Here is a 144,179-nt window from a genome sequence, read left to right on the forward strand (position 1 = left end):
TGGCTATTCTGGCTGCAATTGTCCCTAGTTGGAAATTGGGTGTTGGCGTTGCCAGTGCCAGCTGCGTTTCCCATGCTCCAGCAGAGAATTTTGTGCACAGGAAACTAAGTTACTACAATAATAATTGCTTCCGTTATTGTTGTCATGTAAATCAGCATTACAGCATCACTTTACAGTGATACAAAATGTCACAATTTCATCAATTCAAGTTGATACAGTTGATGGTCATTTATTGATAATATGATCATCAACAATAACTAAACGAACCTTGTTTTAATAACAAGCCTTCTCATACAGTTGAAGCCAGTATCAATAAGCTTGTTGCATCTCACTGAAGCACTGAAGAGACTGCCACCTGCACTAAATATGGTACGAGATGTGGAAGCTCAAGTGATGTAGACTTTAACGCCTGCACATACGGTTTAGGGGCTGAAAATAATGATTTTCCTCATTTCTCTGTACTTTTTTCTTATATCCTGTAATCAATCAACTTTACAAAAGAAAACTTGTGTGATTGAGAGAATTGGAGAAAAACCTTCTGATAAGAAAGGAGGCCTCCACTATCCAATACTAACTTGCGGAACAAAGAAAATTAAAAAAGAGGGCTATTTAAAATTGAAAAAACTCACTTTTTTCTCCGAAATTTGAATATCAGCATTCCGAGCCTCTAAAATATTGATGACGTCACTGGTATTGTTAGAAATAATCAGTGAATGTAATGGAATTACATTCTATACCTTACAAGCATAATATATTACATGCTATACTCACTGGAAATAACTGGAAAGTTGATAATGTAAATATGAGTATATCTCAAGACCTACAGTCGTATAAATCTGAGAGATGAGATAGCCTTGCCTTCGAAGACAATCAATCTTCATATATTATGAGAGTAGTTACGTTACCGTTGCCTAGTCAGTTTCTGCTTTATTTTTCTTGGTTTGATTATAATCAGTGGTTTGTGAGGAGTGAATTTTGTTGGGGGTTGTTGCTTTTGTGAATTTGCCAAATGGATCCATTCTTTATTTTGGTGAGTATAATGGATGTTTGATTCTGTTACATAATCATAACCAAGTTCATAACCAAAATAATAATTATAGTGATGGGAAGGTGAGATGGAACCCATAATATTAAAGAGCACTTCAAGATTCAATTTTCTCTGTATTTGTTTTCAAAATTTCTCCTGATAAGTTACTATTTCAACTCACATGAATCAAGACAGAATTGAATTTCTATCAAGTTTAGTTGCATTGATACACACATTCATCTTTCCGATAGGAAATGTGCAATTTGTTTCAATTTCACTTTAGCTCTTTTGTACCAGTGTTCATATCAATGTATTCCTTACTGAAGCCCCGTCATTCCAATAGGCCTACTATGTCATAGTGTAGAGTAGAGCACGATTTACGAGAATCATAACAGGGAAATGGAATGAGTCAAAACTATGGAAATTATCTAGTAAAATCAACATCCTCGAACGAAAGTATGACAAACTTACACAAACACCTATTTAGAGAAATTGCCAATGAATGAATAGCAAAAAAGTATTTTTCGAAACATAATAGAAGCATGATTCATCCAAAAAGAATTTAGACCTTTGATAGAAGTGATACTCAGATGACAAAAATTACGATCAAAGTCTGTTCACGGAATTCTCTAAGAATCAATTCTATTTTCTGCTAGAACAGTTTTCGTAGGATTTTCATTCTCTATAAGCTCATACTATTCCCCCATCCTTCTATTCCTGCCTGGTTTTCTTTCCATGTTATTCTCATATTTATTAGTAACGGTCTCATTGTGGTTTGAGTTTTAAAAATTGGATCTTATGTTGAAAACGAAAAAATATTTTTGTAATGAATAAGAGGATGGCCAATAATATAATAGCGTGAGTGACGCATGGTTGCTATGGACACGAGGTTTGCGCGGCGCGTTAGACGTCGGGACGCTGCGCTGTGATTGGGCCAGCGTGCCTGGTATGTGATTGGTGGAGAGGGACCGACTACCACCACCAAGTCTATCAGTTGTGGTCCACTGGTCGGTCGAAGACCACGTGCCTCCAGTGCTTGTTTGTTCTGTGTGATAGTAACAGCTAGGCTAATGCTAGAGTAGGCCTGCTACGGTTGGGTTTTCTGCCATGAAATTCTGTCGAGCATAATTATTTGCTAGTGTTCACTTGCAATCCACAGTAGAATATCATCAGCATTCCTAAAAAAAAGTATGACGGAAATTATGAGCGATGTAAGTACCTCACGTTACTTATTGTTTATAGGAAACTATGCTCTATCAATCACGTTACGTTCTATGCTACTTTGGAAATCAATCTGGATATCTAGATCTGGAGATCTATAAGATGTAAATGATCTATATTTATTTACATAATCTAGCGCAATCTGTATTTTAATGCGATTTAGATGAGGCTTATGTGAAGAGCAATAAGAAAGGTTCCAAAGTCATGCAAATATCAATCTAATAAAAATAATTTAACATAAAATAGTAAAACAAATAGACAAAACGCACTTAAGATGAGAATCCATGAGTCAATCACAATTTCCTTATGCAAATCAAATATTTGAGTAGGGTTCGTACTAGTAGTATCATTATTGTGCCTTGACTAGCACAAGTTGGAAACGTGCGCTAATATTATAAAATCAGTCTTATATTTATTGCATTTATATTAACTACTAGCGTATTGTGCAGCTTTTACGGTATTGCTATCAATTTGATCGTTCTTGATAGTTTTTCATGAGGAAGCAATATGAATCCTTTCATATCACTTCCTTCTAATAACATGTGAAGTACTGTTATATGAACCATCGGCATGATTATGCTTCAATTTCTGAACACTTTTAGTTTCTACAGCATAGTTTGAGTCACTTAGATGCGTTCCGTATGAAGAATATGAAGGTCTCCTCTTTATCAATAGAAATTCTACCTATTCAGCTAAGTTTATTATTAATCTACATCCAGTCATGGAAACAGAAATTTAATGAGAATAAACTTCTATTATTGGGCTCATCATCAAGCAACGTTTGCTCTACGCATTGCTGGCTCTTCTTACAGAATTCTACTGCAAAGGATCTCTCATTTTCTATTCCTGTGCTCTGAATACTTTATACACATTTAATTTATAAAATTTTTTATCAACTCTAAGCGTTGTAACATTGCATTTTGTAATCTCATCAACTCATTAAATGAGACACTGCAGTTGAATTTCCAAATCGCACTTGAAACAAGAAAATATTTGGTACGACTATACCAAGAAATCATGAAATAGGAAAATTTGAAAAGCAAATTTTTTCTGAAATATTCTAAAATTCTTGATGAGTAACTTATATTTCTCACAATGTGATGTAGAATAGTGACGTTTTAGAGTGTGATTAATATTGGAAACGTGTCAAATTATAATCTAAAGCCTCATAACACTTAGATTTGATAAAAACAAATTCAATGCAACATTGGAAAAACACGGTTCAAGGAGCCCTGAAGTGGAAATCTTATGTTCTAATTTTTAAACTGACGATAATCACACAAAATTACACATCACGATCATCAAAATTCAAAAGCACGTCTATTGTTAGTATCTTCTTCATTTTGAACATCAAATCAAACAAATCTCCACAATGTAATAGGAGTGTGATAAGTTTCAAGAATGTCACATAACATCAAAGTCATGACATGTATTGAAATAAATTAGGTCGATTTCATTTTTAAATTGCCATTAAGATTCAAATAAGTTACCGCAACAATAGATAACTGCAAGTTAATTTTCTAAAATTTCCTCTGTCGTATCATTCCATTAGTCTGTTATTTATATCAATCATCAAAGTGTGATACAATTCTTATCACTTTTACTTTTTTATGTCATCTTTTTTAATGTTCATTAATCCGGTGATTTGATTAAACAAAAAGTGGTCCGGATGATGGATTGAAATTTGATGACACATATAGCTCACCAGAGATTAATAGATACATACTCAACATTTTGTCTTTTTTTCCGTGCTTGTAAACCTCACCGATTGGCATCGTAAATGGATCATATTATTTATACGACAAACTTTACAACACTCAATGGACATTATTCATTTTATACAAGAAAAACATATTCCAAATGTTCGAGACAAAAGTTTTATATGTTATCAAGTAGCAAATCAGTTGTAGGCTATTATGAATAACAAAAAATAAAAATAATAACAATAATAATAAAAAAAAAATAATCTCCATTGAAATACAAACAAGCAATCAAATTAATAAAATGTACATTATTTAAAATGCAATATAAAAACCACGGTGCAAAATACATTGAGTAAGTGAGCTCTCATATTGTCCGAGATTATGTTTTCTATATAATTTATTCCAGTTGTTATAACACAGTTTTTAACAGTGCTATTGAATTTTCTTGATTTATCTATTATCTTTATATGTACATAATGTAAATATTATAGTTTTGGTGCTACGGTAGGTGGTTGAAATGTCGTTTGTATGTTGCCTTCCTGATAGATAGACACGTTCGTGATAAGAAGGTTTCTACTTCTTGTGTTACAATGTTGTGGCTTCTTTGTTGAAAGCTTTCTTGTTTTTTGTGTAGTCTGCAATAAGCTCCAAGGAGTAGAGCTGTCTTGCGTCTATAACAAAGAATTCATTGTGGAGTGATCCGCGTGGTCTAGTGGATTGATTGCTTGCAGCTAAAGATTGAACGTTTTTTTGTGGGCTGTCTATGCTGTGTAGCTGGGAAAGTTAGAAAGTGGGTCATATTTTAGGGTGAGTAGATTCTGATTAGGCAATGTGAGATTTTCTGTAATCCTGTTTCATCATTGGTACTATAGTTCGATTTAAAGCCATATTGATTTAGCGGTAGAATATTATTCATATGAAGGACGTTGATAATTCTTGATTTGTATATGTCACAAAATTGTTAGCTAACAGCTTAAATCTTCCTTGCCCCCTGCTTTAAAAATTATTTGACAAATAACAGCTTTTTCCAAACACTGAGTAAACGCTGATGAATGATGTGGTATTTTTCATGATCTTTGAAAAATAATATAGGTTCGTGAAAAATGAACCTATTATATTATCAATTACAATTCATTGATTCATTTTTCATTTCTTCTTAGTAGTTGACTTCGTCAATTTGTTCCATTTACAAAATAAGATGTTAGTTATTTCAGTACACAGTTAGATGACTTGATGAGATTCATCAGTTTAATAGCCGTTTGAAAACAACTGCCTGGTCCTAAAGTATATGCTATATCAGACAGAGAAGAAGCCGCACAAAATATTAGTTTTTTTTTGTTTTTTTTTTTTTTTTTTAATAATCATTGCATTACATCAATTTTGGGAATAATCCCATTTGACAGGTAACTTGTCAGTACTAATCCTAATCCTAATACTATAATACATACAATCAAAATAATAAAATATTTATTCAGGTATCAAGTGTCAAGTATCTTTAAGGATGGTAATGATATATATCATATATATAAAAAAAAATCAATTTTCTTGTGAATAAAATTCTGAGATTGCGTATAGGTTTCTCTCTAATAACATTTTTTTGACTGCCTGTTTGAATAAAATGACTGATTCAATGTTTCGAATGTCTGTTGGCAGCCTATTATAGAGTCTCATTCCTGAATAAAATGGAGTTTTTTCAAAAGCTACATTTCTATGGATTGGAAATGCAATAATATTTCTATTTCGAGTATTATATTTATGATTATCTGTACAGAATTGGAACTTATTGATATTTACTTTAAGCTCATTGTAAGCTTCGAGTGAAGTCTCTCAAAATATTAAAAATATGCTGCTTTTGATGATATTGTAGGTAACAGTATAAATTCAACTTAATGAACTCAATTAATATAGCTCAATCAATTATTAGCTAATGTGGTAGTATGAATATAGAATTCATCCAATTCCAATGGATTATAGGTGAATCTTGTACACTGACTAGTTGATAAATTATAATAATTGGGATTTTTTTTTTGTGTTGTGAACATCAGAGCAGAGCGTGAGATAAAAGTGCACCAAACTTACACCGCAAAGTCAATTTATCAGAATAACAAAAATATTGATCGACCTCACTTCAAATAATTACATCTGAAAAAAATGGTATAGCTCAAAAAATGGCTTTAATATGCGTCTCTCACATTATATGTGAGATCAGCCGCACGGGAAGGGGCACTCATGGGGTATTTAAATTCACTGCCCTGACTGCGCATAATTTGGTAAACTGGGATATCAGCGAGAGAGGTATGGGGACTGTGGATGCAGCTGGTTAGGAAAAGTGAATGTAATAAAGTATATTGGCGTGAAGTTCGACTGTCATCTGAAATGGAATGCTCACATCAATAATATGTGTAGAAGATTGAGACACGTCATACATTATAAGGGAATTTAAAAAGTTGAGCGAGCTCGGGGATGCGAAATATAGTGAAATTTTAATACATAGCACTTCTACTCGGCATATGCGCAATCTATTTTTCAATATGGAATTGATAAGATAAGATAAGATAAGATAATCTCTTTATTCAACACAGCATATAATACAATATACATTTGAATATCGTCTAGTCACAGGTCATTCCTTGAGGAATTGTTGAAAATATACTCACATCAATGGACATAAAATAAGCACCAGTACAAAGACATCAGATACATAAAGTAGGTTTTAAAAGTAGTGCAGGACATAGAAATTTATTATTACTAGATGCTTCAATCATGTATTACAGAAATGATCATTGAAACTATAATAAGCTTTTGCAACAAGAAAGCTGTATAATTTCTTTTTGAATACATTCTTGTTTGTTAGGGACTGCAGCTCAATTGGTAAATTATTGTAAAGTTTTGAACCAATGTGAGAAGGCATTTTCTCATACAGTTGAAGCCTGTGCTGTCTTAAAGCTAATTTATTTCTGCCTCTAGTATTATGATTGTGGATGTCAGCGTTTGTGGTCAGATCTGAGATATGGTCGTGAGTGAAGACTAATAATTTGAAAATATAAATTGAGGGTAGAGTTAGAATGTTCAAATAGACGAAAGCCTCTCTACATGACTCATTAAATTTGAGTCTAGCCAAATAGCGAATAGCTCTTTTTTGCAATTTAAATATTTTTTGGAAGTGCAAATCTGCAGTGCTTCCCCATAACTCTATCCCATAAGCAACATGGGAGTGAAACAATGCAAAGTAAACCATCTTTGAAACAGATAATGGTACAAATTTTACCATATTTCTTATCACAAAAAGATCTCTACTCACTCTATTAACTATTACATTTACATGCTCATCCCACACAAACTTGAAATCTAGCTCTAAGCCAAGTAATTTCACAGAATCTGTATTTCGTATACAATCATTTCCTATAAACAAATGTGGCTCATCGCACTTTGTCTCAGACTAAAATTTATTAGATTACTTTTTTTGAATTTACTGTCAGAGAGAGCGATAAAATACTGAACAACCCTATTACACACCAGATTACAATCAATTCCTAGGTCTTCCAAGTTTCTGTCCGCAAATATCAAAGATGTATCGTCAGCGTATAGCGTCAACTTATTTTGAGGTACAAGAGAAGAAATATCATTTATACATAGTATAAAAAGAAGAGGTCCCAAAATAGAACCCTGCGGTACTCCTGAGGATACTTTAACAAGTTTTGAAGCGGTTTGTTCCTGATCGCCTTGAATTGAAACATACTGATATCGATCAGACAGATATGACTTTATGAGATCATTTGCTCTACCATTTATACCAAGGCCATTTAATTTATCTAACAACAGGCTGTGGTCCACGAAATCGAAAGCCTTTGATAGATCTAGCATTACACCAGCCGTATATTTACCATCTTCAATGTTTGTTATCAGTCCTTCAAAAATCTCTATTAGGGCTGAAGTAGTTGATTTCTGTTTTACAAAACCATGTTGATTGGGTGAAATCAGATTGTACTTTACAAGGTAGGCTACCAGTCTAGTGAGAATGATGGTTTCAAAAATCTTTGAAAAAGCTGTTAAAATTGAAATGGGTCTGAAATTATTTATGTCCTGTTTGCTACCTTCTTTGAAAAGTGGGATAACTTTAGCAATTTTAAAAATGGCCGGAAATTCACCAGATTCGAGCATAGAGTTGACGATGCAAGATATTGGCTGGGCAATGGCTCTTTTACACTGCTTTAACACCCTTAAGGAGACATCATCATGACCAGTGCTATTTTTTGGCTTAAATCTATCGATAGTTTGTAAGATCTCATCTTCGTTAGATGGTATTAGGAAGAAGTGCTCAGATGGCGGAACTGGAACATTCTGGTTGCTTATAGGAGTATTATTAGAAGTCAGTTGTGTTTTATTTAAATCTTTACTTAATCTTTGAGCAACACTAGCAAAAAAATTGTTAAATTCGTCTGCAATACGTCTTTTGTCAGTAACATGTTCATCCCCAATATCAAGTCCTAGTAAGTAAATTTTTCGTTCAAACCCTTTACCTCTAAATTGATTTATTAGCCTCCAACTGGTTTTAGATCTATTTGTTGAATTTTTAATTAAATTACCATAAAATTATTTTTTTGCTCTGGCTACTAGCTGGTCATGATGATTTTTTACACTGTTGATAAGAGATGTATCTAAATTTGGTATTGCGTTTGCCTTCCCTGTTGCAAATTCAAGCACAGTTCTAATTTGTTTAATTTCTTCAGTCATCCAGTTACCACCGCTACGTTTCTTCCTTTTCGTCGTAGGTGAGGGCTTGGTCACCATAGGGCAATGAATATTATAATAGTGAAGAAAGGTTTGATGAAACAACTCATATTTGTTGTTTGTTACATTTTCGGAGGCAACAGCACTCCAATCTACAACTGACAAAGCCGCCTCAAAGCCAACCATATTATTGACACTGCAATTACGGAATGTAACATAGGAAATATATTTTGCAATGGGAGTACAATTCGTAAAATTCAACACAATAGACTGAGCAGTGTGGTCCGATAGCCATGAGTGTATTACGTCAACATTTATTTTAGTCAATGAGGAACCAGTAATTATATTATCAATGGCCGTTTTACTAAGATCTGATATTCTAGTGGGAACTTCAATATTGTACCTTAAACTAAACTGATCCAGTACATTCAAAAAAGCTCTACGTTGGGAAGAATCCATCAAGAAGTCAATATTGAAATCACCTGCACAGATTAATTTGATTCCCATATTCGCCGACAATTTCTCAAGGACATCAATCAGATTGTTGAAAAATAAGTTTATGTCACCATTTGGAGGCCGATAAATACCTAGAAGTACGTATACATGCTTATTTATATTGAACTTGGAACAAGCTAATTCAATGCATCCCTCTATACAAAAATCATTTATGTTCATTTTAACTATGTTACGGGGCTGTTGATTACCGCACGTACTGTGGTATATAGCAACGCCACCCATACTCTTATTAACTCTACAATAATAATCAATTAGACGCATATTTTGTACATTCAAACAAGTTAGCTCCGTGTTTTTTAAACCGTGTTCAGTTAGAATTAGGAAATCCGGTCGTTCCAAGTCAAGGAATATTTCTAGTCTATCTATTTTGTTATTTATGTCACCATTTGGAGGCCGATAAATACCTAGAAGTACGTATACATGCTTATTTATATTGAACTTGGAACAAGCTATTGCTGAGATCCCTAAATACCTAAATACCTAGAAGTACGTATACATGCTTATTTATATTGAACTTGGAACAAGCTATTGCTGAGATCCCAGAAAAAGACTTTAAAAATATAAAAAACCATGCTCAAGCTATGTTTTCTCTTTTTTGGATCTACCTACAAGTAGTGTGAACAGACATTTTCAAAAATGAAGTTTGATAAATCCAAATTCTTTCTTGATTCTAAAGATCTAATGTTCTGGTGTATAAATTTTATTTTCAGAGGCGCTGACTTATTTGTTTGAGCAGATAAGGCATCATTATTGACAAAATTCAACCGATATTGATTAGTATCAATACCGGCCAAGTGATCTAGTTTTTTAAAGGAATAGGTTTATCAATTTGAATAGATGTATCTGTATTAAGTTCCCTCAAAATCTGATCAGCAATGTAGCGCTTACCCATGTTGTTCAAGTGAAGCCCATGATTTGTATGAAAGCGTCTCCCCAGCTTACCCAGCTCCAAAAGAGTGACATTTCCAAAGCGTTTACACGTTTTTCGTATCTGAATATTTGCCCATTCAACCAATTTATTAACGCACGACCAAACAGGGAGGTCATACCTGTGAGGATCATCGAATACGAGAACTCCAGTATGTCTCAAATCTGACAGTCTCCTGCGTAAAACTGATATTAAATTCTTGGTCTCATTTCTGGCTATATCGTTAGTTCCAGCAATAATTAATACAGCGGCATCCAGCGGACCTAAATCAGAACAGTCACCACCGCTCTCACAGGTCACATCTTGAAAAACAGCTCCCGGCTTAAGTGTACCTGTTACTTGACATTTTTCATTTTTGTCATTCATTAATTTATCAACGACATTAGACCCTGACTATCCATGAAAAGTTCAATTTTTCTTATAGGATCAGAAGCTTTTGACTTGAGCAAAAGAGATTCTCTCTCAAGATTAACATTATTCATTGAAATAATCGGTTGTGGAAAATCACCAGTTGTAGCTTCAAATTCACCAGTCTGATGCTTCAAATAATTGACAATAGTGTTCAGTACATGATATCTTTGTTTCTTAGCGTCAAATTTCCTTAATTTAAAATTATTATAAATACCGGGACAATTATTTTTATTTCTAATTTTAATGTAACTTTCAAGATGAAAAAGTGCAAAGATGCCGCAGTCGAAAGAATTTTGCTGCTGCAAACAATCAATATGAACCACTCTACCTGAATTGAATGTTGGTTTTAGCCTCTCTATTAAGATATTTAAAGATTTGTTATTATACTGTCGCAATGAGTCAAAATTATAAAACGTTTTGTCAATATGATCAAAGACAACTAGGCTCCAGTGAGAGCCAGTCCATCCATCCATACAATTATTGGTGCGACTGTCATTCAGAATGAATGCAATATTTCTGTTTACACACGAATTTGAACTTGAAAAAGAGTGATCATAATCATTATCATTGACAATAAGTGATCCTACAACCGTGTCAACAACAATTAAATCCTTACAGCTAGAAAACATTTTCCTACAATATACATTTATGTCATTGTCCGTGAGTAATTCATCATCTATGAATGTATGTAATCGGTCAATTAGAGTTCCAGTAGGCGTACTGTCTCCAATTTTAACAGTCTGTGTTGTTGCATCTCTAGCAGCATCCAGGCGCTGCATCAATTGAATATCTAGATTGATTGATCTGTCCAAGGCCGCATTACGCTGAATCTCTAACTCCTCAAGACGAGATTTCAACAGTTCATTTTCACTTCTTAACTGAGAAAGTTCATCATTCAATGGACCAGATAGAAGATTCGAATTATTATCGGATACAAATAGTGATTGATTGAAGTCAATATTTTGTTTCTCCACTTGGGTAGCCAAGCCATCAGTAACAAGGGACGGTGACGAAAATTCGGGTAAAGAATGCGTTAAAATATTATCACACGTGTGTGTACCAGCTAAGTCAACAATGCTATCACACGTTATATTAGTCTTTAAGGAAGCCGCGCACTCCTTATCAAGGCACCGCCACGTGATACGATTGCTAACAGTAGAGCTGAAAGATTTCCTGTATTTATGTCCTTTATATATGATTCCAGGTTTACCCTTTGAAGTTTGAAAAAGATTAATACTTTCCATTTCAATGAGAGTGAGTAATCAGCGTTGTCAGAGACAAAGACAACAGATAACACAAGTAATGAGAAGCTACAGATTTCCAACAATACTCTTGGTCTTGGCCGAAAAGACGGTAAAATTTGTACAGTTCGACCCACCAAGATAAACATTCAGTATATATATATATATATATATATATATATATATATATATATATATATATATATATATATATATATATATATGTCATTCAAAAAGTTCCAAAATATATAGTATGAACAACAGGATCTGACATTGGATCTGACGCTGAAGCGAAAAATAAATATTAGTAGCCGGTTGAGTCTTAGGTTATGCAGACAGTCGAAAATAGAATTTGTATTACCAGCAACTACTCACAATACACACAGAATTCACTTGACACCAACAATAAACCACCACTATATGGTTCATAATAACGTAAGTAGAACTAATATATTATCCATCACAATTTAAAATAAACGTTAAAATGAAGAGCTACATGAAGAGTTACTTTCTCAATCCTGCGCCTGCGCCGCATCCATGGGGTGTATGAGGTGGTGCCTTGGATACTCACATGAACAAAATACTTGTAATACATAGTCATGTAATAAAAGCCGCTCCTAGGCGTTACCCAACACATCTACTGTTCGTTGAGTCACCAGTTCAAACAATAAAGCAACTTCATATAAACAATAAATTAATACTGTACCTAAATAAATAAAAACATCTCTTTAAACCATACATGATAACATTCAACTTCCGAGCTCAACCAAACAATATCATAAATAGAACGGACTTAAATGTTTGCTGAAGACAATTCACATAAATAAGCAATAAACTCTTTAACATGGTACCTGAACACTTTCTAGTGGGAAATATCAATTAGAAATATAGTAAATAATATCCAAATAATATAGTAAATATAGTATATAATATCCATTAGAAATATAGTTGAATGGATAAAATCAGTTAATATATCCAACCTCATTCATAATATTGATTGATTTAAATTAGGATTGTTTCCCTATTGCCACCACTATTGTCAAGCACTACTGTTGTTTCTATTTTTTAAATGTTGATCCATCGGTTCATTTATTTTTGGGTTCAAGATTCATCTTCAAGATTAGCGCAAGACCCAGCGCACACGGTGTGACTGTTTTGCAACCTGGACAATGTATTTGAGGGTGGTCAACCTATATTTTTAAGTGGGGAGGGGAGGCGCAAACGACGCAACTAGTTTACTACGGTAATCTTCAAGCTTGACGGACGTTGCAGCAAATTGTTTATGTTCAAATTAAGTATTCTAATAGTGTTTTTGTTTTGAAACTGTACGGTACTATGACAAATGAAGAGTTTGATTTGATTTGATTCTATCATATCGTGTAAATTTCGTAGTGGCATCTGTTTTTTTTTCATTTGGGATAATATTTAGTCTATAGTCATAATAAACGATAGTGGTAATATAATAATCAATGAATCTTCAAGTTAGTCTTTGTGACATTATTCAATAGTTTTTTCAATGGAATTTGAAGTGTTTAAAGTATTTCAAACGTTTTATCTTTTACGTTTTTTTTTGTTTTTGAATCTCAAAATAGGTCTGCCCAAAGAATGTGCATTAGTAGCTTACTCAAGTGAACTATTTATAGAATTCAAATCGGAATTTGAGTCCTATTTGAATCTCTGCGTTATTGTATGGTACTTACAATACAATATTCAATTTTTTGTAACAAATCATACTTCAAATATGTTTGGATTGAATCGTGAAAATTCATTAACTGTGTATCTAATCGATTACTAGAACAGGTTAAAAGTGAGAAGTGTCCTTAAAACTTTATAGCAAAAACTTCCAACTGACTAAAGTTATTATAAATAATTGTGTCTAAGGGGCCATTATCTGTTATAACTTTGATCAGTTGGGTTCAAGGAAGCGGAGAAGGTCAATTTGAGGTTCATAAGAAAAAAAGTCATAATAATAGTAATAAACGTGATAATAATATGAGAGTAGATACTGTTTTATGAGATGCAAATCTGTTTTCTATATTATATATACGAAAGAAGCCTAGACATAGGCTTATATCAAATATCAGCAACTACCAGCGCCAACCGGCTCTGCATTCTTCTATTCTTATTTTGATTTTCAAGGACGTCAACATATGTGTGTTCTTAATACTGTAACAGCAACAGTATTATCGAGTACATGTAAGCTTATATGTATTCATTCACTTATGACGGATAATGTAGTAGATCACAATACAAGTAATATAAATATGCTTTACATGACTGTGTATCATTGTATATTATACATAAACTTCTCACACCTATTCTACCATACATACCTAATTTTTTTTGTACCAAGAATATTATTAAAGGAAACACTGGGAATATTCGTATTTATATTTTATAATACAATTCGTGATTATTTGAATCGCTAAGGTCCTTTATTCACAAGTGAGGTAATGCATGGTAACGTGGCAGGTAACATGGCAAGTAATGCCAGCTCATAAGGTAAACGTTATATTATTAATTATTGATGAAATCTCCTCTATCGCTCTGTTTACTGAAGCGATTGGAAACTAGCCAAGAGGTCTCTCAAATGAGCTTTGAAAAGAGTTTCAAACTCTTGATGAATAACAATTTACATTATTTTTGTTAAGAAGGATTATTCGATTGTGATTGAATAACAATTTACATTATTTTTGTTAAGAAGGATTATTCGATTGTGATTGAAAGAAACTAGTTTAAACCAAGAACTTAGTCATGCTCGTTCAAATTCATATAATGATGAAATAACATAAGATTAACAAGAGAATATACCGTACAGAATCGACTGCACTAAATGAGAGAGGCTGCTGTCGAATAAATTGTTGTGAAAACAATTCAGCAACTAATTCTACATAAAATGAATTACACGATCAGAATCTCATGCTGTATAGGCCTACTTACCGTACGTACAACGGTACCAAAATTAATCTATATTATCTCAATTTATTGACCCCCACATTCGATTGCGGGCCCTGCACCCAGGTTGAGGGCCAGGCCCCACGCCTGTAACGCATCAAAGGCGTACTGGTGGAGGGGGATGCATAACTCTTTACAGCACGTTTGACAACTAAACATATTCTATCTGCGTTGCATAGAACGAGAGTTTTTTAATATAACGCGACACGTCTCTGGAACTTTGGAACCATATGAAGTTTGAAATAATCATGTGGAACTACAGCGGTACTGTTGGTGAGGGGAGGAGTGATAAGGGTACCGAAAGCAAACAACTATCAGTGCAAGTGATCAAATCGACATCAATGCCAAGAAGCTACATATTAGCTTCTCTTCAACAAGCTAGATATTATAGAGAAAGAGATAAAGACTGTTAAAACTGAACAAAAGGACATGATTAGAAGCATTGAGAGTCTATTTTAATTGAACAAGGAAAATAAATCAGACATTGATAAAAACTCCGAATACATCAATAAGTGTTTCAATCATTGACATATGGATGTGATTGAAAAAAACAGCGTGGTGTTGAAAAAGGACACTAGAGAAAACAAAAATATACAAAAATACTGTATTGACGTAATCGGCATCCCCTACGATAAAAGTGAAAACTTGACCACAGTTCAACACAAAATATCACACCCCAGCTGCAATCCCTAGTAGAAGTAATCAATAGAGATCAATAAAAAAATGTATCGATATCAATTTGGGCCAATCCTCATCAATACCTATTGATATCAATACACATAAATGGATATCCATGGATATCAATACATAACCAGCTGTATTGATATCAATACAAATCAATAGCCATCCATAAGCAGCCTGTCCCCTTTTTAGAAAAAAATCCTCTTTTAAATCTAGGAGAGCAGCTTGATATGAAGATAACATTTGCAAGGATTAGAATATTCTAACCCAGCTGCAACTAGCATCAGACAAGAGAGTATACCTGTTTAATTATCTATAATTAATATAAGTAAATTAGATTCAGTGAATAGATGTCTATTGACATATTGATAAAAAATTAAGGAATGTAAGTAGTTAAGACATAATAATGTGAAAAGTTGTTTGTTAAAATAACTCATATACATGTCATTCATTTATAAAGAAAGGTCCTTATTGGGCCAGTTTCACACGGCAGAGTCCTCGCTCCTGGAAGATCATATTACTGAAGATCATATTTAATATTTTGCAGCTCTCCTGTACTTTCACATGGGGATCTTACAAATAAGCTGACAGATCTAACAACTATGCCGATGTTTGCTCAAAGTATGACTCATCACTTTTTCTCAAAGTCTAACTTCCTTAAAAATATAGATAGAAGATTTCTGATTTCGGATTTGGATTCAGCAACCCCAAATTCTCTAAAGTGTAAGTCCCATTTTCAAAAATACCCGAAAACAAGGGAGTTATAGCTGTTTTTAATATAGCTTTCCATTATCATATGATTATATAGTAAACGTACTAAGATAATAATACTCCTGCCTCACAAAGGGACAGGCAAAGGTTTCAAGAAGTTTTTGAACACCTGAGAAGTTTAAATATAAACATTTTCAATTTTTAAAAGTTCTAGTTTTCCAAAAAAATATTGAACTATGAAAAGATGAATCCAAATATGAAATCATAAATCATCTCCACTCATCACCCAATAAAATAGGAGGAAAAGGAATGTTGTACAGTGAAATTCACAAAATTTCAGTTGTCATTCAACAATCCAATTTATCAGGTTCAAATCGTTGAATATCATTTTAAATTCCCAACAATTATTGACTATTTCTTTTTAACTTCCATCCAACTTTTGGCGACTTCATTCCGGTCCTTGTAGATGTCAAGACTTTTATCCCAAAGAGCAGGTCGGTTGCAAACTGCAGTAATCAACAGCTCTACATCAAACTCAGACATGGTGTAATGACAGGTGTCAAAGTCAAGTCAAGTAAACAACTGACAAGTCAACAAGTGTTAACTAGAGAAGTGAGTGAGCAAGCACAGTGCTGCCATAATGCGAAAAGCATAACCATTGTACCAACTATTCTAAATTATCGTACTGTAATTCGTGAAGCCATGCTTTGTTAAAACCAGTTACTCAGAAAGCATTTTTTTGTTGTTTGATGTTTTGTCGTCCTTATGAATTCTGTTGAAGCAAACATAATGTTATTAAAGAAGTTGTGCTGAACCTGTAAGTTATAAAGAATTCATAGAATTCTTAGAATTCATAGGTATGGTAAAAAAAAATTACGAAAATCGATGTACATGTAACTGGATTTAGAAGATCAATACGATAATGTGCTCTATCACAATTTAATCACAGAAATGTTTAAGTGAAAACGTTGGGCACAAACCTTCTGCCATGAGGAGACAAATAAATTTATGAAAAGCTTGATAGCTTGAATAATGATCTGATATTTGTTACACGTTTTTAGTCTAAGACATAATAATATGTCTTAGACTAATTTTTAATGTTTCTTCAATCGGCAGGAAAACTTTGGTTTTTCAAAGTTATCTTACTCCCTTATTTTGGGGTATTTTCAGATATCATAATAAATTAATATCCTACCAAATTTCCTACATGAATACAGTGTAACTTACACTGTAAGGGAGTAAGATAACTTTGAAAAACCAAAGTTTTCCTGCTGATTAAAGAAACATTAAAAATTAGTCTAAGACATATTATTATGTCTTAGACTAAAAACGTGTAACAAATATCAGATCTATTCAAGCTATCATATGATAATGGAAAGCTATGTTAAAAACAGCTATAACTCCCTTGTTTTAGGGTATTTTTGAAAATGGAACTTACCCTTTTAGAATTTGGGGTTGCTGAATCCAAATCCGGAATCAGAAATCTTCTATCTATATTTTTAAGGAAGTTAGACTTTGAGAAAAAGTGATGAGTCATACTTTGAGCAAACATTGGCATAGTTGTTAGATCTGTCAGTTAATTGTAAGATCCCCATGTGAAAGTACAGGAGAGCTGCAAAATATTAAATATGATCTTCAGTAATATGATCTTCCAGGAGCGAGGACTCTGCCGTGTGAAACTGGCCCAATAAGGACCTTTCTTTATAAATGAATGACATGTATATGAGTTATTTTAATAAACAACTTTTCACATTATTATGTCTTAACTACTTACATTCCTTAATTTTTTATCAATATGTCAATAGACATCTATTCACTGAATCTAATTCACTTATATTGATTATAGATAATTAAACAGGTATACTCTCTTGTCTGATGCTAGTTGCAGCTGGGTTAGAATATTCTAATCCTTGCAAATGTTATCTTCATATCAAGCTGCTCTCCTAGATTTAAAAGAGGATTTTTTTCTAAAAAGGGGACAGGCTGCTTATGGATGGCTATTGATTTGTATTGATATCAATACAGCTGGTTATGTATTGATATCCATGGATATCCATTTATGTGTATTGATATCAATAGGTATTGATGAGGATTGGCCCAAATTGATATCGATACATTTTTTTATTGATCTCTATTGACTACTTCTACTAGGGATTGCAGCTGGGGTGCGATATTTTGTGTTGAACTGTGGTCAAGTTTTCACTTTTATAGTAGGGGATGCCGATTACGTCAATACAGTATTTTTTCAAGTATTTTTGTTTTCTCTTATGTCCTTTTTCTATACCACGCTGTTTTTTTCAATCACATCCATATGTCAATGATTGAAACACTTATTGATGTCTTCGGAGTTTTTATCAATGTCTGATTTATTTTCCTTGTTATTTCCTTATTTATTTTCCTTGTTTTCCTAGGGACGGCAGACAACGGTCTGCTGTGCCCTGGGGAAATGGAAGGACAGGGACGGCAGACAACGGTCCGCTGTGCCCTGGGGAAATGGAAGGACAGGGATGTCAGACAACGGTACGCTGTGCCCTGGGGAAATAGAGGGACAGGGACGGCAGACAACGGTCTGCTGTGCCCTGGGTGAAATGGAAGGACAGGGACGGCAGACAACGGTCCACTGAACCCTGGGGAAATGGAAGGACAGGGACGGCAGACAACGATCCGCTGTGCCCTGAGGAAATGGATGGACAGGGAGGGCAGACAATGGGCCGCTGTGCCCTGGGGAAATGGAAGGATAGGGATGGTAGACAACGGTCCACTGTGCCCTGGGGAAATGGAAGGACAGGGATGGCAGACAACGGTCCGCTGTGCCCTGGGGAAATGGAAGGACAGGGACGGCAGACAATGGTCCGCTGTGCCCTGGGGTAATGGAAGGACAGGGACGGCAGACAACGGTCCGTTGTGCCCTGGGGGAATGGAAGGACAGGGATGGCAGACAACGGTCCGCTGTGCCCCGAGGAAATGGAAGGACAGGGATGGCAGACAATGGTCCTCTGTGCCCTAGAGAGATGGAAGGTTAGGAACGTATGGCAGCCAACGGGCCACTATACGAGGACAGGAGGTCGGGGACGTACAGCAGCCAACGGGCCGCTGTACAAGGAGCAGGAAGGTTGTGATCGGAATGCTCTAGTCTGGGGCTCGTCCAGCGTTTAAATACTCCCCCGATGTGGAGGGGATGGAGTTGTGCCGCCGCCAGAGGCGGTGGAAATCGTCTCGATGCGCGGAAGATGGTGCGCCATCAGTACCTTCCTTATCTCTGCGGTCGGCTAGCTTTGCTGATAGCCGAGCGTCTTTCAATAATATTATTAACTATTTTCTCGTCACAATCTTACTTTGTGACACCAGAAAATGTCATGCCATTCCAAGTGATGTCTGTGTATTAGAACTGCTGATTGGATAATGCATACTGAAAAGTCATGAATAGTTCAGACCAGCCTGGCGGCTTTGATGCTTTTGAAACCGGAATCTTGTTTTATTTTTATTAAAGAATGATACAGAATGAAAACCATGTATCATAGTACAAAGCCGTTTGATACTTTGTATCATGAGTTGGATTAAGTGCTATCTCTAGGAAGGCTGTTCAAGAAGTGTAGTACTCAGTAAATTTAACTGATGAGATGGGGAATGGAGTAAAAAAGCATGCTGGCTCACAAACATCGGTCTTCATAGCTCTACTCTCTCTCAATCCATGTGCTCTCTCACACAACAGTCTTCTCTTCCTAGAAAAGTCCATTATTATTATTATTATTATACATGGCATTGTCTACTCATTCTGCGGCTGTTCTAACATGACTGATTTGCTTTTGAGTAGCCTGGCTATAGATGGTATTCTATTGCTTCAACAGTGTTATCAAAGAACACTTCATTTGACTAATTCTTCTAAATCGTCATACAAGTTCATTAATATATGAGTGCACTATATTATATAGATACACTAAGTACTGAAGGCTGTTAATAAAATGGTTCATGCATAGACAAATAAAAATCATGATTCTCCATTCTTGAGATTTAAATATATTTATTTTGATTGGAGTACAGGATCAAATATTTCAATGTATTTATGTATATTATCAGGGAAAATCACAAACAAAATATGATTCCAATAATATAATAAATCAAATCAAATCAAATTGGTTTTTATTATCCATGATAACATGAAACAGCTGTTACTGTATAGCTAAGGTGAACATTATATTTTCGAGTTCGAAATTTAAGTGGTTTTATTCTTTAATTTGTGAATTTAACGTTTTTTTCATGTTTTTACAAAAGTTTTACTATCAATCTATCAAAATTTAAAATTGTTTGTTTTATTCTAATCTATACTCTCAGATTGTGATTTGGTGTAGAAAATTGAAATGGACATAACCTATGTATAATATTTGCACAATTTGAAACTAAATTAGGAAATTGAAAAAGTTTTGGGCAATAACCTGTTTTTTCTTTCCCGATCATTATATTGTTTGTGCCAATCTAATAAATAATTGAATAATTAACAGGGCACAAAAATTAAAATTATACAACGCTACATATTATAACGCTACAATGATTCATAAGCATAGTTTTATTCAGAAGCAAAGTACTTGTGACTGATTCAGAACTGGGCTAATATACGGTAGCAAATATTACGAGAAGTACCTAATTCCTGATTCACCAAAACAAGTGCAGATCACCATGTACAACGGCCTGTAAACAACTGGACAATGGACAGTTGATAACTGTCTATTTTTCTTTTTATAAGCAATTGAATTCATTTCTGGTCAATAATTACGAATTTAATAGAATCTACCACGCAGGCGCCAGCAGGCGCCTAGACCCAAAAAAAGTTATGATTCATATAAGCATAGTTTTATTCAGAAGCAAAGTATTTGTGATTCTGCACGATTCAGAAAGCATTCCAAACAAGAAGATCGTCAGTGGTTACAATATTGACCCTATTGGAAACCCCCCCTCACTACAATGACAAGGACGCAGTCTGCGCAATCTCCCCCCCCCCCCCCAACAATACCGCTCCTGGACAATGACAATGTACTGTGTCATACTGTACATATAGTTTTTGCATTTCACCTTTCTTCCAATTGAATACTTGTACCCTATTAGCACTTCAAAGAAAGTAAATGTAAATGAAAAAAAAGTGAACAGAGAATTGGCTTATCTTGGAAATCTTGCAGTATAGGCCTACTAAAAGTATTTTTCATTGCAGAAATTTTCGTTGAAGCATGACTATTATTCATTCATATTATCCAATAACTTACTTTTTCTCGAGAATTTACGAATGATTGGTGGTTTTCTAATTGCAGTATAAGAAAAAAACGTGTAAAACTTGATCTCTCCAAAACTAAATTTTTCCTAGGTGTTATCATGTAAAGTTCTTGGGTTGAATTTGAATTGCCATGCATGGCCGAACGTGGATAATAAAGAATTCGATGAGAGAAGAATGAACCATGTCTCCCAAATCGCTGTACAAATAGAATATAGTACAGCTTTCATGTGATATTGAAATGAAATAGGAATAAATAATAATATGGATGTCAAACTACTGTATAAGCATATAGAATAATAGAGCATATATGAATATAGTATATAACATAAAACACAATAGAGCAGACAAGAAGACAGGCAATAACTCATTGAACAAAGATAATCAATTGTTTCGATGACTGAAAACCAGTTTTACAGTTCACCGGTTGTGTGTGAGTGTGTGTACTCACAATCATAGCAGTTTGGGACTGTGTTAGTGAGTTCGACCACACTTTTTCGAAAGGCTATTACAGAATTGAAGCTTTCTCGATTGAGAGTACTTTGCAGGTACTTCGTTCTAGCGTGTTTCGGACGCTATTTTCCAATCGATAATCATGAAAATGGTACCAAATTGTTCAGAAAGATTTGGACATCTCGCGCCGTACCGCCAAATTCCAATTTTCCAACTATAAAATGACTTTAAAATTCGATGAACTTGGAGAAAATTTGGCAAAGTTTGACATTCAATAGAAAAAAATTGATAAGTGATATCAAAATTTTGCGGTACAGCCCGAGATGTCCAAATCTTCCTGAACAATTTGGTACCATTTTCATGATTATCGGTTGGAAAATAGCGTCGAAGTGCTAGAACGCTAGAACGCTAGAACAAAGTGCTTGTTTCAGCCCTTTTTCCGAATTATAACATTGCTCTTAACATAATCATGGCTTGTCGATTTTAGTGACTGAGCTGAATCCTCAGTGTTGCCATAATGCGAAAAGCATAACCATTGTACCAACTATTCTAAATTAACGTACTGTATTTCATGAAGCCATGCTTTGTTAAAGCCAGTTACTCAGAAAGCGTTCTTTTGTTGTTCGATGTTTTGTCGTCCTTATAAATTATGTTGAATCAAACATAATGTTATTTAAGAAGTTGTGCTGAACCTGATAGAATTCATAGGAACGGTAAAAAATCAATTTTACGAAAATCGATGTACATGAAACTGGATTTAGAAGATCAATACGATAATGTGTTCTATTACAATTTAATCACAGAAATGTTTAAGTGAAAACGTTGGGCGCAAACCTTCTGCCATGAGGAGACAAATAAATATTTATGAAAAGCTTGATAGCTTGAATAGTGATCTGATATTTGTTACACGTTTTTAGTCTAAGACATAATAATGTCTTAGATTAATTTTTAATGTTTCTTCAATCGGCAGGAAAACTTTGGTTTTTCAAAGTTACCTTACTCCCTCATTTTGGGGTATTTTCAGAAATCAAGATGAATATCCTACCAAATTTCCTACACGAATACAATACCTACTGAATAGTACAGTACCTGTTCGTTTCTACCGTATAATTATATGATAATAGAAAGCTTTATTAAAAATAGCCATAACTTCCTTGTTTTCGGATATTTTCGAAAACGGGACTTACGCTTTTTAGAATTTGGGGTAGCTGAATCCAAATCCGAAATCAGAATCTTTCTATCTTCATTTTCAAGAAAGATAGTTTTTGAGAAAAAGTGGTGACCGGAGAGACGTAGAATCACCATGTGAAAGTGGCGATTTGTCCGCTAGTATCTCGATCCAAGCCGGTTTCTGCTTGCCTCGAGGGGAAAAGATGTGACAAAACGAGGTTCCTGGATAGGAGTCACCATGTGAAAGACAAGATTTGACTCAATGTACTTCGACAAAAAAACGTGAACATTGTTCAGTGCTCAAGTTGCACGTCTCCTATCGTGTGAAAGTAGCCTTCCTGTTTGAAGAAGCAATTTTTCGAGCTACATAGTGGTTTGTTACTGCACCTCAATTCAATCTCAATTTTTGAAGCACTCAGATTTTCCTCCAGGATCCGGTGTTTGAACATTTCTAGAACAAATAACAGTTCAAAGTATAGAATCTTAACAAATTAGGGAATAAGGATTTTATTTCCTGAATTAATCTGCTAGCAAATTTATTTAATAACCTAAAAATGTATTTAAATATGCATGACTTTCCCTCTCGTGAAAGGAAAGTCCAAGATAACACAAGAGCGTTTTTTTCACGTGAAAATTATGTCCTCACAGTTTTACATTATAACGTAATATTCTGGTGGAAAAGTCGAGAAAACCCCATTTTTTCATGAGAAAGAAGGTGGAAATGTTCCAACTTTTCACGTGAAATGTACGTGAAACTGAAACTTGAAAATAACGTTTTGTTTTTACATTTTCATGTTATACTGAACATGTAAAAACTCTCAGAAAAGAACATGAATAAAACGTTTTTTTCTACATTTCTTGTCCCATATTTGATCATTTCTTTTGCATGAAAATTTCCAAAAATTCACATGAAAATAACGTTTTTTAAAATACATTTTTACAATATTTTATTGTGAAAAGATTGAGAAGGATTACCTTTATAATTCTGAATAGATAATCCATTTACTACATACTCCATTTTCAAAAAACTATAAATCTCATAAAAATTTCTGAATAAACTTTTCAATTACTTTTGAATTCTCCACCCCAACTTTACAATAATTTTACACAAAACTGAATAAAAATTAAATTCAACTATAATGTCCTATCGAGACAAATGGATTTTTTCCTAGTAGGTGATATATGCAATCTAACAGCTGGACACTATAATTACAAAGAGAAAGCTCATTTTGATTTGTAATCATTCAACAGCTGACAAATTTCAAATATTTTCCATGTAAGCTTCTTTTTTCAGCTTTTGGACTTTGTATCAGCCATTTGCTTGTATTAGCTTTGCATCACCCATTGGGAAAAAACCATAAATGTCTGGATGGCCAATAGGGAGATTTTTGTTTTGATAAAATGAAGAAACAACAATAATTTATATTAAAATTGAATTTATTTCCATAACATCACAGGTTTCAACACTTCAATAAGTTGGAGACTGTTGTAGATAAAATACTGTAACTTTAATGATAAATTATTGGTCAAATACTCCACCTTTTGACATACAACTGAATTTCAACTCCTCATATGGGGGTGACTTGGGGGTTGTAACTCAAAGATTTTGAATGTAAATACCCATTGTGTTATACATAATCTTAAAAGCCTTCTCAAAGCGAGAAAAATGACATCAATAAAAATCTTCTATGATACTTTTATGCAAAATGGCGGCTGATTGAAATTTTAGTTATTAAAGAAAAAATTGATAAAGTTGAATCATCATCCATTTTGGATAAAAGTATCATAGAATATTTTTATTGATGTCATCTTCCTAGTTTTAAACAGGCTTTTATAATGATGTATCACACAATGGGTGTTCACATTGAAAATATTTGAGTTACAACCCCTCATTTCTTTACAAACTGTAACTTCAATCAGCCACCGTTTTGGATACAAGTTTCATAGTACATTTCAATTGATGTCATCTCTCTTGTTTTAAAAAGCCCTTTAAAATAATGTACCACACAATGGGCGTTTACATTAAAAATATTCGAGTCACTTCTAACTGAACCTAGTCAACCCCTTATAAAGGGGTTGAAATTCAGTTGTACGTCAAAAGTTAAGCCTAGAGCTCATGTGGGCATCACCCATAGAAAAAAATTGTTTGACTTTATATAGTTTTAAAATAATCAAAATTGAGACTTACTCAGATTTCTCTTTGCTGGTAAACCGAGTTTTGAAGACTTCAGCCAGTCTTTGATTACTGCTTCCATGTCTTTTTCTTTTGTGTTGGAGAATTTTATCACCACAGCTCCTATTAGAAATGGAAGAAAAGTTTACTTATAATTAAACATATTTCAAACAATATTTCTTGATTGGAAAATTGAAAAAACACACATGTTGCAAACACACAGTCTCACTCTCTCTTATTATATAAAATATATATTGTTAAAATGAGAGGATTAAAAGCAATGCTGGATTCAGCTGAAAATAATTTCGATATCCAACAGATGAAAGAAAGAATAAACCTCAGGAATTCACAGGACATTAACCTCCCAAAACCAAGATTAGAACATTCCAGACGACACTTCAAATACATAGCTATAAAAATATTCAATTCACTTCCTGTAACAATAAGGAAAATAACGTCACGTCAGTTATTTAGAAAAGAAATCAAGAAATTCATTTTACAACTAGACAACCCGAATGATTTTTTTACTAAATTAATATAGGTCTAAATTTAGTATAATTTACACATTACACGACATGATCATTGCAACAATTAAAGATCATTGAACTCACAAATCCCGTCCGGTATGCGTAAACAGTAAGATAGTATTTAATTTCAATCATTGTCTCTTTCTTCAAAAACATGTATTCATTTATGGTCTAATTACATCAGCACTTTGAAAAAAAACGTTAACTATGAATTTAATTGAACTAAATATGAAAACAAAAACAGCAACCACTCCATACATAATTTTAAGTTTTGTGTAGGCCTATGTGTGTGTGTGTGTGTACATGAGTGAATGTGTGCAAGAATGATTATATTTGACATATTGATTATTTCAATATAATATCATATTCAATTATTATGTTCTTCATGTTATAATATTTAAATTTGTATATTAATATTTTATTTTATATAGTAAAGTGTTAATAGGCTACCCCACACAGGGTAGCCTAAAGGGAACACATTAGAAGTTAGGAAACAATATTGTATTTGCTTTTTGGAATGTATTTGATAGTTTTTTTTTTTTTTTTTTTGAATAAAGAAAAAATGTTCAGGAATTCACTTCTACACCCGAATCAGTCATCAATAATATATTGTTTCGGGAAAATTGAAAATCTGCTACAATTATTGAGTTTTTAACTGCATTTAAAATTACCGCAAAAGGTCTATCTATATATTGTTAACCATACATTGTAGTCGATTTTTGCAAGAGACAAAATGTGCAGGAAATTCACTTCTGCACCTGAATTAATTAACAGAAAGCCTAAAGTGAGACTTTTTTGGAAAACTCAAAAAATTTTCCATCAAAAATTTAATTGACATGAAAATTTTTTTATCTCGATAACGGTGTGCTGTAGACAATATTGCAAGAGATAGAAAGGGGTTGAAAAAATGTTTGATTTCACTTTTCACTTTTTACATTTTCACTTTTTATTCACAAGAAAAACGTGATTTTCACATTTTGTGTTGACATCATCCTGAGAGCTCAGAAAGCGGTCGTTATTGATATCAATGAAGATTTAATATAATCAATAGATGCTCATTGACTGTATTTACTATGATGTCTATTTGTTTGTATTTTCTTTTAATGATATTCATTCACATTTATTGATATCACTGAACTTACAGTGATATCAATAGACGTTCGTTGACTGTATTTACCGTGATGTGTATTGATATCCATGAACTTCTATTGATATCCTTGAACTTCTATTGATACCCATGAACATTTATTGATATCCATGAGCATAATATTGATATCAATAGAGTTTTTCTATTGATTTATATGGATCTCTTCCACTAGGGAGTACTGCCACAAGTCAAAAAAAAAAAAAAAAAAATCAAAATCCGGTTCTTCATGCTAAAAGTCTGTCAATTACATAAATGCTGCAATAGTGCCACAAGTCAAAATTGAAGCCAATGCCAATAATATAGCATCATATATCTTCACTTCATCAGAAGGACTACCATCTCAATATGCTGCAAGACTGCCACATCTTCAGTTATGGCAGTATTCAAGCCGGCCATTTTGTGAATTCCACATTGAAATTGAAGTTATGTCATGTTATAGTCCGGGCGCGAATGTCATTCCATGGTGATTTTTGGGTGACAGCCTTGGAAGATGTCTCAATTTCTTTGATAGGTCTAGCATAAGAAGGATCATGATGATGATGAGTCGAAATCACAGGCAAACACCTCAGAAACAAGATGGCCACCAAAATTTTCAGGGTTTTGCTATATCGCTTGTTTTTCAATAACCGCTCAAGATATTCAACCGTTTTTTTAGATGAAAATATTCATAAAATCTTCCTCTACAGTTTATTTTCTATAAAACTTTTCTCTAAAACGCATATTTTTTTTAGTTATAACCTTCAAAAGCCCAAAAAACTTCTCTCTATTTTTTTCAAATTACATTCCATTATAATTTTCTTGTGCAAGAGATACAGATGAATTTCAAATCTATGAAATTTAGAGCTTCATATCAACTTTGGAACGATATATTTTTATGCACTCTACGTCAAAAACTTAGTTCTCCAGCGCCCTCTTAAGAAAACCTTGCATGATTTCAGGTGCGTTTTTCCATAGGCTTGAGGTAATAAGCTAGAATTACTATAAAATCATGACTATTTAAAAAAAAAACTTGAAAATAGTCTCAATCTCTTTGTTACAAAAAGCCGAATAAGAATATTGATTATGGAAGCAACAAAAATATTCGACATCATTGAAAAATTCAAGATAGCGGTCATTATTGATAGAAATTTTTATATCGCTTGCTATTCAGTTATTGTGAGAGATATCGGATTGGTTTTATCACCAAAGTGTTTAGAATTAACCAAACTGTGTTGTTCAAGAGAAACGTCTCATTATGACTACTCTTTTCATGATTTATTCAATTTCAAAAACTTAAAACATACATTTTTTTAGGGACACCATTTCACTTTCCACCCTGTAAATGTATTCGCAGTAGACATACAGTAATGTTATTGGTAGAGTGTTTTAGAATATTTCCAAAGCTTCAAAATGACATCTGGTTGGAGGCTGTATGTCCATATTCCACGGCTATAGCGTCATCGGAAAAGAGAGAAAAGTACTGTTTGTAGCAAAAAACATGATTTTTCCACCAAATGCCAATTCCAACAATTAGAAAACCGTGTAACTCATGACTCCTTAAAGGTACAGACTTGGGAATGGTATCAATCTCTCCGTGAAGATGTGTAAAAAGATGTGTATACATGAAGGTAAGCTAAAAAATGTTTGTCATCATAGAAAAATCGTCTATAACTTTGATAATGTGGAGGATATCAGATCAATTCAGCCATATAGAAGCTTCAAAATAATCATACAGTACTACAATATCCGAAAGATTTATCTAATTCCAACAAAATTGGCTAGTTTTTATTCTGTACTAAATTGAATTTTGATTAAAAATTAAATTTTGCATCATGAAAAAATTTCTTATAGATATAAGACTTGAATGAATAATTCTAATAATTTATTTTTCTTTACCTTGTATTTTTTCTTCACATTGATTGTGTAACATACTTGTATTTCAATTAAAAAATGGGATTTTGTCATGGTGCAATAGTGCCATAACTCGAACTTATATATTTATATTTAAATGAAATAGTTGATAGATATTTCTTGGTTTTTTCGTTTGTATCCATCTTTTGGAATAATCCAAACAGTGTTCTCCATGAAAATTGAATTGAAATTGAAATATTAGTCACTTGCTATAAAAGGTTTAATGAAGGGCTGAAACTTTTAATAGCTCTCCTGAAAAATTATAGATTTTTGACTTATGGCAGTATTGCAGCTGGGGTGCGATATATGATGCAATAGGATTTGAACTGAAAGAACATATGCTAGGATAATATCACAGGAACCCAGCAAACGTTTATTCGTCTAAATTTCCTATTGTTCAACTCATTGAATATCATCCTATCATAGTGAAATTCTGTGGTCAATTGTATAAGGAAAAGTTTTTGTTCAAACTGTAAAAAAATGAAGGGGATCTGACACTTTCTGAAATAGGGTGGTCAGGTAACAAATTATAGGTATTTATTAACGAAACAATGTCCTCGTTCAATCGCACACTGTTCAGGTCTGCCAAATCTATGCAGAAGGATGGTAACCTGAAATTTGTCTGGTTCAGAAATGGGCGCATCTATGTCAGAAAGGATTTGAACTCTAAACCACAGTCTACAGTCACGATAAAGGATCTCGTTCATCGAATATAGTCCTGGCTACAATAAAAAACGAATAAATAGGAGAGACTTTTCAAATAGACTTTATTTTATTTTTTTCATAACACTCAGTAGCCTTTTGGAAGGTCTGTTAACGATTGAAATGATTTATTTTATCTTACGAATTACATAGAATGAACTCTTCCAATATTGTTAGTTTCAACTTCAGTTGTATTTTCAATGGACTATCAACTACATCATTTCTATAAACAGTATGTGCAATCAACTAGGTTGAATTTAGTGTGAATGGACTCAATCATAACATTATATCGGATCCGGCAAAAAAATCTCCCCAGTTTGAGCAAGCCACTGCATGAGTTGTAGTGGGGATAGAGATGTGAAGGGGGTATTGTTCCGTAGCGGCGTACGTGCCATTTTCAGTGTTTGCCATGGCTTGGCTCGGTGAGCATCGGGCGTTTGTTGTGGAGGAGTTTATTAAAAATGGCGGTTCTGTGACTTCTACTCAACGAGCGTTTTGGATTCGATTCGAACTTTGCCGACGTGATAGTGTTCCTGACGCAAAAACGATTAGACTGTGGGTGTCAAACTTTAGACAAACAGGGTCAGCACCAGAAAGAAAACCAACTGGCCGACCTCGTACTGCAATAACACCAGAGAATGTGGCGCGAGTGAGAACATCCATCCAACAGTCTCCAAAGCGTTCAGCGGTTAAACATGCAGCTGCCCTGGGATTGTCAGAAAGGAGTGTAAGGAGAATTCTGCATAAAGAACTTCATCTGCATCCCTACAAAATAATGGTTGTGCAAAAGTTGTTTGGAGAAGATTATGAAACTTGCAGGGCTGCATGTGATGACATTTTGCAGAACATTCCCCCAGATGTTGTGTAACCAGCGCAGAACTCCTCAAGGCTACTCTTACAATGGGGTAAACTTAATGACTAAGACACAATAACCAGGACACAAGCTGGGATAAAAGATAAATTTATTACCTAATATATATTGATAAGAATATCATTTGATCCCACCCTCACGATTTCAGACAAGTTACAGGCAAGTTTAAAAAAAAAACATATATTTTAAACATAAAATCCATTAACGATTGAACTACACTCCATTAAAGATCGAATTAAATTCCATAAAAAAATCAAATTACATTACAGGAAAGATCAACTAAAACCCATTGAAAGATCAAATTAACTTTCATGAAAAATCAAACTTAATCCCATTAAACAAAATCAAACTGAATTCTATAGGAAATCGAATTGAGTTTCATTATTCTCAATTTACTTAATATGTGTCTCCCTGAGTACTACATAAGCAAAAGTTCCCAAAGATTAAAGCAAAACATCAACAACCAACCTGATCAAGTTTTCTGTCCTAGGACTCCTCTTTCTCCTCTACTCGAGAATATCGAACACATAATGTAAAGAAATTTCAATAATCTGCTCATTAAGTAAGCAAAACTGGGAGTAAGATAATCTCATAATAACCCTAAAAGGGACAATCTAATAGTTATCAATAGCAAAACGTTGTGTTACAGTGCAATCAATAGTTACAGTAAAATCTCGATTAATAAACAATTCACCTTCTACGTAATCCAAAACACATACAATAAAACAAGCTCATTATAGAAAGCAAAACTGAGAGTAAATAAAAATCATAATGGCAATAAAAGGGACAAACCTAAACAATCTGCTAGTCATAAATAGTGCAACACTGCATTACTGAGCAATCAATAAGTTACAGAAAAACAATCTCAATTGATAAACAATTCACATTCTACATAGTACAAAACACATCTAATAAATCAAAACATATTTCTTCCTTAAGTTATATACGAAACATACAAAAAAAATCTTGCCATCTCTCTCGCTCTCTCTTTCTCTGTATCTACTGGAATTTGAACATAATAACTTTTGAAATAAATTTTGATAATCCTGGGTGATAGCGGGTGAAAAGCTTGCCTTAGAGTTTGAATAATAAATTTTGTAATGAACGGAGCAGTGGATCTAATGAATTTCCATAGTTTATTGAACACTCACCCAAATGCACAATCAGAGTAAATGAAACCATAGCACCATACACCAGCACTGCTCAACTACGTCTGACTACAACTCTCAATCCAGCAGGTAAAATCAATTTCAAAATGCTAATAATCATGTACAGTAACGCTGTAGCCTGTACTAAGACAATAGGTGTCATCCAACACCAAATTACAGCGACTGCAATGGAAGAGACGGTGAGAGAGAGAGAGAGAGAGAGAGCGCATGGGAGCGAGTCACACCACTCTGTTTTGTCAATTTATCAAGCAATATTCATCAATTGTTCTCACACTATTACACTACCCCCTCCTTTCAAGAAGAGGGTTACACTAGACTTCCCTCACTTGCACTGATCACTGGTATGGGGCACGAGAAGTTCTGGGAGTTGTTCTGAGAAGTTGGTGGGTGGAGGTACCACCTCGGGCATGGGACTGCCCAACTCAGGCTCAGGACGACGCTTGTGATTCCTCTACCACAGGAATCACACCAGAACAGCTCCAAGTAGATTGATCCCCAGGGTCACCAGAGCTGCTACCGCCAGAGACCCCCATGGTCTCAGTCTGCTGCTTCTGCTCCACCAGATCTGCCAAAGCTTGTTGGAGATGATCAAGAGTGGTTTCTGCATTGCCAGATGGACTTGGCCAGTAGTGGCCCTCCTAACGAGTCTGGATCAGGGCATCCCGGATGTCTTGGGCAGATGGCTGAGCCTCTCCTGTCTCCAGCAGGAGCATAGGTGGGATTGGAATTTCCACCACTCGCTTCAACAACTCAGTTTGGCCACTGGATCTGGTGTTTGGGAATAGCTGGTAGGTGTCAGTGGACACAGTGCACCCTGAAGCTGCTCTTAGCTCTCCACTGCCCTGGATGTTAGTCTGGCTGACAGCAAAGTGGTCTCCTTTCTGACAGCGGGACACCAACTGCCTGCTCTGCTTCAAGCTGTAGATCCAACGGGTGTTTGGTTGATCAAAGTACCAGGTGTCGGATGGTCGGTCAATGACGGCAATCTTGGGGCAGATGCTCTCGGCTGCCACAGCATCCCCCAGGAACATGGCACTTAGGCATGATGGTTCGTGCCTCTGGAAGACAGGTCTGGTGATGGGGCATATTGTCATGATGCCCTTGCAACACAGAGCCACCTCCTCCTCAGTAAGGACCGCATAATGCTCCCGGTCTTGGCTGATCAGGAGATAGTCAGGTTGCAACACATACTTTAGTGCTAGACCAGAACTACCAGACATAATGGGGACGGACAAACCCCAGAAAAGTTCAAACCGCTAGCCTCCAGTTGACAGAGGCAAGTCCACTAGTATTTTGATGAGACCACCAATGGCCAGTGCACTAACTTCTGTGACCTGGTAAAATGCATACACACCAGATGGATCAGTCTCAGCAATGAAGTTAAGGTCTTGAGGTAACTCACTTTGCACTCATTCCAGTAAGTTACTCAACTCGAGAGGAGAGATCAGGCTTACAGTAAATTTTCCCTATGCAATATCCTCAATAGCTCGAAGGATATTTTTCAAATCAAAGAAGGCTTTCATGGCTACTAATTCTAAATCATGAACAATTGATGATGAGTTTACAAAATACTTAAAAGATTTTTCTAACATGATAGTTTTATTGAGTAGCCTTGTGGACCATTGGATGGCTTGAGCCGTTTCCTGCTCTATCCTCATGGCCAGGTGATGAAGCTGTTCGGTGTTTTTCAGTGTTTGGCGACTCAGCTGACGAGTGATGGTTAGATGCTCTTGCTGAAGATGGATTATGTCACCTGTCTGATGTTCAAGCAGCTGCAAGGTGTGTTGCGCCTGTCGAACATCCTCATCCTCTGCAGTACCAAACAGCAGCTTCAGGACCTTCCCTCCCAGGTTGATAAGTCCCCTCTTAGCTCTCTTGTGGGGCAAGAAGTCATGGAGGGTATTGAGGACTTCACTCATCTCGTTTTGTAGACCCCATACTCGCCTCATGGCATCTGAGTGCACATCAAAAATGGGATCCTGGAGGGAAAGTTTTATGAGTTGTTCCTGGGTGGCTTCTGTTCGGAGTCTCAGCTGATGCAGGCCTTCCCCAATCTCAGTGATGTTGATGGCCACCATGATCCTCCATTAGTTGCCGGTCAACAGGACATCGCCCTGAGGGATAAACCACACCCCCATCTGACGAGACTCCTCCCTGGCAGCCATACTACACCACAGGCCTGGAAAACATTGAGGGTGATATTACCCATTGCTACTTTGTCTGAAAATTTTTTTTTTGTTTTTTTTCTATCAATAATGTTCCAATTCTTCCAGTGCATCAGCATTAGTGTGCTTCCTTCCTGGTTTGTGAACAACATCATATTCAAACTCTTCCAACCGAAGGGCCCACCTGGTTAACCGAGATGATGGGTCTCGCAGGCTCAGCATCCAGCGTAAAGCTGCATGGTTGGTCACAAATGTAAATTTTTGGCCTAGCAGATAACATCGGAACTGGCGAGTAGCCCATACAACAGCTAGCAGCTCTCTTTCGGTTGTAGAGTAGTTGCGTTCAGCAGCATTGAGCTGGCAGCTTGCATATGCTACCGGTCGCTCCCCCTCTTTGGTTGGTTGTGACAGAACTGCCCCGATGGCAGTTCCGGAGGCATCTGTTGCCAGGATGAAAGGTTGTTCAAAGTCCGGAAATATGAGTACCTGATCTGAACATAGAGCATCCTTCAAGTTCTGGAAGGCCATCTCGTGGCTTGCTCCCCACTCAAAAGGTACCTCCTTCTTGGTCAATTCTGTCAGTGGCTGTGCCACCCTAGCAAAGTCTGGAACAAATCGCCAATAGTATCCAAAGAGCCCCAACAGGCCACGCACTTCTCTGATGTTGGTTGGGCGTGGAAAATTTTTTACTGCTCAGATTTTTTCTGGGTCAGCTCTGACTCCCTTGGAAGTGACTAGGTGGCCTAAATAATTCACAGATCCTTGGCAAACTCACATTTTTGAAGATTGGCCTTCAAGTTTGCTCTTGCAAATAGTTCCAGGACATGTGTCAACCTAACTGCATGTTGCTCTATGGTACTACTGAACAAAACAACATCATCCAAATACACAAAACATTCGATACCCTTGATCTCAGCCAGCAAGTTGTCCATGAGTCGCTGAAAGGTAGCAGGAGCTCCTGTCAGGCCAAAGGCCATCTGTTGGTACTCAAAATGGCCTCCCACGGTGGTGAATGCCGTTTTTCCCTGATCTTCCTGAGCAATGTGCACCTGGTGATAACCGCTATGAAGATCCAGGGTAGAAAAGTAGCGACTCCATCCCAGACTCTCTAAGGTCTTGTTGATCAGGGGTAAGAGGTAATGTCTTTATTACTTCATTCAATGCTCGAAAATCGGTGCAAAAGCGATACTTGACAGTGCCATCAGTAGTTTTCTTTCTAACCAGCACTACTGGGGCACTCCAGGGGCTGGTGGAAGGTACAATTACCCCTTTGTCAAGCATCTCTGCAAGATGTTCTTCTACCACTGGTCGAAGATGGTATGGCACATGGTAGGGCCGTTTGGTGATCGGTCAATCTGAGGTGACAGGAATGCGATGCTCCACATTAATACTGCAGCCTTCTCTTCCAGTCTCTTCAAATACTGTAGCATATTTCCTTAGCACCTCTTCCAAGATTTTAGCATCTTTGGAGGGTAGATGTTTCAATTTCTCCATCAATTGAAGCTCCAGTTCCTCTTTTTCTTCCTGTCCAGTGAGCGAAGCTATTAGATATCTTGGTTCTTCCTTCTTGATGTATCCGGCATTTCCAAGGAGTTGATTCCGATGGATGACTAAAGGTGCAGTTGTTAGATTAACCACGCCCACAAGTGTCTGTCCTCTTATTGGTTGATTTATACTTCTACTAGCACGTAACCCAGAGGGCAGAGGTACAGGTTCAATCAACATGTCTCCTCCTTGGTTCTCCTGCTTAATTTGTACCTTCACCAGCACTTCCGACTGAGCTGGTACAATGGTGTGGCAAACAGCATTCACTCCCATGCTGAGTCCCTGATGGTCATACTCCTCTTGTGTTGGTGGGGAGTTATCCTCGTCATTGTCTTCTGCTTCTAGTTTCAGTTGCTTGGGTTGTCTTCGAGGTCTTCTTAGTGGCTTGTGGTCTCTTGAATCAGTTGAAGGGGACTTGGAATCCAGTGAACTGTCTGTATTCTTCTTGTCTGGCTGCTCCAAGGCGTTCTGCTCTAATTGGCCCCTCTCAACTCTGGGCATCATGTCCACTTGGACTCCAACATCACAAACAGCAATAGTCTGGGTGCTGTTGTCCTTTATTTCTCAAACTCGCCTGGTTTCCCTTATAGGTCTCCCCTCAAATTCGGCCCACCTCTGGGTGGGTGGTTGCTATTCGAACTCCTCGAAAGGTCACAATTCCCTCTTCCGCATCGATTACCGCCCCAAGTCTTTTCAAAAGGTCCCAGCCAATCAGTCCATCACCGGCCACATCTACAGCTGCTATCACAAAAGGGTGCCTAACTTGTAGTTGTCCTGCTGAGCATTCCACTTCTTGTATACCTTGGATCCTGAGCGAGTCTCCAGTTACTCCCCTAGCCTGCATGCCTCCTGCAGCTACCTTTATACCTGGAATCGTTTCCTTCAGAATGCAGATCTCAGTTCCTCTATCCACGAGTAATGATTTGGCCAACCCCATGATTTTCATTGTCACATGTAACCCACCCTGGATGACATTAATGCTGGGAACTCTCTTGATGTTAGCTCCCAAATCTACTGGCCGGGAAGTGAGGCAACCCCGGCCTCTCCCCATTTGGGGAACCATAACTGTTGCTACCACTGTTTTGATTGCTGGTGTTTGATCTCGGAGCGGTTACTCGTTTTGGACAAGAATAGGACATATGTTGGGGATCTCCACATACAAAACAAAATTGGGGAGATCTCTGGTTTCCTCTTGGTGACTGATTCCCTCCAGACCTGAGTGGTCTGGAATTCTCATTCCGACGGCTTGAGCAATCTCTGGCAAAATGCCCTCTTCCACCACAAGTGTAGCAGGACCCTGGTACTCTAGCATTGCCAACAGGGGACAATGAACCATTGGTTGATTGGATGGGAAGTGCGTTCACATGAGGTTCTTCTCCACGTCTTGGGAAGGGCTGATGTAACAGGGTGAAAACATCAGCAGGTTGGCTACTAGTTGCTTGGTCCACTCTCTCGGCCACCACAATAGCAGCTTCCAGATCCTGAGGTGGGTGAATCTGCAAGGTCATCGCAGCTGCACCTTGGAGGCCTCCAATAAATGCAGCCAGAACCGCCCGCTGCATCTGTGCCCATGCCCAATCAGCTTCTTCTGGAGTAGCAGGTATGGGGATCGCCTTCAAACCTAACTCCAGGCACCGATCTGCAAATGCCCTTGGACTTTCATCCCGTTGTTGTTTGAGACTGCTCAGCGCCAGCAGCCATCTCTCAGGGTCTAAGGGGTTTTCTCAAACCTCTTGAGCAAGATCCTCTCATAATCAGCAAAAGTGACAGTTGCTGCAGATAATTCTGGATGAATTTCAAGGCAGGCAGCAGCTGCACCAGTAGTTTTCAGCCTGCAGATGAGCCGCTGATCTTCATCCTCCCAATTACCTGTCTGGGCAACCAACTTGATATTCTGTAGAAACTCCTTGACGGTCTGTCCTCCAACTTCCCCTGAGAAGGTCTTGATAAGGGATTGCAGACCCAGGTCCTTCCTAGCAGATGTAGACATGATGACCGGCCGAGAAGACAGTGCCATCCTAGCTTCCTCCAGCTCCCTGGCCAATCGGGTTCTCCCCTGTTCGTTCCATTGTGCCTGGTCTGGAAGCTTCTGGGCCTGTGCACATAGCTCCTCCATCCCTGGAAGAGGAATGTTGCTCACAGGATCCCCATCATTCCTAGTGAGTATCGCGCTGTTTGCTGTAGATTCTCCATTGTCAGACATTCTTGCAGTCTGTATCCCACCACTGCCACCAATGTAACCAGCGCAGAACTCCTCAAGGCTACTCTTACAATGGGGTAAACTTAATGACTAAGGACACAAGCTGGGATAAAAGATAAATTTATTACCTAATATATATCGATAAGAATATCATTTGATCCCACCATCACAATTTCAGACAAGTTACAGGCGAGTTTAAAAAAAAAACATATATTTTAAACATAAAATCCATTAACGATTGAACTATACTCCATTAAAGATTGGAATTGAATTCCATAAAAAAATCAAATTACATTACAGGAAAGATCAACTAAAACCCATTGAAAGATCAAATTAACTTTCATGAAAAATCAAACTTAATCCCATTAAAAAAAATTAAACTAAATTCTATAGAAAATCAAATTGAGTTTCATTATTCTCAATTTACTTGATATGTGTCTCTCTGAGTACTACATAAGCAAAAGTTCCCAAAGATTAAAGCAAAACATCAACAACCAACATGATCAAGTTTTCTGTCCTAGGACTCCTCTTTCTCCTCTACTCAAGAATATCGAACACATAATGTAAAGAAATTTCAATAATCTGCTCATTAAGTAAGCAAAACTGGGAGTAAGATAATCTCATAATAACCCTAAAAGGGACAAACCTAAACAATCTAATAGTTATCAATAGCAAAACGTTGCGTTACAGTTCAATCAATAGTTACAGTAAAATCTCGATTAATAAACAATTCACCTTCTACGTAATCCAAAACACATTCAATAAAACAAGCTCATTATAGAAAGCAAAACTGAGAGTAAATAAAAATCATAATGGCAATAAAAGGGACAAACCTAAACAATCTGCTAGTCATAAATAGTGCAACACTGCATTACTGAGCAATCAATAAGTTACAGAAAAACAATCTCAATTAATAAACAATTCACATTCTACATAATACAAAACACATTTAATAAATCAAAACATATTTCTTCCTTAAGTTATATACGAAACATACAAAAAAAATCTTGCCATCTCTCTCGCTCTCTTTTTCTCTGTATCTACTGGAATTTGAACTTAATAACTTTTGAAATGAATTTTGATAATCCTGGGTGATAGCGGGTGAAAAGCTTGTCTTAGAGTTTGAATAATAAATTTTGTAATGAACAGAGCAGTGGATCTAATGAATTCCCATAGTTTATTAAACACTCACCCAAATGCACAATCAGAGTAAACGAAACCATAGCACCGTACACCAGCACTGCTCAACTACGTCCGACTACAACTCTCAATCCAGCAGGTAAAATCAATTTCAAAATGCTAATAATCATGTACAGTAATGCTGTAGCCTGTACTGAGACAATAGGTGTCATCCAACACCAAATTACAGCGACTGCAATGGAAGAGACGGTGAGAGAGAGAGAGAGAGAGAGTGCATGGGAGCGAGTTACACCACTCTGTGTTGTCAATTTATCAAGCAATATTCATCAATTGTTCTCACACTATTACAGTTGTCTTCATTTCTTCTGATGAAGCCCACTTCCACTTGTGTGGAACTGTTAACAAACAGAATTTCCGCTACTGGGCTGCAGAAAATCCTATGGAACTCCACCAAGAACCACTACACAGTCCAAAAGTCACAGTTCGGTGCGCCATTGCGAAATTTGGTGTGTGGGGACCGTACTTTTTTGAAGAAGGACAAACAGTAACGGTCAATGCTGATCGCTATTGTCACATGATAGAGACATTTCTTCGACCCAAGATCAACCAGTTTTTTTTAGACCATGAGGAAGAAGAAGTTTGGTTCCAACAGGACGGAGCCACAGCTCACACTGCTCGGCGGTCCATGGAAATGTTAAGAGAGTTGTTCCCTGGACATCTTGTTTCTTCAAGAGGAGACATTTCCTGGGCTCCAAGGTCACCCGACTTATCACCTTGTGATTTCTTTCTGTGGGGCTACCTAAAGGCTGAAGTGTACAAACATTGCCCCAGAACTCTGCAAGAACTAAAAGATGCCATTAGGCAGGAAGTGGCAGGGACGTTACACGAAGAACTATAGACAACTTCAGGGAAAGACTTCATGAATGTCTTAACAATGGGGGACGTCATTAATTTTTCGGACATAATTTTCAAAACCAAATAAAGTGTACTAAATGATGTCAAATGGCATCATATAGGCTATTCACAAATATAAGTAATTGTTCTGTATGTTTCTTATTCTTTTTGCAAATGCCTATTGAAATCAGGGAGGTTTTTGCCGGATTGTACATCCAATCTTAGTTATATCCAGTATTTGGTGTATATACTTCAATAATTTATTAGTCTCTCAGAAGGAATTTTACTTACAAGTTGATGTTGATTGACTCTTAATTAACAATATTTTTCACACTCAGTTTCAGTACTAAGATACAATTTTTTCTTTTTATTTTTAATTGTTAGTGGCCTCACAAGATACCATTTGGCATTCGTGTACGTGGCTAAATGAATGCTTAACAACTGATCATCTTATGATTATTATCAATGATCAGGCTAATCAACTGATCATTCACTTCAATCATTATCTTATCTTCTTTACTCTCTATTTCATTTCATAGCTGTACTTTGTCACTCATTTCTCTAATCTGTTTCTTTTTTTATCCTCTACTTTCCCTTCACAATTTATTGATTATTATGTTATTGATATTTTCCTCCTAAAAAAATATATCTTTCTCATAAAAATATGATTATCTTATTATTAAAAGTAGCCTACTATCGATACCTTGCACTTTCAAATCGGGTTTGTTGGAATAGCTGTTCCTCTATTCCAATGTAAAATGACTAAATGTTTTGGGGTATATTGTATTATTTCCTCAACTTTATTTTTTACTATAATAAAAACTCACTTTCAATCTTGAATAAGATTGATATTTTAAGTTGAGAACCAGAAGAATAGACCTGCGTCTGTATTCCACGTAAATATAAGAAGCTTTAAAAAACTTTGTCGAGCTCGTTGTGATTTTGAATAGTTTGAAAATGTATTTTAACGTCATCGTCCTAACGGAGACGTAGGTAAATGAAGAGTCAGTTATTGCGAGCATGGATGGATATGATGCATTCATTAATAAAAAAAATAGGAATCAAAATGATGGTGTAATAGTAGTTGTGAGGAAAGATTGTGCCGTCAGCTGTGTTGAAGTCCATCTACATGGTGTTACCAATGATCTATATATACTAACTATATAGTTAGTATATATAGTTTGCTGGGTGCTACAAGTTTAAAAATTGATTTACAAATTGACAGGGAATGTCACTGTCTCTTTGCAATATATCGTCGCCCCTCATCAGCCCCTGATCTTGACCAATTCGTTTATGATTTAGAAAGGTATTGCAATTCTAGGACAACCGACAGAACACACTGGATAGTAGGCGACATTAACTATTGCATATTACCTGAATCTCCGGACCCACTACCATTCCAGTATCTCGATGTTTTGTACGGCACCGGATTTGTAAGCTGCATGAACATCCCGACTAGAGTCACTAGCTTCTCTAGCACTTGTATTGATCACATTTTTTAAGATTACAATAACACCTTAGGCTACTTTCACACAATAGGAGACGTGCAACTTGAACACTGAACAGTGTTCACGTTTTTTTGTCAAATTCATCGAGTCAAATCGTGTCTTTCACATGGTGACTCCTATCCAGGAACCTCGTTTTGTCATGTCTTTTCCCCCTCGAGGCAAGCAGAGGCAAGATCTAACAACTACGCCGACGTTTGCTCAAAGTATGACTCATCACTTTTTTCTCAAAGTCTAACTTCCTTAAAAATATAGATAGAAGATTCCTGATTTCGGATTTGGATTCAGCCACCCCAAATTCTTTTAAGCGTAAGTCTCGTTTTCGAAAATATCCGAAAACAAGGAAGTTATGGCTGTTTTTAATAAAGCTTTCTATTATCATATAATTATACGGTAAAAACGAACAGGTACTGTACTATACAGTACGTAAGTACTGTAGCTATTATAATACAACTTACACTGTATTCGTGTAGGAAATTTGGTAGGTTATTTATCTTGATTTCTGAAAATACCCCAAAATAAGGGAGTAAGATAACTTTGAAAAACCAAAGTTTTCCTGCCGATTGAAGAAACATTAAAAATTAGTCTAAGACATATTATGTCTTAGAATAAAAATGTGTAACAAATATCAGATCACTATTCAAGCTATCAAGCTTTTCATAAATTTATTTGTCTCCTCATGGCAGAAGGTTTGTGCCCAACATTTTCACTTAAACATTTCTATATTAAATTGTGATAGAGGACATTATCGTATTGATCTTCTAAATCCAGTTACATGTACATTGATTTTTGTAAAATTGATTTTTTTACCATTCCTATGAATTCTAAGAATTCTATGAATTGTTTATACAGGTTCATCACAGGCCAGGCTGGTCTGAGCTATTCATGACTTTTTTTCAGTATGCATTATCAACTCAGCAGTTCTAATACACAGACATCACTACTTGGAATGCCATGACATTTTCTATTCTTTCAATTCCTATTTTTACCATAGATCGATTCTGATCAGCACAATGTTTATACTGTATGTTCATAATAGATTTTTCTGATTGTAAAAAGAAATAGTCAATAATTGCTGGGAATTTAAAGTGATATTCAACGATTTGAACCTGATAAATTGGATTGCTGAATGACAATTGAAATTCAGTGAATTTTACTGTACAACATTCCTTTTCCTCCTATTTTATTGGGTGATGAGTGGAGATGATTTATGATTTCATATTTGGATTCATCTTTTCATAGTTCAATATTTTTTTGGAAAACTGGAACTTTTAAAAATTAAAAATGTTCATGTATAAACTTCTCAGGTGTTCAAAAACTTCTTAAAACCTTTGCCTGTCCCTTTGTGAGGCAGGAGTATTATTAGCTTAGTATGTACTATATAATCATATGATAATGGAAAGCTATATTAAAAACAGCTATAACTCCCTTGTTTTCGGGTATTTTTGAAAATTGGACTTATGCTTTAAAGAACTTGGGGTCACTGAATCCAAATCCGAAATCGGAAATCTTCTATCTATATTTTTAAGGAAGTTAGACTTTGAGAAAAAGTGATGAGTCATACTTTGAGCAAACGTTGGCGTAGTTGTTAGATCTGTCGGCTTATTCGTAAGATCCCCATGTGAAAGTGCAGGAGACCTGCAAAATATGAAATATGATATTCCAGGAGCGAGGTCTCTGCCATGTGACACTGGCCTTAGAGGTCTGTTCAGGCTTTATTAAATCAGAACTAACCAATCACTACTTTGTGATTGCCGCTATACATCTGTGGCGGATCATATGATTGCCACCGCCACCTGTGATGTTTTCAACTGGCATAGTTTGTTTATCACTTGCATCATTTTTATTTCAATATTTTATCCAGAGTTCAATTTTGTCATTCCAACATTAAAATTATTTCATCATTCATTTAGTTTCATTTAATCAATTTCAACATAGGAAATCATCAAATTTAATTCCTATACATCCAGCAGTGCTTAGTGATGATTCTAAAGTACTGAGCCAGAAGATTTATTCTATAGATAAGGCTAGAGTTAGCTCCCCAATTGTAGACTATGATTGGAATAGTATTTCACAGTTCAATAATGTTGATTCAGCCTCAAAACATTTTACAGATACATTAATTCAATTTATAAATTTTTCTATTAAGGAAAAACAATATCATCTGAAAATGGAAAACTGATACCTTGGATAACTACTGGACTTGTGAGATCAATTAGACACAGGGATAGTTTAAGTAAACAGCCAAAAATCACCCTCTAGACCACCATTTAAGAGCTATTTTTAGAGCATAGAGAAATGCTTTATACCAAGCAATAGGAGAAGCAAAAATAAATTATCATTGACATAAAATACTTGAAGTGTGAAAATGATTTTAAGAAGCTCTGGAGAAATATAGCTGATATGACAGGGACTGAGAAAAATAGAGAAAATTTCTGATAACACATTTTCTGCAGAATAGAAATTTGATTGATAATGGTAGTATTGTTAGAGTTGCAAACGAGTTCAATGAGTACTATGTTAATGTAGGGACGAATCTCGTGTTTTCTGGCAGACATGGAAATTGTTATTGATGATGCAGATTACCAAATGAACTTGTCATTACAGAAGATGAAATTGTTAGAGTAGCAGGAGAGTTAAGAGGTGGATTGGCGCCTGGAAAAGATGGTATTCCAACTGATATAATTAATGAGAATATAGCTACCTTGAAATATCCCATTACCCATATAGTAAACATGAGTATTCTTGAGGGGGTCTACCTGTATGTGCTTAAACTCGGTAAAGTCATTCCAATTCATGAAAATTGTACCAAGAGCCTTAAAATCACCTACATCACACTGGCTTGTATCCTTGCCAAATTGTTGGAAAAAAATTATCAGACATCAAATATTTACAGTCGAACAACATACTTCATGATAATCAATTCGGATTCAGAAGAAACAAAAATTTGAATAATAATCTTTCCAATTTAACAATGGGAATACATAATCTAGTAGGAAATTATCTATTATTTATCGATTTGACAAAGGTGTTCAATTCTGTGGATAGATATCTACTTACAGTAAACCCTTCTATATTGGAATTAGAGGTGTATCGCTGGATTGGTTTTCTAGCAATCTATCGAGTCATCATCAGGTGGTGTCAATACTTAATGAAAACAGTGAGAGGGACAGTGAGAGGGGATCACTCAACTACGGCGTTCTGCAGGGCAGCACTCTTGACCCTATTCTATTTTTAATCTTCATAAATGATTTGGGGAGATTAAATGTTTGTAATGATAATTGTTTTCTGTATGTGGATGATATGGCGCTCCTTTTCAGTGACTCTGGCTGGAATGAAGTTTACAGGACGATGGAACATGGTTTGTAAAAAGTTGGAAAAATGGTTTTACCAGAACTACCTTACCGTGAACGCTCTTGAAACAAAATACATGCCAATGTCCCTCAGAGCAGATTCTGATCCTGTGGGCATCTTTTTAAGGTTGCATGCATGTGCATCAATCAATGATTGTTTGGTATGTGATCGAGTGGAGTAGGTTTATGAATATAGATATGTGGGAGTTATATTTGACAAGCGATTGAAATGGAGTGCTCATATGAGATTCTACTTGGAGCAAATTAAGGAAACTTCTTTGTGTAAGTTATTCAATTTCTTGAGTAAATTTATGAGTAAAGATTTGTTGAAAAGTGTATATTACACATATGCTCAATCCAGTTTACAATTATGGCATATCAGTGTGGGGTGGAGCTTTTAAAACTATTATTAAACCTATGGAAATCATGCAAAAATCCATCATAAAAACCGCATCACAGAAAAACCGTAGATACCCAACTGAAACCCTTTCCAATGACTTCAAGGTATCCAATATATCTCAGCTATACGCTAGAACGTTGATCATATATATCTACAGGAGCAATCAGGATTTTTTATTTGAATTAATCAGAATTACTCCACTAGAAACTCTGCCCATGTTGGTGCAGTCATCCCTTGAATATTGAAATTGATTAATCTAACAGATTCGTTGTACAAAGCAAACATTATTATACTCCAGATTGCCTTTTATTGTAGCTTGAGAGTCCTAAGCTCATTTGTAATTTGCTGCCAGCCCTCGGGTTGAAAGGTAAATCAGCTTGATGTAGTCTTCCTCCTACTCTCAGTAGAGAATCAGAATGTATGAACGGTGAGAGTGCCTTCAATGAGCTGTTACGTGGTAACTCTTAATTCTGTTTCAAATGTTAAATTTCATCAGAAAATGATTCTGATTGAACTGCACAAATCAGCTTGATTTCAGCAGCTTGAATTTCTTCTCTAGAAAGAGGACATGTACGTTGATTTGTAACTTCGTTACAATGAAGACAATTATGGACAAATCACAGAATATAAGCTGTAGATTGCACCATGCGATGATATTCAGAAATTTTTGAAACAATGTTAGAAAAATGGACTGTAAATTTGCATAGAAAAAGATGAAATAGGACGCAAAACTGCAACATTTGATGCAATGTCATTCCATGTGGTCTGTGGCACCAAAAGCCAAGGAGGACCATACCACCAAAGTTGGCTCAAAATGAGTGTATTGGGTGAACAACCTCTAGACACTGAATCGGCAGGATTCAATTTGAAGTTACATGTTTCCAGGTGAAATCTGAAGTGATATTCTGAATTGTAGAAACTCTAACTGAAACAAAGACATTAGCCCTGTTAGGCAAGGCTTTAAGCCAATCACAAACAATTTTCGAATCAGTCCATAGAACAACATTTGAAAAATTAAATTTGGAAGAGCGAATAGTTTTGACAACTTGCTTTGCCGATAAAAGCACAGCTTGAAGTTCCAAGCGAGGAATGGTAAGCAAGGGTTTAACAGAAGCTACTTTAGATTTGGAGGTAAATAATCTAACCTGAACACCACTAGGAGAGGAACTGCAAACATATACACAATCACCATATGCAGTAGCACTAGCATCGGAAAATGCATGCAATTCAAGAATGACATCTGTAATCTGTGGTAGTACACAACGTGGAATTGAAATATTTGAAATATTGGGTAATTCATGAAGAATACTCAACCATTTGGTTAGAAGTTCTGGTGGGAGTTTGTGAACCCAGTCCAATTTGTGAAGCCACAATTTTTGAAACAATAATTCAGGGAGAATAACAACAGGAGAAATTAAACCAAGTGGATCAAAAATACTAGAGATGCAAGATAGCAATTCTCTTTTTGTGAAAGATGTTTTGTGCATGACATCAGCAACACTGGATGAAATGATAAGTTTATCAGAAGTAGAATTCCAGATAAGACCAAGTGCCTTAACTACACTGTTGTTGGATTCAGAAAGAGGCTTGGATGTAGTTGTCTCAATCAAATGAGATGGAATTGTTGCTAACAATTCAGGTGAATTGGAGAACCATATCCTGAGTTCCAATTTTCCGTTGTTGAGTGTAGAAAGAAGTTGTTGAGCAAGATCAATTGCTGCTGGATGCGAACTTGAACCACTAATCAAGTCATCAACATAAAAATCTTTGTGAATGGCATTAAAAACTGGTGAACCAGGTTGACAATCAACATCAGCTAAATGATTAAGAGTGTGTGTCGCAAGATAGGGTGCTGAAGATGTGCCATATGTGACTGTATTCAAAAAATATTCTTGAATAGGTTGACTTGTGTCTGATCTCCAAAAGATACGCTGAAAATTTCTATCTCCAGGGTGAACAAGAATTTGATGATACATCTTCTATAAAAACAACACGATGCATGTGAAAACGAAGTACAGTGTCAAATAATTCAGGTTGAACAGTGGGCCCAATATGGAGCACATTGTTGAGTGAAACACCTGTAACTGATTTGGCTAAGGCATCAAAAACTACTCTCAATTTAGTTGTAGTTGAATCAGGTTTCAAAACCGGATGATGTGGAATATGATAACAATTTTCATGAGAAACTGTGGGTGGAGCGGGAGATATGTGACCCAGAGTTGAATACTCATCCATGAATGCAATGTATTGATATTTCAATTCAGGATTAGAGACAAGTTGCTTCTCAAGAAAATGAAATCTGTTTGAAGCTTGATAAAAAGATTCTCCAAGAGTGTGAAAAGTATCTTTTTTGGGAAGAGCAACTGAAAATCTACCATATTCAATACGCTGAACATTGTCAACATAATGTTGTTCAATCTGTGCTTGTTCCGTAGGAATACTGGATTCAATATCAAGCTCTTCTATCCACCAAACTTTCTCAAGTTGTTTTGAAATTTCTGAATTTGAAACAAGATTGGAAACAGGTTCATTAACAATAGGAGACTGAGATGGGATGGATCCCTGAATAACCCAACCTAGATGTGTGTTCTGAAGGACACAGTTTTCAGATAATTGGATTTGACCTGGTGTCATCAAGGAAGCATAAATTGAAACATCAAGTAGAATATCAGCACCTGTGATTTGGAAAAAAGTTGGATCAGCTAACCTGACGTTGGCAGGAATATTAAATTTCGAAATATCCAGTCCCGGCGGTGGAATGCTGGGTGTGATTTTCTCTGAGATGATACAGCTAATGCACTGAGACCAAGTGCTGTCGGGTGAATATACATCCAAAGATGACAGATTCAATAGAGTAGAATTGCTACCAGATACTGTATGAACTGTACTACCCGTACAAGTTGAAGATAATTGAAGAAGAGCTGCTAGTTTGTGAGAAATGAAGCAACTATCAGAACTGCTGTCCAATAGGGCTCAACAGGAGACAGCCTGACCATGGACATCAAAGACAATGAGTTGCACTGTAGGCATAATACACAACTGATGATTCTGAAATATTTTGATTTGAGGAGTGCTATGAGCGTTGCTGACTGCTTGCTTGCAGGATTCAGAAGAAGACAATGTTGATAAGTGAGAGGGCACAGAGTTACAGTGATTGCTGGGCTCTGACTGCGAGAAACACCGTGTAGACGGCTGTGAATCAAACGTATTGTTATCAGAATTGACAGTTGATGACGGATGGCCTGAATCAGGCGTTGTCGTATCTGAGCGATGACCTGGACATGGTGTTGTCATTGAGGGTACAAATTGCGATCTGTGCGCATTTTGACCATTGTTTGCTCAACATTCAGACAGTGCTGGATGTCAAGCAAAGCCTCGGCATGACTGGTTGGCTGTTGAGATATAGAATGACTATTATACTCACAGAATTGAACATGATGAGGTTTTGAAGGAGAGTTCAGCGCTTGGTTGCATGCATAGTTCAATGCCACAACATGATTGGATGGTTTGAAACTAAACTGAGATCCATGTAGAAGTGTGTGATGCTGTTTCTGGCAAGTCTGGCAGCTTCCAGAACAAGTATTGAATCTCGACCAAGGGTGAAGACAATTCCAACAGAGACTCTCCTGTCTGACAGCTTGAAGTCGTTCAGCAATTGGAATTTTTATAAATGATGTACAATTGAAAACATTATGGGAGGCATTGCCACAAAAAAGACAAGAAGTTGGCCTATTGAAAATATTAGGTTTGTTAGTTGTGTTGAAATTAGAATTAGTGGATTTGGATTGAGTCACTCATTTGCTATTGCTCGATTGATTGGATGCTGAGTTATGTTGAATAGATTGAGAATTATTTTGATTATTAAGTGACAAGCCTTGTGCAATCTTATGTTGCGATTCAAGAAACTCCCATAAATGGTCAATGGAAAGTTTTTCTTCAGTAGAAATGAATCTTTCCCAATTTCTGATTGTGGAATTATCAAATTGGGAAACAGTCAAGTAGACAAAAATCAAGTCTTGTACTGAGATGTCCAAAGCAAGAGCTTCAAGTGCAGCAATGTTAGTTTTTTGATTATCAATGAATGCATACCAAGACTGAGCTGAGCGGCATTCAAGTCTCGGTGGATTGAGGACAGCTGAAATGAGCGTTTCTGCAATAAGCAAAGAGTTATCATAGCATTGGGTTAATAATTCCCAAGCTAAAGTGGAATTCCCAGCAGGAGAATTTGAAATACGGTTGAGGGCTTCCCCAGAAAGAACTTGATGGAGAAAATGATATCTCAAAGTGTCATCAAGTAACTGATTATTGACAACTAAACTGGTAGAGGTTGATTTGAAATTCAACCAATTATTAAAGCTGCCATCAAAACGTGGAAGGGGGATGTCAGGTAAATGAGCGCTAACAATCTGGTGTGTCAAAAACTGTTGTGGTTGCACAGGTGCAGCTTGAACCACTGGCGGTTGCTTCTGCTGTTCTTATTGATTTTCAAAGGCTGCGAGTTTGGCATTTATCTTGGCAGATAGTGACACAAATTCATGTTCAATTATATGATAACATTCAAGGTCAATATTGAAACCATTAGCTTCTTGTTCATTGTAAGTTGAATTAAATTTTGATTTGAGATGTTCAATGTCTTCCTCAAATGTGGACAACTCATAATAGGCTCCTTAGGTAGCAATATCTGCAATTGGATGATGCTCCTTAATTTGATTCGAATGTTTGTCAATAGTATCAAAAGTATTAACATGAACATTGTTTTCAACCATTATTTGAACATCATCAGGCTCAAAAATTGAACAAATATTGAATGTAATAACATGTATTAAAAGCTTGATAGGTGTTCAGTTAAAAGTCCTACCAATGACCTACCTAACATTCAACTGCTATATGAAAAAAAATGATAAAATTGCATACAACAAATGAAAATTGGTACATAGTTACAACAGCCGTTTTGTCTGAGACAGAATCCAGTTAGGCGCTTAGACAATGCCCAGCAATCGTTGGGTGTTTGATTGTGCACCGAGGTTTGTTTCGTGATGCTGCTGGAATTCCGCTTGACTTACAGGTGCAGCAATGACGACTGGACCGATGTGACGCAGCACACCTTTCTGGTCACAGTTTAGAATACTCCTTTTCTGCAAGATCAAATACAATTGTTATTATGGTGTTATACAAGAGTATGCCAGAACAAAATACAAAAATGAGGATGCTAAATATCCTACCTGAAGTGGATAATGTTAGCCTGAATACAGAGGACTTTGAAATTCAAAAGGTTATCCAAAATAATATATGTTTTGAAAAAATTGAATGCCATCCTGTATCCAAGAAAGGATCGTTGTGTTGGACCTCAACTGCACTGCAAAGCCATTGTACAGTTGGGTCTTAGCGCCTTCACAAGACTGTAAAGTTGGATCTTAGCTGGTTACAAGATCAAAATGTTGAATGATGAAGTATAGAAGAATATGATGTTGTAATGGTGACCAAGTAGTGGCATGAAACTGTTGCTGGCGCGATTTGAGACTGAGCGCACATGTAGGTTAGGTGTGACCAAAACAATAACACATATTGAAAGTTGATACAAAAGTTCAAAGATTACCGCAAATTGATGTGATTATCTAGAATTTGAAACTGTTCATAAACAGTTGATGAATGATGAAGGTCACTAGTTGGTGAACACAGTGCTGTTGAAATACATTAACTCCATGTTAATGCCATGAGAGAACTTACCTATTCTCTGTCGGGAGTGCCGACAAATGATTGTGATGAAATATAAGAAAAAAACAGTTCCAAATTCACAGAAATTGATTGAAATACATTACGGTGATGCCACAAGTGAACAAGAGTTCCAATATAGATGAATGAAGCTTGAAATCCATAAGTTATGAATTTAAGATGCAAAATGACCATGAGGAACCAAAGTTGAAATGTTCAAAAATTGATAACTTGATAAAAAACGGAGCAATTCCAGAGATTGATGTTTCGTTATGACAAAGATGACCGATGAAACCATTTTGACACAAAATTAAAACTTGAAAAGGTGAAAACTGGAATAAAACTTTAAATTGAATGAGAAGACATGATGGACCAAACTCATCGCTTTGGTGACAATGAGAAAAGACAAGGAAGTAGGTTCAGTTACTACAATTTCCAGTATAACCACATGATGACTGAGTAGAAAAATAAATGCTAGCAGCAAATACAATATTCCAATCCAAATATTAAATTGATAAAAGCAATGAATAATAATCAACAATATCAAAAAGCAAATAATAAATTGGAAAGATACTAAAGATTGACTGGGTCCATGTAAGCCAACAACAAGAAATCGATATTTAGATTGATATGTCACAAAATGACAAAGTGTGACCAACAAGAGGTGAACCGACAACAACATCCAAATGATGATGCCTAAGTGTGGACATGAGATCTAACACTTACTTTGTCACATACCACCCCTAAGTCCATGAGGGGATCTGTGTAAATGTTGGTTCCAACCTCAGCATCAGTACCTGTTGCTGAGTGTCCAGTTTCCCCACTGTTCCCGTTCATTATGCTGGGTCTTGGGCTGGGATAACTTACAGCCATCTTTTTATGTTGCTCTACTAACAACCTTCTCAGCTCAGCAAGTGTTCCAGATGACACTATGCCCCAATCTTGTGAAAGATTAAATGCTTCTTCCTTTTTCAATTCATAGATCCAGGAAACTCTGGGGTCAGCTGTTCACAGGGTTCACATCCTCAACCGACTGATCCTCTGTCAGCTCCTGGTGTTAAGCATCTGAATCAGCCTCGCCCTGTTCACTCATGATTCTTACTTCATTGCCTCGTGCCCCACGTTGGGCACCAATCTATCACATACACCCTGAGTACCTTCAGATGTAGGTGATTGATACCTAGGTGTTGCTCCTGGACGACTTAGCTCGTAATGTGGGTGGGGAAAGGAGGCAAGTCAAAGTTCCTCTTCTTCCTTCTTTGTGCCTTAGCTGGAGTGGACAGCACCTCCTGGTGCTTCTGACGGTGTGAAGGTCACTCTCTACTCCGATGACACCACTTTGAGGTAATTTTGTATTGGCTTCAAGGCCTCGGTTCCACTCCAGTATAGTAGGAAGAGGAAGGATAGATGGGAGGGATGGCAGCCAATGGGCTGCTGAGCCCTGGGAGGATGGATAGGAAGGGACGGCAGCCAACAGGCCGCTGTGCCCTGGGAGGATGGAAGAATAGGGACGGCAGCCAACGGGCCGCTGTGCCCTGGGGGATAGGTGGAAAGGGATGGCAGCCAATGGGCCGCTGTGCCCTGGGAGGATGGAAGGATAGGGACGGCAGCCAATGGGCCACTGTGCCCCGGGAGGATAAGTGGAAAGGGATGGCAGCCAATGGGCCGCTGTGCCCTGGGAGGATGGAAGGATAGGGACGGCAGCTGGCAGCCAATGGGCTGCTGTGCCCTGGGAGGATAGGTGGAAAGGGATGGCAGCCAATGGGCTGCTGTGCCCTGGGAGGATGAGAGGAGAGGGACGTATGGCAGTCAACAGGCCGCTGTACCAGGAGAGAAGGACAGGGACATATGGCAGCCAACGGGCCGCTGTGCAAGGAGCAGGAAGGTTGGGAGTGGAATGCTATGGTCTGGAGCTTGTTCGGCATTTAAATACTATCCCAAAGTAGAGAGGATGGAGATGCGCCGCCGCCAGAGGCAGTAAGAATTCTCTCGATGCGCAGAAGATGGTGTGCCATCGGTAACCTCCTTATCTCCACGGTCAGCTAGCTTTCTGATAGCCGAGCATCTTTTAATAATATTAATATTTATTTAGCAACATTTTCTCATCACAATTTCACTTTGTTATTAATAATATTCATCAATTATAAAAAAAAATATTATTGAGGTTGAGTGGTATCAGGTAGAAAGCAATAATAGAACAGATGTTCCTCTTTTAATTTTGATCATATGATTTGGTTATTTTTTATGAAATCGTATGTACCATTAATGTAATTTGACCATTAATTCTGAAAAATCTAAGAGAAAATTGAAATTTGGGCTTCAAGGTGCACGAGATTGATATTTTTAGAACCTATGTGCAAAATTTGGAGATGAGATAATCTTTTTATTCAACTCAGTACACTTTATAATATACAGATGAATAACGTCAGGTCTTAATAAGTAACAATAATAAGTACACAATAAAAAGCACACATGGGAGACAAGAGTAGGCCTACCCACAAACTATGCTACCTTCTATCACTAAAATCCCTCACACTGTAGTAGGCTTGTGAAACCAGGAATTTATACACTTTACTCTTAAAACTTTTTATATCAGACAAGGACTGCAGCTCGGTAGGTAAATCGTTAAACAACTTAGCTCCAACATAAGAGGGCATTTTCTCGTACATCTGCAGTCAGTGTTGTCTCAAAGACAGTTTATTCCTCCCTCTGGTGTTATAAGTGTGTATATCAGCAATTGTATTCGGATCAGATAAATGCTTGTGAGTGAGAATAAACAGTTTGAAAATATAAATTGATGGTTGTGTAAGTATATTTAAGTCAACAAAAGCCTGTTTACAAGAATCATTGGACTTCAGCCCCGCCAAGTAGCAGATTGCTCTTTTTTGTAGTCTAAATATTTTTAAAAAGTGTAACTCTGCAGTGCTCCCCCACAGCTCTATGCCATAAGCCACATGTGAAAAGAACAGTGAAAAATATACCATTCTTGAAACTGACATTGGAACAAGTCTCACAATGTTTCTGATAACAAATAAGCCTTTACTGACCTTGTCGATAATAAAATTTACATGATTATCCCATGCAAGTTTTGAATCAAACTTCTAACCAAGTAATTTTACATACTCTGTATTGCTAATAACATCGTCCCCTATGTATAACTGAGGTTCAAAAGCGTTATTTCTTCGGCTGAAGTCAATGAGACTACTTTCTTTGAGTTAACTGTGAGGGAAAGTGAGTTGAAGAATTGAACGACTCTATTGCATATCAAGTTACAATTAATGTCCATCTCATTCAAGTTTTTATGTGAAAAAATCAAAGATGTGTCATTTGCATAAGAGGTAAGTTTATTGAGAGGAACAAGTGAACAGATGTCATCTATGTATATTATAAAGAGAAGTGGTCCCAGAATAGATCCCTGTGGTACCCCTGATGATATTCTGATTAGGTTTGAAGCTGTTTGTCCGTCACTACCATGAATTGAAACATACTGATACCGATCAGAAAGTTAAGATCTTATTAAATCATCCACTTTCCCTCTTAAACCAAGCCCAATTATATTTTCCAAAAGCAACTCATGATCTACACACTCGAAAGCTTCAGAGAGGTCAAGCATTACTCCAGAAGTGTAGTTGCCACCTTCGATATCTTTTATTATACCTTCAAAAACCTCGATGAGGACTGTACTAGTTGACCTGTTCTTTACAAATTCATGCTGGTTTGGTGAAATTAGATTATGTTCAGAGAGGTAAGTTACCAGTCTAATAAGAATCACAGTTTCAAAAATCTTTGAAAAAGCTGTCAATAACGAAATAGGTCTAAAATTGTTAATGTCATGTTTGCTGCCCTCTTTGAAAAGTGGAAGTACCTTGGCAATCTTAAAAATTTTGGGAAATACCCCGCTCTCGAACATGGAGTTGATAATGCAAACAAGATAGATAAGTTTTGTGTTTTTTCATTTTCTTATTTATCCTTTGAGCAATGGTCGCAAAGAAGCTATTAAATTCTGCTGCAATTTCCTCTTGATTAGTCATAAGTACGTTCTCAATATCAAGCGCTAAGGATTCAATTTTCTTTCCAGTACATTTAGCTCTAAATTGATTAATTACATTCCAACTTGTTCTAGATTTATTTGATAAATTTTTTATCATATCTTCATAGTAACGTTTCTTAGCTTCAGTTATTAACTGATCGTAATGAATTTTTATGTTTTTAATGAGAGATAAATTGGAATTGAGAATAGAATGCGCATTTCCCGTTGCAAATTTAAGCAACAGTCTAATTTGCTTGATTTCTTGTGTTATCCAATGAGCACTACGCGACTTCCTAACTAAGGATAGAGCTTCGGTCATGACAGGGCAATGAATATTGTAGTAGTGGAGGAAGGTGCAATGGAATAACCCGTATCTTCTGTTTGTGTCCTTTTCCTCGGTAATGAAATTCCAATTTATTCCAGACAAAACCGCTCTCAAATTGACCAGATTATGAACACTACAATTACGGAAGGTGGTGCGTGTACCTTTTTTTGGTTGGCCCATACGAATACCTTTTGTTAGATGCAATTCAATGAACTGGGCTGTATGATCAGAAAGCCAAGAATCTATGACGTTAATTTTCTTATGCATTAATGTAGAGCTGGTGATTATATTATCTGTAGCTGTTTTACTGGTAACTGTGTTATCCTAGTGGGAACTCTGACGTTATACTCCAAATTGAATTGATCAGAAATATTTAAAAAAGTTCTACGTTGAAAAGAGTCAACCAAAAAATCAACATTGAAATCTCCTGCACATATTAATTTAGTTCCAATATTGATCGACAGATTTTCTAAAACATTTATAAAATTGTTAAAAAACAAATGTATGTTACCATTAGGAGGCCGGTAAACACCTAGGAGCACGTATGGTAACTTATTTATATTGAATTTACAACATGCTAGTTCGATGCAACCCTCCTCACAGAGATCACTCACATTTAGTTCAGCAATATTTCGGAGCTGTTTATTGCAGATTATTTTGTGAAAAATTGCAACACCACCCATGCTCTTATTAAAACTACAATAACAATCAATGAGATGCATATTCTCTATATTGATACAACCTAGTTCATAATTTTTTAGGCCACGCTCAGTCAGTATGAGAAAGTCTGGCTTTTCCAAGTCAATGAATATTTCCAATCTATCTATTTTATTGCTCAACGAACGTATGTTTTGTTGAACAACCTTGACCATCAGAGAAGCTGACTTTGATTTAGACCGAAATTGAGTGTTGCAAGTACTACTAATTGGAAAATCAGAAACGTTATACGTAGGCCTATTAGTTGTAAGCTGACCGAATTATTATATTTTTCAGTCTGACAAGATATGGCAAAATCATCCCTATAATTCATGTTGACTGTTTTATTTATATTTTTCTCTATTAATTGAGCTCTTTGGTCCTGCCTAACTAATCGTTTCATTTCTTGCTTTCCACAAGCAGGACCGTAATCTAGTTTCCCACAAAGCTATGAAATCCTAAAACTATGGCTGCATCATTATCATGTGTTCCGTTAATAATATTTTTATATTTTTTCTGCAACTGCAATCTTCCCTTTTCTATTTAAATGCAGCCCATGCCATGTGAACTTGTCTCTCTCAAGGTCAGTGATATCAATAATTCGTACATGATAATTTTGTCACAAATTCTTTTTATTTTACCATTGATTTTTCGTATCTCGCGGTTCACACAGGATCAGTCACGAAGATCATATCGGATAGGTATGGTGATAACAAGGACATTTGTGAAATTCATCACAAAAAAAAGAGGCAGTAAACCTTTTAGAAAGACTGAAGACTGATTGCAATATACATCATTGGCCCCTCGCATGATAATTACATGATCGCTTTTGGAGAGATCCTTACTATCACTCATGATGTTAGTTGCAATCGAATTGAATTTCGCCCCTGGTTTAACTAATCCACTTACTGAATGCTTGAAATCAGATTCAAAGCAATTAACAATGTCACGGCCATGGCTACTCCCAAAAATTTTCACTATTCCCTTGGTACGTTTTCTCCTATCCGCCCTAGGATTCCTCTGGTCAATTTCATAATTATTTTCGTGATTTGAGGTAATCTCAGAAGTGGAACAATTAGCCACATCAATCGTCGATCTATGTGATGATACATGCGACTTAACGTAAGTATGTGACTTGGGTTTTAGAAACTTACATATGTTATTGAGCAATCTCCATCTATACCCAAAAACATCAGAATGAGAATTTCCCAATAGGCTCTCCTTATCCTTAAAACATTTTGTCCTATTTATTCTACGAAATTTAAATACCTCTTCTATGAAATACAAAGCAAATATCCCACAGTCAAAATTGTTAGTTTGTTGAATACAGGGCAGTTTAATCAGTTCATTAGTATTGAATATTGATCTCACTTTTTCAATCAATGCTGTGGAAAACCTATCATTATAACTACCCATTGAGTCTAGACTATAAAAACGTTTTTGGGCATTGTCATACAGTAATATATGCTCCAATGTGAGCCTGACCATCCGTTATCAGATCCTGCTTGAAGACTATCATTTACGATAAAAAATTGCATAGTTGCCTGTAAAGTTGATATACGGGCGAAAGTTTTACGTGACAACGACTTTGAGTGGTAAAATAATTTCAATGTGAATATTCATTCCCATAGTAGGAAGAAGGATGAAATAATAGTAACAATTTAAAACATTTATTTATACAAAGAATTATATTTAAAACATTAATTTATACAAAGAATCTCGCACTGAATTTCATATTAACAAAATTTTATTTTTACCTTCACACATCATCAACAAAATCACTGTCTCTCTCGCTCTTAGGCGGGCTAACTGTGCTCCATTCAATTTTTTACATAGCAAGTCGCGCTCATTTTTTCAAGTTAAACAAATTATTATTGGCTGAGAAACGATTTATACTACTTTTGTGATTGAAAACTACCACAACATTGTGATTACTACAACATAACCTATTCACTTATACCTATAATTATACTTACACTTATACCTATTCACTTATACTTATTCACATAACCTATTCACTAAGTAGTGGCGCAGTCGCAGGAGATTGCTCCGTTTCACTCTCTCTCCAGGTGAATGCCTTCGGCTGCGTTGCTCGCTACTGCTCCTATTCGTGCTCTTTCCAGACGACCGTGAACCGAAACGAACGCTCTCACTCGCTCTCATTGTGAGCGCATAACGTGGGAACGTAACACATTTTCTTGAAGTGTCACCCGGCAAACCAATTTATAAGACGTTGTCACGTCAAAACAATAACATTATTCTGCTCAATTATTCTATTCAGAATCGATAAATCCGCTCCTGCATCATTTACAATCATTTTTGTAACTGCCGGTAAGGCTATGTAATTGCCTGGGAAAGATACAGTAAGGTAATTACAAAAACAATCTATTTCAGCATCAGCAAGAAACTCTGATCTGAGAAAGGCGCTCAATCGGTCGATGAGGGCGCTGCCATGCGACGCTGGAGAAACATTTTCCTCGTTTTTCTGCACTTGCGACTCGGACGATGACATTTCCATGAGACGGATGTCCGGCTCCATTGAACGATTTATAGCGGCGCTCCACTGCTCCTCAAGTACTTCCATCCGCGCTTTCAATCGCTCGTTCTCCCGTTCAAGATCTGCCTGCTTGGAATGATCGTGTGTGTCTGGTGCTGAAGTCAGTAACACATTATCTTCGTTATCCTCCACCGAGTCATGCGAGTGCGACCCCGAAACATCCCGCACAGTAGACAAATCGTTGTTTGTTATGAGTGCGACAGAACACCCTTTTGCTAAGCATCGCCAAACATCACCCTTACTAGTTGACGGTGTCTTTCTGAACTTGAATCCCTTATACAGAATCGCTGGGTTGACCTTGGATGTTTTACACGATTTTATTTCTGAGTTCATATTTATTAATCGTTCATTATCCATAGGGCCTATATCACTGTCTTTGGAAGTTTGCAGTCTATAATAGCTACGAAATGGATGGAATCAACAAGTGTCAATAACACAGCTGACACTCGAACGACAGATTATAAAAACAGGAGATGAGATAATAGGATTCCGTAAATGCTTCAGCTTACTATATACAGAGTACCAGTCCCATAACTATCATTGATAAGCTCTTATCTTTTATCGCCGTTGTGAAAAATGTTCGTAGCAATCCAAACCGTTACACAGTCAGTCAATGAATCGATAACAAAACTGTACTTATCACAATACACCGGTGGGACCAAAAAGGCGCCAACTTTTTCCCAGCAGCAATAAGTTACTCAAGAAACCCAACCTAACCTCACCGTCATAAAAAACTTTTCACACTACAAAGAGATAAAATGAAAAGTATTTTTAATTATTTCGCATCTACAACACAACACAACTTGTAGTTTCACTCATAGCAAAAACACCACCTAATTTAACTTTAAACTTTTTGAAATGGAAAATAAACTCAGAGCCGACGTTAACTACTGTTTCACCTAGCACATCAGGCGTGCCAACCTCTAAATCATTCAAGATCAAGATCTAAATCATTCCCGTTTTTCCGGTATGCAATCCACAAGTTGACATGTTTTGATGCGAACAAACTAACACACGAACAAACGAACAAACACAACCCTACTCTCTCTTATTATATAGATGTGAGAACAATGCTCTTTGAATGCATTCAAGCGTCAAAAACCTGGCTGGAAGCAAATAATCTTCTCATCAATGAGGATAGGACAGAATACATCTATTTATCTTAAAATAACGAATGTGAAAAACAAGCTGTGAAATTTCTTGGTCTGTACCTAGGCAATGAATTGACACGGGAGGAACAAGTGAATATGTTATGTAAAAAATTATCTAGGTTAGTATATCTTATTAGAGAGCTCAAATACTATGTAAGCTCAGATGTGCTTTTGACAACCTATTTTGGCCTTTTTCATTCCCTAATAACACATGGAGTTATACTTTGGGGCAATTGTAGCACTGCCACAAAGATACTTATTCTTCAAAAAAGAGTGGTTAGAATAATCGATGGCCTGCAACAAAGAGAATCTTTCAGAGAAAGTTTTGTCAAATATCAAATAATGACTTTATACATTTATCATAGTTTGGTTCAAGTAAAAAGTAATATACACAAATTTAACAGCATAGGGCACTCCCATAACACAAGAAGAAAGTTTGATCTTCCTATTCCTCAAATAAGATCAAATTTTAAACACATCAAATTTTTATAATAATATATCATACTAGTGAGCCCCTGACTGAAGAACTCGCTCCAAATAATGCCTCTGATATTCCGTCAACTGTTCTATTGAAAGCAGTGGAAAATCAAGAAAAGTTGTGATGGCATCCAATTGATAATCCAGTTGACAGCTAATTTATGATTTGTATTGATATTCTTCTCAAGCACATAAAAAAATACGAAGTGATTCAATTATGTTGGCTTTCGAAATCATTTTGTATAATGATTCAAATAATATGTGTTGAAAATTTGAAGTTGATTTATGAAAGCATCAAAAGTTATCGTCGAACACACAAACTCACAGACGGACAAAGACTCGAGCCTCCAGTTAGAAGTAGGAACTTGCTACACTCGTTCAGTAAATGCACTTCAAAACAAAATAAAACCACACAAGACAGCAAAATTTAATTAGAACAGTTTGCAAACATTTTGCAAACTTGAAGGTTTCCGGGTCCAGTTCTTCAGTAAAAAATTTTCTCACTACAATGAATCGGATTATTGAACTGATGCTGATGTCGCTCTGAGGGCTTACTTGATTTACAGATGGTAAACCATAAGGTGTGATTTCTTAGCGACGACTCTAGCCGCGCAGCTGGAGCTGTCGTAGTCTGTGAACATAACCGACAAGATTCGAAGAAGGGTCTCAATTGGTACAGTGGATACAAGTTTCGGTTCTTGTAAACTTGACTTCAAGTTTGCAATATATCCATTTCACACAAATGTCAAGAAAACTCGAATTCAAGGAAACTTGATTAATGTGAACACTGCTACCCTACGACAACCACTTCAGCCGTGCGGTTGGAGTCGTCGTATATATATTTATGACATTCGATGATTCATTAGATATGAATCTGATTCATATTGCGGTTGGAGTTATCGCTAATGTGGGTTTAGTCAAGTTTCCTTGACGTTTGTGTGGAATGAATGTATTTTGAAAACTTAATGGAGTCAAGTTAAATTCATTTGAAGTCAAGTTTACAAGAACAGTTATTTCAATTCACTATAACAATAAAGACCCTTCTCCAGGTTTTGTTGATTCAAGTACATAATATTGAACATGTTTGACTCTTGGGTTCAATTTGAATCTTCAAGGTACAATCTAACCTACAAATGGGTAAATGAGATAAAAACAGTTGACAGTCAATATAGAAAGTATAATTCCTCAACTCAAATGAAAAAGTATGATGCAGATGAAAAATAAACCTTGAGATTAATTCGATTTTTCACTTTATTATAATGATATACTTTTGATGCTATGAAAACTTGAACACAGTTTCAAAATCACCCATTCAACTCAACCTTAAAAAATTTGAATTGTAGAAAACCTTACCAATGTAAACGCAGGTTGAGGAATTGCACATTTTGGAATTATTAATATCCAATATCCATTCTATCATTCTAATATATTTTTTGCATGATCATTATTACTCATAATTATGTTTATTACTGTAATAATAAAATAATTATTGATATTAATATATTAAACTACTTAATAAATTATCATTCTTGAATAGGTAAATGTATAATTCTCAATCATTGAAGAAACACTTATTTTCTATACATATATGGATTCAAAGCTTAAAATAATCTTATCAATCAGCTGATCGAAATAATTTTGCGTTGATCGAGAGCGCGTGCTTGCCACGTGTGCGTTTCATTGTTGTATGCTTGGCCAGTTCAGTTTGCGCCTTCTATCAGCTGTCTATGAGAATAATATATTCGTTTCTTGACTTAGAAAATCTCACATAATACTTTTCAAAAATTCTGCTGATATTCTATCAGCTTTTCTATTGAAATCTGTATTATTCTGTATATTATTATCGATTATTGCGTCTATCTATAGCACATACAAAATACATAGTTATACGGTATTGAGAGTTTATATTTTCTTGTCTGAGAAATGACGAAGGAGTAGATAGATTTTGTTGTCCATCGAACTTGAAGTGTAAAAAGGTTAGAACAATATGTGTTGAAAATTTGAAGCTGTTTAATCAATGATTTCTTGAGCTATTGTCGAACATACATACATACAGACGGACAAAGACTTCGGCCTTGAGTAAGTCAAAATTGAGAACTCACAAAAGCTCGTTCAATTATCATCAGAAACACAAATGATAACCAATAGTAAACTGGTAAATAGTGGCAATAATCTGAGAAGGAAAGTTTTGAAAATATGAAAATACTATTCTCACTCTCTGTCATGTTCAATGGATTAATGTGGATTTTGAGAATTATTCATCAATCATCACTTATCTACGCACAAATTAAACCTGCAGGTAAACTGAATCTTGATTTTTCTTCGTTTTTCCAGGGTGATAAATAATTCATTATTGTAATTTGGTCAAAGAATCAAATAAATGTTGATTTGATTATGATGACTCTAGTGCCAATGAATTGGTAACATTGCTATTGCACAATAAAAACATTTTTGAAGTTGAGTACGTATGTTAACAATAATTAGAAGCAACTTTAGTAGGATGTCTTGTTTTTACATGCAAGTGTAACTCTGTTCATAGTGATTGCAGTTGCCATTGGTACTCTTTCCTAATCTCCCGATTATATTCGTCAGCTATTTTCAAACTTGTATAACTACAGACATTCGCTCAGTATTGAGCTCTACTCATTTTTTACAAAAGTACTCCAGGTGATTAATCTATATCACATTTGGTCCTATAGAATTTTTTCTGAAGCAATAATGAAGTGCATTGCATTCAAAATTATAAACAAGGAAGTCGGCAGTGCTCGAGCACCTCTTCTCCCCTCCAATGTTCACTTCTTCCATTGATGACAAGGTCGCAGATATGTAAATAATGTCCTTGCCACTTATTACTTGCAACTTACCACTTGCCACTTGCAATTCACCACTTGCCTCTTACAACTTACCAATTGCCACTACCCACTTACCACATGTTATCAGTGGCACTCTACCAGTAGTATTCAATTCATTTTATTCCCACAAGAAAGAATGTATATGTAGAAAATATTTTATTTTGCCGTGTGGTTCGAACTTCTAATATGATAGAAAAATTAACACACATCTTTTTCTTATCATGTGTTTAAATTATTATCTATTGAAATATCGAATTTGACAAAAATAAGCATTTAGTTTCTGGAATGAACTAAAATAAAATGGATGAGTTGTTTTTAAAATGTGTAGGCCTAAGTTGTTAAGAAATAAAGAGAAGTTTATTGAAGAGTGATGGAAAATCTTATTTTAGGATAATGAGATTTCCTATATTTTGTGGGCCTGTCCGAGATTAAATTCAAAGGATTGAGAGTGAATTCAAGGAATTGAATTGAACGGTATAAAAGGAATTTATCGCAGGATAGATCTGAAGTTTTGTGTGGGAAATGTCATATTTAGCAAGGTCGAAGAAGTGTGACAAGGAGGAGAGTTGAATATTGGTCTGCCTATCAACCCGAGAGTGGTACAGTTATGCGCATTGATTACTGAATCAGAAGGCTACGAGGAAGAGTTTACCAAGGACTTGTTGGAGAGAGTATAAGCAGATAGAGAAAATTATGAGGAAAAGGAACGAAAAGAAATACGAGTATAGAGAATTAGAATTGAGGAACGAGAACGTGAGGAGAAGGAACGAGAAGAGATAATATTTTCTTTGCGAATTGAGAATGAATTGTAATTGAAGAAAATAGAGCTAGAAGCAAGAGGGGATAATGCGGACATCCCAGTAAGTAGAAATAATGATTTTTTGAAACTTATGACACAATTCAACATGGATAATGATATAAGCATCTATATGACCTTATTATTTTGAAAGACAAATTAACTGAAACAATATAACTAAAGAGAATTGGGTCACGTATCTAATGGCACTCTGCCACTAGAAATAGTGAATATCGTTACAAGAGAGCCTGATCCACTTTCAGACGACCATGATCATATAAAAAGCTTATTGCTCAAACAATTCAAGCTCAGTCCGGAGCAATTCCGACAAAAATTTGCTTTCCATAAAAAAGAGAGTTTTCTAAGTGGTTAGATTTTGCTTTCGAACTCAAAAACTTTTTTAATAAGTAACTTATCAAAAATACTGGAAAAGTTGGTGAAAGTTCGGTTGATCAGCTATCTGGAAAAGTATAATATAATTTCCCCAAACCAATTTGGTTTCCGTAAGGGAATAAGTACGGAATCAACAGTTCTGGAGTTGTCAAAATTGGTTATCCATAACCTAGAGGAAAAAAATAAGTGTTTAGCTGTATTTTTGGATCTGGCTCAGGCCTTTGACTCTGTGTCACATGATTCATTACTTAAAAAACTTGAAGCAATAGGAATAAGAAATACAACTTTGGAGTGGTACAAATCCTACCTTAGCAACCGTCAGCAGAGAACAAAAGTTGGATGTCACATGAGTGCAGAAGGATCCATGGAATTTGGAATTCCTCAAGAAACAGTTTTGGGCCCAATTTTATATATTATATTTGCGAATGAGTTGTACTCCATTCGAATCGGTGGTAGGGTAATAGCATTTGCAGATGACACGGCTCTGCTTTTACAGGGTAGAAACTGGGATGAGGTATTTCAAACAGCAGAAACAGAACTCTCCAGGGTCACCACATGCATGGGGAACAACCTATTAACATTAAGCAAGGAAGACAAATTTCTCAACCTTTTCTATAACTGATAGCACCAAACCATCAAAGTCATCAATGAAGCTCCATTATTGTGAAGGGGAGAATCGAAACTGTGATTGTCCTCTCATTAAGCGCTCTGATGATGTTAAATATCAAAGCATTTCAAAGTAGATTAAAAACACTTTTAAATTACTCTCAAATCACTCTACAATGATTTACAATGCTTTAAGTGAGCAAAATTATGATTAATAAACTACTTTAAATCACTTTAGAAATGATTGAATAAGTTCTTCAGAATGATTCAAAATCATTGACATATAATCTCCTTTATAGAATAAATAGTATATTCAGCTGGATTTGAAAAAATTACATAACTTCAAAATTGATGAATAAATCCTTTACTTAAACATTCATAATTAACATAGTAATGCGATGAATTGTATTTTATGGCTGGAGCTCCAAATTAAAATGTTCAAGTGTCTCGACTTCATTGACTTCAGCAGACGACTGTTTCTTCTCCTTTTCTCCATGTCTGTGAACAAAAATTGAATCAACTTGATTTCAATGTCATCTTTATTGTATAACTTCAGGTACAAAAATAAGTCAAAACGGAAGCATTTGACCTGTAGGTCCACAGCAGATCAAGTTCAAAGGAAAACAAAATTGGAACCTCAGTTATGTACATTATCAATCAATCAATCAATCAATAATTATTATGAAGAATGTCATCTAAATTTGGAAAGAACATGTTTACTTCACTTATCTGTTAGAATACAAAGTTATTGTCATAAGAGCTCGTGGTATTCAATTCTTCCAGTTGCTCTCCTAAAAATGTAATTTTTCACTTCTAGATGAATTCTACTAGAATATTTTAACGACGACTCTGTGTTTCAAATCAATAAAACAAAAAAATAGAATATCAAATCAATGGGTGAAACTCATCTCATTGGGGACATGGGACGGTCAAGCGAGAACAATACAACTGCAATACCCTTTGGCAGGTAGATTTAGCACATTTTCGACCCTTGTGCAATGAAGCATATGCCCCCTCCTGTTATGTTTAGTAACTTTATTCGACACTTAGCATTTAGAATTCTACTTATATTTGGAAAGATAGAGCTCATTTAGAAAAAATGGTTCGACTTCATCATCATGGAACATAATTTTGAGCCAATTCAAATATTATCAAAGAACAATTATAGTACAGCTTTACTATTCTACTACCTAATAACAGAATATCTATACTATGTAGAGTAGTATAGGTAGAGTCGTAGAGAGTTTAAGGTATGGTATATAATACAGTGTAGTAGACTATATAATAGTCATAGAATGAAAAAAAAACATTAGGACAAGGCTCTTTGGGCCGCTGATTCAATGGATTTATTGGGCAGTATTATTATATTATGTCAAACAATTCATGTTTTTTATGGCTCAGAGTAATAGGACCTGAGCATCACTACATAGTGGCCCAGCACAAGTGCGTTTACAATTTATTGTGATTGTTAAGGATATATCAATGTGTAATGCTAGTTTTTAAGTTTATAAAAATTATCATAGTAGACCAAAGACTTGAAGAAAATACTCTATTTATGATGAACTTACAAGTTTATACATTTGAATATATAAAACTAATTTCATGTGCTACTTGATATTTTTCAAACGATACATATGTATACACTATGATATCATGATATAGTTTGGACTATACATAGATACATATGTATACATATGTATATATGTATACACATGTCGAGTTGTAAGTTGTGGACCAGAGTGTTGGGTTTTGGCGTAAATTTTGAAAATATATTATTTTTGCTAATTTATCTGGATGGGGACTATGTGGAGTGTTAATCCCAGATTTGTAGCTTACTACAAATCAATTAATATTTCCAATACTGAGTAACGATCAGCATCATAATGACCACCTCCCAAATTGAAAAAATCAACTTAGATATTCAATATTGCAGATCCTGGATGGAATGACTCATTTTTTTATAAAATAGAATAGAATGTTATTCTTCATTTTAATGTCGTGGCGAAGTTTGGACAGTAGTGTCCACTCTACCACTCAACCACGTTTGTTTGTGGATGTCATGTTTAATGGCGAAATAAAGTTTTTGAGTCAGTGAAGTAGTATTTTCTATTCAAGTGGGATTTTGTCTGGCTGATATTAATATTGCCAAATTAGCGTTGTTGAAAAATATGAAGCAAGCTACACAGTAAACTTCAAAAAGATAAATTTGCTGAAATCTTACCAATCATAACTTTAGTTATGAGAAGGCCCTTGAATGGTTTTTTCTCTATCTCATGGTCGTCCTTGCGTTGAACTCTTTTCCACGAAAAGTATATGGCAACGAAGGGTCACCAGCTTCCCCATGATACTCGTGATTGTGCGCCCCTCCAAAGCTGTATCGGCGCATGACGCGACATACGTCTCCTTTGAACAATGAAAAAACAATATATTTTAGTTGGATGATAAAATCAAAATTAAAGTATTCTCAAAGGGATCAAGTATATCTATCTGATGAATTCATAATGTAACCTTTGTTTTTTACAATTTCCAAAAAACTCTATCAAATAACTTAGAAAGCAGATTATGTATGTAAATCATTTTTGTTCTAAGTGCTTAGTTCTGTTTCATTTAGTGGAATTTATAGTTACGGCAAAAAATAATATTTTTGAAGTAGGGGTTTAAATTCAAGATTGAATACGAAAAAAATAATAGCTAGTGATTTGAAAAAATTGGAATGCTGAAGATTTGACAAAAATCATAGGCTCTGATACTCTTATACCGATTGAAATAAGAGACTAAATATATAACCCAAATTTGTGGGCTATCGTATGATGACCGGTAAAAAATATAAGCTTGTTCAGTCCTCTAGCTCATTACAGCCTATCAGGTCAGGTAGAATTCAACTAGTCAACCAAAATGAATTAACTGAACCTACCTAATATAGATAGAAAAGACAAAACGCAAGCTAGATCTATAAAATATAATAATAATGTGTATTTTCTCCAAGCTACTCTATAGTAGATATACTTTTATCAGTCTATGATTCAAACTTCCATAAATAAAGTAATATTATTGTGTACTTACATTGATAATAGAAGATCAAGTGACTTCAAAACAAATAAATTCCCGGATAAAACACTGGAAACATGAACTGTAATCTGTATTCAATACATGATGAACTGAACTAACTGGCCCTTGCGACTGACTAGTGACAGTTTAGTGACTACAACACTACAACTAACCAAAAGGCAAACCCAACCAAAAAGGGCGCGAAATACTCCGACTGAGAAGGAGTGAGTTGAGAAAGAGAGGGTAGACCAGTGGACAATGGTGACAGACCTACACTATTACAAAAGAAGGGACTATTATTCGAAACTGTGGAGCAGGTAGTAAGTGGAGAGACTCAAACTATATAGCCTACCGTACTGGAAAATATAACATAGTAGTAGAAAGCATATGCAGTTGAATAGAGAAGAGAGAGAGCATAGAGTGTAGAAATGATGGATCATGGATGAGATTAGATTAGATTAGAGTTCTTTATTTGTATGTTATGTTACAATATATTATTATACTGCTGGCTTATACACTAATTTACGTTAAATGACAATATTGCTTATTATTAAACGAATTTTACAAGATATGAAGAGTTAATTAATGAGAATAGAGATTGAATGCAATTTGAATAACGATAACATTGCGATGTACCGTATCTTCATAAATCGCGGTGTTTCGACAAATAATTGTCCTTTCTCTAAAAATGATATGGAATAATATCCCTCCGATTTGGATAGATAGAGAAAGAGGGGATGAGTGGTGTGGTAGACGAGGTTAATAAAAATATAGACAAAAAAAACTATAGAAAAGGTTGCTGATCTGAGTTGATTTTTTTCAGTTCTACTCACTGCAAAAGCTAATACTCTGAAGTTCACCCATAATATTTTATGGCGAACAATTTTTGAGAGCAATATTCATTCTCTGTTATGTACCGCATACAACCTAACTGGTTAGGTATCTAGGAGGCAAATCCTCCTAGGTATCTAGGAGGTACCTAACAGGAGGCAAAAATCGATCAGATGAGCAATTGGCGACAAAGAGTGGACTCGGGTGTTAAAATTGGGCAGGGAGTCTTCCTCAACTCTCTCATGTTGGACTACCAACCAACCAACTCACAACTTTGGCTCGATATGGTGTAATTGGAAAACTAGTAGCACCCAACTTCAAGACACGAAATAAAATTATCATTCAGCAAGAAATGTTATTGTTGTGATCATGTATCTGATCGAATAAACACCGATTCTGGTAGAAGTAAGTATTCCTGAGAAATAAACGATTCTACTATTGAAAAACTTTCTGTACGGTACCGGTATTCTAATATCAAGCCTCCATACCTACAATCCGGACAATCCTACAATCCTACAATCCTACAATCCTACAATCCATCCTACAATCCTACAATCCTACAATCCGGTAATTTCATATGATGATAATAATAATAAGAAAACTATTTTCTTGAGCTTCTTGAAGCCAGTGATAGTTAAGCCAGTTACACACATCGATTTTTGGACGTTCGATTTTTTGCCGTCCTTATAAATCCACCAGATTAAACGAGACTTGAAACTCTTGAATACATTATCTGTTTGCCAAGTTATGCAACTGTCGGAAAAGTAATAAAATAATATCCTCCCCATTAATACGCAACTGGAATAAGATTGATACGATACGGTATCAGAGAAAGTGTAAAATAGGCCTACTAAAACTAAAGAAGACTTGTAAAATGCTGCGAGACCTCAAAATTAAGTAATATGGTTCAAATTAGAAAAGAAATGAAAAAACTAAATTGCAATTCATCCTGATTTAAAAGGATTCTCAACTCCGGCTACGAAATGATCTTGACAATATAATTTCGCTTGTATAGCCTATGCTAAAAACTAAGCACCTGAATGAAGTAAGTGAGGCGTGAGCTATTTTCTCTTTCTCTTTCATGTTGTGTAATGAAAAAATCGTGTGTCTCTTGTGTGATGGTTATATTTTACAAGCTCATTCCAAGCCTTGAAGAACCACAGATTAATATAGAATCACTGTATGATTCTCAAAAATGTAGTAATTGCAATGATTGAATTGACTCCTGTACAGGGGAGTATCGTTGGCATAACATTTGCTGTTCTCACAACTTTACTTGAATTGGTTCCTGAGTTTCTTTCATAGAATTCAATTTGATATCTCTAATCTATTTCAATACTCAACCATGAAAACCAATTTTCGAATCATAGTATCAATCAGACCCTTTGGATATCGATCTTCTAGTAGTTAACAGAACCAAAATGCAAAGAGTATAAAAAACCCACCAGTCACTGGTGGTAGGGCTGTGGTTGGGTGCAAAGTAAATGCTGTTATTATTGTAAATGGAAATAAATACGAAATAACTCCACTTTCGAGGTGAATTTCATTTCAAAGACTTGAGAGATATCCTCTATTTTTCTTTCAAATAGTCTCCAATTTATCATAAGAGACAATACAGTAAGTTAATATTCTTTGACATTCAATATTTCGATTCCCGTTAATTGAATCAAGCGACTACAATGTAATTGAAGGTATTTAAGTGCTCTCTGATTAATATATAGATCTACTGGGTAGATTAATTGAGTCAGTATGTAATTAATAACTTGATTGTTGAATTCTGGAAATTACTACTTATCACAATTTCTGAAAAACTACTTTATGGGTTGTGATGAAACTTATTATTTCTTATACATAGAAACATTAAGATTGAAAAAACAACAGCTTTCCAAGATCCTAGATGTTTACCAATCATGCAGCTATCTTGTGGATATAATAACTTTAACTTCAAGAAATTTTCAGGACTGTTTTCAGAGACAAATATTGTTGAAGCGTTTGAGTTATATGAACTGTGATGAGCTTCTAGAAAATGTGATACAAATAAGATACTTTTTTCTCCTCTCAATACTCTCAATATTATTATGATAGTTTTTGTGATATGTTGATACACAAAATTAACGATGCATTTACTCCGCATGTGCTGGAAGTTTACGTGTAATTGATTAATACAGTACCGTATCAATAATGAAATCAAATATTGGGCTTATCGAGAAGTAATGACAATCGTTCAAGTATTTAGTCTGAATCGTATCTGAAAATGACACTTCAACATCAGTAGCAAGTTCTATTTGCACAAAAGAGGAAATCTATACAGGTTTATTTCAACATGAAATTCAATAGTGTGTCGTCCAATAAAGTATGTAATGAAAACATTTGGGGTATGTTGGGTGTGCTCTGTAGATGTGAGATTCTCTAAAATTATAATTAGTAGATAACCCGTTTCCGCAATGGCGGTCTAATTAAAAACTTGACCCACTGAAATATTCAAGAATTCAAAATAGGCCTATAACCATCCTCGGTAAATTAAGAATCAATATGCAAAATATTTCAAGTCAATCAGCTCAGTAGTTCTGGTGTGATGATAAGTCATTCGTGAATTTCCTGTCACCTACGTCTGTCTATTAGCCAATATTATTTCCTTAATTAGGCTATATTATAGATAACTCTAAAACATCAACACAGACAAATTATTATCGTGATTCACATGATGATACGGAAGATAATTGAATGAAGATCTAAAACTTACATGTAGGCCTACATTATTTTGCTGTAAACTTACTATAATCTTGATAGATACTATAAATTAGGATAGGAAGAGAGTTATGAGAGTTTCAGCTGCAAATCTTCCAAAAACTAGTGTGACAACCTCTTTCACCTACAAAAAGTGTTACAAAACTGTAGTGTGTTCTGTAAAATGTTATTGCCTTTATATTATATTTGCGACACGTTTCCTACAATCAAACTTCTATATTATGCATTTATAATATTTCAAACGTTAATTCATTCTTCAGAAGTTCATATTTATCAACATTTATTATGTTTCTATAAGAGAAACTATGGAATATTATAGAAACTTATAGAAGATTAGAAAAATCTATGCAATACAGGTATGACTCATCCAATTCAGGTATTATCGGTTGATATAAGTGAACAGTTCACTCACAACTCAGATTACGTAGTGACAGTGAACTCTATACTAAATAGGCTATGTATCGTTCATGTACTATAGCCTACTTCAAATTATGGAACAGTAATGCGATGTACTAGAAACTCGAAACGAAGAAGCAGTATTAGGCTACAGTATTTAGAATTTAGTTTTCAGTAGGCTACCTGCCAGCAAAGACAAGAAGATTCTCAGCCAAAAATCCAGTTAGTGGTGTGTCACACTCTTTTGAATTCTGATCTATTGATGCGAATTGGAATCATTGTCTACTTTTCAACTTTTTCTATCCAGAAAGGTTTAGAAGGTCCCTGCTTTGTAAATACTGCAGCTATAGTTGAATAGCTTTAGTTATACATACAATAGGGATAGTGGGCAGTTGGATGAGTACTTATATATACAGGACAAAACATCTTCTCTCGCTTTCTCTATCACTTCTCTCTCTCTCCTCCCCTCTTGCTTATTCACCCGCTCTCTCTCCCGCTTACTCACTCACTCAATCTCTCACTCACTCACTCTCTCTCACTCTCACACACTCTCACTCTCTCTCTTTCTGTCTCTTTTAATTATTTTTTCAAATAATGTTTTATACTTTGTAAAATTTGTTCAATAATTAGCATTACCATCAATTTATGTATACGCCAGTAAATATTGTAACATACATAAATAAATAACTCTAATCTAATCCAATCTCTCTCTTTCACTCTCTCAATCTCTCTCTATCTCTCTCTCTCTTTCTCTCTCTGACAACTATTTGCTGAAACACGGCCGATTTATATAGTTACATCACTATATTATATTATCGTTATTTAAATTGCATTAAATCTTCATTCTCATTCATTTATTTTTCATACCTTGTCAAATTTGTTGAATAATTAGCAATACTGTCATTTTAATGAAATAAGTGTATAAGCCAGTGTATATTGTAACATACCTAAGTAATGAACTAGATTTATTCTAATATAATCTCTCTTTGTCAGTTTTTCAGCCTTGATCAACAAGGAGAATTCAAACCAAAGTCTAGACTTGTTTGACCCTTGCAATAAAAGCTAAATATCCAACAAGCCATATTCGAGCTCGACTCCAACCAAGTATGTCATCCTTGAACAAGAAGGGTTTGCTGATTTCGGTTGTATAGATATTATTTAATATTGCTGAACAATGTTTACGAAATATATGATTTGATATTGCAAAAATATTATCCAATATTGTGCCAATGTTGTATTGATATTATCTCAATATTGCCAAACATTATTTACATGATATATTATTCAATATTGTGACAATGTTGTATAGATATTATTTAATATTGCTGAACAATGTTTACGAAATATATGATTTGATATTGCAAAAATATTATCCAATATTGTGCCAATGTTGTATTGATATTATCTCAATATTGCCAAACATTATTTACATGATATATTATTCAATATTGTGACAATGTTGTATAGATATTATTTAATATTGCTGAACAATGTTTACATAATATATGATTTGATATTGCAAAAATATTATGACAATGCTGCTACAATGTAATAATGACAATATCTTGACAATGTTGCTGAATGTTGTGGCAATAATGAGACAATATTTCTTTGCTACTTGGGTTTAAACATTTAAACATTCAAACATTTAAACATTTAAACATTAAACATTTAAACATTTAAACATTTAAACATTTAAACATTAAACATTAAACATTTAAACATTTAAACATTTAAACATTTAAACATTTAAACATTTAAACATTAAACATTTAAACATTTAACATTTAAACATTTAAACATTTAAACATTTAAACATTTAAACATTTAAACATTTAAAATTTAAACATTTAAACATTTAAACATTTAAACATTTAAACATTTAAAATTTAAACATTTAAACATTTAAACATTTAAAACATTTAAACATTTAAACATTTAAACATTTAACATTTAAACATTAAACATTTAAACATTTAAACATTTAAACATTTAAACATTTAAACATTTAAACATTTAAACATTTAAACATTTAAACATTAAACATTTAAACATTTAAACATTTAAACATTTAAACATTTAACATTTAAACATTTAAACATTTAAACATTAAACTTTAAACATTTAAACATTTAAACATTTAAACATTTAAACATTTAAACATTAAACATTTAAACATTTAAACATTTAAACATTTAAACATTTAAACATTAAACATTTAACATTTAAACATTTAAACATTTAAACATTTAAACATTTAAACATTAAGAGAAATGCCAAACCGTCGACTTGAATCCTAGACCTCACTTCGCTCGGTCAATTATAACAGTTGATATCCTGTTCACCTCAAAAAGGACAAGAGAGAGGGTGAATTTTATTGGACAGAGAACTTGTACAGTGTGTAATGGCTCCAAGAAAATTTATTCAAAATTCGAATTTGATTGAAAACTATCGTCGATCATAAAAATTTCAAAGTAAGCCTACTCGACTCTGAGCTAAGAGCTTCCTGCTCTCGTTGAAATTTAATATTCCCGAGAACAAAAGGGTGAAGATAGGCCCAGGCTGCCCAGTTCGCTGAGAACATGCTGTAAGAATTATAGATTAAAGTATTTCAGCTTCTCTGTGTCATTTAGTCCACGGTCATTCTCAAGTTCATTTAACTACCAAATTCCTTTCTTGGCTTTCATCCCCCAAGACTCAAACACTCTAACGCGCTTACTCTGTTTCTCCTATCTCAATCACACAATCATTCTCTCTCACTCACTCACTTACTCTCTCTCACCTTTCAAAATCTCTTTCTCCAACTGTCTTTCATTTGTTTAGAGAGTCAACAAAAGCGGGCCTTCCCTAATGACTTCAGCACGATTTTCATCCAGTACAGTAGGAATTTTACTACGTCCAGTCACAGACTTACAGTGCTAGAAGATTATACATACACATCGATTTCTACTCGTCCAATTTTTTCCGTCCTCATAAATTCTATTAGATTGAACATAACTTGATGAAGATATGATGTTGTCCATTCAATCTGGTAGAATTATAAAAACGGCAAAAAATCGATGTGCTGTGTAACTGGCTTATTTATCCTTGGTTCAATTACAGTACTTGCAAGTTATGTTTTTCCCATTATTTCAATTATCGTATATCATTCATCATCACATTTTGTGGTCACATTTGCCACTCTACTCATTGCCTTGTTATGAATAACGTTAACTACTGAACATATTTTTAAGGCTATGCAGGAGGGGGACCATGTCGAATTGCTATCTCCATAATCGTAATGTTAATTGGGATTCCATATAACTCGGTTGATTTTCATCCGCACGCTCCGGTCAAAATCTCATTTTGAAGGTTTGTTAATTCTCTATTCAAGTTACGAGGTGGAAAATTGATATTTCTTGGGAAAACATATTGCTCTATTAAGTGGGAAACTTCTATGATTTTTTCCTGGCGTTTTTGATGAATATTTTGGAAATAAACGGTTTTTAAATGGAATCTAGCCAAGGAATTTATCGTTTGCAAGCCACTGAAAAATGGAGGTGACAGACCCTCACACGCACGCACAAGCGGTGCGTGACCGCCTTTAGTTGACTAAAGGCGACCGGTTTCATGGGTTCAGTTTTCCTGTAAACAATAGTTCTTACATTTCCACTCCCTTTTGAAAGTTATTCGCAGAAAGAGTTCATGTGTAAAAGGATATTGACCTGAGAGTGGACAAAATATAATCAGTATACAGAATGTTCTGAAAAAAGGTGCCCGTAAATCAGGGCGTGATTCCTCACATCAAAAGAAGAAAAAAAATATAATTAACATGGGTCCGAAAATGCTTGGTTACCAAGTGATAGAGGGTGGAAGATTTCGTCTGAATTTCTGTGCCTCTGCTGAAACGAAGCCCTACGGGTATTTTGTTGGCTGTTAATTAAGATGTACAATTTAGCGTACTTTATGTGAAATGAACTGAAAAAATCAATAAAACCGTTTCCAGACCTATAGCTACAGTAATTTTTAAGATATGTGACGAAATATGCGAAACTTGGTCCCGAAAAAAGTTCCTTTAAAGTTTTTGTTAAAAAATGTCTCTCTCTCTCTCTATATATATATATATCCCGATCGTGTTCTAATGTGAAGGATGTTATGTTATATTCAGAGAGTTGACAATAATTTTATTGGTTGAAACACCGCCAATTTATGTAGTTACATCACAATATTATACTATTGTTTTTCAAATTGCATTCAATAATCAGTTTCAATCACCAATTATAAAATGATTGGGAAGTACTTTCAAGTACTTCACTTCAATAATTCTAAATTATTCATAAATCATTTTCAATCATCGATCTTCAAATGATTGAAAAGTACTTTACTAAATCATTTAAGGTAATTTATAAATCATTTTCAATCATTGGTCTCCAATGACATTTCATGAAGAATTAAAAGTAATTTGAAAGTACTTTTAAATGATTTAACTTGCCCTAAAAAGAGGTGACAAATTTTAAATCACTGGCAATTAGTTTCAAGCACTTTCAAATCATTTTTTTGCTGCTTGGGAAATAGTATATTTCTCACTTGTAGAGTCACTTTTGAGATATTGACTGTTGGTTTGGGGTGCAGCAAATTACAACTTAATAGATTCAATTTTTAAAGCTCAGAAACGTATTCTTCAGGTTATGACAAACAGAAACAACCGTTTTCCAACAAGTGAATTGTTCACCGAAAGTAGAGTTCTCAGCGTCAGGCTGTTATATGTATTAGTTTTGGTAATTTATATAAGGAAGAATACAAATTTTACCGATTTAATTTTCCATAGCCACAACACCAGAATTAGAAATATGAATTTTCTTCTCGTTCCCAGAATGAATACAGAGAGATTTTGATCAGAGATCTGTATAATATCTAGGTCCGAGAATTTACAATAAAATCCCGCAGATCGCAAAGGACGAAATAAATATAAATCGATTTAAAAGAGCAGTACGGAATTGGTTATATGATACTGGCATTTACCAGACCGAGGAGCTCATTGTAAATACGATATAGAATGAACTACTGTCTTCTTTCTATTCTACCTTTAATAACCAACTTTTATAACTAAAATTACTGATTACACTTTTTATACATGTTTTAAAAAAGAATATTATGATCACCTTGACACATATTATCATAGTGGGGTATCATAATTGGAACTAAGCTTAGTATTAGCAATTTTGTATGTATAATATAACAACTATGTATATGTTTTGTCAATAAACTCCTCTGGTTGCGAATAAGTTGCAATTCATTGGCAATCAGAGAAATTATTATTATTATTATTACTACAGGTACATAAATTTCTAATCACATCACCACCCGGTTCAATCTTCCTCAGTTATAAACAGCTTAATCTTCAGATCTCTTCATCTCACCAATGGAAACGGGAGAGAAGAAGAAATAAAGACAGTGACTAACATTCTCAAATCCAATGGCTACCCAACTACAATCATTCAAAAATCAATAGTAAATAATCTGTCATTACTTAAAAGAGCAAATCAACAAGAAAAAGAAGAATCTTTTGAAAAACAGTACTCCTCCCATACATCAAGGGCTCCACAGACAGAATTGGAAGTATTAAAAACCCACAAAATCAAACCATTATTCAAACCTCATCTACTCAATTCTCAAATCTCAAAAATACCCATCAACAGACTAGAGCTAGAAATCCAAGGAGCCTACAGTATCCTCTGCCTGAACTGTGACAAGTAATTTGTAGGTTAAACAAATAGGAGAATCTCTGCTAGAATAGATGAACATAAATTAAGCATGAAAATCAACAATCAACCTCAGCTCTATAACCATGTGAAAAGTACTGGTCATACAATAAATCTCGTGAATCTCAAACAAATAGCCAGCATTCGAGATTTTCAAGTAAGGATTGTAAGAGAGGCGTTGGAAATCGAAAAGCAAGGCTCTCTAAATAAAAGAAACGACAGCCTCAACGTGTCTCCCTTATGGAAGTTAATTTAGAATACCAAACGCCCAGTACCTATAGTGAGGTCCACGTTATAATGGCAGAGAAGAAAGATAGGAGAAAAACGTTGCCAAGTCTCTCATTACAATGTCATTATAACGTGGACCTCACTATAGTACAATGAAACCCGCTACAGCAACATTGTCACCAAACCAAGATAACATTCCTGGAATTTCACTCACCCAACAACGCCAGCTCGAGCAAGTGGTAGGAAGGGGTGGGAGGTACGCTCTTCAACCCCGAAGAATGCCTAGGACTTAATGTGGATTTCGACGCCACCCTCAGAAGATGTCTGCGATGGCGACGAAACGTCAGACTCAAGTAAGTCAAAACAAACGGATGTATCCAGTTTATTCTTTTACATATAATATATCATATCCATCCGCGAAACACTGAAATGTAATATATATATATATATATATATATATATATATATATATATATATATATATATATATATATATATATTATTTTTATGGATAATAATCTTTATCCTGATTTTCTCCACTCACCAACTTCTATCTTAATAGTGAATTAGCCCTGTCTACCAATTCCAATCTTGCTTTGTGATTGTTGATTTATCCTAAACTGACCCAATCTACTTACTTCCTTGCTTCCACATTCACATAGTACTCAATATCCCTTCTCTCATTTCCCTCAACGTTAAACACCATGCTACAATTTCATCCTAACTTTGCTTGCAATTACTGGTTCCAACAAATTCATTTCTATTCCAAAAAACTCTCCAAATACATTAGTCATGTTGAATTCCTCTTCACCTGCAAACTTCTTCAAATACCTCCAAATGGTTTATCAATACAACTCCCACTATCTGGTCTTTCTCCCCAATTCCACCCACCTTTATTCAAATTCCAACATCAGATTTCACAGCAGTTTCTTGATATTGTTCATGAACAGTAGACTCTATCTGTCAACTCCCATGTTGGTCAACTTATGTATTTTGTCAAACTGATTAAACTTCACAATGATCTTTTCCTATCCAATATTTGTGATGGAATCCTCAAAAAATCAGAATGTGCTCTAGGGAAAAACAGAAACTCTCACCTTGAAAAACTTTCTTCCCTGTACAAATCTCACTTACAAAATAACCTGCCTCTTCAAATGCATCATTCCAACATTCTCAACCCCATCCCTCATCAGTGACAAACCCAGCCTTGCCTCACTCTTGAACCTACCACCACCCTGCCATATTCCGCCTCCCTTACCCTAACGTTTGCCCCAACAATCTACATCTCCTCCAATCCATCAAGAAAACGTTGAAAATCCCACTGTCCTCAACCTATCCTCAAGAAACCTTTCACCTACAGATCAATCAGTCCTCAAAAAGGGTCTCTCTTTTGCCCCAACTCCCAAACTTAATGCCATAAACCTTCTCTTTGATACTGTTCACTTCACAAGATATCTCAGATGGCAAGTATACTTCAGTGGCAACAACACTTCAGACCCTTCTTGCCCTCCCCCCTTGACTACTTCTGACCAAATCATCAAATCTTCTGCAATTTACTCCTGAACAAATACAGCTCTAAAAAATTCATTGAATCACTCACTCCAACTCTCAACCTCACTCCCCAAGAGTTCAAATCCATCAAAGACCTCCGCTCTGACTCCAGTATTTTCATCACCAAAGCTGACAAAAGCTCAACCATAGTCTTACTGAACACCACAGATTACATCAATGAAGCCAACCGGCAACTCACCAACCCTGAACAGTATCAACTCCTGCCTTCTGACCCTACTCCACAAATCCAAAAGAAAGTCTTCAAATTTCTGATGCAATACAGTTGGACTCAGACATCTATATATATATATATATATATATATTATATATATATATATATATAATATATATATATATATTGCACAATGATCTAATTTATTGCACAGATATTGCACAATACCTAATTTAATCTACCTAATTGATAATAACAATATTTACAATCAAATCCATACCATTAAAATGAGGAACAGAATTTATTCTAATCTTATAAACTCTAAATTTATCTAATCTATAATCACAATATTTACAATCAAATCCAAACATTATTGAATAGAATAGGTTTAGTGAACTTCTGTCAGAGACCTGTTCTATCTATATTAATTTTACTTGTTTTTCCCCTTGCCAAATGATGGCCTAACTCCGCCATAGACGGTCCTAAGCCCGTTTGAGAGAGGAGGGAGGTGAATGGCTGGTTATTGAGCCCTGGTGGGAGTACTAATGTCGAATAGGTACTACCATCAAATACCAGGTAATGCTCCAGTTGACAGTGCAAGCTGTCTATGCAACCAGCAAATCCTACCCCAATTGGGGAGGGTGAAGGGGAGTGTCCGGCCCCTCATAAGAGGACTGTTTGAACTCTGAATAGGACGGGAAACGCTGCCGTGCTAAGGAATGTGATGGAAAAGTATGGAGTGGGAATTGCTGCTCTGCAGGAAATTAGATAGAAAGGGAATGGAATGATGGACCTGGGATATCATACCTTGTTTTACAGTGGTCATGCGCAAAATACCTTTGGGACAGGATTCCTTGTAGATAGAAAATATAAGGACAGAGTAATGGATTTCAATGCTGTCAATGAGAGAATTTGTGTGATACGAATAAGAGGAAAATTTTTCAATATAACTTTGATCAGTGTACATGCACCAATCAATGGAGCCGATGAAAACGATAAAGATGCATTCTATGAGAATTGAGAAGAAATATATAGAAAAGTACCTGTTCATGATGCAAAAATCGTCCTCGGTGACTTCAATGCTAAAATTGGTAGAGAAATATGTTTCAGACCAGTAATAGGACTTCCTGTGATAAACTTTGCCAGTGGCAAAAATATGACAGTTAGTAGTACTTACTTCAAGCACAAGGACATTCATAAGATGACTTGGTGCTCACCAGATGGAGTAACACAAAACAAATCGACCACGTTTTAATTGATAAGAGGCATGGCACTGACATATTGGATGTGAGAAGTTACCGAGGTGCGGACTGTGATACAGATCACTATCTTGTTAAAATCAAATACAGGGAAAGAATAAATAATATGAAGAAATTTCAAGGAGTGAGCCAAAAGAAATTCGATAGTGAGAAACTGATAAAAGATGAAGAACTACGAGAGAGGTACAGTCGAAAATTGGTGGAAAAAATAGAGAGAATGCAAGGTGGAGAGAGTGTTTCAGTGGAGGAGCAGTGGAAGAATATTAAGCAAGTTGTTACAGAATCTGCACAAGAAACAATTGGATACAAAAAACAGGAAAAGAGAAATGTATGGATGGATGATGGATGTTTGAAAGCATTGGATGAAAGGAATGTGGCCAGAATGAGAATGATAAGTCGCAGAACAAGAGCTACTACAGTAACTTTCCAAGAGAAACGGAGATATGCCAGTAAACTATGCCTTCAAAAGAAAATACAGTATGAAAAAGCTAAAATAGTAGAAATTATGGAATTTGCCACGGCAAGAGATGCCAGGAAGATGTACCTAAGGATACGAGAAGGGAAGGCTGGATTTCAACCTAGGACATCTTTCTGTCAAGACAAGCAAGGAAATTTATTAGGAGGGGAAAGGCAAAAAATGGACTTAGATAAGAGTACTCCTGCGACTTAAGAAGGTCTTCAGAGAAAATCCAGGAGAAAGGAGACTACGAGGACGCCCACGAAAACGCTGGCTAGAAGATGTGGAACAAGATTTGAGGAGGCTGGGTGTCCGAGGTTGGAGAAGAAGAACTGGCGATTGATTGATTGATTGATTGGGTACGTTATTCATGTAGATTACAATATATACTGGCTTATACACTTTTATACAATAGCTTACAATACAGCAAAATTATTGATGAATTTACATAATATGGACTAAGAAAATAATTATTGAACTGTATATGATATGGAAAAGCAATCTGTAATAACTGTAGATAATAATTATAATGTTATGCATCTACATAAATTGGCGGAGCTTTGGACATATCAATGTCCATTCTTCGGAAAGAATATTAAAAATATTCTCCCCACTAACTCTCTACCAAAACGTTAATTTCATTAATTAAACTAAGGATCTATTTATTAATGGAAATATTGTAAAAGTTTTAATTAATATGAATAAGAGAAAAAAACAGAAAAATGATAAAGTAAAATAATTATATAGATAGATAAGATCAAATTATTGATTAATAAAATGAAGTAGGCTGAAAGTAGATCAGGGTAATCAACTTTCAGTAATATACAGCAGTATGCAGTGGTCTACTCCTGATATAATTTCTGATTTGAATAGAAATCAGACACATCTGATAAGAATAGATGTGCACGAAAAAGAAGAGTGTCCCCTTATCATGATAACCTTTTCAGAAGTTTATGAACATCCTTGAAGGCTAGAATATCTGAGTCTCATGAAAACTATTTGACATCGATTCAGTCAGCCTTAAATGGAAGTATAAAAAACTTTTGGAATTATGTGAATTCCAAAAGAAAAACGTTGTTTGTGGAGTCGACGATGTCGCTGAATGGGGAGTCCTACTGCGGTTCTGCGGTTGTAGATGGGTTCGCGAAACATTTTGAGTCAGTTTATAAGGTTGATAAACACGCCGCCCCTGATATGCATGATAATGAGCTGGAGATGTCTGGGAGCTTGGGATTAGGTGTTGGTATTGATTCTGTCTCCTCTGACGAGATCCTGTCTGCTATTAACAACCTTAGATCTAGCTGTTCTGAGGGCCCTAACTTGATACCTACTTTTATTGTGAAGGGTTGTGCAGAGGTACTCCTTAGTCCATTGCAATTCATTTTCAATTTATCGATTAGGACTGGCCAATTTCCTTCTAAATGGAAGGTCGCTAGAATTACTCCTATCTTCAAGTCAGGTAAAAGAACTGGTATAAATAGGCCCATATCAATTTTAAATTGCTTTTCCAAAGTTTTTGAAAGAATTCTGCATGCAGTTATATACAGGCAGGTGAAGGGAGTAATCGCGGACGAGCAACATGGATTTCTGTCAGGCCGTTCTACGGTGACTAATCTAATCGAGTTCAGCAATGAGGTATCCAGAATTCTTGATGGTGGAGGGCGGGTTGATGTTGTTTATACGGATCTCTCAAAGGCATTCGATTCGATCAATCACAGAATATTAGTTAGAAAACTAAAGTCGATTGGTTTTTGTACAAGCCTGGCAAATCTTGTTGAGAGCTATTTGCATTCAAGAGTGCAGTATGTTAGAGTACATAATTTCAAGTCTAGAACTTTCAACTGTACATCTGGGGTGCCTCAGGGTTCTAACCTTGGACCACTTCTCTTCCTTCTATCCATTAATGATCTCCCTGCTGTCTTTGATGGCTCATCCTGTCTGATGTATGCAGATGATGTGAAGTTGTGCAAAGCGATTTTGAGCCCTGATGACTGCCTTAGCCTTGAAATGGATGTTGATAAACTAAGTGTATGGTGTATGAATAATGGCCTTAAAATAAATATAGCTAAATGCAAAACTTTATCATTTTCCCGGCAGGCAGCTTCACACAGATGCATCTATAGTATTGATGGTATACCGTTGGAGGAGGTAGAATCTTTTAAGGACCTGGGTGTGATTTACAGCTCTGATTTTACATTCAATAAACATATAGACCTTATGTGTAGTAGTGCCAATCAGCAGATGGGGTTTATCCTGAGAACATGTTCACCTTTCAATGATGTCTCACCCATAATATTTCTGTATAAATCTCTTGTCGGAAGTATTCTTAAGTATGCGTCTGAAATTTGGAACCCTTATTGTAATGATCATCTACTACTTTCGGAGTGTTCACAAAATGAATTTTTAAGGTGTATGTACTTCAGGAAATTCAATTTCAATTGTCCTTTTGACTTTCCCTCTGACACTCTGAGAAATATTTTCTAATTGAAATCATTAAAAACAAGACGAGATGTTAAGTCTTTAATTTCCCTTCATAGCTTATCAAATAATAAAATAGATTCCCCATATTTGCTACCATATGTCAATATTATATATCTACCTTATCACCTCGCTCCACTTTCTCTTTTTTTTTGTGCCCCATTCCAGAACTGTGAGTCACTATAATTCTCCAGTCAACAGAATTCAAAGACTTTTCAGAAAAATTTTATAGAATATTAAACAGTCTATTGTGAGATGTCCTTGCTCAGTCGTGTTGTCGATTATTTGTTGCTGTATATGGGTGTGTATCTATTGCACTGTGTACTTCTTACTCATTTTGTTGCTTCATTGGCAGGTATCAGTCCTATGACATTCATTTGTTAGTTTTATCCATTCTTTGTGACATTTTTATTTTAGAAACTTTTCATTTCTATATTCCGTTTTATGATAATTTTCTTGTATACATCTATTTTTTTCCTTCTCTTGTATTTAAATAGTTTTTTTTCTTTCAACATTATTGCATTTGTAAGTTACATTGCTCATTGTATAATAATCTTGTATTGTTGTATTTGTGAAGGAGACTCATTAGGGGTAACCTGTTGTCTCCATAAATAGATAAATGGATAAATTAATAATTAAAATAATATGAGTTTATATTATATATATATATATATATATAATATATATATATTATATATATATATAATATATATATATATATATATATATATATATATACAGGGTGATTCATAATTATGGTAAAATATTTCAATACGTGATAGTAGAGGTAAAAATAATAAAAAAAGTTCATATACACATATATCCATAACGCTTCATTAGCGAGCTATACAGGGTGAAAGATATCGCCCGGAATTCAGTTCCTCTGGTGAAATACACCGATGCTGAATTGTTTGAGGACTAGTTTTTGAAAAACTTATGCTGGATTCATATGGAAAAATATCTGAAAAATTGAATAAAACTAGTCTGGAAGCTGTAGTGTGAGTAGTTTTTAAGAAAAAAGTTGAAATATGCAAAAAATTTAAGTAAAAAAACACAGACTTCTACGTTTGATGCCCAATAACTTTCTTTAATGACCAGTAAACAAATATTTTTTCGCAATGAAAATTGTAGAGAATTTGATTCTGAAAAGAATTATGTAAGCTGTGTAAACTAAATTCAAATTAAAGTTGAATAAAATGTATTCTTATGTAGTACATTACACCATAAAAATTTGCTGTTTTATGAGGAGAGAACTAATAACTCATAGGTTGTAGCTGATTGCAAATAAAATATTCGGTTTTTTATGAAAAGTTTTTCTATTACGAAAGTAGCATATCTAAATGACATTAAACTTATACCAAAAGACTAGTTAGATTATGCCATTAAGCCTGGGAGGAAGCTCAAACAGAAGTAGTAGATTATCTCCTATAATTCCTGCCCAAATGTTTACTAAAAACTGATGTTGTGGAAGATTAGGATTGATGGCATGAGAATTATCAGCTGCCCAAATATGTTGGTTGTGGACGTTAACGATAGCAGTTCTTGTAAAGTGTGCCTTGTCGGTAAATAAAACGGTTGTTAAAAAGTTTGGGTAAACATTTTTACTAAAAACCATTGGCAAATACTAGCACGAGGAATACGGGGGCGCGACAGTCGAGACCGACGACATTCGAGGCCTACGACCGTAGAGGACTGTTTTACAGTCCTCTACGGTCGTAGGCCTCGACTGTCGGGAGTGTACGAAAATTAGAGTGGCCTCAACTGTCGCCTAACGCAGGCGACATTCGAGGCCACTTTTTCAGGAGTCCTCTTCCGTCGTAGGTCTCGACTTTCGGGGCTGTACAAAAATTAGAGTAGCCTCAACTGTCGCCTAACGCAGGCGACATTTGAGGCCTCTTTTTCAGGAGTCCTCTACCGTCGCTGGCCTCGAATGTCGCTGGTCTCGACTGTCGGGCCTGTACAAAAATTAGAGACTCGCTTGCAGCAGGCGACAGTTGAGGACACATCCTACTGCGATTCCAGACAAAATACATTTTAAAATTATTATAACTACTGATTTGTTGAAAACTAAATAATGGAAACTTCCTTCATAAAAAAAGCATATGAACTTTGAAGGTAGATAGTGCTTATCCTTGAAGGATTTTCAGAACGATGTATGATGTTATTAGCATATGAAAGTAATCATGTAATTAATTCCATAAGCAACATCATTCATGAAATAAATGAACAATTTAGTTTTTATGAGAAAAGCTCAATGTATATATAGATCAAGAAAATGTAAAATGTGAATGTGTGAAATTGATAAAAGTTATTGATTTGTAACAGGATATTGATTCGTAGAATAATATCCTACATCTATCATGAACTGAGAATTTGACATCAACGTATCAAAAAGGTATTTACGAGTTTGAAAATTTTGTTTTTTATGATGAAGCAACTAAGGTTTATTTACAGTTGTAAAGTTGCAATACTTATTCATAATATGGAAGGAATAATGGGATATTATTCAATTGCTGGTAAATCCATACAAATTAAATGATAATATTATTTTGGTGCTGTCTACCATTCTGGAGAGCCTAGCGCAGGCAACTGTTGAGGCCTCTTTTTCAGGAGTCCTCTACGGTCGCAGGTCTCGACTGTCGGGAGTGTACAGAAATTAGAGAGGCCTCAACTGTCGCCTAATGCAGGCGACATTTGAGGCAACTTTTTCAGGAGTCCTCTGCCGTCGCAGGTCTCGACTGTCGGGGCTGTACAAAAATTAGAATGGCCTCAACCGTCGCCTAACGCAGGCGACATTTGAGGCCACTTTTTCAGGAGTCCTCTACCGTCACTGGCCTCGAATGTCACCGGTGTCTACCGTCGCTGGTCTCGACTGTCGTAGGACTCTTCTGTCGTTTGCCTCGTTTGACATCGACCCCAGGAATACCGTCTCGTGGCAATAGAGTATGAACTTTCTGGAGGTGGTATGGATGTAATTTCTGCTATTTTAATATCCTCCAAATAATAGATTGATTGACATTAAACTGCACTGACAATTCTCTTGTGCTCATCTTCTCTGGATGTTCATAAATTTCATTGTTCTTCTAACTCAATAGTCATAGTAGATCGGGGTCTGCCTGCATAAATGTGCTCTTTGGATATAAAAGAATCTGTTTCAGACAGACGTTGATGAATAGTGGCAAAAAACCTTGAACTTGGACATATTCGGATAGGAAAGTTCTCTTGATACAAACGTCTTGCTTCAGTACTATTACAGTAGTGTCCCACTCCATACATTAAATGCATGTCAGCTAATTCGGAGTATGAATAATGTCTAAGATTACCTGCCATTTTTTAAAAAGTTAACACTCAACACGAAAGCAAAGTGGAATGGTTACAAATAACTGGTTAATAGATTAAACAAAAAACACAGCGCGGTTACAGTAGGCCTAACTTACAGTTTGTTTTTTTTTTGTTCAACAGTGAGCTAAAATATTTCTGAAAATGATTTTCAGCTGATAATTTCATTTGAATATTTTCTTATTTAAAACATAATAAATCAGCTGTTTTAAAACAGCAGTTATTAAAATCCATGTTTTATTTGCAATCAGCTACAACCTATGAGTTATTAGTTCTCTCCTCATAAAACAGCAAATTTTTATGGTGTAATGTACTACATAAGAATACATTTTATTTTATTTGAATTTAGTTTACACAGCTTACATAATTCTTTTCAGAATTAAATTCTCTACAATTTTTATTGCGAAAAAATATTTGTTTACTGGTCATTAAAGAAAGTTATTGGGCATCAAACGTAGAAGTCTGTGTTTTTCTACTTAAATTATTTGCATATTTCAACTTTTTTCCCAAAAACTACTCACACTACAGCTTCCAGAATAGTTTTATTCAATTTTTCAGATATTTTTCCATATGAATCCAGCATAAGTTTTTCAAAAACTAGTCCCCAAACAATTCAGCATCGGTGTATTTCACCAGAGGAACTGAATTCCGGGCGAAATCTTTCACCCTGTATAGCTCGCTAATGAAGCGTTTATGGATATATGTTTATATGAACTTTTTTTCTTATTTTTACCTCTACTATCACGTATTAAAATATTTCACCATAATTATGAATCACCCTGTATATATATTCATGCAATATACATGCAATAATGATACAATATCATATTGAGAAGTTGTATGCATTTTGAAAATTCCCTATTCAAAAATCATTTCAGTAATGATGATATTGGTCAGAACAACCACCGGGTAAATCTAACAAGACCTAAAGATTATAGGCCATCATTTACTCACTCACTTACTCTGTGGTGCTAGGCCCGTTTAGGGCCTTGACCTCCTCTATGATGCCTCTCCATTCCTCTCTGTCGCCTTTAAACATTTAAACCTGTTAAAGAATGAATTGTATATATACAATATGGATTGCCATACATGGGGATTGACATACATGTAATATAAACATGTATCTATAACAGGTTTAAATGTTTAAAGGCGACAGAGAGGAATGAAGAGGCATCATAGAGGAGGTCAAGGCCCTAAACGGGCCTAGCACCACAGAGTAAGTGAGTGAGTAAATGATGGCCTATAATCTTTAGGTCTTGTTAGATTTACCCGGTGGTTGTTCTGACCAATATCATCATTACTGAAATGATTTTTGAATAGGGAATTTTTCAAAATGCATACAACTTCTCAATATGATATTTTCAGTAGTTTACAGTTTTGAAGTATATTACTGTAAACAAACTTGACATTTCTCAATACATCTTTGCTTGGCCTAACAAGTTTGCCATTTGATATGTAGTCAGTGAATTCTGTGAAGTAGTTTACTTCATCATTCAATTAATCAGTCAATTCACTCTTGGCATTTTAGAACTCAATACAATTCTAGACTGAATAATAAGCTATAAATACAAAGTTTATCAAACATTGACTGATTGAGTGTGGTTAGAAGGCAGTTAATTTATATGTGCAGCAAGATCATAGATGTATTCCTATATAATCTGGAAAATAAAATTAGTAATTATTGAACAATCTATGACTGGATAATTGACAACTATTTATTTTCAATAGCCAAAATAAACTATTTACAGAATATACTCGGGGGTAGAAAAAAATGATAGTAGAATAATAAGAATGAATAGTAATAATAATATGAAACGTAGTAATATGGAATAAATAGTTGGAATAATAGTATTTTAATCTACATAGAAGAATTTCATTCAATTTACTGATAAAATGAATTATCACTTCCTCTCTTGAATCTGTTGGTGCAATTGTATGCAGAACATGAAGCAACCATCGTGTAAGGTACTCAACCTTTGGAGCTTTAATAAAAGTTATTAATGGTGCATAGGCCTCCGGCTGGCAGTAGGCTACTCGTGTGCCCCTTTGTGGAGGGGATGGCTGAAAAGGCGCCGAACCGTTTCTCGACTGGCAAAGCCTACTCTGTTATACTATCAAGTTAGTATATATACCAAGTAGTACATATATCAAGTTATATATATAGATCATTGCATACAACAGAATCAGCAAAGCCCCATTTATACATCAAACCTCCACATCTTCCATGGCCAGTGCGCATTCGGTTCAACCGAGTCCATGTTCTTCGTGGCAGTTCAAATGCTGCTGGTCTCATGATTGGATCCAAATTCCAGGCACTGCCATTCTCAGCAAGAGTATGCCAATGTTCTCTCCAGGCATTGGATAAGTCAAAGTTAGAGTTCACAGAATTGCATGAAGCATTTCTGGATTTAAGCCGTTATCTTGGCATATTTTTAAGGTCTTCATGGATGGGTAGGGTCTGATTTTTATTTATTTCAGCAAACAAGCTTTTAAAAGCTTCATGACGTCTCAGTTGTGGTGGTGGAATATTACTCAATACAGAGAGCCACTCTCTAGGAGTTGACTTGACAGTGCCTGAGATCATCCTCATAGTTGAGTTTAAAGCTGTATCTATCTGCTTGGTGTGAGCACTGTTCATCCATACTGGAGCACAGTATTCTGTAACAGAATATATCAGGGCCAAACCAGCTGTTCTCATTGTGTCTGCTGAGGCTCCCCGAAACGAACCAACAAGTTTTTGCAACATGTTGTTTCTTTTTTGCAAATTTGCTCTCAGCAACCGAGTAAGTCCCAGGTACTTGGGAGTAAAATTGTGTCTCAGTACTCTCCCATCAAGTGTAATATTTAGAGCAGTACCTGCCTCCTTATTATTTAGGTGGAAACATGTGAGGCCTCTGTCTTTGATAATTCTGGACACAATCTCCATTTTCGAAAGTACTCCTGCAGGTCTGTAAGGTCAGCTGATAGTTTGTCCTCTCCCTCATGCATACTCTCACTCTGCACAATCACAGCAATATCATCAGCATAAATGAATTTCCTTGCATTTGTCTGTGGCAGGTCACTTATGTACTGATTGGAAAACAATGGGGAAAGGACCGATCCCTGAGGCAGACCATTGTGGAGCTGCCTCATTCTGCTCTCCTTGCCACTCATATGCACTGAGAATACTCTAGCTGATAGCATGCTGCTTACCAAGTTATAGATTTTCATGCAGGGGATAGTTTTAATTAATTTGTACAGGAGTCCCTTTCTCCAGACAATATCATAGGCAGATGATAGGTCTATGAAAACTGCAGATGTTTTGAGACTCTTCTGATAACCACATTCTATGTTTGTGGTTAGGGCCATGATTTGATCTGCACAGCTACGTTTTTGTCTGAAACCAGCTTGCTCTGGGGGGGATAACTGAAGTGATTGTTGGCTCAATTCTGTTATACAGCAACCTCTCCAATAACTTACATGTTACACCTAGGAGGGCAATTGGTCAGTAACTGTTAGCATCATTTGGGTCGTTACCAGGCTTCAATATGGCAACAATTTTTGTTTTCTTAAAAACAATTGGTATTCAAGGGAGTGCACTTTGAATATAGATCTTGATTGACAAGCCGGGAAATTGAAGGAGCATGAGAAATTCTTTTTTTTTATACATTAATTTCTCAGGAACCTTTTTTCACTTTATTAATTTTTTACATGAGCAGTTTTCATTTTGGTGGGGTATTTATCATTTTTAAAGATAAATTGAGAATGAATCGCAGTGGTCAGATTATATTTCATTCAATCGCAGTGGTTAAATTATTAATTTATTTCATTTATTAATTCAATTGCAGTTCGCAATATATTTTGAATGTAAAAATTTATTCAAAATTCGAATATGATTTGATGTAATAGATTGTATATTTTCAGTTCGTTATACTGTAGTTATAAGTATGTGAAAATCCATAGTGAATCATCTTTGTGGGGAGAAAGCCATCATTCAGCAAAGATTGCTGGCAAAACTGGGTGTCTTAACAATTGACATTTGTACTTTTCAAGTTATCCTCTCATTTTTGTGGCTGCTGTGTGGTTGAATAAGTCGAGTAGGTTGATCGTCATTCAAAACACATCCAAGGTCGATAAGTATAACGGCGACTTTGTCAAGTGACCAAGTTTGCTCTCTCACTGAATCATACTCTCTGTCTCATTCACACTCTCTCTCACTCACTCTCTCACTCTCTCACTCTCTCACTCTCTCTCTCTCTCTAATCTAATCTATATCTATAAAAGGCTAAGCCCCGACAGACTGAAATTACAACACAGCCCAAACTACTGAGCCTTAAAACTTGAAATTTTGCACATTTGTTCATGGTAGCCTCAAAACATCCACTAAGGAAGGATTTTTAGAAATTTGCCCCCCTGAGGGAGCTGGGACCTCCCAAGAATTTTGTACTTTTTAACCGCTCATTGCACAGCAAAGTCATGAGGAACTTTTTTGTTCAGCTACGAAAAAAAAATTATATCTATTCAGAAAAGTTCCAATCAGTAGCACAGGGGGGTTAAGGAAAGGGCATATTTCGAAAATTTTGATGGAAAATCACACTACAGCTCAAACTAATTGGCCTACAGACTTAAAACTTTGCACAAATATTCTTCAAACATGCTAGACGCGCACTAAGAACGGATTTTGAGATATTTTTCCTCTAAGGATTTCAACGGATGAAAAAGGATCCTATTAAGTAAGGTTATGAACATGGTAAGGTGAACGCCTTATGGAACTGAGATAATTGACACATGATATTCTAATATGTTGTAATCATTGGAAAGCTTGAAATAATTTTTTCAATCAGCTGATCGAATTTAATTTTCCATGTATCGAAAGCGCAAGCTTGCCACGTGTTTGTTCCATTGTTGTATGCTTGGCCATTTCGGTTTGCGCCTTCTATCAGCTGTATATGGAGTCTCATACATTCCGATTAGAACAGAGCACAGAGATTTTCTTTTGGTTGGGAGTTTGTTGATAATTCTTTTTTCAAATTCAAATTCTATTGCCCTAAAAAATCACATTGAAGACTTTCTTAATAGACAACAAGATTACAAAAACAAGATGACAAACATAAACCTACATTATTATTTATAGCACTGCCAGAAAAAGACAAACTTGAGTACTAGCCGTGAGTTCATCCAATATAACTTATATTTTTGTGTTAATATTTTGTGAACAAAAAGTACGAGTTGATGAGATATGTGAGTAATTTCTCATATTTGATCTAAATGGTTATTCATATTGTAGATTACAAAAAACATATGAAAATATGTTTATCTACATATGGTCAAACATATACCTACATTAATTTGTAGCATGGCCAGGAAACGACAAACTTGAGTACTAGCTGTGTGTTCATTCAATATAACTTATATATATTATTTTTTGTTAATATTTTTTGAATGAAAGTATGAGTTGATGAGAGATGTGAGTAATTCCTTATATTTGATCCAAATGGTTATTCATATAGTAGTAGTCGGGTCACTGCAATCAAAAGTTTTTTATTCTGTAGCTAATTAATTTCATTATTATGTAATGATTGTCCTTAATGTATCCAGTGTCAATAGTGGAAGTGATTGAACTCAAAACTAATTGCTTACTGGTCCCTCATAGAATTTATAGTATTCCTAGTGATTGAGCCTGCCTTTTCTCAGTGTAGACTATATATCAATAATAAAGCTTTAAACTAGCTTACCTGTCGAACTTGGTACCGCCAGAAAGTCAATGTATCTCATGTCACACTTTACTTTATTTGGTGAATCATGAAATTTATCTGACAATCAATATTTTTATATATATCTCAATATGGACTTCATATGTGCTTAGTCATGCAGCATTCATTATTCCGAAAACATATTCTTCTCAATCAATTGGTAGTAAGATCTATCAGTAAAGTGTTGAATTAATAAAAAAGTAGATAGGTTAAATCAGTGTTTCAAGAGATTAATTCAATGTTTTATAGTTTTTGATTGTCAATAGATGGTCCAAGAAATATGCGATGTACGATGAATGTATACGATGTATAATTAATTCTATATTCTTTCCATCTTCCATTTCAGGATGAATTCAAAAAAAATGTAAATTATTTTGTCATTCTTAAATTAATAAATGCAATATTAACAACTCTCTTTTATGAGGTGGATTATGAACAACTCTCTTTTGCAGGTGAATATTTTCTTTTTCAACAAGTTTCTCAATGATAGGGGAGTGATACTTATTTGTATAGGTCTTCTAAGGAACCATTATCTACAGCTGGTACCAATCAACTACAATTCAACTTCAAACTACCGTTTTAATACCAGTAAACAATTTATCACATGGTGACGTGTTCATTAAAGCTGGTTACTTCAGATGCTAAATCATTTTATCACAATATGATCTAGAATCATGATCATATTTCCATTCTTCGGTAGCCGCTCGGCCGATAATTTCGAAAACATAGGTCTGTAAAATGGATTAATAAATAATTATTATTGGCCCTTCTTTTAAAATTTCTGTTCAGAAATCATCCCCAATATTCACACAACATATTCCCAAGGTTTGATGCCGTTATGTCAATTAGTTTTCAAGTCTATAAGGAACAAAGAAACAAACACACAAATAGGATACACACGACACGGATAGATTAAAAACACTTAAAAACTTACATTCAAACGGAAATTTTCTGTTATGTGCTATATATATATATATATATATAATATATATATATATATATATATATATATATATATATATATATATATATATATATGTGTGTGTGTGTGTGTGTGTGTGTGTGTGTGTGTGTGTGTGTGTGTGTGTGTGTGGTGTGTGTGTGTGTGTGTGTGTGTGTGTGGTGTGTGTGTGTGTGTGTGTATAGGAAGGGAGCTCAGTTCCCGAAAATTTCCCCAATTTCTAATGCATGTTTTTAAGTGTTTTCAATCTATTTATGTTATATGTCTCCTGTTTTAATTCATATTACAAACTTTAAAGTGTCTTCTGTTATGTTATATATATATATGTTAACTTTTAGAAATTCGCGGATGGATGAATATGGTAAATTATCAACCGGGTACATCCGATAAGCAGTTTCACTTACTTTCTGACGTTTCGTCATTATCTCAAATGACATCTTCGGAGCGCAGGTAATCGCTTTGGAGTGCAGTGTAAGATTACCTGCGCTCCGAAGATGTCATTTGAGATAATGACGAAACGTGAGAGAGTAAGTGAAACTGCTTATCGGATGTACCCGGTTGATAATTTACTATATAATATATATATACATATATATTTACATTCAGCTCAATCAAAAGCCTCTCTAAATGGAGGTAGAATGATAATAAGGTTGACAGCTTTCAGTTCTGTTGTTTTAACATTTTTGTTTTCGAATCACTTTCAAAAAGTTCATGTAGTACCTACTATTGTGTTTGAGACACTTCTGGCTCTATCATAGTTTCACCAATATCCTGTTCCACAGTCCTATCTCTTGCAGTCGTTAACTATATCTATAATAAAGTAAAGAGTCGGCTCACACGTACGGGATAGGAAAATTATGTTTGACGCATCATCACGTCTGAACTACTGGACTAATTAACTTGAAATTTTGCATATAGATTCTTAATTAACCAAGGATAGTTACAGGCCTATTTTCAATTCTTCAAAATTCCATTACATCAAATTTTCAGTTTGTCAACTTTTAAAATAGATCCTTGCGGAGCACGGGTTTCTGCTAGTCTGATCTAATCTAATCTCTTTCGTACTTTGTCTCTCGCACTCGCTTCACATGTATTTTTAATACCCATGTTACATGAACTCTTCTTCATTGGTTTATAGTTATAGTCCAATGTCATGAGTCTTCCGAAGATGACATCCCATTACATCATTCCACTTCTCGGTTTTTTTACCATGGAATAAATTCAAGGAATAGGTAACTGACAATAATTATTAGTGTTCAAGAGTTATTATATTGAAGGAAGATACAACATGATCTCTTGATTATTCAAAATACTAAATGAAGCAATATTCTAATAATTATTTAAAAAAAAAAAAAAAAAACAATGTATTTCGATAAATCGAAAGCTTGTGTAGTGAGTTGATAGTACTTCCAGGTACAATTTCACAGAAAGGCCATGATTTTCAAAAAACATTATTTTCATCCTTAGATCGGTTTTTTGTTTTTTATCATTTGCTAAAAATAATGAATAATGTTCCGCTAAGCATGAATTGTCTGATCAAACTTCATAAACAACCATTTTTCCAGATAGCTACTCTCTTCAATCTTTTAAAGAATTAAAATGTTCTCCACTTACATGTAATGTAATATTTCACACTCTGGAACAGAGTTAAGTACGTACTACTTTTTCTGCCTGATGAGTGGAATCCTCTAGGACTCGATGTATCCTCATTGAAATAAACCATGTTCTCCCTGATGAGTTTAACCCGTAAGGACTGAAAGTAGCTTCATTTATATAAAACATTCATGTGGCATCTCCCTAAGTGTTCAACATTCCAGGGTTTATCATTGGATGATAGTAGTATAGGTTTTGAGTATTCTGTAGTTGGGAGTATACTATAGGTTGGGAATATAGGAGTATAGGTTGTAATTATCTCTTGGATGCAGAGTACAGAGGATCATGATGATGGAAATGTGAAATGATAAATTGTTGTAAATTTAGATCGGGAAAATATCTCAGAATAAATGAATCTAAATATATATTGAGTCGACTGGCTGAATTAATTTTTCGTGTGAATGAGAGCAACCTGGTATATGAAGACAGAGAAACACTCTTTGCTCAACCAGCGAACTTGAACATGTTTTCCGCGCTGAAATACTGTAGACTTATAGACCCTACTTGATATTATCAGAAGCATTGCGGGTGGGGCAGCAGGCAGCAGTGACGTAATTTTAGGTCGCTTGGAAGCGTCCTAATATATTTATCGATACATAATATAATGTACGTGAGAGAGTGAGAGGGGCGCACGACCCTTGACCTTTCAAACAGCAACATGCAGAAACAGTTAGAAGCTTAGCAAAGATTTCTGACGACCTTGTACATACAGTGCTTTTGTCCTTGTCTTATCGACTCTGCTCTCTCGCTCCCCTCAACCACCACCACCATCGCTCCACTCCCCCCACCACACCGATAACAGCCAGTTATCAGTTTCAACACAGCCAGCCAACAACATTGAAACTACCCAAAGAGTAATCCTGCAATAATTTTATCTAGACCAGTTGCCTCCACATTCCACTCTTCGCCAGTAAGCAACCACAATAAGGCAAAGCAATGGTGTATATAAAGTTATCAGATCTCTGGACTGCATCCTAGATTTCGTTGCAAGAGTCTATCATTTGGTGGGAAGCAATCATTATTTATGCAATTTGCTTTGATTCTTGAGTTGGGAACAAGGCTCGTATATGGGGGTTGCTTCTTATAAAAACATAGAACTAAAAAAAAAACAATAAATTCATGAAAAGTCACCTATCATGAACATTGGTAAGTGGGGGAAAAGTGTATATAACCTCCATTGAAATAATATAATTTGGAGTGGGTATATCGCTTGCTTTAGAGCTCGAAGATCCAGGGTTCGATTCATGGCCTGACCAAGATTTATTTATTCAAACATTACAATGTGGAAGCATACAGGAACCCCAAAAAGTTGTTCTCATTCAAACAATCACAAGAATTCACAATAATAGTTTACAAAATAATAAAGATTAAAAGAAAACGAAATAGCTCGATGAATATCAAAACTGACAAATCTTATTCAAACAAAACAAAATTCAATCTGAATGATTGATAAATTCAATATTGACGCAACGCTAAGTAAAGATATTAGATATTTTTCAAAACTCGGAAAACACAAAAACACCGTTTGAAAAAATAAATAATAATGAGGACGATAATTTATTTCAATCCTCATATGAAATGAGCACTCAATGCACTCCATTCTGTTAGAATGGAAAATAATATAGAATTATTGATGAAATTAATTGAAATTATTTTCTAGATCTGGATGGTTGAGATACAATATGGCCTGAGATACATGGCTACAATAAGCTATGAGATAAGATGATCAATCACTAGGGAGCAGAATGTGCAGAATTGATTAGAGTTTTGTCTAATCTACTGTTTTTCATACTAAGTGTATGGTATATATATCTATGCAACCGAGTGAGGCCTGATTTGATTCATTAATTCCCAACATAATGAATATCCAAGCGTTTTTGAGTATCGATTTTGTCCTTATCGAGTTTGTTATCAGTTCAATGATTTGTTCGTGTTCTTAGACCTGATATATGGATAATTGAAGAAGTTGCTCTTGAATATCTGACTGTAAGGTGATAAATTTGTACTAATTCGCATTAAGAGCAGAAGATTAAATATCCCTATTTTTAAAGCTTAGAGATTGATATAGGCACACTGACATGAATGTAGGATGGTAGGCCTAATAGTAGCCTACATTAGTTTAGTAGGCCTGTGCAGTCAGCTCTGAGTTCTCAACTTTGCTCCAAATAGGAGCAAACGGAACAACACCAACTAACTGCAGACTTGATGTTCACTTTTTGAACCGGTTCGGAAGAATGTGGGCGAAGCAAAGCCAGCCAGCCTTTGAAACAGTTCAGTATTATAAGCTATGGTCTAATGTCATAAGCGCCAATATATATTTATATAGGCTACAACTATATCGAAAGCAAAACATGATGGAAAGAGAGAGTGACTTCTCACTGCTGCTGAGTTGATGATGCAATTCCAACTTCACCGTTACAGAATACTGCCTTGATACGCCATTGATTATGATACTTGTTCCTTGGAACTTAGCCATAGGCTAAGTAAATAGGACGATTATATTACAAATGTTTCACATGATTTTCACGAATAAGTTTTGGTCAAGAATGAACAGAAAATATGCACAATGCACATTCAAATGAAGCATTTGTTGATTTGTATTGATACAGTATATCACAATGTAGCCTATTTTTTAAATGCGAGTTCACCTCTGTACTGGCTGGCTTGCTAATCTCAACTTCATGTAAAAAGATGCAGCATCAACTGTAGTTTTGGAGAACTAACGATCAATTTATAAATAATATTGATACAGCTATAACAGGATATTGCTTTTTGACTGGAACTTTTGTTGAACTGCCGCAATGTTTGTTTGTAATGCTGTCATTTTCAATTCAATTTTCCAATTCAATTTATTTGCCATATATACAAGATTTATACAATTACAAATTCTCATAATAATTGGGTACATCATACGGAAATTCAGAATATACTCTATTCTAGAAATAATAAAAATAAATTAGATATAACATAACTGAAATCCCAGTTGTACTCATTCTACCGGCAGTAATTGCTAGCAGAGACACGTGTCTGATCGCTAGCAATGAGTTCAGTTCAAATCATTGAAAGATTTTTTCTTATTTTTTCTCCTTGACTGAAACACAAAAAAAAACTTTGTTGAAATTCACAAAATCACAATTTTATTTTAGGTATTCACCAAATTAAACTATTATGTGTAATTTTATGACTAAAAGTCTATTTTGAAAAATATTCTAGTTTTTACCCATTCATCAATATCTTTTGTAAGTTTTTTGTTTATTTTATGGGTGAATAAGTTTAAGGGAATCATATTAATCAGCATATTGCAGTTGTGTTCATACTGTCTTCTACTTACTGAAAGTCTGGAGAATCTGACATTTATTTTTCAAGTTATAGTTAATGGTATTTATTTTCATTTCAGATAATTTATTCATTACTATTATCATTTTGTACATAATAAGAAAGCAAGTGAAGAAGTGATTATATTGTGGCTTCAGTGGTGTAAAGTATAGGTTATGCTTTCTACTCATCTTTAAAAAATCAATTGTTTATATTTGTTGCAGATGTGGTTGGATTTGGAGAGTTTTCTTCTGGGACAACCGACGCCACCACAAGCCTCGCCTGTGAACATATGCGGCTCAGGAACAGTACCAGTCTACACAAGTGTTCTCAACAAAGAAGATAACTCTCAGCAGTTCAATCAGGGTGAAGAGTACATCGATCTTGATATGTTGATCAACTATGCAGCTGAACAACATACAAGCTCAATCCAACCTCCAGGACCCCAACAACAGCTACTTCAGCAGAATGTCAAAGGGCAGAATCCACCTCTGACAAATAATGACCAAGCATTCCTTGGACAAGGATATGCCACACAGGAGGTGATGAGTGACAGGCCTAAGTCACCTAGCACTGTTACTTACAATGCATTGATGACAGTGGTTCCCAATGCTCAGGGCTCAAACCCAGTCACCAACTTCCCTAGCAACTGCCCACCATGTGAACCTACTAAAAGTGAGTTAGCTCCAACACCTGACAAAGATTTCGACAAGGAGCTGTTCTTGAAGGCTGAACATGGATCTGGCACTGTCATGTACAATGCCATAATGACTGTATTCTCAACCAAAATCGACAACCACAATGGCCACCCTATAGGCTTATCACCACCTGCTAGTCCTGACTCTGGAGTCGAACCTGAAACAGCAGCAATGCAATCAGATTTCATGTCAGCACCCATAGTCAAAATGATGACTCCTCCTTCTTCACCACACAATAACCAGAGCCTTCCAACCATTGTTGCCCGCTCCCGGCGCGAACGGAAGATCTACTCTCGCAAAAAACACACCACACACTCCTGCTTTCACCCTGGATGTGGCAAAACATATACCAAGTCGTCTCACCTGAAGGCGCACCTGCGGACGCACACCGGAGAGAAGCCATACCAGTGTGGCTGGAAGGGGTGCGGCTGGAAGTTCGCCCGTTCCGACGAGTTGACCCGCCACTACCGCAAGCACACCGGCGATCGCCCCTTTCGCTGCCGGCTCTGCGATCGCGCCTTCTCACGCTCCGATCATCTCTCTCTACACATGAAGCGACATGTTACCATCTAGAATCTAAATTGTCAAACCATTAATCAGCAAAATCATGCAATTTTGTAGTTATGTTATTTAAATCCACATTAATTATATTGGAAGCTGTAGCCTCAGCCTAAGAGTTAAAATGTAAACGAATTCTATTAAAGTTCATGGTTTGTGATTCTATACTAGAATAAAACAATCTAATGTTGAAGGCCAGCTCTCAATGCTTGATAGTATTAATACCAGCCATGATACTCACAATAGGAAGATGAGAACTCCATTCATGATATGGGCTACTAGTCAATTTCACAATGACTATTTCAATACATCTTCAATAGGTGAGCTCTCTCATGGAAGCTTGACTGAGAAAACAATACAATTTTTTTGCTGGAAGAATAAAATATTGTCATTGATGAAAACTGTGTCTTTATACCAAAATAATTTATTACTGTATTCTTGAAAATACCCAAATTTCAAGAATACTTCAACACACTTCAACTTACTATTCTCGTTGTGGTTGTCATCATGATTCCTTATTGATTGAATCATTTAAAAAAAAATCCTCTATATCTTCAAACTTCCAAAGTATTCTTGTCACCATTAGAATATTATTATTATAATAAATAAGTTATTGAGATTTATCATGAAATAAAGATAATAAATATAGGGAACTTGTAATAATGTAGAAGAGAATATGGAAGGTGTAGGATTTGATAGTACACTAATCAGTCTGATAATAATGACATTCGCAATGGAATTCTTCAACCATAAACTCTCATTGGAAAATGCTCATGGTTCTTAGGAGACACAGCCTACGTATTCATGTCCCTATAAAAAAGAAGATTTCATAAAGTATGCATCAATTTGCTTCTTGTAGAGTCATTTAACGAATCATTCAACCAATCTGAATTTTGAGTTACTAGATAACAATACATAAGGCTGCAATTCTTAAATGTACTGGTATTATTGGCACAATAGCAAATATTTCGGTAGAGATCTGCATCATGCAGACTGAATGAAACATTATCATCCAGGATGGGTGAAAAGTCCGATAACGGCTTAATATCTCATACACAAAGGTAATTTGCCAGTGGGTGTGATTGGAGATCCTACTCAATTTGAAAATACTACATTACTATGACTTTAAAAATCAGGTCCGCCATATTGAATGCAACTTTTTTTTTCAAATAGGAAGGTGGTCATGCGATACTTGATTTCAATACAGAATTTCAAGAAAAAAAAGAATGGTGAAAACCGAATATCGATATCTTAAATTGTTCCGAAGATATTCACATTATAATCAATATACTATTGAAACCAGAAAAGAGGGGGAAAAGTCCGAGAACGGCTTAGTATATCATACATAAAGCTAATTTGATGGTAGGTGTGATCGGGGATCCTACTCCAATTGAAAATACTACTCTACTATGACTTTAAAAATCTGGTCAGCCATCTTTGATCCGCCATTTTGAATGCAACTTTATTTTTTAAATAGGAAGGTGGTCATACGATACATGAATTCAATACGGAATTTCAAGACAAAATGAATGGCAAAAACCGCACATCGATATCTCAAACCGTTAAGAAGATATTCACATTATTAATCAATACCATGCAAATCAGAAATGAAATACATAACTGGTATTGATTAATAATGTGAATATCTTACAAACGATTTTAGATATCTATGTGCGGTTCTCACCATTCATTATCTTGGAATTCCGTATCGAAATCATGTATCACATGACCACCTTCCTGTTTAAAAAAATAAAGTTGCATTCAAAATGGCGGAGCAGATTTTTAAATTCATAGTAAAGTAGTATTTTCAATTGGAGTAGGATCCCCGATCACACCCACCATCATATTACTTTTGTGTATGAGATACTAAGCCGTTCTCAGACTTTATTCCCTCTTTTCTGGATTGAATAGTATTGATTATAATGTGAATATCTTCGGAAGGGTTCAAGATATCGATATGCGGTTTTCGCCATTTTTTTTCCTGAAATTCTGTATCGAAATCATGTATCGTATGAGAAAAAAAAATTAAGTTGCATTCAATATGGCGGATCCAAGATGGCGGACCAGATTTAATATTACCAGAAGTAATATTAAAGTAGTATTTTCAATTCGAGTAGGATCCCCGATCATACCCACCGTTAAATTACCTTTGTGTATGAGATAATAAACCGTTCTCGGACCTTTCACCCACTCTGTATATTATATTCAAGAGTTAATGGATGAGGTGATTCTCGTAATAACAAACACTTTTCATCACTGTTTTAGTCAACATTGACAACTCTCATTGTATACAACAATAGCCTTAGAAAGGTGATCGATATCTATTTATTTATCAAATAATCCTATTCCTTTGGTATTGATTCATTCTATTTTCTCAATTTTGTGTTGGTGACATTAATTCAGCCTACAGAATAATTATTCACGAATCGTTGATACTGTGAGACCGAACCCAACCTAAACAGGAGAATTCAAACAGGAATTCGCTGTCTTCAATACCTTTAAATTTCACTTACATTTCATACAACCTTTATAAAATTATTGTAATTATTCCTGTTCCATTTGATCTCACACAAATAAAGATTTGGTTTTAATGTAGTAGATTATTATTTGTTGCCTATTCTTTATTTATAGAACACTAGCAGGTAACCCGTGCTTCACACGGTTCTAATTTTAAAACTTAACAAACTTAATACTTGACGCAATGAAATCTAGAAGAATTGAAAATAGGCATATAAGAATCCTCGGATAATTAAGAATTTATATGCAACATTTCAAGTAAATCAGTCCAGTAGTTCAGATGTGATGATGCGTAAAACATAATTTTCCTATCCTTTACATGTGTAGGCTATACCTGTATAAGCCAGTTCTTTCTTTCATTATAGTATAGAAGATGATAGATACATGAATATTATATATCAGTATCTTTGAATTAGATTAACTTTTGAAATGTTTGTGATATCGATGTGCGGTTCTCACCATATTTTCTCTTGAAGTCCTGTATCGAAATCATGTATCATATGACGCCCTTCCAATTCCAAAAAATGAAGTTGGATTCAAAATGGCGGTTCAAAAATGGTGGACGAAATTTGGGTGCGACGGAATTATGTGTGAAACATAATTCTCCTATTCAGTATGTGTATAAGCCAGTTCTTTCCTTTATCTATATCTATAAAAGTCTAAGCCCCGACAGACTGAAATCACACCACAGCCCAATCTTCAAACTTGAAATTTTGCACAATTGTTTAAGATAGCCTCAAAGCATCCACTAAGAAAGGATTTTCAGAAATTTGCCCCCCTGAGGGAGCTGGGGCCTCCCAACAATTTTGTACTTTTTAACCGCTCATTGCACAGCAAAGTCATGAGAAACTTTTTTGTTAAGCTACGAAAAAAGTTAGATCTATGCAGAAAAATTCCGACCAGGAGCAGAGAGGGGTCCAGGAGAGGGCATTTTCGAAAATTTTGATGTAAAATCACACTACAGCTCAAACTAATTGGCCTACAGACTTAAAACTCTGCACAAATATTCTTCAAACATGCTAGACGCGCACTAAGAACAGATTTTGAGATATTTTGCCTCTAAGGGTTTCAAAGGATGGAAAAGGATCCTATTTAGTAAGGTTATCAACATGGTAAGGTGAATACCATATGGAACTGAGATAATTGACACATGATATTCTAACATGTTGTAATCATTGGAAAGCTTAAAATAATTTTATCAATGAGCTGATCGAATTTAATTTTCCATGGATCGAAAGCGCAAGCTTGCCACGTGTTTATTCCATTGTTGTATGCTTGGCCAGTTCGGTTTGCGCCTTCTATCAGCTGTATATGGAGTCTCATATATTCCGATTAGAACAGAGCACAGGGATTTCCTTTGGTTAGGAGTATGTTGATAATTCTTTATTCAAATTCAAATTTTATTGCCCTGAAAAAATCACATTGAAAACTTTCTCAATAGACAACAAGATTACAAAAACAAGATGACAAACATAAACCTACATTTATTTATAGCACGGCTAGAAAAAGACACACTTGAGTACTAGCCGTGAGTTCATCCAATATAACTTATATTTTTGTGTTAATATTATGTGAACAAAAATACGAGTTGATGAGATATGTGAGTAATTTCTTATATTTGATCTAAATGGTTATTCATATTGTAGTAGTCGGGGTCACTGTAATCAAAAGTTTTTTTATTTTGTAGCTAATAAACTTCATACGTATTGATTGTCCATGATTTATCCAGAGTCCATAATGGAAGTGATTGAACTACTCAAAATTAATGGCTTACTGGTCCCTCATAGAATTTATAGTACTCCTGGTGATTGAGCCTGCCTTCCCTCAGCATTGACTTTGAAAAATAAAGCTTTATTTACAACTAGCTTACCTGGTGAACTTGGTACCGCAAAAAGTCAATGTATCTCATGTCACACTTTACTTTATTTGGTGAATCATGAAATTTATCTGACAATCAATATTTTCATTTACATCTGAATACGGACTTCCTATGTGCTTAGTCATGCAGCATTCATTATTCCCAAAACATATTCTTCTCAATCAATTGGTAGTAATATCTAACAGTAAAGTGTTGAATTGAAAAAAAAAATAGATAGGATAAATCAGTGTTTCAAAGATGTATTCAATGTATTCATAGTTGTTGATTGTCAATAGATGGTCCAGGAAATTAATATGCGATGTACGATGAATCACACAGAATTACATATTCTTTCCATCTTCCATTCTAGGATGAATATAAGCTAAGCTAAATTTAAAAAAAAATTAAATTATTCTGCCATTAATGGATAAAATATGAACAACTCTCTTCCATGAGGTGAATAATTTTTTCCAACATTTTCCGGTTACTCAATGATAGGGGAGTGATAATTATTTGTATAGTTCTTTCAAGGAACCATTATCTACAGCTGGTAACAATCAACTACACTCCAACTCCAAACTACCGTTGTAATACCAGTAGCCTACACAATTTATCATAGGGTGACGTGTTTATCACAGCTGGTAACTTCAGATGCTAAATCATATTATCTCAATATGATCTTGAATCATGATCATCATTACGTTATTCAGTAGCCGTTGGGCCGACAATTTCGAAAACATAGGTCTGTAAAATGGATTAATAAATAATCATTACTTGCCACCCTATCAAAATTTCAGGCCAGAAACCATCCCCAATATTCACACATCATATTCCCAAAGTTTCATGCTGTTATGTCAAGTATTTTTCAAGTCTATAGGGAACAAACACAAGAAAGTTGTATGCACATTTGCGTTATTTCTTCAAATGAAAAATGATTTTGTGGGTTGTCAAAACTCCCCCTGGAAGGGAAACTATTCAACTTATCCTATCTTCTATTAAAATAACAATGATTTTTGCGTTGAATAACATGTTTCTTGCCAAAAACAATGGAACTCTTTGTAAATTTAGATATGTCCTACGCTGTAGATTTATATAATTCTATTAATTAAATACAATCATGGGAGTTAAAGTATTTATTTCAGTCAGTTTATGGTAAGTTGATATTGATTTTCAATAAAAAAATTATTATATTCTATTAGTACAGAATTAGTTGAATGAATATTGTCGTTGTACTGAGTTCTTGGTCAACAATATTTTAATATTGGTATTCATCCATTCATTATTTTTTCAGAAGTTATTTTATTTGAATTAGAAAATATTTATCAGGTCCCATCAATTTATCATATGTAACAATGAATCGTTCAAAATATGAATTTTATCAAATAGAAAAAGGCCCATATACTTCTGTAATCATGTCCGCAAACATGTTCGCATGTTTACACTTGTGATGGATAGCCAAAATTGTAGAGCAAACTGCATGGCGAATTGTAATGGGGGACTCAGATTGGCTGAAAAATTCAGCGTTCGGAGTACGGTACGGCGAACAGTTAAAACAGAGGCGAGCAGCAGGGCGAACGGTTCGGAGTACGGTACGGCAAATGTTTAACAGCTTATTTTTAACTTTATGAAACATAAACATATTATGCTCATGTTCACTGGAAGGCGCGATGTTCTGCTGAATGCACGGTTTGCTGCGCGGTTAGAGGTTCGGTTCAGCATGTGTGGTCGCACCTTCAGATGTTACAGGACATTTATACAGATCACAGATCAAAGCAACATAATAATCTACTCTATAATGAAGGAAAGAACTGGCTTATACACGTACGGAATAGGAAAATTATGTTTGACACATAATCACTTCTTTACTACTGGACTGATTAACTTGAAATTTTGCATATAGATTCTTAATTAACCGAGGATTGTTAAAGGCCTATTTTTGATTCTTCAAGATTTGACTACATCAAGTTTTCAGTTTGTCAAGTTTTCAATTTATCATGCTTCCAGTTGTTCTTGTATGGAAGCTAGCAGCTGAACATTTCTTTTAAAAGGGGAATTAGAAGATAGGTATGATTGGGAATCCTATTCGATAAATAAAAACTGGTTTTCCGTCCCACTCAAATTTTGTCCATCATTTTTGGACCATTTTGAATCCAACTTCATTTCTTTTAAATTGTTAAATTGGAAGGAGGTCATATGATACATTATTTCGATGCATGATTTCAAGAGCTAATATGGTGAAAGTATGGTGAAAACAGCACATCAATATCTCAAACCTTTCAAAAGTTATTCAAATTTCAAAGATACTGATATATATTATAATCCATGTATCTATCATCCTCTATACTATAATAAAGGAAAGAACTTGCTTATACACGTATACATGTGTGTCAAGAATAGGAAAATTATGTTTGACGCATCATCACGTCTGAACTACTGGACTAAATAACTTGAAATTTTGCATATAGAGTAGATTCTTGATTTACCAAGGATAGTAATAGGCCTATTTTCAATTCTTCAAAATTTCATTATGTCAAGTTTTCAGATTATCAAGTTTGAAAATAGATCCTTGAGAAGCACGGGTTCCTGCTAGTTATAGTATAGACTTATGTACCGTTGACCTGTGATCTGTATAAATGTCCTGTAACATCTAAAGGTGCGTGCACACATGCCGAACCAAACCTCGAACCGCACAGCGAACCGTGTATTCCGCACGTTCCAAACATCGCGCCTTTCAGCAAACATGAGCATATGTTTCATAAAGTTAAAAATCAGCTGTTAAACATTCCCCGTAACGTACTCCGAACCGTTCGCCGTGCCGCTCGCCTCTGTTTTAACTGTTCATCGTACCGCACTCCAAACGCTGAACTTTTCAGCCAATCAGAGTCCTCCATTAAAATTCGCCGTGCAGTTTGCTCTACAATTTTGGCTATCCATCACAAGTGTAAACATGCGAAGATGAATACATAACTATATGGGTCTTTATATTTTTGTTTATTTGTTCCGAATTTACAGCAAAACACAGCAATAGATTTCCATGAAATTTGACAGGTATGATCCTTTTTGAATTTCGCGTCGACCTACACATACGGTTTTTTGAAATTTAGCATTTTAAGATTGATACAAAAGGAAAGGGAATGCAATATTACCGTAAAAATCAGACTTTAGAATTATTCATCATAAATCAGCTGTCAAGTGGACTATAATACTACCCAATCAAGAACATCAAACATCTTGAAAATGTATCTTTCCTTCAACGTTAGTAGACAGTTGACTTCAATACTACCCGTTCAAAAACATCGAACATCTTGAAAATGCATCTTTCCATCAACGTTCTTGACAGTTGCAGCCAGACCTGATAACAGCGCTCACACTTACATTCCGGGACGACAGGTCACGGTACGATAGGACAGAAAGCTCTATGTTTATTTAAGATTTTTTTCTAGACATTTCACATTGATGAATCATTTGTTAATTTTTGAGAAAACATAACAACACAGGTCAATGTAACTTACTGAGCGCGAGGTCTACTGTTCACAGAGCTACTGGCTATTTTGATAAAATTCATGTTTTGGACAATTCATTGTTACAAATGATAAATTGATGGGACCTGATGAAAATTATCTAATTCAAATAAAATAACTTCTAGAAAAAAAAATGAATAGATAAATACCACTATTAAAATATTGTTGACCAAGAATTCAGTACAACGACAATTCATGCAAATGATTCTGGACTGATAATATTATAATCATTTTTCTCATTGTTAATCGATTTTAAATGAAAAAGACTAAGAAATTGTCAAAAACCACAGATTTATTGATACTTAGAAAGACCGACTTCGGTTATTACATCATTGTCAATCTCAGTGTAATAACCGAAATCGGTCTTTCTAAATATCAATGAATCTGTGGTTTTTGACAATTCCTTTTAATCCTTTCCATTTAATATGAATAATTACCACAATATCAACTTCTCAACTACACAAAAAGTTAATCAATTTCATCAACTAACCAAAAATATACTTGACTGATATAAATACTTCAATTCCCATGTATTCAATTAATAGAGTTATATAAATCTACAGTGTAGATCATATCCAAATTCACAAAGAGTTCGATTGTTGTTAGAAAGAAACATGTTATTCAATGCAGAAATCATTGTTTTTTTTACTAAAAGATAGGATAAGTTGAATAGTTCCCCTTTCAGGGGGAATACTAACAACCCACAAAACTCATTTTTCATTTGAAGAAATATCGAAAAGGTGCATAGGAGTCATAGGACCTAATCTTTATGCTCAGCTTGCCAAAATATCCCTCATTCCAATTTAAAAATTTTCGACTGACTGTACAGTGAGTCAATCATTCTATCAGGGCTTTAGTTTTGGAATTGTAATTGAATAAAAATGGAAGAGAATAATTTATTTATGTAAAAACATCACCTTTATTCAAAGAGATATTATCAAGAGCAATGTTATAATTCCGAAAAAGGACTGGAACAGTCACTTCATTCCTGCATGTTTCAGACGCTATTCTCCAACCGATAATCATAGAAATGATACCAAATGTTCAGAAAGATTTGGACATTTCGCACCCTACTGCCAAATTTTGATATCACTCACCAAATTTTTTCTATTGAACATCAAACTTCGCCAAATTTTCTCCAAGTTCATCGAATTTGAAGGTCATTTTATAGTTGGAGAATTGGAATTTGGAGGTGAGGCGCGAGATTTCCAAATCTTTCTGAACAGCTTGGTACCATTTTCATGATTATCGGTTGGAAAATACAGTCCGAAACACGCAATAACGAAGTATCTGCAAAGTACTCTCAATTGAGAAAGCTTCAATCCCGTATAGTCCAGGCGCTAGCTTACATTGAGCATACATGAGAGAGGCAGAAAAAATTTGACTTCAGATTATTGTTAGGGGGTCTTTAGTGTATATGAAACTTGATGTCATCACGAGTAGTTACTAGTTGCAGGAATGGCATATCCAAACAGGGGCATGGCCTTGTCCCCAGGACCCTGGGACCAGCGCCAAGGTCAAACCCCCCCCTCCCATCAAGGGTGGAGGACCAGCAGGGGTCATTGACCTGTTACCTCTGCCCACTTCAAGTCATCAACCTTTTATCTCCGCCCATTTCCATCAGTTCAATCCCCCCCTCCACATCCAAATCTACCATTTCGCTCAAAACCAGCCTTTTATCCTAGTCAGATGGTTTTTTTTGGATATAACCATCATATCGATGTTTTAATCGATGTTCTTCCGGCATTAAAAAATCATCCTTATTGGATGGAATCTCTGGTTTAGACATTCTAATTCTTCGAAAAAACCCTCCACACTATGTTCTAATGTGAAGCCGTGACCTTCAAGCTCTGCCCAGTCAAATGTTCTTGAAGCCATTACACATTCTCCTATCAGATAATATGTGTATTGATACATTGCATCATGGATATATTGCTTGAATTCAGCATTATTGTATACATAATCTATCATACTCTCTTCTAATAACCTAAATCCAGTCTTAAGATTATCATAACTAACAAATCCAACTTTTTCATTTTTGTACTCATCTTTAGTTAATAGAATATTAATACTAGTCTTTGCTTCTTCAGTAATTATCTTCAAACTTGATTTGAGATGATCAAATGACACTAGTCCAGCCTTCTCCTTATTAAACCTGATATTGTCAAAACTGTTTTTTTAAGTTCTTCCAATTGTTTCTTCAAACTATCTTGGATGTGATCAAATCCACCTTTTCCTTATCAAAGTCGGATCTAGTTAGAACTGTTCTCTTATGCTCACTTAACAGATTTTCTAAATATTCCTTAGCATCTATCTCATTACTTTTACCATGTGAAACACGTCCAAACCTGTCTACAGACATGTTGTAACTGAAAGAGTGAATAAGACACTAACTTCAACCTTTCCTAATACATTTCTGCTCAGCCAGATCAAAAATAGCCTCCCACAATTGTTACTATCTGTGGTTGTTGTTATATGATGATCATTGCTGCATCCATAGTGGAAATAGCCACATGCCTTAATTACAATATCAAAGAGTTCATACACTTTAGATGAGATTGAATACTTTGAACTTGAATTTGACCATTAACTATCATCAGACAATTCTCTATCATCATTATCCTCAACTCTACTATCATTCTCAACCCAATATTGTGAGAATCTAATGCTATTAGCCAATTCTGTAAACCCGTCCAAAGTTATTCCCATTAATAACCTGGACAACTTTTTGAATTTAGAATAGAACAATGAGACATATTTGAGGTTGTGTTCTATTAAACAAGAAGTACTTATGTACAACTGAACTGCAGCTCTAACAAGCTTATACTAAATCAAATCTTATACTTACCTACTATTATAATACACTTCACTTTCCACCTGACAGGAGGATACCCCCCATCCTTGTGCTGTACAAAGCACAGGCGTTAGCATAAAACATTTCCTCATTTCAAAACTGAAACATTTATATCAATTCCATACTAAACCATTATGAAAATACTCATAATAGTTTAATATAGAGAATTGATTTGTATACAGCTAAGAAATAAGCCTATTCCATTTTATTCCTTACTCTTCTAATTTGCTACATCATCCAGAAGTACCAATGATGGTTTATCCTCCCAGTGGATACATCTCATAACATACTTCCCATTATCAAAACTTTCCAAAGTTTGTCCATTTAAGTCTGATAAAAACCTTTCTGGCAAAAATACGTCAAAAAACACATGTTGTCCTCACTTATTTTTCTCATATAATCACAACACACTTCTCAATCCGAATGGTGTATGAACTATTCTTCTTTAATACTGGATAGCTGGAGTCAGACTTCAAGTCACGTATCTGCACAATGGGAATACTCTCCCTTGATGTCTCATTGAATTCAGTCAAATTGAACTGCTGCTGCTGCTGTATTATGTAGGAGTAGAATAGCACGTCTCTGTACTCAACTGTTCTTAAACTGGGAATGAAAGCCACTTCACTATAGTATGCGGTATCACACTGTTTTCCCCCCTCCACTCATCAAGGTTTTCATGTTTGAACGGGTTTGCAGCTCACCATCGCTGTTACAATTCTTCTTTGTTCTATCCCTAGGTCAGACATGATTGAACATGTTTGCGAATGTCGATTACCCTAAGGATCCTCTTTGTTAGATGAACTTATATTGTACAACACTCATCCTCAATTTGGATTGATTTTTGAACATTCAATTTTATAGGTCTGTAATAACATGGGTAATCATTTATATCATAAACATTCACTGTGTTTAGAAAAATTGATTTTAATTGTTCAACAATCATAATATAACGATTTTCACATTTTGCATTTGTAATAGCTCCTTCACATAAATCAAACCAGTCTATGTAATCATATAATTTTGATTTCAATTCTATATCAGCATACAACCAACGGTTAGGATCCATTACATCACTGATCAGATCTGATCATAACAGCACACTGGAATGGATTCTGTTTGTAGCAGAGCTTTTATATGAGTTGTACAACTGAAAAATTTACCGGATTAGCAACATCACTTATAAGATTGCATATTCTTGCCTTGTGCATGTATAATTGATATCCACACCATACACAAATTACCTCTTGCCCATTGTAGTAAGATCCTTGTCTTGCATATCCATGTTTGTTTTCCTTAGTATAAAAGGGACAAATCTTCATACTTTTCATCCACTCTGCTTCACATAAGTAATCCACTTTTCGACCAAATACTTTCTCTGCCTTGGACAACATCAATGACAAATAATGTTTAGTGCTGAATAAAGCACATCTACCATCAACAATACTATTATGAATTTTGCAAACATCATGAGTCCAGCAATCAGAGAACTTTCTATAATTAGGTCTTTCAAAATTTTCAGGTATTGTTTCAACATTATTGTGAAATTTCTTCAGGAATTCCACTTTTTCTCCACCCTTTGTATATACTCTATCATAGTTTTTGAGACAAGCTTCTATTAGATCATCAGAATAATCTATTTCACCCAATTCCCATTTTATCTTGTGATTATAAAACTCCAACCAACATACATCTTGATAGGTTCTCCATGGTAGCTGTGATTTTGGAAATGGTGGTTTGAAATGTAATACACATAAGTATCTCTAGGATCAATAATTGCAAATTCCTTCAATATAAATTGATTATTATTATCTTTGAATCCATGAAACTCAACAACAGCAAATGTGTCATCAATTCTAACCTGTTTGAACGTGCTGCAATGCTCCCTCAGCATCCCCTCCCTCCGCCATCGACTGCTCTTCCTCCTCATTGTCCAAGTCGCACTGCACACCAACATCTGCATATTCCACTTTCCTTGATGGTTTTGAATGACAATTTCCCCCCATCATCAACCCCAATGATAAGTATGATCAGTATAGCAAGATAATAAACTATTGTAGTCCTTCTGGTCCTCCTCTTCTTCCTTCACAGTTTGAAGTAAGGATGATGAAAGAGAGTCGCGCAATGATGATGATGTTGAAGTTCCACTTGATAGCATGGTTCTTCACCTACTAAAGCTTTTCCAATTAGTCTTAGGTTATATACAACCTGCTTTCACCAAGTGCTCTACTGGTAAAACTACTGCACCTCTCGAACCATTGATGTTAGTGGGGTATATTCTATAATATTATCACTTAGTAAAATGCAATAAGCACTGGTTGAAGCGGGCACATCACTCTCAAATTCAAATTTGAGTCACACATCTATTGATCCTTTCAATGTACTTGACTGGTGCAAACAATCAATCACCAAAATTGGTGTATCTTTTGTAAATGTGGTATAATCAATTCCATTACCATGTTCAGAATTCACTGGTGAATTTGAATAACTACCTGCAAAGTCTAAAAACATTTCATACATTAACTGTTTATCACCTACTAGATTGTCATAAGGGTAATAAATGCTATTCGAATATAATTTCACATTATACAGCTTGCACAAGTCACTGTAGCCATTGTAGTCTTGAAGAGCAATTTTCTATTTGTTTGAGAAGCTAAAATTACATATTTTGGTGCATCTGTATGTGCCGCAGTTTTAATTGTCCAACTATGTACCTTTGTTGTGAGTAATATGGGATATTCATGTATTTCCCATTTGTGGAATGCTAATTTCAGTGGACGATCACTATCTAGAAAACTTGAGTTGTACATGATCCTCAAGTTGTGAATATGGTTCTTTCTACTGCAATTTTGTAATGTTGATTGATACACTTTGACCGTTTGTTGTAGTAATACTATTTATATCTGTTGATGATCTAAATAATACAAGTTCTTGTTTGAAGTTCAATATTATTTGTTGAAAATCTTTAAAAAAGGCTAGAAGCAACCTTAATGGAATATAAGAAGTAGAATTGTTATTGTCCAAAGTATATCCTTCCTGATCAAAACCTGCTAGATGATATGTATTTTTATCAAATACATTTTCCAGGAGTAAGCCTTTAATTGTACTTGTGATTCCTAAAAGACAAAACTTTGAAATTGGATGACCAGCCAACTCATATCTTATTTCATCAAACATAAATCCTATTGCATTACTTACTAGTTTATATGTCAAATTCTAATACTAGTTTATCCCTTATCATCTTTCATACTCTTCTTAAATGTAACATCACCTTGTATAAGACTGACCGATTTACATGGAAGGCTATAATTATCTTGTGAATTTATTGGAATTCTAATTTCATCAGATTCTGTTAAGCATTGATTTGCATAAGGAATGTGGGTGTGATATTCCAGACTCTTTATTTCATTGAAAAAATGTATTTTCCTCTCAACGTCCAAGATCTCACTTATTGCGGCCATTGAAGATGACATTATCCCAATTTACTCAAAATCCTAATTTTCTAATATCCTTGCATTTTTAGATGTTATTACATTGAAATGTGAAACTCTACTAAACGTCCTATTACAACTCTTATTCACCTCCCTCTTTTTCCTTATCTTCAACCTCTCAAAAGTTTCATCTCTTCTGCATGTATTATGATTTGAGGTATGCAATTTCAATACAATGAATCACATCTCACTTCTTCTCTTGTATATGTAGTTTAACTGTTAATCTATCTCCTCTGAAATTGACTAAAGATCCATTCTGGTCAGTCACTTTTACATTAATGCACTGGAGCTTGTGTGTATTCAAACCCACATATACAATTGGATTTGGTGTCTTATCAATTAAATATCCTGGAGGAACCTTTGGAAGAAACTCATAAATAGTATGTTTTTCCTCACCATCGCTATAACTCCCACAAGTCAAATTACATGAAACTTCTAAACATGTGATGTTTGATATTGAAACAGGTTTATTGGAGTAATGCCAAATACTTGGACTTAACACCTTATGTTCGAAGCCTAGTATTGCGCCAATTGAATCATTATGAGTTAAATCAATAGGCCTATCAGAATAGATTTCAGTTTTCATTGTATTATTATTCTCACATATAACTAGGCTTTTACTAGTTACATTCAATTTTTCTGTAATTGCTTTTACGATATTATCAATTTCATAAGAACCTGTTTCAAGCATTATAAATTGATCACCATATTTGAAATTGGAATTTTTCCCTTCAATCACATTTGTATTAGAATGAAAAGTCCATAGGTTCACTAATACAATCTCATATTCCATATTATTATCTAAATCCAAAACTTGTGGTAGATTTTGATATAAATCACTACTCTTTCCAGAAAGCGTTATCACAACCATAGTAATTGTGGTAGTAGTACTTACCTCCACCTAAGAATAGTTACAACTGACCAGACAAGAATAATGAACATAGGTGACCATAAATATTTGTATTAGGTTTTTGTTTCTCATCAGCATTATAAAATACATTCACCACTTCCTGCTTCTTCTAGTACTTTACCAATCGTAATGGTGTTTGTAGATTGCCTATGGGATCAAAATAGTATACATTATCACCTTGTTTGTCATGGGCCACCCAATGTGTACCTGGCCCAGTATGAGAATCCAGGTTAACAATAGACATCTTATCATGATGGATTTTGTTGGGCACCATATCAAGCATATACACACCACACAGCGGAATTTTCAACAATCCTGCCCATTGTTCTAGATCATGACCAGACATAGCTTCACTGAGTTAGACAATCATTTTTTACTACCTTTCCTTGATCTTCCTCTTGCTCTATGTTTTGATTGCTTTGATGTCCTTCTCCTCTTACTTCCCCTCATCAATAGACCATGCACATTATCAGGTGGCGCTGATCCAGATGGAAAATCCAATATTCTTCCACTGCCACTACCACCACCAAAGTAGTTGGGGTATGGTCTGAGATATAACCTTTTCCTTTAACATGATTCATCAAACACTTAATTGCCTCACTCCATATATATCCACTATTCCTTTTTATTACACCTTCACTCCTCCTTTTCCTGCTGGACTTTTTTGTGCTAACCTTTTTCTTTGAATATGTGATAATTTCATTCCTGATCCAATTGCCAACTTTGTCTTCATTGCTAATGTGACTAAATATGCTAATACCTTCTGACTATAGTCTGTTTTGGGATCCTTGAATATTGCCCGAGCACTATCTGCTAGAATTTCATATGCTCTTGAATGTGATAAGTTATCTGAAGATTGTGAATAACTTATATCATGAATATGAAAAGCTTTATACAAGGAATTTATTCCTTGATCACCTTGCTTAATCCGTTTGTCTAGCTTTGTGCCAGGACCGCAGTATTGGTAGCTCCCTGGAAGGTGTGGCTCAATTGGTAGGAAGTCTATTGTCCTATTCAGAACGCCCGAAGTAATGCTACCCACCTTATTCACAATACCTCTAGCAATATTACCTAATGTGAATGATAAACCTCTACCCATCACCCTTTTCGGTCTGTGTGTGTTAGTCTTCTTTTTACTGGTATGACAGCACAACTTCACTATCTTCCCATCTAGACTATCTCTAGAATACTAACAATAACTTAATTGCGCTACCCACCCACCTATCAATATATTTTATGCGATTCTCTTAGTTCTTCTAAAATTGAACTTATTTTAATTGAATGAGAATTGTTACCAGCTTTATGTGATTTTAATAGCATCTGCAAACATGTAACCAACTCATTTGGATCATCATAGTAAACATATGATCTATTATTTTTTTAGATTCTTCAAGAAATTCAAACCTTTCCCTATTGTTGAGCGTGTAGTTCTATGTGTTTCTGAAGGGAATAGTTTCTGAACTAACAGCGATTTAATTTCATTATTCCTCTTTACACAACCCAGTCTGTTTAAATGTGCACCTGTTGGAATAAGAATATTTTTATAATTTCAAAAATCATTCATGCTACAATATACCTCATTTTGTTGCGCCTTGAATAATAATTCTAGTAAACCTCTTGTTATTTTGAATTTATCTTTCCCAACAAAAATATGTTTATCTGAAAATGTGATCATGACTTTTTTCCCATGAAGTATGAACTTGTTTTAGAATCTTACTGTATACCTAATATTAAAGATTTCTTTTTAACAAATGAAAAGTATCCAAATAACTGTCAAGTATATCCTGTAACATGGTTTTCCTAATTAGAAAAGATTTGCTTGGAGAAGGCAGATCTAGCCCTCTGTCAGTCTTCCCTTCTTCATCACTGAAATATTCAGATTCATCTTCATCATCATCTACAGAATCTTCATCATCAGTTGGGTCTTCCTCTTTCTTAATATTGAATTTACCTCCAGAATCATTTTTTATTTGTTTCTCAATTTTCATTGATGATTCTTTTAATTCTTGAAGAGGAACATATTCTGACTATAGTCTGTTTTGGGATCCTTGAATATTGCCCAAGCATTATCTGCTAGAGTTTTACCTGCTCTTGAATGTGATAAGATTAATTAATTGGTGCTAATCTTCTCTTATTCTTTTCTCCTTCACCTCCAGCCCACCTCCTCTAATAACAATCTTACTCACTTTTATATTTACAGCAAACACTCAATAAGAGTACTGTTTGACAAATCACTCAATATTATAATCTATTCTGCTAAACTAGCTCTCCATGTTTATCACTGAACTTTATTGGATCCAAGAATGTGTCCAGATTTAATATATACCTACCATCATGCAACTTATAATCAGTACAAATGATGATGAAATTATGTCCAACACCCTTCATCCAAACATCTGAACACATATTTTTGAAAGTGTTAAAGTTCATATTGGACTCTGCAAAATCTCTATGGACTAACTTCAAAGAAAGTAAGTCTATTCGAAAAACCAAAATCAGATTCGTATTCTCTCTGATTATATGCTTAGATATAGTCGCATAGGACTGGTTTAGATATATCACATTAATATTCATATGTCTTCCCATGCTTAAATAATCTCAAATACGTGAAACTTTCTGCAAAAATTGCAAGTCATCAAAAATCACCAAACTATTATTTGGATTTGGTATGCTTGAAATATCATTTGACAAACAAAACTTTATGAATTTTAGTGTGGAGAAGACTTTTTCCAAAAATACATACTTGGGCTGTTATAAGGATTTACTGAACAAATATAAGCTTTGAAAACGTTATGTTTTTCTATGAAAAATAGGGTTTAGGAGAATGTTTGTCTTGCTGGAAGCAGAAGCACCAACAATTATTGATTGGATATGATTTGGAAAAAGCATGCGATGCTTACTTCTGTTCATGTCAGCCATTTTTGTAGTGACAATTAGTTCATCGAAATTTAAAATAAGAATTTCAACTTCATCTCCATGTATATTTTCATCTTTCTTCAAATTCTGCTTATCATTCATGTCTTATGTGTTCATGAACACACTTAACCTACGACTAACAGTTCAAACACAGGTTTTCACAAATAATACAAAATCAAGGTGAAATGTTATTATACTTACCTCTCAAATGATAACATACACTACATTCAGAAAACAACATAATATTCCAGAATATTCACTCATCTTCCATTGGAAAAAAGTATTTTACAACACATGCTATCCTTGCTAATGATACAATTTTCTATTTTAATGTTTAAAACAGATTAATAACTGTTACGAGCAAACAAATTAGCTACACATATTCAATTTATAATTTTTTTTTCAATTTATAATGTACTAACAGTTGATTATGGAAAAAGCTTTTTCATTTTGTCTTAAAATTAATGTAAGCTAGATTTGCGCATTTAATCATTGTTTCCATGAAAAGTTTATCTGTATTCATATCTGGTTTTGCTCTTTCTTTGATGAATTCCCTAATTTTATAAACAGAATATGATAATGAATTACAAAAACATTGTTCAGGAAGCTCATATGCAGATTTCCTGCATATCCTTTCACTTAGTAATTTGCTACCAGAATAACATACACTCAAATGTAGCTGTCTTTCTAAATCACTTTTTCCTGGTCTCACAAACCATAGAAATTCATCAAGGTATACAATGTTTTCTCTGTAATTCGCTATTACATCAACGAAACTCATGAGAATGTCACACAAAAAACATTGATAATGTGGAATTATGCTAGCTAAGATATCCATGTCTCTGAAAGCAAATATAGTAACAATATTAGTATAATTGCTACAGACGATTACTTTTTCTTCAATCTTGCTTCTAGTCCACACTGTTCTAAAAAATTGTAAGAAAAATCATCACCAGCAGATTTTAAAGTTTCATTTCCATTAATATAATTTTGTATGATAGATACTTACTTAGCTAGAAAAGAACAGGGACATGTATCTGTTACATCAGGACAGCATTTCCCTTCACATCTTAACTTATCAAAATCTATTTTTGACATATAACAGAATCTTTAATGTCCAAACTTCCTTTCAGCCCTTCCATCTAAAAACAGAAAATAGTCCTTCAATGTGAAACCTGAATTTGCATAATCCTTTAAGCTATCAATAAGATTGTCCAATAACACTGTTAGACTACAAGGGTGAGCTTCCAATTTGAAATTTGCAGTAGACATCATAATCTGAAATAATATATACACATTTCACCTTAAAAATATCATCTTTCCATATCATATTAGAACTAGTCTCCATCATAAAATAATTCAACATCTATACCACAAACTTTTATAAGTTTTCTTGCAAATTCTTTTCCCACATGATGATCTTCAAACATATCATCACTCAGATATTCTATTAACTTTTGCAATGCTGGAGATAGTTTTGAGCATTCACATTTCTCTTGCAATAACCCCAATGATCAAATTTCCTATTTACATCATTTAAATTCCAGATAAGCACATTAAGAAGGAAATCATGTCCAACATATTTTTCCATCTCAGTTGTAATATTACTGAGAAGCTCTAATAGAATACCCTCTTTGAACATTGTCTCGGGAATGTGTGACTCCATATCTGAAAAATACATATCTATTATTATTTATTCAAAATAAGATCTTTCTTATCAATCCAACTTGGTTCTATAGACCCAAACCATTCAACTAAAACCTATTGCCCCTTACGTCTCAATACCTTTTCAATTAAGTAAACATTTCTATCAGATTCATTTAATTGAGTTCTTTGTAATTCAATCAATCAATCAATCAATCAATCAATCAATCAATTCATTTATTTCACAAACAAACATAATACAGAATAAAAAGAAAGATATAAAAAATGTGAAATAAAAGTGGACACCCCTAGGCATAAGCCCGATTGGGGTGTACTACTCCTAATAAACAACTAAAAATACTCAGAGGAGTAGGCTGCTCCGCTCTATAAATAAACTTGGCATAATAAATTATAACTTAAAAGAAAATACATTTTTTTCTGCTACGGTAGCCCATCACATGAAAACAAGGATGAAGTAATTACATTATGAAAAATAAAAGGCATACAGAGATAAAACCAAAAAATAAAAGATTTACAATGCAAAATGCATACTCTAAGAAAGGATATGTTAATTAGATTATTATTCAGGATTATTATTCTTGTTCATAAAACCTTCTAATAATATTTTCGCCAGACAGATCTTTCAATGAATATGTTGGTGGTATTGTAGCATGAACTCCAACTATTTTAAATAATTCTGAACTCCGAATCATTTCATAGGCTTTTTGAAAGAATTTTTTGTATTTAGAAATCCTCACTATATCACCTAACCCGAATTTGGGACAAATAGGTTTATTACTCTTACTCAAGTGTTTTTAATTCAATTCAGCAATGATTTGTTTCTCATGTTCCAATGTTACTTCAGCTGGTTTCATTTTAATAGTTGAATAAAATGAATTATTATATTGATCAACAATCTTGTCTAACCAAGATTCCCATTCATAATTGCCAGTTGCAGTGAAATAATAATATATGCGTGACTTTAGAGTTCTGTTGAAACGTTCAATATATGCTGCATGAGAATTGGAGTAGACACTATAGTGATGTATCTTATAATGCTGTAGTAGAGCCTTTACTTGAGAATTATAAAATTCCTTCCCATTGTCTGTACAAAATAGCTTGATGCCAAGATTTCTCTTAAATATTGGTCTTAAAGCATCACTCACTTCACAAGCTGTTCTTGTCTTTAGCGGCACAGCATATGCAAATTTTGTAAATGCATTTATACCAGTAAAAATATATTTATAGTTCAAATTTATTTTAACAAAATCCCTCATTTCTATGAGGTCTGCCTGTAACATGTCATTAACCCCTTTTAGAACATAACTCCTTTTCATAAAATTTTTATGGACAGGTTTATGCAACTCATTTGCCAACTGCTCTCATACATTGCTCATTTTATCCTGTTCTCTCTTCAACTAGCAGATGGATACTAAGGTCTCAATCATATCCATGCTTCTTCTATTTAATTACAATCAATATGGTTGAGGCTATCCATTTTGCTGCATTGGGATTCACTGTACAAACACTTCCTCTGTATCATTTCCATCATTATCTCCTTCTGCTACATTCAATTCTTTTTCAAGTCTAATATGATGTTTAACCTTATTATGTCCCCAAGCTAGCATATTGATATTATTGGGTAGAATGAAGCGTTTGTCATCAAGTGGGAAAATAGCTATTTTTGATATCCTAATCTCAAAAACATTATGCAGATATGAATGTAATATGTTGGATGATTCATAATGAATCTTCCTATTGAATAGACAATCCTTATATATTTCAAATTTCAAATTATTATCAATTATATAATGTGACATGCCTCTAGCTATATTCTTATTGGTGATTTCATTCAATTTATTCACATATAAGAGAGAATAAAGCTTTGGTCTCAAACCTGAGAAATTTGTCATTATTAGCAAACACGTTTCATCCTTCATGACACCGAGTTTCCTGTAATTGGTTAAACAATAACATTTGTGGGTGGAAGGGTATCCACTCGTATCAAATAAATGTGAATTATTTCTCATATCCTCGTAAAAATCATCTGTTTCTATATGATAAAGAGAAGAAACTGTATCAGACATGAGTATTTTCACCCTTTGGTAATCATACATTTGGAGAATCTTATTATAATGAAAGTCATACATAACTAGCTTGCTCAAATCTAGAACTGTAAACCCACAATATATTGATCGGTTCAATACAATATCATACTTTTTCAACTCCACATAACATATTTCACCGCTTTATATTTGGGCATGATAATACTCTTTCTAATTGCTTCTCATCTGTAATCAATCTCATATTCAATCTATTCCTAACACGTTCAATTAATTTCCCATAAATTGAGTTCATAAGATTCTTGTACTGTGTTGATTCTGGTTGATTCAAATGATTTTTCACTCTCCTGATGATGTTTTGTGTTGAGGTCAATATATTCTTCCAACCAAGCAGATTGGCTAAAAGGGATAATACAATGAATTTTTGTTAATTCCATTCCCAGTGTCAGATATAGTTTCGAATTTCGGTAATGTAATACATAATTCTATCCACAATCCAGTGTGTCTAAAAGCTTGGTTGACACTCTCTGTGTGAATTGATAGTTAGTTCTTTGATATTTGGAGAATAGCTCTACAGGTGGTAAACCTTTTATTGTGGCAAGAGGGTAATCATTGTGTTCATCGTGAAGATGAGAGGAGTAATTCAAATCCACATCTAGGACATAGCCTGTTTTAGCATCATCTGGAATATTAAATACATTGAAGGAAGATATTTCCATCTCTGTCAATCACCTAAAACCACCATATGGCATATAATTTGTCATACAGAAACCATACAAGCTGTTCACATCAAGGTAGCAACAACAGGATGTAGGTTTCCCACTATCATATTCATTATTCATATAGGAGTTGTTGGCTTCCACATATCTGTTTGGAATCACAGATAAACCACCTCATATTGATGATTCAGAGGGAAGGTGCATACATGGATCAGTCAATAATTCTAATTTAACTTTAGATTTATATAGCATAGCCTGAAATAAGTTATGAGCTAATGATAAAAATTGAGCTACATCAAGACCATAATTTTTATAGAAGATATATCTTAAATCTTCAAATACATCTGATAAGCAGAGGATGTCTCTCAAAAGATAATTGTCATGATAATCACAAAAAGTTTTCATAGAACAAACCCTCCAAACCTCTTGCCCATGTTTATAATCAACTTCATCTAAAGCTTTCTCAGTTAGACTGTTATGAAAGTGTTCTATAGATGGTAACCAGTTCTCATTGAATTTATGGGGTCCATCAATATAAGAATATGAATTTACCCCTTTTCTTAAAAATAGTTTTCAACTATTTTAACTATTCTTCACTAAAGTTTCTAATGAAGTATTTAAAATTTGTAAACTGTCTATGAATCTAATATGACCTAAACTGATTGTTAAAAATTTTTCATAGCTATTAGCAATGCATCTCAATTTAATGTTATTGAAAACTAAAGCTTGTATTACAAAATGACTATCATACCCTCTAAAATTATGGAATAAACAAGGAATGGAGGTAGGTTTCTTAGCATTAAGTTGACATGTTGCATGAGCAGCTTTTTCAAAACGTCCAGTAGCATGATTGTGATCCTTCACCTTAATATTGGCGGGTGTAAATGGTTTTTTACAAAATCAGCATGTTTGAGCATTATAAAACATAGATTGTTCTTCTTCTGTTAAGTCAAACATGGGCACTTCTACAATCAAATCCTTGTAGAGTTCATCACCAATATTGGTAACATGTTCCAAGAATTTTCCAATAATATTTTCACCTACAAAGTTTGCTCTATACAAATATGGACCTATACAAATCTCTCTATTCTCATCCAGAACAACAAAAGCATAGCTGCAAGCAATATGTCTGGCGCATTTTTCAGTATAAGACCTCGATCCTCACAACTCACACCCATCTAAGCTATCTCTGACTTCTACTTCTTCCTCTTCTTCTTCATTATTTATTGGTATTATAAAAGACTCAAAGTCTGCATATATTATATACTTACAATTTTTTGTAAATATGTAGTTTGTAAACTAAAGAATGTTCTTCCCAGGGTTTGGAAGACTGACTTTCTGTTTGCCAAATTTCAATGTTGTTGTAAATTTAACTTGCCATCAATATTAGTTCTCTTATTTGATGTAAACTGGTGAAAACAGAAAGGACATATATGAACAGATTTTCTACCATTTGTTAAATGACATAAAAGACGGCTAAGCCCATTTTTATTCTGACTTGTGTTTATAAGAATGTAATGTGAGTGGTTTGAGTAACATTCTCTAAATAACAGAAGCAAATGTATATTATACTCTCTCTTTCTCTCTCTCTCTCTCTCTCTCTCTCTCTCTCTCTCTCTCTCTCTCTCTCTCTCTCTCTCTCTCTCTCTCTCTGTGTAGTCACACGGTATGGGAAAAATTTCTTACTGGTGCTGTCATAGGCGATTACAGTTATGCTTATGCTTGGGTTAAGTCCTTCAAATTTCAAAATATCATGTGGAGAAATTGGAAATCTTATAGAATCAGTTCTAAGTTCACTTTTTAATTGTTTCAAGTATTTAACATTCAAATTACTACGTCTATAATGAAAATAAGCTAAGATGCTCCAAAGAAAACAATAAGAATCATTATTTTTAATGTTCATTAGAACTCTCTTGTTGACAAGTTCTGGTGGTGTTTCTATGTATGTTGAATCACCACCATAAATGGGATTATATTTTATAGAATTGACATCCAAATTTAAAATACAATTCACCACCCAATCAGAACCATGATAAACAAATCGCTCCAAACCTGTATTCAAGTTACTAGATGCTAAGTCAAATTGATGTATTAATCCATCAGTATTTTGATTTATATTAATGATATTATAAGATGCGCTATGGAATGTTGCAATTGTCTCCACGTTCATAGTCTGTTCTTGACCATCCAATGTTGGTGATAAAGGTGTTATTTTTATCAGAAAAACTTTCACAGCAATAAACCGAAGTATGTTCCCATCAAAAATTACTGAATCATTGATTAAAATGTTGAATATTGTTTCTCTCAAAGTTGTTAAAATCAACTGTAAATCCAACTGGGTTTCAATGAACGAGAATCTATATTTCACAACATTTCCATTACTAGCCGTAGTTTTTTCTAATGTATATTTCATAATACTTTTATAATAGAAAATAATAATTGGATCTCACCAGTCTAGTGTTCTCTACTGTTGAGTGTTTGCTCTTGATGGGAATCCCTTGACAAGACCTTGTCTAGTATAGTCAAAGTTTGCTCTAAGATGACTCCTTGATGTAGTGATCAAAAATTCACGGTTCTCTGCAAACGTGTGATGTTCTTTGATAATCACTATTGCTGATGGGATAATGCTTGCTTTGATTGTTAAAGTTGGAATTTGATGTTTGTAAAATAAGCCAATATCCTGGAACAGTACAACAATAATCCAAACAATAATGTTTGGATCACACATGGTCTTATAAACTCAATTAGAAATCGTGACAGGATGTTTAAAACACTAACCAAACAACCTTTCAATACAATATTGAAGGAGGAATATATAGCTTATAGAAATTTTCTCAATAAACTACTAAAACAAAGTAAATGTGATTACTATAAAAGCAAAATTAATCGAAATAAAAATAATAATAAACAAATTTGGGAAACTCTGAATGAAATGTTAGGAAAAAAAGAAGTACTAAATCTCCAAAACTTGATGCTGATGTACTTAATCAACATTTTGCACAGGTCGGAAAAATCTATGCTGGAAATTTGAAAAAAAATAATCCCATCTCAACTGCAGGTAACAAATTCAAAGATTCATTTTTGCAGAATTCCCATGAATCGTTTTTCCCAACACCTACAAATGAAGAGGAAGTCTCCACCACTTTGAAATCTTTGAAAACTAACGCAGCTCCAGGTGTGGACAGAATTAATAATAAATGCTTGATAATTATTTGGCCATTTATTATCAGACCTTTGACAATAATAATAAATCGTTGTTTTTTTGGAGGGTCATTTTCCAGATAGTTTGAAATTAGCAAATATTATACCCTTACATAAATCGGGTGACCCTTCAAATCCATCAAATTACCATCCTATCAGTATGTTGAGCAGTTTTTCTAAAATATTTGAAAGATTAATTAAAACCCGTCTAGTTACCTATTTACAAAAACATAATATCATTCATAAACATCAATTTGGTTTCCAATCAAATAAAAGTACAATAGATGCAATTTCTCTTCTAACCTAGACGATTTCTAATAATTTTAATAATAATATGAAAACCATAGCCATATTTCTAGACCTTGCCAAAGCTTTTGACACTGTCCCTCATTCTAAACTTCTAACAAAAATAGAAAAGCTAGGCATTCGTGGAGTACCCCTCAAACTTTTCACCAGCTATCTAAACAATAGACATCAATTCCTCAAAATTGACAACAAAACTAGTGCAAAGAACTCTCTGAATACGGCCTACTGCAGGGTACAGTACTATCACCAATTCTTTTTCTTGTATACATCAACGATCTTATCAAACTAGAAATAGAGAATTGTGTGACAATCTCCTTTGCGGATGACACGTCATTGTTATTCACTGGAACTACATGGGAGGAGGCCAAGGATAAATCAGAAACTGGTCTTAAAATTATAAAATCCTAGCTTGATAATCATATCTTAACCTTGAATATAAATGAAAGTAACTTTATGACATTTTCACCAACTGCTGCTGGTCAGCCACATGCTCTTGACAACATCATTATACATAATTTAAATTGTCCAGACACTAAATGTTCTTGCTCCAAGTTGAAAAAACAGAAACATGTTAAATATCTTGGCATAATTGTTGACCAACATTTACAATGGGATGTTCACATAAACACCAGACTTGTAATAAACTTAAACATTGGATAAGTAAATTTTGCAATATCAGCCAAGTTAGTGACAAAGAGGTTTCAAAGCTTATATATTTTGCTTATATACAATCTTACCTGGGATATGGGATAAGAATATGGGGTGGATCTTATTCTAATCATATAGATAAAATTTTTGTTATTCAAAAAACCCTAATCAAAGCCATACTAGGAAAACCTAGATGCTATCCAAGTGAAAATCTTTTTCTTGAATTCAAGGTTCTAACAGTAAGACAGCTATATATCAAAATTCTCATAACCTTTATAAATAAACATAAAGATCTATTCAATTTGCGTGAATCTACTTATAATCTTCGTCCCTCATCCATAACTTTTCAGGTTGCTGACACTAATTTGTCCATTTGCAGAAAACAATTTTCATACATTGCATCTAAACTCATTAATAAAATCCCTCATCATTTCGTCACCAATAAATTGAGTAAAGAGCTGGTAAGAGATATAAATGAATGGTTATCTTCGAATGACATTAGTTTTTAAATATCTTCTACTAAAACTAAGCCAATTCTATCCATTTTTTTCTCTTGAGAAATAGATTAATTTAATTCTATTAGGTATCCCTCTTCTTTCTTTCCTGTCCTTTCTGTTCTCTCTTTTCCTTCTTCCTTTTCCTCTCTTTTTTCTTTTTTAAGTTAAGTAACTTTTTTTCTAAGTTTAAGAAATTTAATATTTTCCTATCAGTTATTATTTTTCCTTTCACTGTAATTAGTTTAATATTTTTTATTAATTAGTTTATCTTTTATCCTGAAATTTTAAAATATCTAGATTTTTAACACTCGGCCCCTGCGCACAGGTTCTTTAACCTTGCGGGGACCTTCCTTATATTCATTGTATAATTCAATTTTATACTGTAATACATCATTCTAATGTAATTCTATTTCTATGTTTCTGATTTTCTGTTGATGTTATTATTACTAAGGATAAATAAACGATTTTGATTTTGATTTTTGATCTTGATAATACTGTGAACTACTATATATGTCTTATACATAATAATGTATTGAGAATGATACTAAAGTTAAAGATAATGATGATAAAGAGTTATCAGATGATAGTAAATTCAAGTTCAAAGTATTCAATCTTATCTGAAGTGTATGATCTCTTAGATATTGTAATTGAGGAATGTGGCCATTTCCACTATAGATGTAGCAATGATCATCATATAACAACAATCACAGATAGTAATCAATTGTATGAATTCTTATATATTGTAATTGAGGAATATGGACGTTCTCAATATGGATATAGCAATGATTATCATATAATTACAATCACAGATGGTAATCAATTGTGGGAGGTTTTTTTTTTTTGATCTAGAGTATTTTTGAGTAGAAATGTATTAGGGAGGGTTGAAGTTAGTGTCATATTTAGTCTTTCAGTTACAACATGTCTGTGGACAGGTTTGGACATGTTTCACATGGGAAAAGTAATGAGATAGATGTTATGAAATATTTAGAAAATCAGTTATGTGAGCATAAGAAAACGGTTCTAACTAGATCTGACTTTCATAATGAAAAGGCGGATTTGGTAACATACAAAGATAGTTTGAAGAAACAATAGGAAAAACTTGAAAACAGTTTTGACAATATCAGATTTAAAATGGAAAAGTTTGAATTAGTCTCATTTGATCATCTCAAATCGAGTTTGAATGATTTGATATGAAGAAGATGATCAGAAATTAAATCGAAATAAGTATTTGATGTATGTATATTATATGTGTTGTATATTTTTGAAAAGACTCACCTTATTCCTTGGATTCACTTGATAGGTGGTTCTGTATGAATCTCACATTGAACACTGGGTGAAGACTGAAGGTTGAGTAGAAAAGCTGGTCTATTTTCTAGTAGGCCACTCTCAAAAAGTAAAAATGAAATGTTTCCATGTTTGAACCTGCATAAGTTTGCAAACCTGTTTTCTTCACTCTGATTGTAGATCAGTATAATATTATGAACCGTTTCAGAGGGAGAATGGAGAGAAGTGTAAGGAGGGTTTCAGAAAGTTTGATATGGTTAATTATATTCAATTGCAGTTTTTGGATTGTGATCTTATTACATTCAACTTATAGTCCATCAAAATGGAACTATACTATTATTTTGACTGTGTTTAATTCATGTTTGGATAATGATAATTACACCTATACTTTTAAAAGAGTGAACATCAATTCTATATTACAAAAAAATAATAATATTGTTCTAATAACTCTCAATCAGAGTGTACAAAATTTGTTTTCACTTGAAAAGGAAATTGTAAATTCAAATAAATTGTCACAAACAGAGCGAGATATCTTGAATAACGATAATCACACCTATGCTTTTAAAAAAATTGATATTAATTCTACATTCCCAGGTAGCACAGAAACGTTGAAATAACGTTAGAAACACGGAATACCTAAACGTTGAAAACACGAAAAAATGTACGCAGTTTCCACATTATTTTCAATGTTGAATAATAGTTGAAAAAACATTGTAACAACCATTATTTCCAAATATAAATAGACGTTGAAAGCACGTCACGACAACCATTATTTTCAACTATTAATAGATGTTGAAAGCACATCGTGACAACCATTATTTTCAACTATAAATAGACGTTAAATTAGCCATACTTTTGAACCGGTACCTTATCAATTAGGCTACATGGTAATATTTCTAAAATCATTTGAAAAGGAATGAAAATATGAAATCATATTTCCATTCATTTACATATGATTTCATGTAACAGAAATATTACAGTGCAATGCAGTACATTGGTAAGGTGACATTGAAAACACACAATAGAAACCATATTACTTCATCTCTTTTCTGTATAGGGCTACTTTTCATAGAAATAGAAAGAAAAATCTCAGTACCCTTTTTGATTTATTCAATCACTATTATTAATCATTACTTAAATGATTCAAAAAGGGTACTGAGATTTTTATTTTCCTTTCTATTTCCATATGATTCCAATTTTGATCTACGAAAATTAGTATGATGAAAGTTTGTTTAAAAAACTAAGATGGTTACAACCAAATTATCATGGTAATTACTCTGCCAAGCTCAAAAACATTTCATGTCTGTAAGAAACAAAACTTGAAACTATTATTTGAAGAATTCAGCAGTTGTTTAAAAATCTTGAATTTTTAGTATGATAATTTCATCTGTGGTGAGCAAAAATAGCTGAATTCTTTCTAGCAAATAATATAGATCATCTAAATTTTTACTTGACATTCATGCCAGGTTTAAACTATGCCAATTGGCAAAACAATAATAAATTGTCTTCTTAAACCATCAGCTGATGTTGTCAATTAGTTTTTATTTAGCCATGCCTGGATGATGGTTTTAGAATTGAAAGATTCAATAATTGATACTTCACACCAGCTGTACATTTCAGAAGACAATATTATTGTCTTGCCAATTGGCATCGTATAAACCCCCCTATATTTTAGTTTTCAGGTATGATGATAGTTTGTGATTTATGCAATACACAAACAAATATTTTATTACAGTGTTTCAATAGAAAGGAACTTTCAAAATAACTTTCCACGTTTATTCCATAATACTTTTTAATTACTGACAAAATTAAATTGTTTTTTTTCTCTACTGAAAATACTCTGACCGTCGCATATTTTAGCCAATCCTTAATAGCGTCCTTAATAGTGTTTAAAACCGGTGAATCGTAGCTCTAAAGAAAAAGTGAGTTGTGAGATTTGCGGGAGTTTCTTTCATTCGTCGTGTGTGAAGTTCACCGAGAGTGACATGAATTTCCTGTCATCTGCGGCTGATGGTGGCGGTTGGTCCTGCGACAAGTGCATGCAGAAAAAACGTCTGGCTTGGTCTTGCAGCGATTCTACGCCTTTGCGGTCGACGTCGGCGCCGTCGGTAATCGAGTCGGGTACCACTATGGATGAGCTCAAAAGCATGCTCAGAAGGATTGAAGATGATTTCGGTAAATCATTGAACTCATGCCACGAAAAGCTCGATGAGAACTGTAAGTTACTTCTTAAGCAAAATGAAGTCATCTCTAAACTTCATGAAACTATTTCCACTTTAGAAACCGAAAATAAGGGTTTAAAGAATAAAATAAGTGAACTTCAGATAAGGTTAGAGGACAGTGAGCAATATTCTCGTGCTAATACACACGAGATATTTGGTGTACCTGAAACTCCAAACGAGAACACTTTAGATAAGGTGATAGAGGTTGGTAAGGCACTGGACATAGAAGTTCGTGCTGAGATGATTGATGTGTGCCATCGATTGAAGAAGCAAAACAATCGGTCAACTCCTGGTATAATAGTGCGGTTCGTACGAAGAACTGATAAGGAGTTAATGTTACAGAAAAGACGTGTGAAACGCACACTGTCAACACGTCATCTAGGACTTCCATCAGATACACCCATCTATTTGAATCAATCTTTGTCCCGAGCAAGACGGATTTTGTTCGCGAAAGCACGGCAAATAAAAATCGACAAAAAATACAGGTTTCTTTGGGTCGACAGAGGAGGCAATATAAAGATTAAACGAGAAGAAGGCAGCAAAGCAATTCTTATCTCTAGTGATGTCGACTTACAAAGACTCTAGATTTCAACAACCTTTAGTTTGTTATCAGAATGTTGGTGGATTGAGAACTAAACTTCATGAGTTATCTCTTGCACTCCTGAATTCTTCTTGTGAGATTATCGTCTTATCTGAAACCTGGCTAAAAGGAGGACATTAGAGACGGTGAATTCTGTGATGGCAAATTCAAAATTTATTGATGCGACCGTAACCCAACATTATCAGGTAGAACGAGAGGCGGGGGCATGCTGGTGGCTGTTGCTGCTTCCTTGTCGACTGCATTGGTGAGTGTGCGTGCGGAGGTCAGATCCGAATCACTCACTGTCAGACTGCGTCTGCCTGGACGAACTATCAACATCACAGCAGTTTATCTGAGACCAACAGCTGGACTCCTCGATTATCAGAACTTTGTAGAGAGTATTGAAAACGAGTACAGTTTGATAAACAATGACAATATTATTGTTGGCGATTTCAATCTGAATGAGATTACTGATTATAATTTCAACTTCTCTGTCGGCTCCAGTAAGGCTAGATGTATTGCTCAATTAATGAGTCTGTTAAATTTGAATTCCTTCAATAATGTTCCAAATATAAATGGAAGAACTCTTGATTTAATCTTGAGTAATATCCCGTTGAATGTTACCAGGCAAGACGATCCCACGCTTGCTGAAAATAGTCACCACCCTGCTCTTGTTTTTCACATTGGAATGACTCACGTAGCTTTCCTTCCCACTAGCATTTCTTACTATAATTTTAAAAAAGCAGATTTTCATAAGCTTTATATAACTTTACAAAATTCTGATTGGGACAGTTTATACTTGATTGAGGATGTTGATAAAGCCGTTGAGTATTATTATGATTTGTTGCTTAAGGCTATGAATCAATGTATTCCAACAATAAATAAAATAAGTAGTATTAAGTATCCACGTTGGTTTAACAATGATATAATAAAAAATCTCAAATTAAAAAATAAGTTAGCCTGTTTGAGAAAGTTTTCAAATCATTATAAGGAAAGGTTTCGAGAAGTTCGAACTAAACTGAAGTTTCAAATAACAGTTGCATATCACAGCTACATAACAGGTATACAAAACAGTGCTAAAACTAACATTAAAAGTTTTTGGAACTACGTGAAGGATAGAAGAGCAAATAGAACCGTACCTGGGGAATATGAAATTGACAATGTGAAGATTCCTGCTAGAGAAGTATCTCAAGCATTTGCTGATCATTTTGCGTCTGTTTATGATGATTATACTCACTTTGTTCTCGACGACATAGTAGGTCCCAATAACAATTTCAAAATAAACGGTGTCTCAGACTCTTTTAATATAAGAATCATTACTGAGGGAGAAGTAGCTGAATCTATTAAAAACCTAAAACCTAAAAGATCTTGTGGTCCAGATAACATACCCCCCTATATAATAAAGGGCTGTGGGGAAATTTTGATTAAGCCTCTACACTATTTATTCAACCTGTCCATCCGTAAAAACAAGTTTCCTAGAAGGTGGAAGGAGGCAAGAGTCACTCCAATTCCTAAGGGTGGAAAATTAAATGATTTGAAAAACTTCAGGCCAATATCCAACTTGAATGCAACTGCAAAAGTATTCGAGTATGTACTGTTTGAGCATATTTTCAATAATTTTAAAAACATTATAACGGTTAGTCAGCATGGTTTCCTTAAAAAACGATCAACTGTCAGTAATCTTCTCCTATTTACTAATTACATTTCAAGTCACCTTGATAAAGGCATACGTGTTGATGCAATTTACCTCGATTATTCCAGAGCTTTTGATAAGGTAGACCACAAAATCCTTCTGCAGAAAATGTTTGCCTTTGGTTTCACATCCGAAATGGTTGCCTTCTTTCACTCATACCTTAGTCAGCATTTAATCTTTGTGTATTTCAATAATATTAGATCAAAATGTTTCACGAGTGGTTCAGGTGTGCCCCAGGGGAGTAATCTTGGGCCTCTTTTGTTCCTTTCACTTATTAATGACATTCCAGAGTGTATTAAAAACAGTAATTGTCTGATTTATGCAGATGATGTTAAAATTTATCGAACTATACAGGATGATCAGGACTCTCAGATGTTACAGGAGGATTTGGGCAGGATGAATGATTGGAGTGAAAAAAACAATCTGGCATTAAATGTGAAGAAATGTAAATTTATTGTCTTCACTAAACAGCAACAGATTTTTGCTGACTACAAATTATTAGATGAACATCTTGAAAGAGTTTATGTGATTAGGGATTTGGGTGTCTACATAGACTCCACTCTCACCTTCAGAGATCACATTAATTACATCCTTAATATTTCAAATAAGATGCTAGGATTTATCATAAGAAATGTCAGACACTTCACAGACATTGATTTAATCAAGACGCTGTATCTGGCCCTGGTGAGAAGTAGACTTGAGTATTGTGCAGTTGTTTGGAGTCCTTATCAAGAGATATATATTAGTAGTATCGAATGCATACAAAATAAATTCCTCAGATTCATGTATTACAAGAAGTATGGACATTCATGCCTGTATGACTTTTCTATGAGATGTCTGAGAGTTAGTTTTCAAATTATGTCGTTGAAGAACAGGCGGGATTTCGTATCATTAATTGTTTTATTTAAAATATTGAATAATCATTTAGACATTCTGAATATTATCGAACTCTTTAGTATCTTTGTTCCATTAAATAGACCTAGATTAAATATGTTTTTTGCTTTGGATAGAATATACACTGTACATCATGCAAATTGCTTCTTACAAAAAACTGTTAGATTGTACAATTCTTTGAATACGATTCTAGATATATTCTAGAAATAAATCAGTGGTTTTTTGACAATTTCTTAGTCTTTTTCATCCAATATGAATAATTACCACAATATCAACTTCTCAACTACACAAAAAGTGAAACTAGATATATTCGCTGATAATTTGCGCAATTTTAGTGAACAATGTTATCAAGCTCTTAAATTATAAATGCTTAATCAATTTTCAGCCCATAAAAATTTAAAATTCAAATTCTTCTTAAAATAGGCTTGCTACCTATTCTCTTTTTTCAATTTGCCTTTTTTTTCTCCAGTCTTTTTTCTATTTTCTATTGTGTCTTGTGTTATTTCCTATTTATAATCTTTCTTCCAAACTATTTTTATTGCTATTTTTAGTTTTTTTTTCTTAATTACTAATTTAGTTCCAGTTTGTGTAAACAATTGATTTTCAATGAGGCTTGTTTTGGCATAATGCTGTAAGCCTCTACATGTTGTTGTAATTTTTCTATTAATGTAAATAAATAAATAATTTGGGTCTCAATGCCCACAGTCGACCCACAAGATTTTTTGATAAAATCTGAAACATAAGGGAATACAAATTTTAATGAGAAATTCTATAAATATGAAGGCAGATGAAATTTTGCCACCACATAGGGGTTATTATTTGATACAGATGTTGCATGGTTAAAAGGGAATTTATTTATTTATTTATATTTTTTACAAAGAAGCACTGATTGGGAGAGGAAAACAAAGGATACTCCTTGTACTATTTCTTTCCCAAATTTAAATAACATTTTAAAAGTCCAAAGTAGGGTTATGATTTCACTTTACTAAAATTTAGTTCATTTTCACTCAAAAACAATGAAAACAAATATGTTTAAATGGAATTGCTTTTAACAACAAGTAAAGAAATTTTTCTCAAGTGCACATCTATAATATTTTTTTATTCACATTGATATTTTGAATAACAAGGCAAGGTGATGACTGTTTTTTAGATAAAAATAGTCCATTACTATATAATAGTCAGACGAGAAGACTGTTCATTCAAACGGACTAAGAATAAAGTGAGAATATTGGGTTTCCGAATTTTGTAGCATAGACAAATTTTAACTGGAAATACTCCTCTTTCATTAGGCCTATAGAACTAAACAAATAAGGCTCCATATTAAAACGGTCAAAAATTTATTTTTCAGATTTATGAAAGAATTTGAGTAAAATTTAATATTTACTGTAGGTACATACTTAGTTTTATAAAAAAAAAACAGTTGTATGCTGATATTTGAACCATTTTTTATTGGCCTACTAAACTCTGTAAACCTAGAACAAAAGTTTAAAATCGCAGTAAAATTAATCAAAAATATCCTTGACATAATATGGGTTGTAAACATGCATAAATTAATTGATAATTTAATTTCAAAATGAACAAGTTTAAGCTAAATTTTGTCACCATGGAATTTTTTATTATATCAAGTTCGATTGAATTTCTCAACACAAGCAATCCTGTGACAAAAACAATACATGAATAGCATAATGAAAATATTTGTGCAGAAATCGAAGTAATAGTGATTTATTTGGAAGTTAAGTAGTAGGCTACATGCACAATACTTGAAACCAAGCTCATTGTATTATATTAATTTTTAATATATCAAATTGGAGCCCTCTATGTAATTTAACAAATATACCTAACCCTAATCTCAAATGTAAACACATGTGAATAACACACAATATTTGTTTTCAAGTTTAGACAATAAATCACCAAACAATCTCATTTTTTATATAAAAATAATAAATTAAATAAACTTACCAAGTCAAAGTGAAATGGGTAGACACTTTTAAAAGAGTTCACAGCTTTCATCAACATGATGAAAATTCAAACATGAAATGGTGTCGATTGGTCGATCATTGTTGATGAGAGTTGCTAGATCCGTTTTTGTATAAGGACTACTGTAGTGCTGTGAATGGTGGAATTGGAAGCTTGTTTTCAACGTGTTTCCAACAAGACAGCAACCTTTGAAAACAACGTTGCATTTAAAATGTTTAAAAATTCAACCGCTAATGGTTATTCGACATCAACCACCAAATTTCAACGTTGGAGACATGTAGGTGTGCTACCTGGGTTACAAAAGAATGCTAATCCAATGACTCTAAATCAGAGTATAGAAAATGATTTCCCATTTGAAGAGGAAATGGTGAATTCAATTGAAAAGGACAATTTAGATTCAGATGCATATTCAAATCATCTATCACAAAGAGAGCAGGATAGCACTTTTTTCATATTTGTTTACTGTTTAAAATCAGCTCTGAATTATAATTACAATAACTCATTGGAACTTGAAACGAGAAGGTGGTTATATAGTTGAAATTTCTTACATGGTAATGTTTGCAGTTTTTATTAATCTTATAGAATATTAGATAATTGTGTTAGCGATTCCTTCAGCAATAGTAATTTGTTTGATTTGATAAATACTACTAAAGTATTATGTTAGTATAGTGTGTGAAGTACTGTTTATAACCAATCATGCAACAGCTTGAAATCTTCACCACTAGATGGAGACACTCTCTGGGTGAAGCTTCAACACCTTTGAAATGGCAGACTACCTCAGGTGGGAAGTGGTTGATAGATGGGCGTGTGCTTGGGACTATGACTATGATGAGGGGGAATTGGTTTAGCTCTTGAGGGAACTGGTTTAGTTCCCCTCCCCCTCTGTGGGAGGGGGTGTTGGCGCTCAGAGCTGATCCCCCAAGGGGGGGGGAGGGATGTTGGCCTTGGCGCTGGTCCCCAGGTCCTGAGGGCAAGGCCACTCCCCTGTTTGGATATGCCGTTCCTGCAACTAGTAACTACTGTCATGTCCCAGGGTGGTTGACAGATTGCTGGTGAGGGGGGTAAGTTGTAAAAAACGTGCGCTTATAAAATTGTCTGTCCTGCAGTTACTAATCGAAGTAAATATTTGACTTTTTTCTAAATATTATCTACATATAACTGGCTTTCAATATGGTCCTCTACGTTTTTATGATAAACCACATAGTTTTCCCATAAAAAAATAAAATATCTTGAAAAATGTATTTTTTTATTATTGACTTTTATTTATTCCTTGAATATTTGAGTCGTTAGTTGACTCAGAGGTAAATGTTCTCAATAAACGTTGTAGACCGTTTCTTCCTGAATTCAATGATATTATATAGTTTGGGGGTTACGATCATAGATGCGGCAGTGGGAGGTGGATAAGTAGCACTGTTCCACTGAGGCGGGTACAGTCCACCCCTATGATTAATGCAGGTAGCAGTCTGCCTATCGCATTGATCCTACAGAGCACCAACTAGTCTCCCCAACAGTAAAGCTCCTTTAAAAACCACATTCGAGGGGATTTACTGATGATGTCTTCTGAGCTCCTGAGAGAGGAGCTATACTGACGGGGAGACTAGTATTGTCAGTGTCACAGGAGCTTAGTTGTACGTCTAGTCCCCTCTGAAGCAGTAGGGGATTTACTGTCAGGAAAACTAATTGACTCTAGCGTGCAAGGAGCTTGGTTGTTGTCACCAAACCCGACAACCAAGCTCATCCCTCGCTCTGTGTGCCATAGTTATTGTGAGTTAACTGACATATATATATATATATATATATATATATATATATATATATATATATATATATATATGTGTGTGTGGGTGTGTATACATATGTATTTACTTGTTAAATTTGAAAAATGTGATATAACTCTTAAAAAAGCTATGAACGACTGGTAAAACCAGGTGTAATTCCTCAAATTATATCACATTTTTCAAATTAAACAAGTAATTACAAACAATTACTTCCATTAATAATTTATTTCTAAAGCCGAATTCATAGAATTTACAAATTTATTTATTTATATACAAGTAATTGACCGATATATAATTATTATACAACACATCCACACATTTCAGCTATATGAAAAAGGTGCAATCTACTTTTATATGGCTTGTATCAAATCATAAGAAATGGGAATTGAGTGAAATACATGTTGAGAATATATATGAAATAAAAACTCATATATGAGTTAAAAATATTTGATAGAAAATGGTTATAAAAAAATTAGGTGAGGTAAGTGATGATATACTGTATTATATTATATTCTATGCATACATGCAGGAATCACTTGCAAGACGTACGAACTCATTCTGAAACTGGTTGCCAATTCAATAAGGAACATTCCCAAGTCAGTTGAATTCGGAAAGAGAAATAGTTTATTTTTTAAATTTTATGTTCGCAGTGGTAGAAGTGACAACTTCAACAAGCTTTTCTTCTAATAATCGAATTCATAGAATGTGTACAACAGTATCTGTGATTGTACACTTCCCCTCCCGCTACAAGCTGGTTCCAATGTTCAATAGGGTATTAGCTGTCTGGGAGACTAGTTGTCAGGTACAATACAACCAGACCCCACATAGGCGGGTCGCCTGCACTGAAAGCCGCCACTCACAAAAAATGGACAGTTTTTACGGATGCATCCAATGTGGAACAGTGAATGACAAACTGGGTCTATTCCTATTTTACATCTATCATTTTTTGGCAGCACTGAACCTGTATTCCTCTTAGTTTGTAGTAACATTAAAAAAGCTGCAAAGTAAATAGGCCTATTAAAAGTGTTTTATAGGAGTTATCATTAGTTTTAGTAATATTCTCAAATTGAGGAATTCCATCATATTCAGGGAATCAATAAATTTATGAAAACATAATGTTATAATATCATTTTTCACAAATCTCACTCCAGTATCTAACTGTATTGGAAACAAAACAAAGATATTTATAGGCTCAGATCTGAGAAGGTGGTCAATTAGGCTCATCTTTTTCATAGGTTGGTAATACTAATTATTATTAATTATCATCATCCTGGCTCTACTCAATGGAAAAATTCTATTGACCGAACCATTGACTGCTTGACCAGTTACTCGAAATTGATAGTTGAATATGATGAAAATGGATTTCCATGAGTAAACCATGCTTGTTGTGTGCATGAAGCGACCTACTTTGTTGTCGTCCCAGTTTGACAATAGCTCAGTTCGTCCCAATTTTTTTGGTTGTGATGGTTTTAAGGCCTGACGATACTCTGGGACCCCTCATAGACCTATCCAGCAGGGGAATTACTGATTACTGTCGGGGAGACTAGTTGTCGTGAGCGTGTGAGGAGCTTAGATGTCGCCGACAACTAGGCTCCTTCGTTCTAGTAGGGGATTTACTGTCGGGGAGACTAGTTGATGGCAATTGTATATTTTGCCAGGGGATTTACTGACGCCTGTGATCAAAATAGCGAGGAGACTAGTTGTCGGGGAGACAGGTCCACAGCGACCCGCTCCATACTAGTCAATGCATTCAAATTATGTATTTCGGGAACGCTATCTAACACGATTTTTCAACTCTCAAGCCTCAATAATTGATAATTCTTATCATATTCTACAAGTTATGGTCGAAATTACAAACTTCATCTTATTATCATTATTTATGATTATATTGTAATGTTAAACCATCTTGGTAGGAATCCTAGTGTTTCTCAGTCAATAAAAAAATTAATATTTCATAAAGAGTGAATAATTATCCAATTTAGTGTAATGATGACTTTGGAATTGCAAGAGTCAAGTATTAGAGTTACATAAAATATACCCCATATAGAGCACCGTGTAACAGGAGGGAAAAATTTCCTAAATAAAAATTTACAGTTGAAGCACAAATAATGGCAATTACTCCCATGTAACTTGACTAAATATCTGATTGCAATGTAAATACAACTTTAACCAACTGATTTCTGTAACTACGAATAAGTATTTTTCATCTGGCTGAATTTGGCTGATTATTTTGGGGTAGTACTTGAATGGAAGTTGAATAGGAGATATATTTATTTGTTGAATCTGAAATATTTTGAGAGAATACTGTTGGAAATTTATTGAGTGGAGCTCGGTTCAATGAAGGACTCATGAACGGTTCAAATATAAGAGATTGTCAAAGTATATTTGAGTGAAGTCAGGAGCTATTTTTGAAGTTTTTTTTAGATTCAAAATGCAAAATCAATGACTACTTGAAATTCATGACTGATTATTGTAACATAGTTTGAACTATCTCAAATTATATTCGTGCTGATAAGGAAGGACTCTGGTTTTGCACATAGAAACTGCTGTACGAGAAATGATCCCATACTTTTTTTATTCAATCACACAAACTATGTTATGGAGTCTGTATTATATCTAGAAAATATGAAGAAAATACCCACATAAGTAGAAAATGATATCCAATAAGGGAACCCCACTGTCAAAAGGAAACATTGAAAATTTTATAAAGTGGCAACCGAACATGCTTTGTAGCAAACCCTCATTTGATCATCTAAACTCATGGGGGAGTGATTGGAATAGCTATTTCTTCCAAGGCTCTTCTGAAATGGCTGCTACTATATTGAAAAAAAATCTTCCATCAAAGATATTCTATTCAAGTATGGTGACATCATTATGGATATCACTGGAAATTGTGATGGAAGTCAACGAAGGAAGTAAAACAAGAATAATGAGAGTTAAGAATGATTCCAGAAGCATATAACCTTCTCACGAGGACATGATATTTTTATCCAAGACTCTGATGAGCACCAGAATCTGCAAAATGTTATCAATGGTCTGGAAGCAAGTGAAGAAGTGTCTGATTCTCTTTTGAAAGTAGCATTAATCACTCTCCAACAATTTTTATCTGAACAGAGTTGTGGCAGAGTGTGAAAGTGTATTCTCACCTATGAGATCATTGTTTTTCATGTATATGGTCAAAATTCAAACAAAGGTAGTGAAACATACTAGAAGTAGCAGAGTAAAAGAATCACTCCAATATTATGCTATCCAAACCATCGAGACTCAATTTCTAAAGCTGTAGCAGAGATTTATTTATGTGACATGCAATAAGAAACAGTTGATAGAGGCTATCCTTAATATTTGTCGGACACTATTCCAGCTCCTGATAGAAAAAGGTTCATTATTTTAAAAATTGAATTTTAACGCTTTGTAGATAATCTATGGGGATACGACAAATAAGAAATATCCATAGGATGTCACGTAGTTGCAAATGAATATGGATAAGACCATAGCCACCTCTAATACTGTATTGGAGGTGGCTATGTTAAGACTCATGTAATATTTTAACAGCTGCTCACGCTTTCTCAGGCAGTGGCACTACTAGTAAATTATGGACGAAGAGAGTAATTCATAATATATTATTAATATATTGGATTAGATCCAAAACATCCCTTTTACTAGAGAAAATAGGGTAGGAGGAACTGTGTGAAGAGGATTTCATTAATTGCGAGAGAATATAAAAATCATATAGAGAAAATGGAGAAACCTGTGTTGACGGCCCATATAGAATTACAATTTTCAATCCATCTTCTCTATGAGAAACATATCAACTCTTCCAGTAACATCAGCTGACAGCTTTATACTTAACTTTCGTTGTACCTGTGCACAAACTCATTTGAGGAATTATCCATTAGTAGATGATAGCTACGTGCAGTCAACTTGTTACCATTTCATCAGACTTAACTTTCGTTCTACCTGTGCACAAACTCATTTAAGGAATAATCCATTAGTAGATAGCTACATGCAGTCAACTTGTTATCATTTCAAAACGGTCTGAATGAGAATACTGGATAGTAGTATGTTATTGCAGATTCTGGTCTCCAATCACAGAGCAGTTTTTTAATTAGGGGGCAGAACCTGAGCCCCAAGGGGGCTCCAAACCCTGCCCAAATTCCCCCACGCTTCGCACGGGAAAACTCCATTTTATAATTCCTTGCCTGGACCGGTTCTCCCACTGCTATGGAAACTGCCATTTTAGTTCAAGTATTTATTTGAAAAAACAAATTTATGGGTGTACCAATAGTATAATCCTCTCCAATCAATGCCCCACACTTCACGCAAGAAGACTCATCACCCCCTCACCTAAACCTCCCACTAGAATGAAGACCTCTATTTTTTTTCAAGTACTTATTTTAAAAAAATATGTAGACATATCACTTGCAAGATCCTCCTTCCAAACAAGCCTCCCTGCCACCCCCTATGCCACCACCACCCTCTGCCCTGTTACTTTCAGCAAGCAGAATATCTTATAGCTTTGAAGCTTGATGTTTATTACTTTTTCATACACTTACGCTCGGCTAGATCAAATAATGCTTCCCAGAGCTCATTAACATCAGTTATTGTCATAACTGGACATTCACAGCTACAGCCATAATGAAAATGACCATAACCATCAATCACAATATCTAGTAGATCATATATTTCAGATGAAATAGAGAATCTTGGATTGTTTGTATTTACATTGTTTGAATTATGAATGATATGCTTAACCTCCTTACTGTCAGTGTCATTATCTAAGCAGTACTTTGAATATCTTACACTATTTACCAGTTCATTGAATTCATCAAATGTTAAACCCATTAGAAGCCTTGATAGCTTTTTGAACTTTGAATAACTGAAGCATTGACTTATAATTTATAGGTTATGTATGTACTAACACCTTTTGTAGTTAACTCTGGCTGAACTCAGGAAAGACTGAGTAAAATACAGCTTACTTTCTTTTATATATGCTTTTCTTTCCACCTGACTGTAGGATGAAAATTAATATGAATATAATTCGAAAGTATTTATATTTAATTTGAATATTCACTTTATCCATGCAGTAAAAAGCGCAGGCATTAAAGTTTTAAAGTGCTGCATCTCCATCTCTAGCTAAATATTGATAGATTATCTATAGTAGACTAAATATTTACTAAATATCTAGACTAATATAGAAATATAAATTGTTAACATTTAACTATGAGACAGACCTACATCACTGAGTTAGATCAGAAATTGTGCAGCAGCAGCAGCAGCAGCTGTACTTATTATTAATTCTTAGTTGCTTCTTTTACTACATACAATTGTTTTACTATCATTGATGTAGTTGTTAGATCAGTTTTTTTTTGAGTAAAGACTGAGTAAAATACAGCATACTTCCTTTTATATATGCTTTTCTTTCCACCTGACTGTAGGATGAAAATGAATATGAATATAATTTAATAGTATATAATTGAATTTGAATATTCACTTTATCTATGCAGTAGAAAGCGCAGGCGTTGAAGTTTTAAAGGGCTTCATCTCCATCTCTAGCTAAATATTGATAGATTATCCATAATAGACTAAATATTCACTAAATATCTAGACTAATATGGAAATATCAATTGTTAACATTTAACTATGAGACAGACCTACATCACTGAGTTTAATTAATTCCAAGTAAATTGAAACAATCCAGTTTAAGTTAGTTTTGAGTTCTTACTATTGCATTTCCAAGTGAATTAAAGATGGTTTATCCTCTCTATGTTGACATCTCATTACATACTTTCTACTGTTAAAATCATCCAAAGTGGCTGCATTCAATGTTGATAAATACTTCTCAGGTAGATAAACATCATAAAACGAATATGCACCGCCCTTCTTATTAATTTTGTATAGTCTCATTACAATCCTAACTCCACACTTTGTTCATGCTAATCTTGCTTTTTGTATCAAATATTTTGAATCAGGTATCAAATCATATATTTGAACAATTGGAATATCTTCGTATGATGTTTGATTGAACTTTGCCAAATCAAGAGATAGAGTGTCTTGCATGATTGAAAACACATTCACACACGCACAATGTTGAATGTAGAATGAATATCAATTTCAAGTTACTGACTTCATTCCCACAATACTCTTCCCCACTACTTCCACTAGAAGACCTGCACAAACATGTTCGCGAGCAGTCAATGAACTTTATCATTGTTTATAGATGATGTAATATTACTTAATACAGCATTTTCTAATTTTAATAGTTTATTCACATCTAATTTAAACGGTCTATAATAACATAAGTACTCATTAATGTCATTAATATTCACTGTTGATAAAAAAAATGATAGTAATTCCTTCTAATAGCATTGTATCTCGATTTTCTTTTTTAGCTTTACTGATTGAATTTTCACATACATCAAACCAATCTAAATGTTCGCAAAGTTTACTTTCTAAATTATCTCCAGCTGCTAACCAATTTGCCAGATTCATCCTGACCGATGTTCAATAGCACACTGAATCATCCTACCATTTTCAGCTCTATTTATACCAATGGAACCAAGACTGAAAAATTTACTGTATTCACACCATTATTAAGATTACATATTCTAGCTCTATGCATAAACAGTTCATATCCACAATAAACACAAATTACCTTACTACCATTGTAGAAAAAACCCTGTCTTGCATACTTTCTTTTTTCTCATTATTATAAAATCTCATCCTCTCACTCTCACACATATAATCCACATGTTGTTTACACATTACTCCTGTCTTTATTAGTAATTCTGAAAGATAATGATTTTCAGCTGAAAAGTGTGCAACGTCCATTCCCAACCCATCTATGTATTTTGCAAACCTCATTACACCAACTACTTTCAAATTTTTTGTAATCCGGTCTTTCTAAATTATCTGGTATCATTTCAACATAAGCATGAAATTCCTTTAAAAATTCCATCTTTTCTCTACCCTTAGTATAAACTTCTTGATAGTTTTGTAGACAACTTTTGATAATATTATCTGAGTATTTGGTATCTCCTATCTCCCATTTTATCTTATGATGATAAAATTCCAGCCAAGATACATCACGTTATGATTTCCATGGAAGTTCTGATTTAGGAAATGGTGGTTTGAAATGATATAAAACATATGTTTGATGTGTA

At 34.7% G+C, this 144,179-nt stretch overlaps 2 protein-coding genes and 1 long non-coding RNA gene across 3 annotated transcripts; 2 read left to right on the forward strand and 1 right to left on the reverse strand.

Annotated features, from left to right (window-relative positions):
• The first annotated feature begins 2,014 nt into the window (after positions 1-2,014).
• On the forward strand, positions 2,015-100,961 carry LOC111062838 (Krueppel-like factor 9). Its single transcript, XM_039443248.1, has 2 exons — positions 2,015-2,238; positions 98,418-100,961. Exons 1-2 carry the CDS (start codon positions 2,218-2,220, stop codon positions 99,462-99,464), a joined length of 1,068 nt encoding a protein of 355 aa, XP_039299182.1. The 5' UTR covers positions 2,015-2,217; the 3' UTR covers positions 99,465-100,961.
• On the forward strand, positions 28,783-41,057 carry LOC120355018. Its single transcript, XM_039443250.1, has 2 exons — positions 28,783-30,174; positions 38,888-41,057. Exons 1-2 carry the CDS (start codon positions 29,857-29,859, stop codon positions 39,083-39,085), a joined length of 516 nt encoding a protein of 171 aa, XP_039299184.1. The 5' UTR covers positions 28,783-29,856; the 3' UTR covers positions 39,086-41,057.
• On the reverse strand, positions 64,429-68,043 carry LOC120355020. The gene is made up of 3 exons (XR_005573371.1): positions 67,348-68,043; positions 66,506-66,687; positions 64,429-64,782 (listed from the first exon to the last, which is right to left on the reverse strand). It is a non-coding gene; the product is annotated as an uncharacterized LOC120355020 (long non-coding RNA).
• Positions 100,962-144,179: the final 43,218 nt, after the last annotated feature.

The sequence above is a fragment of the Nilaparvata lugens genome, chromosome X, assembly GCF_014356525.2.
Source record: "Nilaparvata lugens isolate BPH chromosome X, ASM1435652v1, whole genome shotgun sequence".
Taxonomy (NCBI): Eukaryota; Metazoa; Arthropoda; class Insecta; order Hemiptera; family Delphacidae; genus Nilaparvata; species Nilaparvata lugens.

What these genes read in the sequence shown, in the direction of transcription:
- LOC120355018 (XM_039443250.1), top strand. Translation starts at nt 29,857, where the DNA reads ATGGCTTGGCTCGGTGAGCATCGGGCGTTTGTTGTGGAGGAGTTTATT. An exon ending in TGGGATTGTCAGAAAGGAGT is followed by an intron (nt 30,175 to 38,887) that starts GTAAGGAGAATT and finishes ACACTATTACAG; the next exon opens with TTGTCTTCATTTCTTCTGAT.
- LOC111062838 (XM_039443248.1), top strand. Translation starts at nt 2,218, where the DNA reads ATGACGGAAATTATGAGCGAT. An exon ending in TGACGGAAATTATGAGCGAT is followed by an intron (nt 2,239 to 98,417) that starts GTAAGTACCTCA and finishes TATTTGTTGCAG; the next exon opens with ATGTGGTTGGATTTGGAGAG.